At 40.3% G+C, this 144,179-nt stretch overlaps 2 protein-coding genes across 6 annotated transcripts; both read left to right on the top strand.

Moving 5' to 3' along the window:
- Positions 1 to 69,978: 69,978 nt before the first annotated feature.
- On the top strand, positions 69,979 to 76,287 carry LOC307136823 (uncharacterized protein). Of its 5 annotated transcripts, none has more exons than XR_013817833.1 (4): positions 69,979 to 70,080; positions 70,550 to 70,669; positions 72,825 to 75,690; positions 76,005 to 76,286. XR_013817833.1 is itself a non-coding variant. In XM_079834129.1 (3 exons), the coding sequence occupies exons 2-3, from the start codon at positions 70,612 to 70,614 to the stop codon at positions 73,976 to 73,978; spliced, it is 1,212 nt and encodes a 403-aa protein (XP_079690255.1). In that variant the 5' UTR covers positions 69,981 to 70,076; positions 70,550 to 70,611; the 3' UTR covers positions 73,979 to 76,287. The 5 variants fall into 5 exon arrangements, 2 of the variants coding, with proteins under 2 accessions (XP_079690255.1, XP_079690256.1); XR_013817835.1 differs by having other exon boundaries at positions 69,981 to 70,076; positions 72,825 to 75,653; positions 75,989 to 76,219; XR_013817834.1 differs by having other exon boundaries at positions 69,992 to 70,080; positions 72,825 to 75,653; positions 75,989 to 76,225.
- A 2,899-nt stretch (positions 76,288 to 79,186) lies between these two features.
- On the top strand, positions 79,187 to 134,728 carry LOC307136832 (uncharacterized protein). Its single transcript, XM_079834146.1, has 3 exons — positions 79,187 to 79,288; positions 133,312 to 133,431; positions 133,532 to 134,728. The coding sequence occupies exons 2-3, from the start codon at positions 133,374 to 133,376 to the stop codon at positions 134,506 to 134,508; spliced, it is 1,035 nt and encodes a 344-aa protein (XP_079690272.1). The 5' UTR covers positions 79,187 to 79,288; positions 133,312 to 133,373; the 3' UTR covers positions 134,509 to 134,728.
- The last annotated feature ends 9,451 nt before the right edge of the window (positions 134,729 to 144,179 follow it).

Here is a 144,179-nt window from a genome sequence, read left to right as displayed (position 1 = left end):
ATTCTTCCACCACACCTCCATTATAATCAGTGTGTGTACCACCCCAAAGTGTGCTATGAGCATTAAAATCCCCACACCAAACGGTCTTATGTGATTCTTCACTCTGTCATCTCTCTCCCGGCAGCCGCTTATATGCGGTCTCTCCACGCCAATTACTGCAATCAGAGACAGGTGTTCGTCATTTGCACTTGACCTACTTACCGACCGCTCGGCTCCGCCCTCTCTCTCCCGCTACAGACCTCGCGGGACCACGCCCACCCCGCCACATACTCCCACACTTTTGAATGTCGCGGTCTGGCTTTATATGATAAATGATCATTTTCACTAAATGCCCGGGAGCAGAAGCCGCCATTATTCTAGATCTCTTCTATTCTAGAACGTAAATAATATGACGTGTCGTTGCAGCCCAAGTCCTGAGTCGTAGCTGGAAATCAAATGGCGCTGCCTTTGTAGAAGATTTTATTATTTAAAAATTAGCAGTTTAAGGCTAATGCAAAGACACTTATGTTCAAATGTGTGCTGACGTTTCAAGTGTGTGTGTGCTGATTCTGTGAGCGTGCTTCAAAATGACAAACAGAAGATTTGTGTCCTACAGAAAAAGAACTTGGAATGTGGTGATATGTGAGCCAGGTTTTTGAAGGTTGCTACCATAATAGGAAGACAACTATGGTATATATAGGTCAGAAAATCCAAGTGACGAGAGGGCCGGTTGCAAACGGCTCTAAGGCTTTGTTGCGTTGGTTGGTGTGAATAAAGCCTCTTCTGAAAACAATGATTATTTGAGAAGTAATTTTTATAGGAAGAGAATTCTTCCACATTTTGACCCACCCCAGATGGGACTGGCTCAAGAGCTGATTGGCGTTCCTGGACGAATCAACACAAACAAGTGGCCACTAATCTAAGGTAAGCAGTTTTTGCTTAAGTTTGTGTTGTTCGCCAGAAATGTACCCGTTATGGTGAGACAGCTTCTCCAAATTTAAAGAACTAAAAAGGATTTTTGATTTCAGAATAAATGCATGCAGTATAATTTCTAACAAAAAGGCCTTGAGGATATCAAAAAATATGTAAAAGCGTAAATCAGGTCTGTGGTTACTTGTCAAGAGGGCCTAGATAGATGGCAAGTAAAGCATGTACACAGAAGTTTAAGAAAGTCCTATGCTGCTCTGTTGTGTTGAGGAAGTGTATCAACAGGGATTTATACAGATAGGAAAAAGAGTTTTAATTGTAATCTATTGTGTTGGGAAAGTGTATCGATTTGATTAAATAAAAAAAATAAAAAATAAGAATAAAACAATAATTATTCTCTCAAAAGTATAGAATAGAGTGTGTTTGCTGGACTGCCTGTGGTTAAGAATAATAGTGTGTATGTGTGTGTAAGTGACTGTGTGGGCTCTGGATGCCTGTGGTTAAAAATAGGAGAAATGCAAATGGAAGGACAGGTGGAGTTAGAAAAAGAAAAACAAACAAGACAAGATGTGAGACAAAAGGAGAAAAGTAAAACATTTGAGAAAAATGTACCATCAGATTATTATGAACAAGCACGAGCAGCATTAGAGCAACTAAAAACTAAGTATGAGGATAAGCAGGCAGAAAGAAAAGAAGTTGAAACAGAAACACAAATAGAAGACTTAGATAAAAGCATCAAAGAAACAGAAGAATTGATACAACGCACAGAGAGAAAGTCCAATCATATATGTGCAAAGACAATTAAAAAAATGGAAGCAAGAGACTGAGGGAAATCCAGAAGGAGACCCATTGATGGCTACATTGTTTAGAAATGCTGTGGTCGATGCCATGCCACAAGCAGTAAAAAGAAAGCTGAAAGATGTGGTCGGTTTAAACTCCAAAACACACAGGGAGTTCTGTGATCATGTGACTCATGCTGTTGAACAATACAGAAAAAATGAACAAAAACTGCAAAATCAAGAAAAAGAGCTTCAAAGAAAGCTGACTCAGTTGCAGATCGAACAGTTAATAAACAGTCATAAGAAAAAGACTCAAGCTACACTAAAAAGAGAAGAGTCAGAACAGATGGCAGTGACAGCTCCCCCCACCTACAGCAATTCCTCCAAATGCACACCGGGTCCCTGCACCCACGGTCAATGTATATGCTCAGCAACAAGGGCCAGCAGGATGGAAAAGAAATCCACCGCAAGGAGGACAGAGAGGAAAAGACAAGTCTAATAATCATCCTCTGTGCTGGGGTTGTGGACAACCTGGACATAACAAAACAAGCTGCCCAATCAATCCATGGCAACAGTCACTCAGGGGTGGAAGCTACGGGGGAGTTGGCAACGGCTCTATCGAGGTCCATGTCAGGGCCCTGTACACCCTTGGGGAGGTCCCAATCAGGGATATTAGGGGTGCCCAGAGAATCCTATAGGGGAAAATCAGCTTCCAATTTTAAATACTAATGCTGATCAAGATTCAAAGTTAAAAGTAAAATAGAAGGTAAAAACAAATTCAAATTATGCCTCACCTCCCCTTGTCTGGAAAATTTGCAAAGACAATAGGATTCTCTGGACAAATGCAGTTAATTCCTATGACCGCTCCAGTTTGCTTACAGACTAAAAATAAAAGTGTGACCTTACCAGTTCTTGTATCAAATCAAACTCCTGTAAACTTGTTAGGAAGAGATGCATTATGTAAATTAGGACTTCAAATTTGGTGTTCTCCAGAAGGAATGTATATAGACTTACAAGGAATAGGAACTCAAATGAAGATTTCTGAGCCAAAAGCAAATGTATACTGGATAGGACAAATAGAAAATGATGCAAGACAAATCATTAATAAATGGGGAAAGTTTATTGAAGCGCAGATTTCTGGAGCTCAGTTACCAAAGTCAGGATTTCACGGTGCTATGATATATGAAGATGAGAGAGATGAGAAAATAGAAAAGAAATGGCAAAAAGAAACAGACAGTCAAAAAATGGAATCATAAGTAAAATACATCATAATAGGTAAACAGGGAGCAGCAATGAAAATAACTGAAAATTAATTTACAAAAAGTTGGTTCAATGTTCCAAATTCTGTTCCACATGTATCTTTATATACAGGAAAGAATTGGGAAGCCAAAGATTTAGGGCCAATGATGAAAAAAGCTGAACAATGCCAGTGGAATTCAACAATAAATCCATTCATTTTTCACTCTGTTGACCAGAATTTCATAAAAGTCTTGTGTGCAACAAAATTAATGGGGATTCCTCAAGAAATAGTTATAAATCAAAAAGTACAAAAACAAATGATGACTTTTCTAGGAATGACTGGTTTCAATGCTGATTGGATAGAAGACTATGCAATAAAAACAGCTCCATTAAGAGAAATCATGAAAGAGGCAGGATTGCAAAACTTGGGAAATTCATTCAAATGGAATACAGATGCTTTAGTAGCTTTTGAATCTATTAACAAGGAATTACAGAAAGAACCTGTGATTGGAAATCCTGACTGCACTAAAACTTTTGATTTATATGTGGCAGCTGTGCTGATGCAAGAGACTTGAAGTGGCAGGAAAAAACAGCCGATAGCTTATTATAGCACCAGGCTAAACAAAGTAACACAAGGCTACCCACCATGCTACCAGCATCCAAATTCCTTTGGATTACGAAGGAGAACCACATGATTGTGTGGCCAATTCACTGGCATTCACAAGATTACGACCAGATCTTGAATCAACACCTAACTCTGAAGCAGTAGTCATTTACTTTGTAGATGGATCTAGTTTTAAAGATCACTTGGGAAATCATACAGGATATTCAGTAGTTAGAAAAGACATGGAAGAATTTGTGCCTGTAGTATCCCAACATTGTGCACAACCATGCTCTGCTCAATTAGCAGAATTAAAAGCGCTCACAGCTGCATGTCAACTTGCAAAGGGACAAGTTGCAAACATTTTTACAGATTCAGCATATGCTCATGGTGTGTGTCATTTATTTGGAGCGGTATGGGAACAGAGAGGCTTCAAAAAGTCTGATGGATCTCCCATCCAGCATTCTGAGCAAATATGTCAATTAATAACTGCTATGATGCTACCAAAAAGGCTAGCAGTCATCAAATGTCAAGCTCATAAAAAAGGAAATGACTTTGTAATTAAAGGCAACTAAAGTATCTGGGTTGAAGAAGATGACTATGATATAAAAATAACTTTTAATAGTATAATGCATGGTTTGATGTTTGACTATTCTACATAACAGTGACAACCACAGGCAAGGCTGAACAAATTGCACGCTCACGCTTATAACAATGTATTGATGATAAGACATAGGAATTAGGGAAATTAGAATCTTTTACTCCATTCCAGAAAAAGAGAACAAAGCAAAATCTGGAGGGAGATGTGTGGTTCTAATATTCCTCCGGAGTGTGGTTGCATAATCTAGTCATTGGTAGTGAAACTGAGTGATTTATTTAGTCATTATTATAGTCATTAGGTAGCATAACTGAAAAAACTGGATTCTGAAACTACACATCTGTACTAGTATCTACACATTCAAGTGTGTGTGTGCTGATTCTGTGAACGTGCTTCAAAATTACAAACAGAAGATTTTTGTCCTACAGAAAAAGAACTTGGAATGTGGTAATATGTGAGCCAGGAGTTTGAAGGTTAGAGCTACCATAATAGGAAGACAACTATGGTATATATAGGTCAGATATCCAAGGGACGGGAGTGACAGTTGCAACCGCCACTCAGGCTTTGTTACGTTGGTTGGTGTGAATAAAGCCTCTTCTGAAAACAATGATCCTTTGAGAAGTAATTTTTATAGGAAGAGAATTCTTCAACACCTTCAAATGTTTATATTAATTATTTAATTATAATGATCACCACCATAAATAATAAACTCATTGAATTTAATATTTTTTATCAAATAGTAAAATAAAATGGTAAAATAGACAACACATTTTGCTGTGGTACTGAAATTGGTACAGAGAACCGTAAAATTGTAATGGTATTGCTACCAACTACTGGAATTTTGGTACAGTGACATCCCTAGTTTCATGACACATTAAATGCTGGGAATATTCCTGTCTTCCCACAGGAGAAGAAGCAGCAAGCAGGAGGAATTACTCCAGGAGAAACTACAGACGTACTATTGTAAAGATGGAGTTTGAGGAAGAACCCTGCAGAATAAAAGATGAAGAGACAGAGGAACACACAGGTCAGTGTATAATACATCTAAAACTTAATATCAATCTCAGCAAAAAAGAAACATCCTCTCGTTTTCAAATGCTTTTTACCAGCAAAAAAACCTTAGAAATCATTTACATTTATTCCAAGTCTTATTGCAAAATATTTCATTTAGAGTACTGCTGGGCGGTATGATCAAAAATGTATATCATGGTATTTTTCTAAATTATATCGGTTTCGTGGTATATGATGGTATTTTTTCCCCCCACGCATGACCGGGTTGTTAACCACATTTTCTACTGATTGAGAGAGGAAATACTGCATGATGAGTGAATATTGTAGAAAAATTCCACTCTAGAGTTAATACAGGTTTGCAAAGCTCCACAAAAGACCACGGAGAGAAATAAAAACAGAGTTGAGGGCACCTTAAGCATTTTACAAATCTAACCCTATATAACAACAAACTGCCAAAGCGAGGGAGAAATGCAGAAAGAATACTTTTTTGCCCATTCTTCTTTGAATTGTCAGTCTATTTATTAACTTACATCATTGTCTTCGGTGTAGCAGAATAATCTTCTATCGTATCATCGCGGTCGTGATCAGGCATATGCTTATATATCTGTGTCCTTTGCTTACATTTCATTTGAAGAAGTTCATGTTTAGAGCACTAGAGAATAGGGTACCAAAATTCCAGTAGTCGGTACCAATACCATAAAAATTGTACGGTTCTTGGTACCAAAGCAAAATATATATATTTTTTAATTAAATTGAATGAGTTTATTATTTATGATGATCATTATAAGTAAATAATACAACTTTTAAAGGCTGTATGCTGTTTAAACGTTAACATTGTTTATAAAAAAGATCAAGTGAAAAATAAACAACCATCTAGGCATAATTAATATAAGTAGTAGCCTATTATTATTACAGAGACGTAGCTAAATCTACCGAACAACACTGGCCTAATATATTTCTAACAATTTCTTCAAGTTTAACCAAACTTTTATTTTGACGGGTTGCAGTGAAGATCTGTGAGTGTCTGTGTTCATGATATGACAGTGTTACGATCCTCCTTCCTAGTCTAGGGGCAGGAAAGGAGGGTAACAAAAAGTTGTGGGGAGAGATTGAGAGAACTGCCGTGTCTGGGTCCCAGGGCAGCTATGTTTCCATCCACCTATTTTTATGCACATTTTGGGATATCGCATCAAAAAATGCTGAATGGAAACGGCAAGATGCGCATAAATTCTAAAAATGTGCATTAAAAAAAACGTATGCGCTCGTTTGAGTCGGATACATTTTCTATCCGATACAAATTAATTCCTTGATACGCATTAAAAAAAATCATGTAACTTTTGCGATGTAACAGCATAACTGTACTAGCCAGTGGGAAAATCTTGTTTGTAAAGCATCTGAAATGCCGTTTTGGTCATTCAGACGTCTGTTCTCTGTATATATATATATATATATATATATATATATATATATATATATATATATATATATATATATATATATATATATATATATATATATTAGGGATGCACCAATGTATCGGCCACCGATATTTATCAGCTGATTTTTGATCAATTTACAACCATCATATCAGCTATATCATGAGAAAGGCCGCTATAACAAACCGATGGTTTATTAATGAACTGCGTGAAGGCACTGAGCTGTGTGTCTGCATAATCCAAGAATATATGTAATATGCCTGCTGCGCTGCTGTCTGTGTTTTAATGTTTATCTAACAACCAGGGCCGTGCAGAGAGTTCTTCAGGGGCAGGGGCTCAAATGTAAAAAAGGGGCTATATATATATATATATATATATATATATATATATATATATATATATATATATATATATATATATATATATATATATATATATATATATATATATATATATATATCCTTATGCTCATCAAGCCTGCATTTATTTAATCAAAAATACAGAAAAAAACAGTAGCCTAATATTGTGAAATTTTATTGCATTATGTTCTTTTTAACTTTTTATTAATCAAAGAATCTTGAAAAGAGTATCACAGTTTCCATCATTGACATTAAATCCTCATATTAGAATGATTTCTGAATGATCATGTGACACTGAAGAGTGGAGCAATGATGCTGAAAATCCAGCTGTGATCACAGGAATAAATTATATTTTAAATTATTTTAAAATAGAAAACCATTATTTTAATAATATTTCACAATATTGCTGTTTTTTATCAAATAAATGCAGGCTTGATGAACATAAGAGACTTTCATAATGCTGAAAAATATTAAAAAATGGTAATATAATAAAGTCCTTTCACCTAACCATTTCGCCAGCCTACTCTTCACATAATAGGCCTGTAGTGGCACTTGGGTTTTGTTAACTTTGATAGTTTCATGAAATAGTAAACGGTGTATCAATATACATAAATACAAGTGAATTTAACACTTACCATTAATGCGACTTTTGCTGCTGCATGGTTTTGTGCAGGGATTTGTTTGTTAAAATCCATTTTGTCAGTGATGCAATTTATAAAATGAGACAAACCGCAGGAAATCGTTCCACAAACGTTAGTTCGTCTGTCCATGTAATTTTCAACCGATTTATGAATAAGAACAGAAATTTACCACTCCACTTCACATCGCCCAATGGAATTTGAACTTGCTTTGCCAGATCACGATTGGTTGGTGTATATACATGACAAACGGGCATTGGTGAATTGTGTAATACTTTAAAATATATAATATATAGATTTGTAATTAAATCAACACATTAGCTCTGATTATGGATGAAAAAAACATTTTGGTTTACTTTTTTTCCCGCGAGGCCCCACACTCTCTGAAAGGACCATATTTGACTCGAGAGCCGCTTCCGAACAGAGGAAAATCAGCTGTCAATCAAAACGCACGCAACCCATAGCAACGCGTTATGGTAACGCCTCAACAGAAATTGTCCGACTTTTGAGCCGTTCGTTACTATTGTATATTGTCATGTTATAATAATCACATTTATTTAGTTTTATTGACCACGATATTATCATTGATATTTGTCTGAGAAGGGGCACTTTTGATTCATTTTGAAAAAGGGCAGGGGCTCGAGCACCCAGGGGTGCCGCCAGAAATTTTGGGCCCTATGGAAAACAATTTCTGGGCCCCCTACAATTTTTACAGATAAAATTTAACCCAATAAACATGCCCTGTTTACATTAAAAAAGATACTTAGCACATTGCATAGTTAAAATGTCTAAAGATGAGTACAAAGCCTCCAAAAACAAGAAAAAAAATATAGAAAGATGTACTTGTTTACATAAAAGGGAGAATAATATTATATGAAACATAACTATACAACCCAAGAAAAAAAATTAGACAATCAAAAACCTAATTCGTTTTTTACTACCTCGTTTTTGACCATGTTCACCTTACCTGACACTGAGAGGACTGGGTCATTAATAGGAGGACGAGGTACAGACAATAAAGCTGACTCTGCATCTCAAACGCACGCGCACACGCGCACACACACACACACACACACACACACACACACGTAATAAACATATTATTTTTATTGGCCTATTTAATTTTATTAATATAAAATATTAAAATATCTATTTTGTAAACTCCTTATAGCCAATTGTTACTACAGACACATGTTTTATTCAATTTTATATAATTTTTTCTGGGGCATTTTGTTCATATTAAGAACATACGACACACACGGCAAACTGATTTTGTAATTTTTGAAGCGTGTAGATTACTTTTTGTTTATCATCATGTGGCGAACACAGTAGATAAGACGTGTTTAGAGGCTTCAATCTTCGTGAAGTTTCGCGCTCAGGCTCACCTTGTTCGTCTGAGACGGGGACGCGCCGTGTAAAGGGTGTGCAGCAGCCACTGAATCTGTGTCTACGAGACATGATAACCCGGAGACAGCACAGCAGAGATGTATTGTTGGATGTAAATCATAATTCAGTAATTATTTTACTAAGCTAGCTAGATAAAAGCAGGTCATGTAGCAACAAAAATAAGTAACTTAACTCTGAAAGTTTTGGAATAACATTACAGGAATAGTGCAAGCTACTTTCTTTTTGAAAAACTGTGTCGACTTCGGCGTTCTCTGTCTTCTCTATCCTTCTTTTCTTTCCGTTTTTGATGTGACATGCCTGCGTGTGTCACTAGGCGTTTCTCAATGTCAAGGAAGGATCCTCGGAAGCCAGAATTCCGAGGATGCTACGTCATCGACGTCCGTCGAAGGGCTGTTCCAATGTCGAGGATCCTCGGAATTTCAACCAAGGTCTGAGTCCTTCGTTCGAAAAATATGCCATATACAGGAAAGGCTGCATACGAGTAGACTTCGCGCACTTAGCGTTCTCAAATCACCCACAATCCTATGCGCGCAGCTTTGCTATCTTGTTCAAAAAATACAAATTATCGGACGTTGGCAGAGTCGGAGCGTTAACGGGGCAATATGCTTTCAAGTGTAAGTATTTACGTTACCAAACATTTGTTATAACCGTAGTAAATATAAGTAAAGTTTAACTTGTAAATGCCAGTACAAATTACAACCGTATACAAATGACGTTATTGATAACGGACGCTAACGGACCTTTTCACTGACGTAATGAGGCTGACGTGCACTTGCTAGCCTGTTCCATTTGCCTGTTCTCCGAATGCTTAAGAGGAGCCTCGCCTAGCCTCTGAAGGAAGTGACTTGGAAGGATCAGTCCTGCAGAGGAAGGATCCTTGACATTGAGAAACACCTACTGTCTGCGCTTCATCATAGCAAGTGCAATAACCAAGAGACCACTGTTGCCAACAAATTTTCAGGGGAAGTTGCTAAAGGCAGATCGAGTTGTTGCTAAAAGTTGCTAAATGACGTTGTGACGTCATTGCGCTATGACGTCATTACGTAATCACAAGGCAAAACTACACCATTATGTAACGCGTAGATATTATTTAAAATGCTAATTTTGATTTGTTTGTAAAATAAATTAAAGCAATGTGTTAGTTAATATATACGGATCGAGCCCCACACATGCCATGCAAGAATTTTTTTTTTTTACAAATTTGTTCCCTCGATTTGCTAAACCGTCTACACGATTTACTCATTTGTTCCCTCGATTTTTAAATCGTGTGCACGATTTAGCCTACTAGTTTTTTTTCCTGCATGTCATATGCAGGGATCCGTAAATATGCTACCTAAATGATCTTCCGGTTTTTACAGCGATTTCCACAGTGATCTTAAGGAATTATGAATGAACCGCTTGGCCTATTGAGCTAGCTTGTACGTGTGTTGTTTGGATTAGAGTCACTTTCCAGAAGTTGCTAAAAGTTGCCAAATAAATTTTAAGAATTGCTAAATTTGTTGCTAGGTGCTTTTAGAAAAAAAAGTTGCTAAAGTAGTCTGAAAAGTTGCTAAATGTAGCAACAAAATTGCTAAGTTGGCAACACTGCAAGAGAGGCTAGCGATCTAGCTCGGACCGCGCAGGTGGAATGAACCATTGTGTGTGTGGGCGGGGGTGACTGACATTTTGAAATTTGTTTTTTAAATATAAAATCTATGGTCAAAACGGACAAAATACACATTAAGTGCACGAGGGGCCCTAGCACATTTAATATATGTATAAAAAAGAGAAAAGAAATAAGAAAAGAAAAAGGGGGCCTGCTCTTCTGGGCCCTAAATCAGCCTGGGCCCTTAGAATCGTCCTAACCTTCCACCCCCTTACGGCGCCCTTGCGAGCACCCAAAGCCCCCCCCCCCCCCAGCACGTGCCTGCTAACAACAAAAGACCAACAAACAAAAAAATTAAAAAATAAATCGCTCACTACTCTTATATGTATTATTATTTATGTACACACAACGGCTGTCCGACTTCACTCACTCATTTTCATGTTTCTAGTACGCCTAATAAGACCTTGATTAGCTGGTACAGCTGTGTTTAATTGGGGTTGGAGCTAAACTTTGCAGGACAGTGGCCCTCCAGGATCAGGATTGGACACCCCTGGCCTACAGGTATCATAATCATATCATAATATTTTTTTTTGTTTGTTCATAAGAGGTTTTGCAAGCCTGTATAACCCAGCACTGAATAAAAACTGGTGGTTTGAGCAGCGAGTGGAGTCTGACTAACTTTAAACACATTGGCCATTGCGTACAAGAGATCAACAACTATGTCACGGCTGCAGAAACACGTAAATGGACACATTTGACGTTCTACAGACACAAATATGGGTTACACTTTACAATAACAGTACATGAATAATCATGTATTAATACATGAATTAATGATTAATTCAACATGAACTCATGATTAGTGAAGATGTGAACAAATCATGAACAAATGAGGAGCTATCATGAACTAAGACAGGAGTCATAAGGATTCATGCATGAATTACAGCAGCATTAATACATGTTAGTACATGTTTGATAATTAATGCATTAATTAACATGTATGGGTAAACTAAATCAAACAGGCTTTCTAAGAATGAATAACAAATATTTTGACTTTGAAATACATTTTAAAATGTATTATTGTAATAATTTAAACAATTTTTATCAGAAGCTTCATCATAAATATTACTGAAAGCCACAGGAATAGTTTTTCTTTACTTTTACTGATCACCCTTATCAAACATAGAAAATACTAAATCTGCTATATTTTATCTCAAAAGGTCTCAGTCTGTTTTGTGATATTCTCTTTCCCATCAAACTAAACCTACTGTGACTTATAACAGTTCCTGAGAAATCAGTTCCCAAAAAATAACCAAACAGGAAACATGCAGTAAAGTCAGGAAGTGAGGGATTGTCTGCTGGGATCCGTCCAGTTCTCTCTCCACCCAGACACAGGCCGTGATGATACTGTACCTCCATTCTCTTAACTGGGCTGAATACTAGTTATACTAGTTAGTTACATGTGTATTTGATAGTAAGTTTATGATAAATCATGAGCTGAATTTGGTAAGTAGTTAACAGTGAATTAATCATGATGTGCCCCCTCAAGTAAAGTCATGACACAATGATGCATTAACAAGCCATGAGTTGATGTTAGTGTATGGTTAGTTAATAATGAATTAATCATGATGTGCCCCCTCAAGTAAAGTCATGACATAGTCATACAGTAACAAGCCATTAGTTGATGTTAGTGTATGGTTAGTTAACCATGAGATAGTAATGCCGTGCCCCCTGAAGTAAAGTCATGACACAATGATGGACTAACAATTAATTCATTACAAAATGAATAAACATATAAGCTAAGAATCCTTATTCCTTTACACCCTTGGTACAAAAAAACAAAGATAAAAAGTATTTGTAGGCTAGTTCTTTTATTTATATTTATATAATTAAACATATATGGACTTAAAAGAAAGCCCAAACATACCTGTAAAGACACATAAGGCATGTTTACATGTAAAACAGGGCGCATCCACCGGCTAATGCTAATCGAAGCATATAAGTTACATTTAAACAATTAAAAGATACAGTTAATTAAAGTACACACCTCCAGAAATATCCCAATACAACAATCATACAAACATGTCTTAAATTATTATTTCGGGTAACCAAAGCAGTCGACATATATTATTTGATGAAAATGCCAGCAATACCGATGTCACAGGATGTTTTGGTGTTGGTCCATGTTCATTGTTCTTGGTTCTGTTTTGTTTATCATGTTCATGGTTATGTTTGAGTTTGTCATGTTCACAGTCTTGTCATGCACTTCCTGGTCTTGTCATGTGACTCCCATGCCCTCATGTGATCTTGTGTCTTGTCCTGTCATTGGTTCATTGTTTAATCACTGTTCACAGGTGTCACTTGTCTTGTCATTAGTGTGTGTATTTAAGCCCTCATGTTTGCCATGTGTCTTTGTTTGTTATTGACGTGGTAACCCGTTGGTGGTGAGTTTTGTTAAGCCATGCCATGACTTTGTTTTATGTTTTGCCAAGTCTTTGTTTTAAGTTTTGTTAATAAATGCTGCACATGGGTTCAAAACACTTGCCTCCAGTGGATCGACTTGTTACAGAATAACAGACCAAAATTATGAACCCAGCAGTTGCCATCCTTCACCTACGCCAAGGCCATCGATCCATTGAGGACTATGTTGAGGAGTTTTGTGGACTCTCCAGCCAGGTGGAATTTAATGATGTTGCCCTCAAGGGGATTTTTCTTAATGGACTTAGTGAGGTTGTAAGCTATTTGATGCCCGAAAGCAACTCCCCGGGGACTCTGGCCCAGTATATTGACTTTGCACTTCTGCTGAGTGATTCCTCGTTCACTGTGGGTTTTGCAGAAGAGGAGCTCCACTGTCCCACAGTACTCACCACAACCCAGCCAGAGTCATATGCTCCAGCCCACGTCCATGCTCCAGCCCACGTCCATGCTCCAGCCCACGTCCATGCTCCAGCCCACGTCCATGCTCCAGCCCACGTCCAGGCACCAGCCCACGTCCAGGCTCCAGCCCACGTCCAGGCTCCAGCCCACGTCCAGGCTCCAGCCCACGTCCAGGCTCCAGCCCACGTCCAGGCTCCAGCCCACGTCCAGGCTCCAGCCCAAGTCCAGGCTCCAGCCCACGGCCACGTCCAGGCTCCAGCCCACGGCCACGTCCAGGCTCCAGCCCACGTCCAGGCTCCAGCCCACGGCCACGTCCAGGCTCCAGCCCACGGCCACGTCCAGGCTCCAGCCCACGAGCCCGCTCCAGCCCACGAGCCCGTTCCAGCCCACGAGCCCGCTCCAGTCCACGGCCACGTCCAGGCTCCAGCCCACGAGCCCGCTCCAGCCCACGAGCCCGCTCCAGCCCACGGCCCCGTCCAGGCTCCAGCCCACGAGCCCGCTGTCCCGCCCAAGAAAATTTTGGGGGGGGGCAAGGGGTACATGGAGGCCATGAAGGCCACGCCTCTGTGGCCCCCTGAACCGCCATTTCCGCCATGGCCTGATGAACTGCCGTTACCGCCATGGCCTGATGAACTGCCGTTACCGCCATGGCCTGATGAACTGCCGTTGCCGCCATGGCCCGGTGAACGGCCACCCACGCCTGAGGGTCCAGGTCCTCCCACGCCTGAGGGTCCAGGTCCTCCCACGCCTGAGGGTCCAGGTCCTCCCACGCCTGAGGGTCCAGGTCCTCCCACGCCTGAGGGTCCAGGTCCTCCCACGCCACAGGGTCCAGTCCACGCCACAGGGTCCAGGTCCGCCCACGCCTGAGGGTCCAGGTCCGCCCATGCCACAGGGTCCAGGTCCGCCCACGCCACAGGGTCCAGGTCCGCCCACGCCACAGGGTCCAGGTCCGCCCACGCTCCCAGGCCCGTCCAGGTCATGTCTGGGTCCGGTGCCCCTGCACGGGCCTGGCCCACCATCCCTCCCCCAAGACCGCCCCCCAAGACTTTTGGTTAAGACTCTCTGTTAGGCCAGTGGTGTTTGGTGTTGTTTGGGCGTCAGGGGCCGCCCATAGAGGGGGGGATCTGTCACAGGGTGTTTTGGTGTTGGTCCATGTTCATTGTTCTTGGTTCTGTTTTGTTTATCATGTTCATGGTTATGTTTGAGTTTGTCATGTTCACAGTCTTGTCATGCACTTCCTGGTCTTGTCATGTGACTCCCATGCCCTCATGTGATCTTGTGTCTTGTCCTGTCATTGGTTCATTGTTTAATCACTGTTCACAGGTGTCACTTGTCTTGTCATTAGTGTGTGTATTTAAGCCCTCATGTTTGCCATGTGTCTTTGTCTGTTATTGACGTGGTAACCCGTTGGTGGTGAGTTTTGTTTAGCCATGCCATGACTTTGATTTATGTTTTGCCAAGTCTTTGTTTTAAGTTTTGTTAATAAATGCTGCACATGGGTTCAAAACACTTGCCTCCAGTGGATCGACTTGTTACAACCGAAGGAACACAACTAACGCGCTAGGAGCACCAAGAGCGCCACTAATGAGTGTCCCACCAGAAACAAACCCTACATACTGTAGTTCCGGGAAGAAAACTAGCTGTGACTAAACGTAGCCTAATTGAACTATAAAAATCTAAAAACGGTTTATATCAAATTAAAATGATTAGTGATAGTTATTAGTCTATTTTCCACGTTTGATTAGACAAATGTGTGTAATTAATGGCTCACAAAAATGGCTAAAAATCACAAAGCTGCAGATGGCAGATTATAACAGGCTATTACAGTTTAAATTATGACAGTATTAAATCACCTGTTTAATTCAAAGTCAGAGTACTTCTTATTTATTCTTAAGGAGCCTGTTTGATTTCGTTTACCCATACATGTTAATTAATGCATTAATTATCAAACATGTACTAACATGTATTAATGCTGCTGTAATTCATGCATGAATCCTTATGACTCCTGTCTTAGTTCATGATAGCTCCTCATTTGTTCATGATTAGTTCATATCTTCACTAATCATGAGTTAAGGTTTAATTAACTATTAATTCATGTATTAATACATGACTATTCATGTACTGTTATTGTAAAGTGTTACCCAAATATGCACTGGAGCATTTGCCAATATATTACAGTATCAACTGAGGGTGCTCTTGCTTGCATTTGAGGGTGCTTAGACAATTCAGCAGAACAGTGTCTGCAAACGGCCATTTCTGCATCTTTCTCGGACACTTTAAAGCCTTCTTTAAGCCTTGTACTCGTGCCATCGATATGGTCCAATTCGATATCGCGATGCACTGCATCCTCATACAATTTTGTCAGTCAGTTATATGAACTGAACCTTTAATTTTACCTGCTCAAAGAAAATATGCTTCTTGAACAAAACTCTCAGTCAAAACTAAAGTCTAAATGCATCTGGTTGTTGAAACCACATATGTAAATTTTACTCCTCGCAACAATGCTAAAAAAAATTAGCGTGAGAGCGTGTTATGGGCTTTATGACAGTCAGATATGACAGCGCTACTCAAGCACGCATCCCGCAGACGAGCAGCTGAGTATCTCTTCATCAAGCTAACGCACAAACTACCGAAAGTAAAGTTGCAGGTGCTCAACATACAATCATATTCATTAAAAGTAAAGAAACTTAATTATTTGACTAGTGCTGTTGCCGCACGCTATCCTATTGCGGTCTTTGATTTCTAATTTCAAAATCAAAGACCGCAATACACAAGTTTTTGAGCCGTTTCCGCTCAACATCGTAAACTCCTCCCATCGATGCAATCCACTTCCGTTCTGGCGGGCTGGGTTTGTTTCGCTAGCTAGCTCCGTTGTGCCGACAAAGCACTGATATCGCAGTTACAAAGAGGATATAACGTTAAACAATTACAATATGAAGAAAAGTGGCTCGGGAACGACGTGTGCAGTAGTTGGTTGCAAAAACTCGAGAAAGCACCTGAACGAGTGGTTAGACAGAGAGTGCTACGACCACAAACCAGCCACGAAGAGGCAATGTCCATGCGCTCCATTGTTTACATCAGAGTGCCTCATGAGGTTTAGAATCTTGCCTTGTGTCCCTGTCTACCAACACCCAGCCATGTTGTTCATTAAATACAGATAAACACAACAAATACTGCATGCATTGTATTTTTTATATTATATATGAATATTTTCATAGTAATGTAATTGTGTGGGCTGCTTTTGTATTTTACTACTTAATACCTGTTAGGATTAAACACGCAATCTTTCTTGTTGAAGCCATTTGTTTAGTTTCCTCGAAACAATTAATTAATCCAGTGTTATTTTATGTACAGTATGAGCTTACTATGAATGATGAACTGTGTTAAAAGAAATTGTAGCACTCTAAGGAACATAAGGCCTATCATTCATGATCGTAGTTCAGTGCAATAATTAAATAATAATTAAACGAAATGAAATGAAATAACATCAAACTTTAATTTTCATTCAAACAGTACAGGCACACTGATATATTGCACAGCATAAAGAAATAATGTAATGTACCGGTAGTTTATTTTAGTTTTAAAATGCTAAGATATTTACTGCAGAACTGTAACCTTCCCTCAACAAAATCATCAACAATTTTTGGGAGCATGTGGGCAAAGTAGAATGTGCGCAGCCTTATGATATGCCCCTGGACAAAGCCTTGGTCGTAGGGTACTTCGATTACTAGGTGCTCAGTGTTGTTCCAGATCACCAACTTGGAGTGCTGAAGCCCTGTGCAGTACATCCCAATTTGTACCTGCATGAAGTAGCCTTTTGGACCATTGCAGGCAATATGGTAATCTACCCTATCTCCGTTTGCCACAGTTGTGATTTCGCAGTTCTTTGTTGCCAAAAATTCTGCAAGTGACTTGTTTCCCATCACAGGTGATTTGATCTCCAACAGATTGTCTTTGTTTATCACTCCATCAGGAGATGCTGCAAGCCACGGTTCCTTTTCGCACACCACTAAGCCTTTGGTTAGCATCGTGATCGCTGTGTTTACACCGGCAGACGCTGCGCAAACCACTTCCGGCGGAAATTAAATGCATTTGTGTAGAGTAATGGCGCCGCCCACGATTTGGCGCGTTAACTTGTGTATAGGAGAGCGCGCGGCTCAATGGTGATCAATAAAATGCAGCTCATATATGTTGTTTTCGGTGATGTGAACTGCATTAAATCTGCATATAGTGCGGTAATTGAAGATCGGATTTATATCCGTTTTGCGGAGATACATGCAATGTGCCCAAGTGTAAATAAAATCGTTTAGATAAATCAGATAGTTTTGATTTACACACAGCTCGTGTGTTCTCCGGGTCGTTCTTACCAGGTTGTTCATAAAAGCTGAAATGGGCCCAGATGTCGTCTTTTAAAGTAGTTGGAGCATTAATTACTCTCACTCGCGTCTCTCTGCCATTGTATGCTACCGCGACAACACACGTACGGGATCAAAGACGGTAGAAAAGAATCAGTACATTAGAATCGGTTATGGTCTATTACTGAACCGATACCGAATCGTCCTCGTCTGCATCGCGAAGAAACGATTAATTTCGACACCCCTAATGAACCGGTATACCGCCCAGCACTAATTTAGAGGTTGACGATTCATCCACACCGATAGTTTTTCTGGGTTGCGTCTGTTGCTGGAGCGGCTGAGAAGGGTCCGCTGACATTACACAGTACGAGAGCATTGAGAAGGTCTGCTGGCCTTATATTGCACGAGAGCGGCCTCTAGAGGCCAAATAAAAACTCACTGACATTTTTATATTGACACAGAGAGCGCTGACCAGTGTTGGGTAAGTTACTCTAAAAAAGTAATGAATTACTAGTTACTAGCTACATCTTCAATAGTGGAATTAGATTACTGTACAAATTACTTTCTCCAAAAAGTATTTAATTACTTATTACTAATTACTTTCTAAATCCTATAGACCAATTTACTGTTTGTAAACATACAGGATGCGCGCGCAGCTAGGTTGCAGAAAGCCAGGGGGACATAGCGTTTACGTATAGAAAATTACATGGATACGGTTCAAAATCGTTATATTTAAAAATATTATAGATTATTTATAGATATATAATTATAGATGACTAATTATAGATTATTAGATGTTATTTTCAAAATGTTGTCCGCATATTACAATAGTTTGTCACCCAGTGATAGGGCTGTGCGTGACAACAGTATCGGCCAAAAAACTTTCTTTTTGTATGTGAATGCTGTTTTACGTGAATATTATGACACGAGTGAAGCACAAACATTTATGTACAAAATAAATAATAGGTTCGCAATTACATGTTACATCACAGCCATGGAAACATATGAGCTAAATTTAAGCTTTGCCTGCGTTTTGCAATCTGGTCACCCGATTTTCCACGAAACAATAGGCTTACTCCATTTTATTCTACTGGACATGGAATCTCTTATTTATTTTCCAAAATCTTCATTTACGTCTCTCACGGGGGATTATACACGTTTCTTCCTTGTTTGCTTTTAATTAGGAGTTTGCATAATTTACTGTGGTAAAGTAGAAAACGGTGCTGTAGGACAGATACATTTTACTTCAAACTATTTAACACAGTTTGTGCTTGTTATTAAACTTAAGGTGCGTTAAGTTTATGTGTATAGCGCATTTCATACATGCCGGATATTTTTTGTTTCGCTTTCTCTCGCAGCGCATAATCAAACAAAACCTAAAGTTCTTCTACAATTATTAGTTTTATTAGTACAATTATTAGTTATTTACTGATATTTATTTAAAGGTTTTACAGGCTGTATTATTGTTTCACTGATGGAAAATGTAGCCTCTCTCTCTCTCTCTCTCTCTCTCGCTCTCTCTCTCTATATATATATATATATATATATATATATATATATATATATATATATATATATATATATATATATATATATATATATATATATATATATATATATATATAAATATATAGTTTAAACATTTAGTTTAAACATTTACTAATACATTTTAAATTGAGTTTGAGAGGTACGCATTATTAAAGACAAATAAACCATCAGTAATTTAAAAATAAAACATTTGCAATCACGTTCAATAATTGTTTATGGTTCATTGAACAATCATGAAAAATATTGTTTAAAACTGTCCAATAAAGATCTGCAAATTTATTTGGATTTTACAAAAAGATCTTTATAATACACTATCCTGAAAAGGGGATGTTTCTTTTTTGCTGAGTCTCAGTAGTAAACTGGATTTGTGCTAAATTGAAATTTAACCATATTTTATACTTTTTGTTTCTCATTTGTCCTGAATTACGGGAATTTAATGTTGATTTTAGACCCGATGGAAGTGAATGAAGACAAACAGCAAAAACCTCATCATTTCACAAATGAAGATGCAGTCGTTTCAAAGACTGAAAAGAGTTTCACACAAAAACAAGCTGGAAAAACTGCAGTCAAAGGATCTTTGACCTGCTCTCAGTGTGGAAAGAGTTTCACGACGAAACGAAACCTTACTGTGCACATGAGGATTCACACTGGAGAGAAACCGTTCACATGCTCTCAGTGTGGAAAGAGTTTCACACGTAAAGAACACCTAAACACACACATGCGGATTCACACTGGAGAAAAACCGTTCACATGCTCTCAGTGTGGAAAGAGTTTCCCAACCAAAGTACAACTTAAAAGTCACATGAGGATTCACACTGGAGAGAAACCGTTCACATGCTCTCAGTGTGGAAAGAGTTTCACACGTAAAGAACACCTAAACACACACATGCGGATTCACACTGGAGAAAAACCGTTCACATGCTCTCAGTGTGGAAAGAGTTTCCCAACCAAAGTACAACTTGAAAGTCACATGAGGATTCACACTGGAGAAAAACCGTTCACATGCTCTCAGTGTGGAAAGAGTTTCACATCCAAAGTACACCTTAAAAGTCACATGAGGATTCACACTGGAGAAAAACCGTTCACATGCTCTCAGTGTGGAAAGAGTTTCCCAACCAAAGTACAACTTAAAAGTCACATGAGGATTCACACTGGAGAAAAACCGTTCACATGCTCTCAGTGTGGAAAGAGTTTCAGTCACAAAAACGTTCTCGATAATCATCTGCGCTGTCACTCTGGAGTGAGATCATTCAGCTGTGATCAGTGTGAGAAAACATTTTTTGCGGGATCAAACTTAAGAAAACACCTCAAAGTTCATACTGGTGTGAAGCCTCACTTTTGTTCTTTTTGTGGAAAGAGTTTTTCAGTACTGAGCTCTTTAAAAGTGCATGAGCGTATTCATACTGGTGTGGGACCTTATATGTGCTTTGACTGTGAGAAGACCTTCAGTACATCAAGCTGCTTAAAACTACACCAGAGAATTCACACTGGAGAGAAACCGTACAAGTGCTCACACTGTGGAAAGAGTTTCCGATGTAAAGGACACCTAAATATACACATGAGGATTCACACTGGAGAAAAACCGTTCACATGCTCTCAGTGTGGAAAGAATTTCAATCGCAAAAGCCATCTCGATGAGCATCTGCGCCGTCACTCTGGAGTGAGATCATTCAGCTGTGATCAGTGTGAGAAAACATTTGTTGTGGAATCAGACTTAAGAAGACACCTTAAACTTCATACTGGTGAGAAGCCTCACGTTTGTTCTTTTTGTGGAAAGAGTTTTTCACGACTGAAATCTTTAAAAGTGCATGAGATTATTCATACTGGTGTGAAACCTTAAATGTGCTTTGACTGTGAGAAGACCTTCATTAAATTCAGTGACTTAAAAAAACACCAGAGAATTCACACTGGAGAGAAACCGTACAAGTGCTCACACTGTGGAAAGAGTTTCTCTCAGGCAGGAAACCTGAAAGCTCATGAGAGAGTTCACACTGGAGAAAAAAACGTTCACATGCTCTCAGTGTGGAAAGAGTTTCACTCTCAAAAGCTCTCTTGATGATCATCTGCTCTGTCACTCTGGAGTGAGATCATTCAACTGTGATCAGTGTGAGAAAACATTTGTTGTGGAATCAAACTTAAGAAGACACCTTAAAGTTCATACTGGTGTGAAGCCTCATGTTTGTTCTTTTTGTGGAAACAGTTTTTCACTACTGGAAATTTTAAAAATACATGAGCGTATTCATACTGGTGTGAAACCTTATATGTGCTTTGACTGTGAGAAGACCTTCCATACATCAAGCCACTTAAAACAACACCACAGAATTCACACTGGAGAGAAACTGTACAAGTGCTCACTCTGTGGAAAGAGTTTCACCCAATCATTTAATCTACAGAGACATAAGAAAAAGCATTGCCCAAAGTTTCCTAAATAAGCAAAGTTCATGTTTGGATTGAAAGTGTTCTATGAATATGTACTTCAAAAAAGACGTACAGTAGTTCAATCTGAACATTGTTGCTGTTGTTATTTTTGTTGTTGTCAGATTATCGTACAGTATGTATTAATCAATGACACATTTTGCCTGTGGTGTGTGAATTAACGTGTGAAATGCCTGATTGGGCACTTTTTGGAATTAAATTGGCTTATTCTTACTGTTGACATTTGATGCATGTTTTTCGGAGAGTTAGTTTCTTGATTGCCGTTTCCACCGTTTCCACCTGGACATTGTAGTCATATTTGCTAATTCTCTTTAATGTATTTGCAGTGTTTTGATCTGTTTTCCTGGGTGTAGTGGAACAATTTAATCATGACCATAAGATTAAACATTGTGCATGAAATGTTTATTGATTTGCATATATTATTCATACAGAATCATTGTACGAGGTAAAAGGTCATACACGGCAGATGGGACATTTTCCGCATGTAGCGCATGAAAAACATGTTTGTGAGGAGACATGAAGACTGGGGTTTGACCTCAGAGGTCATAGAAGGCCCAATCTTAGGGATCAGAGATAAAAGGAACAGCACACTTGGGGATTTGGGTAAGTGCTTCTGATTCTAGCAATGTGTGGAAATTTACAGGAGGAGGGCTGAGGTGACCTTGTTTGAAACCAACTGTAAGAGCTGCACTTTTGTTATGCCTTGCAGGCAATGCTCTGCAGACATTTAAGATGGCTGTATGACTGTTGACTCTTCTTTTGCAAAAGAATAAACCATTTTTATGAAATGATTCAGAGTTGATTGGAAAATTGCCGCAACACTGGGATTTTGTTGTTGTTTTGTTTTTGTCATCATTTTTGTTTTAAGGAGATAAAATGGGGCTTATCAACCTTGATGGGTATGGCAATAAAATTCTATCACATTATTTTCTATCACACAGTTACTAGCCTGACAAGCCAGACCCACATCAAGATGTTGAGTCTGGGAACTCACCATTGGCAGGGCTCAATCCGAGGGGCGGGATAAACGGTTGTCTTTCAAATTCCCTCTGCATGCAATAGGATAGCGCTACAAATAAGGCTGTGCAATATGGACAGAATAATCATATTGCAATGTTTTGAATTTTTTATGAATATTGCGTTTGCGATTTTATCAATTGTTTTTGCTTTTTCAAACATGCCAGTACACAAGAAGTGCATAACATAACACAATGAGATGTTACATAACTACCCATCTAGGGTTGATAGTCAGTAACAATGAAACAAAAGTAAAGTTAAATAAAAAGAAAGCTTGGAGAGAGAAACAAGATTATTCAACCTCCTGTCCCAGAAAAGAATCAACCAGTTCAAATTAACATCTTTTAATTTGAAAAGATAAAGGATAATACAAAAATCTCATAAAAGGATACAAAAATACAATTCAAAGAATAACAAATAATCAAGAACAGGGGATAATACTTCGGGGGGGGGGGGGGGGGGGGGGGGGCAGGCCAAAATAACAAACAGGCCAAAATAACAAACAGAACATAAGATAACTAACCCAAGAATCTCCATAAATGTCCTAGAAAAAGATAATAGAAATAAAAGACATCAAACTTCCCTTACTCCCTACCTACCCAAAAACAGGAGAAAAAAGAAGTACAAACATAAATGGCACCCTTCCCCTACAATCCCCAAATTACAAATATATTAAGAAGAATATACAAACATACTTAACATAAGATCATAGAGTAAATCAAAAGGTAACACTTTAGTTCTCTTCCCACTAAAGAACTCACAACAAGATCCTGAGCTCACTCAATCAGAATCAAGACAACAATCCAAACAACAGAGTCTGGGCAGACAGGAGGAAGAATTCATCTTGGCAAAAGAAAGTCTCTCTCTCTTCTCAATTGATCCGCTTCAACTTATATCTCAGCTCCTCCCCTTCATTCTCCAATCACGTCAAGCACCGTTAGATTGAGTACAGCTGGTCGTTGTACCTGTTGGAATGACAAAAGAGAGAACAAGAAACAAAGAGAGCAAAACACCCAAGCACATACACAAATGCATGACACACTGCAGTTACAAATAAACATACGTCCTTGGACGAAACACCCCCATCACAAATTTTTTGCACCTTTAGGAATGCAAAAAAAAATACGAAGCACCAAATCACCTTATTCCTCAGCTTCCCGCACTCGGGACAGCGCGTCGGCAACTACGTTGTCCGAACCATTCCGATGTTTGATTTCAAGATTATACTCCTGCAAAACGAGTGACCAACGCATCAAACGCTGGTTTGAGTTAGACATCTGGGATAGGAACACTAATGGATTGTGGTCCGTATACACTTTAATTGGGCAACAATGACCACCCAGATACACTTCAAAGTGCCTTAACGGCAGTACCAAGGCCAGCGCCTCCTTCTCAATAGTACTGTAGTTGCGCTGACATTTGGAAAACTTCTTAGAAAAATAACACACGGGATGCTCGATGCCAGAATCATCCTCTTGCGTCAACACTCCACCTGCTCCAACAGCACTCGCATCCACACTCAGCTGAAAAGATCGTGCAAAATCAGGAGCAGAAAGGATTGGCGCATTACACAATAAATCTTTCACTGCAGTAAAAGCATGATCACACCCTGCATTCCAGTCAAACTTTTTCGAAGTGCTAAGAAGGTCAGTCAGCGGGGACACTACCGTTGCGAAGTTATAGCAAAATCCTCGGTAGTATCCGGCCATTCCCAGAAATCTCCTAAGCTCTCGTTTAGTTACAGGAGTGGTGAAATCAAGAATTGCACTCACTTTGGCCATCACAGGCTTCACATGCCCCTGACCCACCATTTTACCCAGATATGTAATCACTGCCTTTGCAAATTCGCACTTTGAAAGATTCAAAGTTAAAGAAGCCTCAGCCAAACGCCTGAACACTAAGTCCAAACGAGTCACGTGATCCTCCCAACTGTTCGAATAAATTACTAGATCATCCAGATAGGCTTTGCAATTTGTCACTCCAGACAAAACTTTCTGCATCAGCCGCTGGAAAGTCGCGGGAGCGTTTCGCATCCCGAAGGCCATTACCTTGTATTGCAGGAAGCGGTCAGGAGTGACAAATGCAGAGATTTCACTGGCTCGGGCTGTTAGAGGAACTTGCCAGTACCCTTTAAGAAGAATTTAGTTACATAGGTGGCAGAGCCAATGCGGTCAACACAATCTTCAATGCGGGGTAACGGGAAACAATCTGCCTTAGTCACACTATTCACTTTACGGTTATCCGTACAAAAACAGACTGAAGAGTCTGATTTCTTGACCAACAGATATGGAGAGCTCCATGGACTATGACTAGAGACAGCCAAACTGTTCTGCATCAAGTATTCAACCTCTTTTTCCATCACTGCTCTCTTCATTGGGTTCAGTCGATACAGATGTTGTTTTATGGGCAACGAATTACCTATATCAATATCATGACATAAAACTGTAGTGCGACCAGGAACATCTGAAAACAGAGAGGGGTATTTTCTTATCAATCTCACCACATCCTCTCGTTGGCATATTGGCAAATGTGTTAGATAAGAGTCTAACTGACTCAGCACAACTGAGTTTTCCAGACGAACTCCAAAATGCTGACAGTCATCTGCCACATCATCGTCCTGAACCTGCTCAGAATTTACAAGGACAGCAGCAGCAAGCAGTGATGAGGAAGGGGTGTGTGTCACATTTCGCACATGATATGCTTTAAGCATATTAATGTGACAAATCCGACTCTTACGCTTTCAATCTGGTGTGCCCACAACATAATCGGTTTCACTGAGTTTTTGTTCAATCACATAAGGTCCAAAGAACTTCGCCTGGAACACAGATTCAGGGATGGGAAGTAAAACCAGGACTGTATCTCCAGCCTGAAAATTACGTGACACGCTTTTTCGGTCATGACGCTTCTTCATTTTAGATTGCACGTCCGTCAAATGAGCTTTAGCGAAAGAACATGCCTGATGCAAGCGTTCACGAAAGGAGCTTACATACTCCAGAACGGACACAGGTGTACTGGATTTCTTTAGCAACTGCTCGCTCAAGAGCTTTAACGGTCCGCGAACCGTGTGCCCAAAAACAAGATCAACGGGACTAAAACCCAAAGATTCCTGAACGGACTCGCGTGTGGCGAACATTAACAATAGCAACCCATCTGCCCAATCATTTCCCGTCTCAACACAGAAGGCACGGATCATAGACTTCAACGTCTGGTGGAACCGTTCCAGAGCTCCCTGTGATTCGGGATGGTACGCACTAGACATTTTATGTGTTACTCCCAACTCAGCAAGCTTTTGTGCAAATACTTTCGAAGTGAAATTTGACCCCTGATCAGTCTGAATCACTCGAGGCAGACCAAAAGTAGTACAAAATTTCACTAACTCTTTCACAACAAGAGGAGCTTTAATCAAGCGCAGCGGAATAGCTTCTGCATAACGCGTTGCGCAACACATAACAGTCAGGATATACTGATACCCAGCTTTAGATTTGGGAAGCGGACCCACACAGTCGATAACCAAGCTCTCAAAAGGTTCACTTAACACAGGAATGGGATACAAAGGTGCCACAGAAATCTTCTGATTCGGCTTCCCTACACGCTGACACACGTCACACGAACGGCAGAACTCTGAGACGTCAGATTTTAATCCAGGCCAGAAATAGTACTTAGAAACGCGCTGAAACGTTTTCGTGACTCCCAAATGCCCGGAAAGAGGATGTTCGTGAGCCAATTCCAAGACTTGCAATCTGTAACCAGTTGGTAAAACAATCTGATATCTCACCTGCCAGTCTGCCGCGTCAGAATGTGGAGGTTTCCATTTACGCATAAGAACCACATCATCCCAATAATAAGATGTATCTAGGTCAGAAATGTCATTAACGTTAACAGCCATCTCACAACAATTTTGTAATGTAGGATCAGACTTCTGAGCTAGGGATAACTGATCTCGACCCACATGTAAAGGCACTTCGGATGTTAAGGCTTCTGAACTAGATTTTATTTCAGCTTCCACAGCTAAATAATCCTCTTTAGGTTCAAGGTCAGAACCAAAAAAAGTATCAGCAATGTCAACTACATCGCTAAACTTTGCTGATTGTGATCTTGTTACCACACAAGCAGGAAATACAGAAGGGAACCGAACAGAAAGATCAGGCTGATCGCAGACAACAGGTTTGTTAGCCACCACTGGACAAGGGAAAACGTTAGCACCAGCTAGGTCATTCCCACGGATGATACTAACCCCGTTCACAGGTAACTTAGGGCGCACCCCCAGCTCAACAGCTCCTGTAACAAGATCAGATTGCAGTTGAACACTATGAAGTGGAACGTGAACACATCCCATCTCAATGCCTCGCACAAGTACATTTCTCCCTGTGAAAGACTGATCAGAAAAGGGTAACACGTCCTCACACACAAAAGACTGAGCAGAACCGGTTTCACGCAAAATCAAAACTAGTTTAGGTTCTGAACCATCTGCAAGTGACACAGTACCATGCAAAATAAATGGTCCATATGTGGAATCAGATTCAGGGACAGACTGAGCAAAAGCCACATTTTTAGTCTTACCAGCCATTTTCTGCTTCCAAGATTTACAATCAGCAATTAGATGGCCAGAATCTAAACAAAAGAAACAGACCCTGCTTTCATCTATCCGTCTCGAATTAAACTGACGAGCTGGTTTCTCCCTCTTCCCCGACCTCAGAGGTGGAGGAAATACACACGGCTCTTCCCTCGCTGCATAAGCAATGGGGGAATGAATTCTCTCGGGCCGCATAGTTCGGTGTGTCAAAACAAATTCGTCCGCTAATACGGCGGCTTCCGAAAGAGAACTGACTTTGTGTTCATTCAAATATATTACAACAGCCTCCGGCATACAATTTTTGAACTCCTCCAGTAACAATAACTCCTGGAGTTGATCAAAATTAACAACTCGACTTGCCAAACACCACTTTTCAAAAAGTACTCTCTTTTCTCTAGCAAATTCTACACAGGTTTGTTTGGAATACTTTGAATGAGACCTGAATTTTTGACGATAGGCCTCTGGGACTAATTCATACGCACGTAACACTGCCGCTTTAACGATCTCATAATCAAGCGATTGATCTACAGGCAACGCAGCACATACTTCCTGGGCTTTCCCTGACAAGTTGCATTGCAACAATAAAGCCCACATATTTTTAGGCCATCTTAATATCCCCGCAACACGTTCGAATGCGATGAAGTAAGAGTCAACCTCTGCCTCTCTAAAAGGAGGGACAAGTTTAACATACCTACTTGCATCAAAGTCAGGGCGTTCTCCAGGAATTGATGGACTTACTGGCGTCGTTACATTCTAAGGAAGTTTAGTACGAGGCACTGGAATAGGTTTACTCACTCTCTCATCTGTTTGCGAACCCAATTGACGCATCTTAACTGCACGCTCAGTTTCTGCTTGAACAACGCGCAGTTTAATTAACCCTGCCTGGCATTCTTGTTTTTTAATTAATAGATCTAACTCTTTAAGTTTAACAGTCAATTTAGTTTGTTTATACGATTCTGAAGCAACATCTTCATCGAGAAAAACTTCAGAGTCTCTGAAAAGGCTTCGGACTCCTCCCCAGGTGCTTCTAATTGACCAGGCAAAATACCAGCAGAAACCAATTAATCAAAGAGCTGTTCTTTAACTACCTGCTTCGTAGACTCTTTTGGAACATTAATATGAAAGAAATCAGCTATCAGAATTAAGTCTTTCTTCCTACAGCGATCATAAACCTCTATAGTCGGATTAAGAGAAAATTCTATCAAGTCAAAATCCGAGTCAAAAGTCAAACGTTAGCACTTCCGCCCCACCCACAAAAATTAAAAGCATTCCAAACAAATTCTTAGAGAAAGGAGTACTTACCAACAACTTGAAATGGTGTTCAGCAGTACCTCATATACCAGATTTCCTAACAAGAGACACATCTCCAAGTTAATTAACACAATATAACAAACAAAATGGGCAAAAAGAACGGACGAGCCCCCAATTGTTACATAACTACCCGTCTAGGGTTGATAGTCAGTAACAATGAAACAAAAGTAAAGTTAAATAAAAAGAAAGCTTGGAGAGAGAAACAAGATTATTCAACCTCCTGTCCCAGAAAAGAATCAACCAGTTCAAATTAACATCTTTTAATTTGAAAATGTAATGGGGTAGTTGTAGGACTACAAATTAGATGGACTACGAACCCCATGAGTCAACACACTATAAAAGGAAATCAGACATGTTGGTGCTTCCTCTTTGTGGTACCATGTGCTGGGTTTGAAAAACATCACAGCTTCCCATGCTTGTGTAATGGCAGATGAAAAGACCAGTGATTGAGCAGCATAGAACTGAAATGTGACGGTAAGGGTTGTGATTTATGATGAATAGAGTGAGTATCTAGTTGTAACATTTGTATTTGCTTTGTTTTAGTGTCCTTAAGGGAATGGTGTTGACTGGTGCCTCAGAGAATTAAGCAGCTATCTTTAGCAACACAGGTATTTCTATTAATTTAATTTACTGAACAGGGAGATTTGTTTTCTAAGCTTTTTATATTGTAATTTGTGTTTTATGTTTAATGGTTTTAAGGGTTTTAATTCCTAATCTTTTATAGGGTAATCATGATTTGTATTTACTTTGTTTTTACAGATGATGCATGATTGCTGTTTACTTTATTGAAAGTGTTTATGGCTAAATGAGTATCTGAAGAGATTACTAATATTGATTGGTGTCTTGTGCATTGAAGTGGCAAAGTGTTTGTTTTGTCGTTTTATTTTGTTTTGTACTATAACCAGTGGGGTTCCCATTGTCTTATATATGGTTTACTCTGTTAAGATGGGAGGGAGCAATTTGTAGTGGTTTGATTTGGTGATTTACTTTTGCTTTTGAGTTTGGAGTGAAAAGGTGTTTTATTGGTGATTGAGTGTGCACTTATTTGCAGAGTTATTTCCATTGGATATGATTGGGAACCCTGTCTGTAATGGTTATATGTTTGTTTCTTTGTTTTTATTGTTTTGACCCTTTGCCAGTTCTGATTACTTGTTGGGCTATTCGTGAATGTTTTACAATAAACCTTGTTATATTTGCAAAGAAACACACTGTGGTTGTTGCCCTTTTTGAGTTCTCCTCATCTCTTGTTAGATGATGGGGTTACAAAAAGATAAAGGATAATACAAAAATCTCATAAAAGGATACAAAAATACAATTCAAAGAATAACAAATAATCAAGAACAGGTGATAATACTTCAGGGGGGGCCAGGCCAAAATAACAAACAGAGCATAAGATAACTAACCCAAGAATCTCCATAAATGTCCTAGAAAAAGATAATAGAAATAAGACATCAAACTTCCCTTACTCCCTACCTACCCAAAAACAGGAGAAAAGAGAAGTACAAACATAAATGGCACCCTCCCCCTACAATCCCCAAATTACAAATATATTAAGAAGAATATACAAACATACTTAACATAAGATCATAGAGTAAATCAAAGGTAACACTTTAGTTCTCTTCCCACTAAAGAACTCACAACAAGATCCTGAGCTCACTCAATCAGAATCAAGACAACAATCCAAACAACAGAGTCTGGGCAGACAGGAGGAAGAATTCATCTTGGCAAAAGAAAATCTCTCTCTTCTCAATTGATCCGCTTCAACTTATATCTCAGCTCCTCCCCTTCATTCTCCAATCACGTCAAGCACCGTTAGATTGAGTACAGCTGGTCGTTGTACCTGTTGGAATGACGAAAAAGAGAACAAGAAACAAAGAGAGCAAAACACCCAAGCACATACACAAATGCATGACACACTGCAGTAACAAATAAACATACGTCCTTGGACGTAACCGAGATAACATTATTAACAACAGTATTAATAGCTTGATAAACACTACTGTAATAAACTGTCTTTAAAACAGGCAACATAACATAAATTAATGTTAACTAACTTAAATTCCAGTCATAACAATCAATAAACTTCAAAACCGTTAAACTCATATATGGCTTTAATAATTGTTTAATCAATACGGCATCCTCAATAAACCCGTCTCCGGCGCACTGCCGATCTTTCGAATATTCCGTTCTATTATGACCTCTGACCTGTAAAGTTGCCAGAATAATAATCATACGCTGTTTGTTAATTGGCCAGAGGAGAACTGGCACCCAGACTGAGCCTGGTTTCTCCCAAGGTTTATTTTTCTCCATTAGGTCACCTGATGGGGTTTTGGTTTCCTTGCCACTGTTGCCTCTGGCTTGGCGTGCTCAGTTGGGGACACTACATTTTTCAACTAAATATCCAAATAAATCTAATTATTAAACTAAATTAACCATATAAACTAAATTACTGATCTTATTACTGATCTAAAGCCCACACTGTCACTGTATGATAATTGAAATGAACTGATGACATCACCGTTTTCTCCGGAACGGCTATACGGCTGAATAAAATTCTGTTGCATTATTTTCCTGTTTAACACTCTGAAGCTGCTTTGAAACAATCTGCATTGTTAAAAGCGCTATATAAATAAAGTTGACTTGACTATTTCACACCATCATAATGAATTGTTCTACATCTGTGAGAGTGTGGGCGGGCTTTTGATAATCGCGCCTCTACTTCCTGCTCTCTACTGCGCAACTCGGCCCCAAGATGTCAGCGCCATGTTCGGGCCTACGAAAGCTTCAACTCTGGTCAGCGGAAGTCAATGAAGTCGCGTCGTCCATATTTTTTACGGTCTATGAGTATGCTACTTTGATTCGCACGGCACTAATAAACCGGGCTTCAGCCATGTTGCGCTGATGATCTGTCTTTTCAGTTCGTACAGAAACTTAGCGGTTATAAAAGCTCAGAACGCATGGTGCATATCATTCATTAACAGCCTAATTCACTCACCACCATATATTTCACACTGTGTCCGCCGCAGTGAGAGAACTGCGGTGCACTGCCGCTGAGTGAGCTCTGATTGGGTAACATCTTAAACATGCGCACAAGAACGTAGTATTCTGAATTAAAATATAAATAAATAAAATCGCAATTAGAAATTGCATGTGCTCAAATCGCGATTGTTTTGCGATTGCAATTAATTGCACAGCCCTAGCTACAACCAACCAGAGCAACCAAGAAGGTGAAGCGGAGCTAGTTCAACTTTCGCCGTATCCGGTCAGCAAAACTCTGAACACATCTTCCTTTCTTAAGAATGACTTCAGTGCCGTTCTTTGTTCTTTCCTCAAAAAAAAGCTTAACTCCAAGTCTTCCAGAGTCGCGGCCAAAGCCGATTCTAAAGGCCGCTGTTCGCCAGCTTCTTTGTTTACAATAGCACGCGGAACCGCCACAACTCTGCCGTCATTATGTTCAGCCCGTCTACCGACTTTATACACGATGTGATTGGCCTGACCAGAGTTCGTTTTTTTCCAACTCGCAAGCCAACTGAGAGTTGCTAGACTACCTTGGTTGGGTGCATCTAGATTTCTAGGCTATAGGCAGTTAAAGTTTTGAGCAGGTTTTCTTGGAGTGGATAGGTTTTGGTGAGCTTTTGGGCTGGAAATCATCGACCCAATCTGGCAACACTGTGGGATTTTGAGGGGGTTAACCCTCTGGGGGTCTTCTGTAATTTCTGACCCGTTTTTTTTTTTTCTGTTAAAAATCGTAGCTTTATCGGAATGGTACGAAACTTGGTGACTTTATTAGTACTTGGTATATGAACACACACAAAAATTGGGGACAGGATTTTAAAAGTCTAAGTGATCGTAAAAAAATAGTCACACTCTGGGTCTTCGGGTCAAAAATGACCCCCATAGGAAATGAATGGGAAACTGGCAAAAATATGAAAATACAGAGTTTTTTTTGTGCGTACAATCTACAAATCAGCCACGATGCAGAAAAAAAGCACACAACAGGGAAGGGGTGAATCTCTAAAACATCAAGAGTGCAAAACAGACAAATACACTCACACACACACTTATACACATAAAAACACACGCACACTCAAAGGAACGTGTCATTGCAAAAGCTAATTTTGTGAAAAGTGTGAAATAAAAGCAATTATTCATCAATGTAAGAAATAAAGCGCACTGATGAAACTGTAACAGAGAAATGTGAAATAAAATCAATGAATCAAATAAAGGGGAGACATTGGATCCAAAATGCAAAAGTCACAAACCATGTCTCTCTCTTGAACACACACACACACATACAGACACATACACACACATACACATACACAGACACAGACACACAGACAGAGTAAGATTTCCATTTACTGTCTGATAATTATTATACTTTTGCTGTTATTTTAGTTTTTTGTTTATAATTGCTGTTGCCAAATTTAAAAGAGTTACTGTTCATTGAATTGTACAAAAATTATTTTAATGAAAATTTTTTATTATAAAAGGGTAATAAAAAAATGTTATGACTGAAAGAATTGCCTTTGTATTAAGTTACAATTAAAACAATGGGTAACAAAATGCTTTCCATTTGTTCTCTTTCTAATTCAATGTTCAGGTTTGACTGTATTATAAAGTAAAACTGGCACTTCAAATTACCATTTAAACCAACCAAACAAACAAAAAACTTGACAAAAATAGACTTTGAGAATCTCTTATTATATATTAAAATCCACAACCTGAAAAAAAATAGGCAAATATGTGCAAAAACAACTAGAATTCACAAGCCTTTCTACAGAGAGCTGTAAATCCATCTAGTGGCTAAAATATGATATTGCATGATAATAATGCTCACTGCTTCCACCAGATGGCACCAATCTGATTTCAAAAAATGTTTTCTATAGGCCTAGTCTCTACTTTAACCTGAAATACAGCATTAATTAATAAAAAAATTTTTTTTAATATATTTTCAATTATATTCAATGTGAAAAAATGGATCATAATTATAGCATAAATATTCATTATTATCATAAAATTATCTCAAAACACAAAAGTCTTGGTATCAGACTAAATCCGGGTACACACTGTGGGATTTTGGCCATGTTGTGGCCGTCTGAGACAAATTTTGCAAATCCTAAAAGATTCCTCTAATCCTAGGATAAAATCTGAAATCTTTGTTAGTTTGACATGTTCACCGGCAGCCGATTAATGACCACTGCGATTAAAGTTGAACTCAGACGAAATTCTGTCAGTGTCAGAAGATTTGGCTCACAGTCCTGCAGTGTGACTTCTCCTAGGACGACCGTCACATTATCAACATTTTTCAAGACAAACTATGGCCAAAATGAGCGCTTGAGATTTCTTTGTAGCCACCATTTCAGTCCCGCGTGTGACGCAGCTCACTGTCACCGAACGCGTCATTCATTGATGATATAAAACTCCGGAAAAGTTTTCTTGCGTGCGTCCGTTTTTAGTGCGCTTTGACTATCGCACAGTCTGAAATGAATGACAACTTAGATCTTTCAGTGTGACATGGCTTACAGCGGGGATCATGTTCGTACAGTCTGACAAGGAACAATCGTAAAGGACTATTATAAATTGCACAGTGTGCACCCGGCTTTAGATGTTTCAGGGTTTTGTTCCAAGATCACAACTGCTGGGATGTTAATACATTTCAGTGCATTGCCTGATATATTTATTAACATAATTAATGTGATTGGATGTAAAACTTAGTGTTTCAGAAGCAATCAATAACTTATGCCGATTCAGAAATTAATTAGGGATTGAGTCAAAAACGTCACCAAAAATTAATACAAATGCTCACAAAATTGAAGATATTGTTGCTAAAAGTTCTTGTATGAGATCTGGATTTATAATGTGATGTAATTTAAAGTTATATCTCGACTCTGTCTTGACTCAGTCTCACCCTGCCTTGGTCTTGTCTTGGTCTCTCAACACACATTGGTCTTGGTCTCGGATTAGGTGGTCTTGACTACAACACTACTTAAAAAGTTATTGACTGCAGGTTAAAATAGTATTCCATATATAACATTCAGAAATTTCTACTTAATACATAATTTGTAACAGTAAAAACAGGGATTTAATTTGTTTAATTTGAGCTGGAATATCTGTACATGGGCAAAGGGCAAGCTAATTATTAGTGAAGTTACTAAACGTAATTTCGGGAGGAAGTACGCCCATCTCAGAGCCATAGAGAGAGAGAGTTGCGACAACTCCATAGACTCCAATGGAACGTTTTTTTTTACAGCAATGGCGGCTCGCGGAGACTCTCAATAGTTCCCGAAAGTAGCAGCCGCGCCATAGAGTTACAGCAGAACAGACCGTTTGTGATGCACTTTTAAAAGGTAAGACGTTTAATCAGTAAGATTTTAAATGATCAGCACATTTTAATCAAAATAACTTGTACATTAAAGCCTGCTTGTGTAGATTATTCATCATTAAAAAAATATATATTTTAAAAACAACATCGCTGTTACTACATACTCATGCTACATACACATGTCGATGTGTAATAAAATTATTGAAAATCAATGCATTTATTGACTATTAATTACCAAAAAGCGCAGTTCTGTCACTGTGACAATCAATTTGAATTGCCCGTCAAAGCACTTCCTGGAACTATTCGAGGTCTACATGAATCACGTGACTATCAAGCGTTTTGAACTTCCGTTGTCGCAACTCTCTCTCTCTATGGCTCTGGCCCATCTAATCTTCCAATTAATACCAAGGTATAAAGCCAGCAGCTTACCTCTTCCTGTTGTTAGTTCTTGCAGCATTTGACCCCTCCAAACCGCATCATGACTGACTTCCAAGAAATCGAATTGTTTCCCTCCGACGACGAACTTTCTAACGTGCCAGAAACACATGCACGCATTTCTCCCAACAGTTTGGATCCTCCTTCACTGCACATTTCACCTGTTGATCGTCCAGGTCGCCGGTCTCTCCGCTCCACAAACCAGCATAAAAAACCTCGCTCAAGGAGACCTCTTTCTCCTCCTCCATCTAGATCATCACGGGGCTCGGCTAATCCTCGCCGTGATTCATCTCGTCCTTCAACATCATCATCATCATCAGCAGCAGCAGCATCACCATCATCTGCAGCAAGCCCTTCAGTCCCTCCTGTCCAGAAATGGACCGTCAACGCGCTCAGGCAAGCGTTATCCAACGCGGGTATCCATTTCTCCCGGAAGAATTCAAAAGCGCAACTTCACGATCTGCTCGTGCTCTCTCATCAAAACACCCAGCGTCCTCCAAGCACCACGCAAGCCTCAACGCATGCAAACGTATGATCCATACGGTTCGCCTCCAACCCGCTACAGTTTCAGCCGGTAGCCGCAGCTGCCACAGCTTCCTCGTCCGCCGCTCATTGCGGCCGGCCGTCTATCGCGGCCGCGAACATTAGTTCCGCGGTCGCCCGCGATAATTTTGCGGCCTCTCCAACTGTGACTCTTACCTTTCCTCCTGCCACAGGTGAGTCTATCACAGCTTCTTCTGCCCACGCTTCCAACATTTCTGTTCCTCCGGTCTTTCATCCCCAGTTAAATCCATCTAGCCATGGAATAAATACAAATTCGAGGCTACCTGTGCAAATGCCACCTTTCCCCCCCTACCCCCTCTTCCTTTCCTCTCTCCTCCGCTATCGGAGCAGACCCAAGTGTGAGGCTGCCTCCGCAAACGGTCATGCCCCCCCCTCCCTTCCCCCCTCTCTTTAATTTATCCTCTGCTATCGGCACAGACCCAAGCGTGAGGCTGCCTCCGCAAACGGTCATGCCCCCCCCTCCCTTCCCCCCTCTCATTAATCTCTCCTCTGCTATCGGGACAGACCCAAGCGTGAGGCTGCCTCCGCAAACGGTCATGCCCCCCCCTCCCTTCCCCCCTCTCAGTAATCTCTCCTCTGCTATCGGGACAGACCCAAGCGTGAGGCTGCCTCCGAAAACGGTCATGCCCCCCCCTCCCTTCCCCCCTCTCAGTAATCTCTCCTCTGCTATTGGCACAGACCCAAGCGTGAGGCTGCCTCCGCAAACGGTCCTGCCACCCCCTCTCTTTCCTTTTTCTGCCGCCGTTGGAGCCGATCCAAGCATGGAGTTGCCTCCCCAAGTGATCTATTCTCCAACCTTATTTCATCCAGCCACCGCTTCCTCAACAGTTCCTCGCCTCCCAACATATACACTCTCAACTGCTTCTGCTCTTCCAGTTCCTTCCAACGCCCTTGCTATGGATCCACCACCCATCTCCACCCATCTACGTTCCCAGATTTTAGCAGGTGCGGACATTGACCTCTCTTCCCTCCTTCCCTCTGTTTCAATAAGTGAACCCCATGGCACCCTTGACTGTGGTCCTATGACAATCAATCTGAAAACCACAAATTCCAAATCAAATCGCACACTCACCATGGCTGAATTTTGTATCGCTTTCGGTAGATATACAGAAATTATTTGTTCTGTCTTCCCCTCTAGACGCAAGGAGTTGAATGACTTTTTAACTATCATTGCAGAACTGTCACACACTTTCGGCGGTACCCATTTCTTCACTTATTACAGGCTTTTTTCAGCCAAATGCACAGCTCGAGTCACCCAGTGGAATCAATGTCCTTATTGGGGAGCTCTTGACTTGGAGCTATACAATAAGGTTTTTCTGGGCTGCCTTAGTGTCTCTTGTGTCTTGTGTAATTCCACCACACACGAGCCTTCCTCGTGCCCCCTCTTTAATTCCGGCCCTTCAAGCAATATGAGCACCAATTCTGGCACCCCTCAATTCGTCAATTCCACATCTTACGTACCACAGTCCAGGGGCGACTCAAAGAGCCGCAACTTCAGGTTCGCTTCAGGCAGACAAGTATGCAATAATTTCAATCAGTTTGGTTGTACTAGACAAAACTGCAAATATCTACATGTGTGTAATTTCTGTGGTGGAGCTCATGCTCACTCCGTATGCCCTGTCTATCGCTCCTCAGCAAACTCCAATAAAGAATTGCGAAAGTATCTGTCTTCTCCCATCATTGTCTCCTCTCTAGCCCACGAACTGGCAAATCACCCAGACAAAAACTTCACACAATATCTTCTCAAAGGTTTAAAGAAAGGTTTTAATCCCGGTCTGGAAAGCCTCCCTACCAGTAGCCTTATCTGCAAAAACCTTCAGTCGGCAAACGCTGAACCTGAAGCAGTTGACACCTTAATAGCCAAAGAGCTAGAGTCTGGATTCATGATTGGCCCCTTTGATTCCCCACCTTTCAAAGTATTTCGGATAAGTCCTATCGGTGTAGCCACAAGGAAATTTTCAGGGAAAAAAACGCATGATCATAGATCTCTCGGCTCCCCACAACAATACTCATCCGAGTATAAACAGCCTCATCCCGCTAGAAGAATTCTCCTTGTGCTACCATAACATAGACCAAGCCATTCACCTTATCAAAAATGCTGGTTACGGAGCCTGGTTAGCAAAAGTTGACATCACATCAGCATTTAAAGTCATGCCCATACATCCAGACTTTTGGCACCTTTTTGGCATTCAATGGAGAGGAAAATTCTTTTTTGCAGTACGTTTAACTTTTGGCTGCAAAAGTAGTCCAAAAATTTTTGACATGCTGTCAGAAGCGCTTTGCTGGATCCTGCAAAACAACCATGCAGTCCCTTACCTGGTGCATCTTCTGGACGACTTTCTCACTGTTTCCCCCAGCTCTTTTCCTCCAGCAGCTCACCTTTCTACCGTTCAGAGTGTTTTTTCTGAATTAGGAGTTCCACTCTCTTCAGAGAAGACACTGGGCCCTACAACATCTCTAGAGTTCCTCGGAATTAACCTCGACTCTGTTAAATTCCAAGCCTCCCTTCCCAAAGACAAAATCGACAGGATAATCGCCATCTCCTCCAATCTGCTCGAAGCACCTCAGTGCAGCAAACGAGATTTGCTATCCCTGCTAGGCCACTTAAACTACGCCATGCGTATAGTGCCTCAAGGACGCCATTTCATCTCCCACTTGCTGTCTCTTGCATCATCCATTCAGGAATTGGATAACACCACATCTCTAACCCCATCTTGCCTCGCCGACCTGAATCTATGGATCATGTTTCTTAAACAATGGAACGGCCTTACCTTCTTTTACGATGACTTTCAATCTCAACCTTGTGATCTCCCGCTGTTTACAGATGCCGCTCCCTCAGTAGGCTTTGGAGGATTCTACAAGACTCATTGGTTCGCTTCAACCTGGCCTCCTGAGCTCTCCATGTTAAACCAACATGTTGCATCCTCAGCTCTTTTTGAGCTTTATCCCATTGTCATAGCTGCATATTTGTGGGGTCACGAATGGTCTTCTAAAAACATAGAATTCCACTGTGATAATCTAGCCACTGTACACTGCATCAACAAAGGCCGTTCAAATTCCCCTGAAATCATGCCCCTCTTGAGACGCCTCACCTGGTTATCTGCCTGTAAACAATTCATCTTCAAAGCTGTCCATATTCCAGGCCACCAAAACCAAATTGCTGACGCACTCTCTCGCTTTCTCTTTCAGAAATTCAGAGCATTAGCCCCGGAGGCGGACCCAGATCCAACCCCAGTTCCTCCCTATTCAGACTTGATATTCCAGTAACTCACCCACTCAAACACCTCCACACTTCATCTCTGGATTCGATATTTCACGCTCTCTCACCCAGAACACTGCAATCTTACTGGACAGCTTGGAGAGCTTTCAAACAATTCCATTCCTCCTACAACCAGTTTTTCCCCAACTTTTCCCTCCTATCAATTTCTTCATTCATCTCATATCTCCACCAGATCAAGTCCATCCAACCCAGTACCATCAAAGTCTATCTCAGTGGCATTCAATTTTTCTTCAAACTAATCTACGGCCATCCATGTCCTGCCATAACAAACCCCCAGATCACACTCCTAATCAAAGGAATTCAAAAAACCAACCCTACTCATCCTGATTCCAGGCAACCTCTAACCATTGATCTTTTAGCTAAATGTCTGACCTTCCTCCGCTCTGGTCACATGCCCCCAGAAACAGCAAGAACTCTAGACGCTATGTTTACCCTGGCCTTTTTTGGATTCCTCAGAGTGTCTGAATTCACAACCAATTCTAAATTCAACCCAGCCATCCATCCAACCTTCTCCGACCTCCAAGTTTTAGACAAGGACACCATCCGTTTCTTGATCAAACACAGCAAAACTGATCAATTAAAAAACGGTCATTTCATCCATATCTTCAATCTCCCGACACCCATCCAGCCATATCAATCTCTTTCCTTCTTCCTTGCACAAAGGGAGGCTCAGATCTCCTCTCAGCTCGACCCACTTTTCATTGATGAGAACAACCTTCCTGTCACCAGGCATTGGTTCCATAAAAAGCTTAAACACATCCTCACCCACTCTGGTATCCAAGCTCACTTGTTTTCATCTCACTCCTTTCGTATTGGAGCAGCCACAACCGCAGCCCAAAAAGGTCTGCCAGACCATCAAATCAAACTTACATTCGATCTTACATTCTTACATTAGATCAGTCTTACATTCGATCTGACCTCAGCCTCATCAAACAAGCCCATCTAAATCTCACTTCTCTTTAAGATAGCTGCCCTTCGAAACTCAAGCCAACTTGTGCCTGTAAACCTTGTTTTATCGATGCTACTGTGTCGTGCTCCACTTTACTTGATACTACTGCTGGCTTGAGACTGCCGCTGCAGTGCCCCGCCAATTTGAGACTGCCGCTGCAGTTCCCGCCAATTGAGAATGTCGCTGCAGTGCCCCGCCAATTTGAGACTGCCGCTGCAGTGCCCCGCCAATTTGAGACTGCCGCTGCAGTGCCCCGCCAATTTGAGACTGCCGCTGCAGTGCCCCGCCAATTTGAGACTGCCGCTGCAATGCCTGCCAATTGAGACTGCCGCTGCAGTGGCCCGCCAATTTGAGACTGCCGCTGCAGTGCCTCGCCAATTTGAGACTGCCGCTGCAGTGCCTGCCAATTGAGACTGCCGCTGCAGTGCCCCGCCAATTTGTGACTGCCGCTGCAGTGCCCCGCCAATTTGAGACTGCCGCTGCAGTACCTGCCAATTGAGACTGCCGCTGCAGTGCCCCGCCAATTTGAGACTGCCGCTGCAGTGCCCCGCTAATTTGAGACTGCCGCTGCAGTGCCCCGCCAATTTGAGACTGCCGCTGCAGTGCCCTGCCAATTCGAGACTGCCGCTGCAGTGCCCTGCCAATTCGAGACTGCCGCTGCAGTGCCCTGCCAATTTGAGACTGCCGCTGCAGTGCCCCACTCTATCCCATTCAGTCGCTGAACACCTCAGCTGTTTTATAAACTGCCACGGTAGTTACCTGCCTACCTCAATGCTGCTGCAGTGCCATTTTTTCCATTCCATCTTTTTCCAATTTTGGGGGGGTTCTGGACTATTGAAATAATTATGCAGATTCTTAAGTAATCATGAGCTGTTCCAATTCCCATAATTCGTGCTTGCTGTCTATTTATGTTTTTGGGGGGCAATCGGAGCTCGGGTAGAATATCCTCTCCGAGCCCCTCTATAGCAGACAGCAAGCCAAATCCGTTTACCACTTTTACCAAGATTATATGGGCACACAAACTCGTGAAGTGAAGTTACTAAACGTAATTTCGGGAGGAAGTACGCCCATCTAATCTTCCAATTAATACCAAGGTATAAAGCCAGCAGCTTACCTCTTCCTGTTGTTAGTTCTTGCAGCATCCCTCCTCCTCCCCGGCTCCTCCCTTTTGAACAATTTTGCCTGTTATAGGGGGCAAACTCGTGAATGCTGATTATGCCTATGTATGTTTCAGTTTCACCTTTCCTTGCAACGTCAATAAACCTGTGGACAAGGAGCCAACTGTCTTCAAAGTGTTGATGTTAGGAAAGAGTCTACCTGGCTGCCAAGTTACATGGGACTAGCGATCATCAGCACTGGACATGGTGACCACTGTGGTGGACCAAGCTCTGCAGGCTTTGAAGCTTGATGCACAGTGCCCCCACCCAAAAAAAAAACGTTTAGGGGAAACTTCCCCCTCTACTTCCCCAACAGTGTAGGAGGACCCACTTAAAAACAGTGCATAGTCCAGAAATTCACTGAAAGAACTTCAAGGAGCTTTGTGAATTAATATGTCCTTGAGAAGAGGGTTAAGCCCATAACAGAAAAAGTCTATGAGAGCACAATCTGGTAAATCAGAATCATTAGCAATGATCAGGAACCTCTGAATGTGTTCTTCAAGTGTGCGGTTACCTTGGCGCATTTGGACTAGTTCAACTGCTGGATCCATATTGGCGAAGTCTTTAGTAACGTACTGCTCAGAAGGTAGAAGATCCAAATGCAGCTTTATTAAAGGGTAATCCAATAACAATCAATAACTAAAATAAATCAATTATATAATCAATAACTATAATAAAACAGCCCTACAGTGTTGTATTAGGCTCTTAATTAGTGCTGTCAAATTGATTACGTAAGAGATAATCCACGGCTAGCTGTGCATTAAACAATTTTAATGTATGACGTGGAGGCAAAGAACCGCCCGACACAAAGCGAAAGTGCATTCGAATCATTCAATATCATGGTCATAAAGCTGTTATTGATGTTTGCAGCACAATATATCAAATCTACGGTTATGGCTCGTTACGTCCAGCATTCCGCCCGCTTTGAATCAGACAGAGATAGGGAGGGAGGGAGAGAGAGATTCGTACCTGCATTTGTTCAGCATCTCTCTCTATTAATAACAAAGCTTTGAGTTTAATTACTTCAGTATAGCAATGTAACCCCCTCAATGATGAAAAATATAAGCTGCGTCCGAAATTGAATACTTCTCTACTATATAGTGTGCAAAAAACAGTATGCCATCAGAGTAGTATGTCCAAATTCATAGTATTCGAAAAGCAGTAGACGAAAATTATCCGGATGACCTACTACTTCCGGCGAGATTCTGAAGTGCACAAGGCCACGGGAGAGGATTTATGAATGGAGGTGAAGGGACACAACTGACGCTGGTAGGTCACATGATCATGACAACATGGCGGATGTAGTACGTCCAGATTACATTCATACTACATTCATTCATACTATATAGAATGCACTTTTTGAATGGTCATGAAGTTTGTTCAAATTCAAATTTAGTACCTACTCACATAGTACGTGATTTCGGACGCAGCCATAATGTAGCGATTCAGTAGCAAAGCAATTTTATTCCTAAAAGTCTTGGGACAGCGTTGGTTTTGCACACCTTCCAGCCAATCAGAATCAAGTATTCAGACAGACCATGGTATAAATCCGATTAATCGCATCTAATGTGATTTATCGTGATTAGTAGATTTGACGGCACTAAAATACATTAAATCTGTTCTGAAGGTCCATATACAGCGCTGAAGTGATCGTGTATTTTTGGGCTAAACCATGAGTTACCATCACACAGGTTTCATCGACAAAAACCTAATATGATTTTTCCTTTGGCTATTGGATTATTTGGATGAAATAAGCTCTGTGACCAACAAAAGTGTATGATTCTTACATATTTATGAATTTTGAAGCCTAAATAAAATCATCAAAACTAATAAGCTAAACATCGGCTATAAACAAACTAAGTGTTAAAGGTCATGAAACCCTAAACCAAATGAATTATGTGTGTTGATCATGGAAGACAATGTTACCATCTGTCAGTTTTGAATGTGGGAGAAAACTAGTTAATTTTGAACCTTTTTGCTTTATTTTCAACTATTTTAAATTCGTCTTCATGTCAACGTCATAGGTTGTGACGTTTTCTTGTACTATAGTCCGGCGATGACTCATCGGTGTCTTATAATTATTCATGAGACTCTGTGTCTTTATCCAATGAGAAGATTCTTAATTCACGACAGCACGCGCTTAATTATTCATGACAGCACACGTTGATATGCATTTTCCTCTGACTGGCGCTTCAAACAGTGAGATCGTACACAGTAAGTGAGAGATGCATTAATGGATCAAAAACGAATGTTTGTTTTTGCTTCGTATGAATTTCTGCATTGCCTACGTTCTCTTCAACAGATCCTGAGTCTACGACACAAACTCGATTCCTCCACTCTGTGAATGTAACCGCTCTTTACGGCCATTTAACCAACCAGACGGCTTATAAAAACTCCACAAAATAAGCCTCAAAAGTTATCAAAGGTATGCAACAGCGTGTTCATATATAATTTCGATGCAGAGAACAAATTGTGTGTGCGTTTAATTGTCCATTGAATTATTGCCGTCACAGGATATTCACTCACCTAAAGGATTATTAGGAACACCATACTAATACTGTGTTTGACCCCCTTTCGCCTTCAGAACTGCCTTAATTCTACGTGGCATTGATTCAACAAGGTGCTGAAAGCATTCTTTAGAAATGTTGGCCCATATTGATAGGATAGCATCTTGCAGTTGATGGAGATTTGTGGGATGCACATCCAGGGCACGAAGCTCCCGTTCCACCACATCCCAAAGATGCTCTATTGGGTTGAGATCTGGTGACTGTGTGGGCCATTTTAGTACAGTGAACTCATTTTCATGTTCAAGAAACCAATTTGAAATGATTCGAGCTTTGTGACATGGTGCATTATCCTGCTGGAAGTAGCCATCAGAGGATGGGTACATGGTGTTAATAAAGGGATGGACATGGTCAGAAACAATGCTCAGGTAGGCCGTGGCATTTAAATGATGCCCAATTGGCACTAATGGGCCTAAAGTGTGCCAAGAAAGCATCCCCCACACCATTACACCACCACCACCAGCCTGCACAGTGGTAACAAGGCATGATGGATCCATGTTCTCATTCTGTTTACGCCAAATTCTGACTCTACCATCTGAATGTCTCAACAGAAATCGAGACTCATCAGACAAGGCAACATTTTTCCAGTCCTCAACTGTCCAATTTTGGTGAGCTTGTGCAAATTGTAGCCTCTTTTTCCTATTTGTAGTGGAGATGAGTGGTACCCGGTGGGGTCTTCTGCTATTGTAGCCCATCCGCCTCAAGGTTGTGCGTGTTGTGGCTTCACAAATGCTTTGCTGCATCTCTGTTGTAACGAGTGGTTATTTCAGTCAAAGTTGCTCTTCTATCAGCTTGAATCAGTCGCCCATTCTCCTCTGACCTCTAGCATTTTCGCCCACAGGACTGCCGCATACTGGATGTTTTTCCCTTTTCACACCATTCTTTGTAAACCCTAGAAATGTTTGTGTGTGAAAATCCCAGTAACTGAGCAGATTGTGAAATACTCAGACAGGCATGTCTGGCACCAACAACCATGCCACGCTCAAAATTGCTTAAATCACCTTTCTTTCCCATTCTGACATTCAGTTTGGAGTTCAGGAGATTGTCTTGAACAGGACCACACCCCTAAATGCATTGAAGCAACTGCCATGTGATTTGGTTGATTAGATAATTGCATTAATGAGAAATTAAACAGGTGTTCCTAATAATCCTTTAGGTGAGTGTATATGTATTTGTGTAACGTGAGCTTACAAAACCATGTTTATGTTGTGTTGCGTGTAACTTAATGGTCATTTGCAGCATGCGTTTGTGGGAAGCTTTGATGCTTTTAATGAGAGCGAAATAAAATTGTCTGAATCAGAAGCCGTTGATGTGCTGTCAGTCTCCCCTCGTCCACCCTAAACCACGCCCACTTTTATAGCATTTTTCAAAACTGTGATGAGAACTGACTGCTGCTGAAACAGAGGGTTTCATGACCCTTTAACAACCGCCTTCTAGACAAGTAAAAGCTTTAACAAAATCACAAGCAGGTATTACTGATGTCGTAGAATAAAATGTGAAAACATCTTGAGCTTGTGTTCGCCACAGACCTTATTTAAAAAACCCATTAAAAACTATTTGTATTCTGGAATTTCCCCCTCGGGTTCTTACAAAATGATGCTGTACCTGCAGCTTTGTTCTTATTCATTTTCAAAAAGGTAAATAAACAAATCCACAGAGGCACAAAGTGAAGACAGACATGAACCATTATGTGTAATGCACCTCACAGAGGGTTTTGATTCATTTTATGAAAACTATAACTTATATACAATTACAAACACAAAAATAAACAGAGTAAAGCATCAAAAAATCCCAACAGAAAGAACTTCCCCCAAAACCATTTGATCCTCCAGAAAATGCACAGAGATACTTTAGTCTGGATGAAATACAGCAGATAATCTGGAGAGTTTAACACTCACATCAGGCCACAAACTGACAACCTTCACTTACACTGATTTACTGTAAGACACTCTGCTGTCATTGGATTAAAACAAACGCACAAGACTTTGTCTGAAATCTTTAAAAAAAATGTGTCCTTCGAAGGATGCTTTTTAAGGTAGGAAGGCACGTCTGAATCCAATGTTAGCTTCAAACCTTCATCTGATGGATTTTTGAAGGCAGCACAGATGTATCATTCACTGCCACAATCCTGTGCTTTCCATTCTCTGACAGTTGAGCTAAAAAAATAAAGATGGCGTCTGAAAGTTGCAGTTGGTAGTCAGTTTGTGTGTAACATTTTTGACAAACGTTTTCCACTTCTGATGTCATTTCTAGCAAGAAATTACTATTGTAGTAATTAATCCACTATGAGACGAATTATGAAATCAAAGCTAGAAAAAATAAACAACTTTATATTTTACATATATTTCTAAAATGAGCTTTTTTTTTGGGGTGCCGTCATTAATTGCTGACTTTGTCCTATTTAGGCAAATTATTTTTGGCAAATTTCACACACATTTAAATGCATTTTTTTTTTACTATCTGAAATATAGTGAAAAGCTCTTAGTGTTTCAAAAAACATTGAAAAGCTTTGCTAGCATCTCATTTCATCTTGTGCTGTTACATTTCATTTGGAACTCACATGTGAAATCGTCAAAAACTATTCAAAAACAAATTGTCAAATTCAGATACAACTTCACTCCTTTAAAAACAGTGAAACCATGTCATAGGGCCTTTTCATACACCTGGGGCAATGTGTTTTTTGCTAGTTTCACCCCGACGCAGTAATTATTTTCACGTCCATTTAAATAGCAAATGCACTCGCGCCATCTGTTCACCCATGGGCGTGCTGGTCTGAAAACCAGGTGTGTTCTGGCGCATTGTTGCTATTTTGAGGAACTGAAAACGACTGCGCCATTGACCAACAAAAAAGTCAACTGCGCAGTATTTTTTGTTATTTAAAGGGCGCGTTAGTAATATGTGCCTATAGGCGGTGCACAACACAGGGATACGCAGCAGCAAAAAAAAAATTTAAATATGAAAAATTAAAGGATTCAAATGTAAAAGATTATTATTGTGTACATAAATATACAAATGCCTACATGTCTTATGCTCAGGGAGCTTTGGTGGAATCCGGTTTGTCCAGTAGATTAGAGATAAATCGCGCATCAGGCGGATGACGTGACGAAAAATTATATTTTAATTAGATTCGGGCGGGTGGCGGTTGAACCAATCAAATGAAAAAAAATATATACATTGTTAAATATTGTTACCTACATCTGAGAAAAATGGATGGATGGCGGACAGATGATGAGTTTTGTGATGCGTTTGCGGATCAAAATAATAGCCCATCCGCGCATCTCTACCGTAGATGGTCTGTTTCGAGCAGATCCATTTCCTCCCTGGAGAAGCATTCCGTTTTTCCGCTTGCAAATTCCACCATGTAAATAGCGAATCTGCCATGGCGCGAGCGCAACTGGCTTTTAAAGGGAATGGGAGATGAGACTCTGATTGGTTTATTGCATATTATGCCCAAAACACACCCATGACTCATTAAGAGACTAGGTACAACCGTTTTAAACCATGTGCTGGGCACGCTGATCATTTTCCCCGACGTTAAACTAGCAAAAGTGGATTTGGACACCCCCTAAGTGCACTTAGACCATGCGCTCAGAATGTTAAAATAGGGCCCTTAGTGTTTAAAAAAAATCTTTAACATGATTTCTTTCTCAGAATCCAAAATCAATGATTGTAGCACAAATGAAAATCAACAATACTCTTCATTTTCAGTGTAACCCCACACTTTCCACACGTAACTTTGATTTTGAGCTGTTTAATCCTCATTTTTGGAGCATCCCTCAAACCCTGCTTGTCAGTTTCCTGACCACTGGTTGTAGTACGGACCACATCTTCCAAACTGTCATAGGATAATGTACCCAAACCCCTGAATTCCACAAGAATCAATGACTTATATTCTTCATCTCTGCCATCACCCTCACTGCTTCTGTCCTCAACTTCTTCCTTTCTTACTAAGACCTTATTTTATGATGCAATAATTTCTGGAAAAGGTACAGCTTTTCCTCTCTGTCTTCCATAAATCTTACCAACATCAACCTAAAACACAGGCAAAGAGGCTTTTTCACTGCCTGCCAGTACTGAGCAATAGTGCAGATACACAGAAAATATGTGTTCCCCTAAAAAGACTTTGTGTGCAAACGCTGCCATCAAAATCATAAGGCAGCGGGGCAACAGGTCGCTGCCTAAGTTTCCGGACGCAGCTATTATTATTAATGTGTAAAGCGTCCTCTTGTGCTACAGGAGTCTGTCCAGCAGAGGGAGACACGCTGTAACGTCACTGACTGCTGAAGGAGAGCTGAAGAGGAAGAAGCTGAAGAGCTCAAAACAAGCTGGATTTACAGTAGTGATCTACGGAGAAAAAAAGACAGCAATTAAAACAATAACAATAATATAATTAGATCAAATGGTTTGTCAAGACAAACTTTGAGTTGGCCAGACCGTTTGAATTAGTTTTAAAAGCTTGAATTTGGAAGGTTTTAAGGTTAGGGTGTTGCTATGCATTTCTGTGTGTTTCAGGGTGGTTGCTAGGGTGTTGCTAAGGTATTCTGGGCCATTTCTAGGGTGTTGCTATGAAATTGCTGTCACCGATTGAGTTTGGCTTAGTTCGTTCTTAGTTGGGGACACTTAAAGGATTATTTTACCTCAAAATGAAAATGTCCTGATAATTTACTCACCCCAGTGCCATCCAAGATGTCCATGTCTTTCTTTCTTCAGTGAAAAATAAATAAATTTTTCTCCACAAAATGGACTTCAGTTGCAACCAATATGTTGAACTTCCACATCAGTGCAGTTTCAGAGGACTTTGAAGTGCTTCAAATGGCACTGCGCGATCCCAGCTGAGGAATAGGGTCTTATAACCATGAAACGATCGACCATTTTCTAAAAACATTTCGAATGTATATACTTTGATTGTCTTGTGCTGGTCTGCAACGAGCCAGGCATTACGTAACGTATGTTGAAAAGGTCACGCCGAACGTGGGCAGAAGTACAGCCCCATTGTTTAAAAGTGTGGAGAAGGAGGATTGTTCAAATTTTATTGTATGTTGAATGACATATTTATTATTTAATTTATCATTGTTTTACCTGTTTTGTTAAAAAAACGTTTGTATTAGTCTTCGAAGGTTCGCTTTGTAAACAGTGGGGCGTACTTCCGCCCACGTTCGGCGTGACCTTTTCAACGTACGTTACGTAATGCCTGGCCAGCACAAGACGATCAATTGTGGTTAAAAAGTATATACATTTGAATGTGAAAATGGCCAATCGTTTCACTAGATAAGACCCTATTCCTCAGCTGGGATCGCGCAGTACCATTTGAAGCACTCCAAAGCCCTTTGAAACTGCATTGATGTGGACGTTCAACATTTTGTTTGCAATTGAAGTCCATTGTGTGGAGAAAAATCCAGAAATGTTTTCCTCAAAAAACTTAATTTCTTTTCCACTGAAGAAAGAAAGACATGGACATCTTGGATGGCATTGGGGTGAGTAAATTATCAGGAATTTTTCATTTTGAGGTGAACTAATCCTTTAATATTAAACAATACTATTGATCTGACTGAGCTGGACGATGACATCACTGTATGGCTGAACTCATTTCATAACTGATTAACTTTACACAGTCATTGAACTGACCTCAGCTGATCAATGACACTATTGTCTGTTTAGAGCTGCTTTAGAGCAGAATTGAATTCTGTTTGCATCAAATGAATCATTATTTTGCTGTTTATCCCTGTGTAGCTGCTTTGAAACAATCTGTATTGTATAAAGCACTAAATAAATGAAGGTGAGTTGACATGACTTTTGCCAAGATGTTTTGGGTGGTTGCTAGGATGTTGCTAAGCGGTTGCCAGGGTGTTTTTTTGGATGGTTACTAGGCTGTTGATAGGGTGTTGCTATGTGGTTTCTAGCATGTTCTGGGGGGTTTCTAGGTTGTTCCCGATGGTAAAAAGGCCAAAAACACATTTCATTCAGATTTCAGTTTCACACATCAGTTGTGTCTCCTTCTCTGTAGATGATCTGTGAATATCTCACCTCATCTGTGACGGTCTCTGATTCACCAAGATGAAACTCCGGTCCATCTGCATCCAGACACACTGGAATAATAAAAAAAGGACTTTATAAAGAACAGAATGTGAAGTATAGGATAGACGGGGCTAGTTGTCACAGGGTCCGTATTTTAGTAACATTTTCAGTAAATTCAGGTTTTGAGTTAAAAGCCCAATGACACAAGCTGTAGTTTTATATTATACTGTCAATTAGGATCATTCTTGTAAATGTCAGTCCTCCAAACTAAAATGAACACAATTAAACACACTGACATAAGACAAAGAATCAACTAATAAGGGTTTATTGTGTTCAACCTTCAAATGCTGTCGCATTTTAATTGGGGCAAGTTGTCACATGTTTTAAATGTTAGAAATGTATACTTTTTTTTAAAAATTTAAAAAGCAATGGTTTGCATTTTCTTTGTTACATCAAACAAATCGTTTTAATTGCAGGTTTCATTGCGACAGCTGACCCCCATAAAAATGTCAAGTGTGCTGATCTTTTTGGGAGGAGTTATTCTTATCTAGTACGGTACAAGTACAAACAGCTGCTTATCTTAGATCATGACAACATCTTCCGGCCTCGCCTTCATTTGAATCACTGCGGTATATAAACTGACTCTTAAGAAGTCTTCCGGCTTTAAGCTTCGTTTAAAAAATAATCTCCTGGAGGAATACTCACTGAAATAAAAATGTCACAACTTGTCCCGGTCTTCCCTATATCTGTATAAATAAGGCAAACTTATCAAGACTAAAACACAATTGCTTTTAAAATACTCACTGTTTGGTTTTTGCTGCATGCTGTCTCTGCGAACAATCTTCAGCATGCTTTTCTCCCATGATTCACTGGGTCTTGAGTCTTTCTCCCTGCTGTACATCTCTCATTTAAGACTTTATCTCTTCTGTAGGGTCTGATACTCCAGATGTGATCCGTCACACATCACCTTCCCTCCACCGTGAGTCCAAAGTGAGACTTTCACTTCAACCACAAAAATTTAAGTTAGTAATCTCATATTTCAAACTCACCTTTACGAAATGCATAAAGACGTGTTTCATTCACCTTCTGATGACTGTAGAGGTAAACCGATGAGGAGCAGAAATATCCACATTAGCTCTGTGTGTGTGAGAGAATCCTGTAATAACACCTGATGAATGACGAGAACCGCTCTGAGCAAACCGAACAAACACATTGAGAGACAATAAAACGTGAGCTCATAAACTTTGGCTCCGCTCCACCTGTATTGACGCAAGCATCGAGGAAACATGACTCAAGCAATGAGGAAAAAATACCTTGAACTGACAGCTTCTGTTCTTGCATGATTGATTGGACTGATTGCCTAATGCCTTCGCAGCAATACAGTTAAACGTCTAGAGAAATGACCTTAACCCTTTATCGGGTGAAGAACCATATTTGGTAACTTGATCGCACATTCACAATGGCGTTTACATGCCTCTCCGTGAGCTCAGGGTTGCCAGGTCAAATATTTCCAGCCCAATGACAGCTCAAAACCTGCCCAAATGGAATGAAAACTAGCCCAATTTTCCAAAGGGCCTAAAAATTAACGTTTTATATATACAGTATATAAAATATTACATATATATATATATAGTTTGGAAACTGACTGTGACCAAGCCTCTTAAGTTCTAACACTGAAGACTGGAGTAATGATGCTGAAAATACAGCTTTGATCACAGGAATAAATTACATTTGAAAATATACTCAAATAGAAAACAGTTACTTGTAAATATTTCACAATATTACAGCTTTTTGGCATTTTTAATAACATAAATGCAGCCTTAAGAGACTTCTTTCAAAAACAATCAAAATAGTACAGTTTCCAAACTTTTGACTGGTATAGTGTATAGAACTATATACAATCTCAGGGCTGTTTTCTTTTAGACATTTGTGCTCTCTTCCCCACCCTTCTGAACAGATTTCTGCAGTAAAGAGAGAAAGCATTTGTGGTGATATATACTTTGTTTTTTGTTGCAGCCGCGGTACATTATAAAAGTAGCCCAAAAAAACACAACTTGCGGCTCCATAATTTTTTTTTTTTTTTTGTGCGTCTTATATTATGTATATATACACTTTTTGGAAAAGAAATGACCCTAGTTCATTGAAGTAGTAGTTGACTTTGACATGAAAAAGAAGAAATGTTCCTAAATAAAATATTTTTTTTTCCTAACTAAATATTTTATGAAGTTTATACATGTTTTATGTATATATATATACAACCTCAAATCAGAAAAAGTTGGGACAGTATGGAAAACGCAAATAAATAAAAAAAGAAGTGATTTCTAAATTTACTTTAACTTGTATTTCATTGCAGACAATATGAACACAAAATATTTCATGTTTTGTCAGGTTAACTTCATGTCATTTGTAAATATGCATCCTTTCCTGTCATTCAGACCAGCAACACATTTAAAAAAAAGTTGGGACAGTAAAGCATTTACCACTTTGTAATATTGCCATTCCTTTTCACAACACTTAAAAGACGTTTAGGGACTGAAGACACCAAGTGATGAAGTGTTTCAGGTGTAATTTTGTCCCATTCTTCCTGCAAACAAGTCTTAAGGTGGGCAACAGTACGGGGTCTTCGTTGTCGCATTTTGCGCTTCAAAATGCTCCACACATTCTCTATTGGAGACAGGTCGGGACTGCAGGCAGGCCAGTCAAGTAACCGTACTCTCTTCCTCCGCAGCCAGGACTTTGTAATGTGTGTAGAATGTGGTTTTGCATTGTCTTGTTGAAATATGCATGGACGTCCCTGGAAAAGATGTCTTCTTGAAGGCATCTGACCACAGTACACGTTTCCACTGTGTGATGGTCCATCCCAGATGCCTCCGAGCCCAGAGAAGTCGACGGCGCTTCTGGACACTGTTAACATAGGGCTTCCTTTTGGCACAGTACAGTTTTAACTGGCATTTGTGGATGTAACTACGTATTGTGGTACTTGACAAAGGTTTGCCAAAGTAGTCCTGAGCCCATGTGGTGATATCGCTTATAGATGAATGACGATTCTTGATGCAGTGCCGCCTGAGAGATCGGAGATCCCGGTTGTTCAGCTTAGGCTTGCGGCCTTGTCCTTTATGCACTGAAATTCCTCCAGATTCCTTGAATCTTTTAATTATGTTATGCACTGTTAAATGTGAAATATCAAAATCTCTTCCTATCTTTCTTTGAGGAACATTGTTTTTAAACATTTCAATAATTTTCTCATGTATTTGTTGGCAAACTGGCGATCCTCGGCCCATCTTTGCTCCTAAAGGATTAGACCTTTCTTGGATGCTGCTTTTTTACCAAATCATAATTACAATCACCTGTTGACATCACCTGTTTCAAATCACATCATTATTTAACCATTTTACCTCATTATAGCCCTAAATTGCTCCTGTCCCAACTTTTTTTTAAATGTGTTGCAGGTCTGAATGACAGGAAAGGATGCATATTTACAAATGACATGAAGTTGACCAGACAAAACATGAAATATTTTGTGTTCATATTGTCTGCAATGAAATACAAGTCAAAGTAAATTTAGAAATCTCTTCTTTTTTTTCTTTTTTTTTTCTGATTTGGGGTTATATATATATATATATATATATACACTTTTATGACCATAGACCGGCGAGGAACCATATATGGTAACTTCATTGACCTTGATTTTCAACATAATATTTTTTTTTTTTTTAAGTCACAAAAGTTCAAAAGTCTTGTAATAACCTACAATAACACTCCAAGTATTTCAATGAGAGCCCTATAAAGGGCTAAAAATCAACCATTGAACTATGATTATTACCGTTGACCTTCATAGGCCAAACAATGTGCAAAATGATTAACATGAAATGGGAAAACAGAATGAACACTGGACAAAAACGCATTTGTCAGTTTGATTAGACTTTTTATATCATCCATTAAAGATGTAAAGGAACTTGTAAAGGTTCTAATTCTACTTATTTTGCTATCTTCAGTTGAATTTGATTCACTCAAGCCATTGGAACTTGAAATATGCGAAATTTCCAACTTCATTTGACCCTGTGAATTGGAATGCAGAAGTGAATGCAAGATGATTGACAGATGGTGATTGTGCAAATGCGGTTTGACAGATCTTGTGATTTAGAGAAGGTGTAGTTCAGGACATACAGTATAAACAGTGTTTTGGAAAATTACTTTGAATTATACGTTGGATTTACTTAACTCATATGTCAACAGGTTCCACATTACTGGGTTATGTTCAATTTAATTAACATTGTTTATTTCAGTAAAGTTAAGGTTTTTTTTACATAAGGTTAATTCAGTGCCATTTAGTTGAATCAGGCTAACATTCTTAATTTTGTCCAAAACTATTAAGTTCAATTATAGTCTAAGATTAATATCAAACAAAAACCAAAACAAGTAATCCAGTTTAATTGATTATTTTTATTTAGTGAAATATATATTTTTTTACAACATTTACAAATGTTATGTAACAAGAAAACCTTTTACAAAATCTTATTGGCTAGCCAGAAGATGGTTTTGTTACATCCATGTGTTACGACCCTGCGTTCCACTTGCTCGCCTGCTGAGGGCGCTGTGTTAATGAGAGCGCAAGAGAGTGTACACACCTGTTCCCTATTTTCCACCTAATGAAGGAGAGGATAAAGCCTTGGCCTTCACCATTCTACTTTGCTTCATCCAGGGGATTGACACCTTCTGGAGAAGTCATTTTGGCACACCTTTATTTGTTTACAACCCATACCCACCTTTTCTCTTCCCCATTTGGATTATGATTTTTCCCTTTGATTTTGAACCCTAGACTTTGTTATATTAATTTATCTGAATATTGAAGAGTAATAAAAACTTGCAAGTCATTCAGTGTACTTGTATCCTTTATGTACGGTCGAAACGAGCTGGCCGTAACATAAATTGGGGGCTCGTCCGGGATCCTATGGGGGTAGGAAACGTTGGTAAGTATGGGTTGTATGTGTGTATGTTTTTGTGAATGATTGCCTTTTATAAATGAGAACTCTGCTTAGTTAGAGTGTTTCCAGCTGGATTGTGAATACAATCTTTCCGACGGAGCACTGTTTGTTGTTTTGTTTTGTTATTTTGCCTTTCTTGTTTTTGGAGGTTATCCTGGGTGGAGATTCACTCTCTGTAGGGGGTACGCTTCCGGACCTTCAGTCTGACTGATTGTCGCGGAGCTCAGCGTTTAATGCCGCCCCGAGCCCGGTACATCTCTGAAGACCAGGTAGGGTTTAGTTAGTGTTTTTCTGAGTTAGGAGCGGGAGTTCTCATATTGTAAACGGTAAATCCATTCAACAAATAAGTAAAGGTAAATCATTGTGTTCGTGTGTATAGTGTAGTTTAATCTCACGTTTACACTGTGTTTTGACTTGTGGGAAGTCCTCGGAAGTTTTTGTGAATGAACATTGGTTGCGTAATACGGTGACGTAGTTCATTTTTGAAGCAGTGGCTTATGGGAGTTGTATTTCGGGTAAACAGCGTCTCACGTGTGGTAGTTTCGTTTGTGTTATTGTGCGTATACATATACGAACAAAATGTCTTCGGTGGTCGAAGATTTCTTTGCGTGTCCGTCAGAAGTTTTGCTTGAGAGTTGTACAAAGGAGCAGTTAGTGCAAATCGCCGAACGCTTCAGTGTTGATCTTACTTCTCAAGAAAAGAGGCTGAAGGAAACTATCGTGACTATTTTGAAGCGATCACTTGTTGATAGGGGAGTTATAGAGGTAAGCACTGAGTTAATTACTCCTAGTGAATCGTTTGTGTCTACTCCTGCTGAGGTTTATAGTGAAAGTGAGACAAAATTTCCAGAATTATCTTTGCAAGAGAAGCAATTGTGTTTAGAGGCCGCGAAAGTTCGTGCTGAACGTGACGATCACGCTATGAAAGAGCGAGCGGTAGAAAGAGAATTTGAAGGGAGAAAATTAGATCATCAGTTAGCCATGCGAAAAATGGAGCTTGAGATTGAGAGGGAACGTGACGAGAGAGCATTTCAGATAGAGAAGGAACGAGAGGAGAGAGCATTTCAGATAGAGAAGGATCGAGAGGAGAGAGCGTTTCAGATTAAAAAGTTGGAGTTGGAACTAGAAGCAAAGACAGCGCAAGCGAATGTGCCTCCTGTTCCACAACCGCGTGCGAATGCAGGTGAACCTGTGTTTGATGTTCACAGAAATATGAGATTAGTTCCGCCATTTTCTGAAAAGGAAGTGGATAAATATTTCTATCACTTTGAACGTGTTGCTTTATCCATGAAATGGCCGAAAAGCTTTTGGACTTTATTGTTACAGTGTGTGTTCACAGGTAAAGCTCAGGAAGTTTATTCTGCACTCTCACTGGAACAGAGTGGTGAGTATGATGTGGTGAAATCTGCTGTGTTACATGCATATGAACTCGTGCCTGAGGCATATCGACAAAAATTTAGGAGTTTGAGTAAAACGGATGAATGTACTCATGTTGAATTTGCAAGAGGAAAAGAGAACTTATTTGATCGTTGGTGCACTTCAATGAAAGTTACAACTAAAGAGCAGTTAAGAGAATTAGTACTCTTAGAGGAGTTTAAACATTGTGTTCCTCATGCTGTAGCTACGCATCTCACTGAACACAAGGTGAATACACTTTCTGAAGCTGCTATCATGGCTGATGAATTTGTGTTAACCCATCGTGGGTCATTCAGTTCAGTCGGTCTTAAAACCAACGATATGAGTAGGTCTAAGTTTTGCTTTCAGCCTAAGATGAAGTCTCCTGTGATGAGTAGGAATATTAAGGCGACAGTTGCTGAACATGTTAGTAAGCCTGCACTCTCACGAGACATGGTTTGCTTTTATTGTAAAAAGCCTGGTCATAAAATATCTGACTGTCTAATTCTGAAGAAGAGAGAGAGATTGTCGAAACCTGTTGCTTTAGTTTCTACTTCACCATTTATTGTTGACACTCGTGATGAGAAAGATTGTCATTTATCTAGTGCTGGTGATAAATCTATGGATCCGTGTATAGCTTCCTCCGTTGATTATACACCTTTTATCACTGAGGGAAATGTGTCATTGCCTGGTTCAAACGAAACGGTGCCAGTGCGTCTTCTTCGAGATACGGGAGCCGCACAGTCGTTTCTCCTAGAAGGAATTTTGCCTTTAACTTCTGAAACCGCTACTGGAACTCATGTACTAGTGCGAGGTTTTGAGATGGGGTTTGTTGAAGTGCCTTTGCATCAAATCCATCTTTCCTCTGCCATTGTCTCTGGTGATGTAGTAGTTGGTGTTCGTTCTGCACTTCCAGTCCCTGGGATTACATTTATTCTAGGAAATGATTTAGCTGGTGGGAATGTTTGGGGACGGAGTGGTGTGGCAGCTCCGCCCATAATAGCATCTACACCCAGGAAATCTGATGTTAACAATTGTAGAGAATTTCCTGATTTGTTTCCAGCTTGTGCAGTTACTCGATCCATGGCTAAACCCCTGTCTGAACATCAAGTTGAAGTTCCACTGCATGACACTTTCTTTTACACTGTTAATACAGGTAAGCCAGGATCTGATGAGTATATATGTCCTAAGCAAAGAGACCTGAAATCCTGCTCTTCGTTGTCTTCTGACCAGAAAGATTCAACAGTGCTGCAAAATGAATCTGCTGATACGTCTGAGGTTCTGTCCACTCCTGAGAAAACAAATGTTGATCTCTCTGCTGTTGATGACTGTTCTCTAACTTCTTTGTTACAGATCTCTCGAGAGGATTTAATTAGAGCTCAACAGAGCGATGACACTCTTGGACCTTTATTTTCTGCAGCCGGGTCAAAGAAGTGTTCTGGTCCTCTGTCCTCTTCGTACTTTCTTGATGATGGTCTGCTTTGTCGGACAGTGGTCCTGCATAAAGATGTTTCTCTGGAACCTAAAACTCAGATTGTGCTTCCTTTTACAGTGAGAGACTCTGTGTTGCATTTGGCTCATCAAGGACTTGCTGGTCATACCGGAGTTCGTAAAACGTATGATCGAGTTTTGCGACAGTTCTATTGGCCTAAGGTAAAACGAGATGTGGCAAAACATATTCGATCTTGTCATACATGCCAGATCACCGGTAAGCCAAATCAAAAAGTACCTGTTGCTCCATTGCAGCCTATTTCTGTCGTCTCCACACCTTTCGAGCATTTGATAGTTGACTGTGTTGGTCCTTTGCCCCGTTCTAAGACTGGTCACCAATACCTTTTAACCGTCATGTGCCAGACTACTCGTTATCCTTCTGCTTATCCGCTAAGGTCCATCACTACTAAATCTGTCTTGAAGGCCCTCACTAATTTCATGTCGACCTTTGGAATTCCCAAAGTTATTCAGTCCGATCAGGGTTCGAACTTCATGTCAAAACAGTTCTCAAAAGCCCTGCGTCAACTTCGAGTAAACCACAATATTTCCAGTGCCTATCATCCGCAGAGTCAAGGAGTTCTTGAGAGGTTTCACCAAACTCTGAAGTCCCTTTTGAGGTCATATTGTGTGGAACTCGATGCGGATTGGGAAGAAGGTCTGCCATGGATGTTATTAGCGATACGTGAGGTAATCCAAGAAAGTCTTGGGTTTAGCCCAAATGAATTAGTGTTCGGACATGTAGTGCGAGGACCTACGGCTGTGTTAGCTGATGAGTGGCGAACGTCTAAACCTTCTGAAAATATTTCAGATTATGTGAGTGGATTCCGGCGTAGATTGTATGAGGCACGAGCTCTCGCTAAAAAGAAGTTGAGTAAATCTCAAATAAAAATGCAACAACATTTTGACAGAAAAGCTAAGCTGAGGGAGTTTCAGGTGGGTGATCAAGTATTGGCTTTGCTGCCTCTACCTGCCAACCCATTTCAGGCTAAATTTACAGGCCCCTACAGTGTAGCTAAACGTCTTTCCGATAATAACTATCTGTTGAATACTCCTGACCGGAGAAAAAAAGTACAAGTTTGTCACAGTAACCTGTTGAAATTGTATATAGCTCCTGTTCGTTCCGTTACTGTTAATGTGGTAAACTCTTGTGACTCTTTTTCAGAATCGTCTCCTCTCTTTCACAGCACGAGTGGGGATTCTTTAGAGAATGCTGATGAGGATGAGAGTTTCCTTTCTCGAGAAAAGGTCGACGGGCGACTTAAAAACTCTGAGATTCTTCTTAACCTGTCCTCTCATCTTTCTTATTTGACTGAGAAAGAGAGAAGTGATGTCACTGAGTTGGTGATGTCATTTCCCTCTCTTTTCCTTGACGTTCCCGGTCGCACTTCTGTCATCGAACATGATATCGACGTAGGAACCTCATGTCCATTTAAACAGAACGCCTATCGAGTAAATCCTTTCAAAAGAGATTTGCTGAAACAAGAGGTGAACTATCTGCTTGCTAATAATCTGGCTGAATCTAGTTTCAGTTCATGGAGTTCCCCTTGTGTTTTAGTAAATAAACCTGATGGCTCATATCGATTCTGCACAGATTATCGAAAACTTAATTCTGTGACAAAGCCGGACTGTTTCCCTTTACCTCGAATTGATGACTGCGTCGATCATGTTGGCTCTGCCCGATACGTCAGCAAATTCGACCTCTTAAAGGGGTATTGGCAGGTGCCCTTGACTAGTCGCGCGAAGGAATTATCTGCCTTCGTTACGCCTGATGCCTTCCTGCAGTATACGGTGATGCCTTTCGGAGTTCGAAATGCACCCGCGACGTTCCAGCGACTCGTAAACCGTATACTGTATGGAATGTCAGGATGTGAGGCATATCTTGACGACGTCGTGCTGTATAGTTCCTCCTGGTTTGAGCATCTTAACCAGATTAAGGAACTCTTTTCTCGTTTAGAAAAGGCTAATCTCACGGTTAATCTCGCCAAGTCTGAGTTTGCGAAGGCAACCGTTACCTATTTGGGCAAGGTAGTGGGAAATGGTTGTGTAAAGCCCATTGAGACCAAGGTAGAAGCCATTTGTAACTTTCCAGTTCCCACCACTCGTCGTGAATTGCGACGATTCCTCGGCATGGTGGGATATTATCGGAGCTTTTGTGAAAATTTTGCCAGTGTAGTCTCGCCTCTCACCGATTTATTGAGTCCGAAGTTCTCTTTTCAGTGGTCTGAGACATGTCAGCAGGCTTTCGAAAATTGTAAGGCTTTGCTGGCATGTGCCCCTGTTTTAACAGCTCCAAATTTTGAGAAGTCTTTTAGTCTTGCAATTGATGCGAGTGCTTGCGGTGCGGGCGCTGTTCTCTTACAGGAGGATTTGAACCGGGTTCCACATCCCGTAAGTTACTTTTCAAAGAAATTTAATCGGCATCAACAGGTTTATTCCACTATTGAGAAGGAAGCTCTTGCCCTAGTGTTGGCCGTACAACATTTTGAGGTATATCTAGGGTCAATTGCTGCACCGATTATCATTTATACGGATCACAATCCTTTGGTCTTCTTAAATCGGATGAGGAATCGAAATCAGCGACTTATGCGATGGAGTCTAATTTTACAACCTTTCCATCTTGAGATTCAACACATCCGGGGAAAAGATAACGTTATCGCTGACACACTTTCTAGAGCGTAACATTTCTGCGTTGCCTGTTCCTTTTTCTTTGCATCTCTAGGGCCCAGAGGTGTTGAAGATTGAAAAGACGACGTTTCTCTGGATCCCCAGAACTTTTCTTTGTATTTGTTCTTGGAAGTGTTTTAACTGTCTTTTCTTTGTTGTTTAGATTCGTGGTCGAATCTTTTTTGAGGAGGGAGGTGTTACGACCCTGCGTTCCACTTGCTCGCCTGCTGAGGGCGCTGTGTTAATGAGAGCGCAAGAGAGTGTACACACCTGTTCCCTATTTTCCACCTAATGAAGGAGAGGATAAAGCCTTGGCCTTCACCATTCTACTTTGCTTCATCCAGGGGATTGACACCTTCTGGAGAAGTCATTTTGGCACACCTTTATTTGTTTACAACCCATACCCACCTTTTCTCTTCCCCATTTGGATTATGATTTTTCCCTTTGATTTTGAACCCTAGACTTTGTTATATTAATTTATCTGAATATTGAAGAGTAATAAAAACTTGCAAGTCATTCAGTGTACTTGTATCCTTTATGTACGGTCGAAACGAGCTGGCCGTAACAATGGCATGCCCAAAGTTGTTTTTAATTTTAAAACAACTTTAACTGTTATAATCAGGCCCTCACCCCAAGCACACGCTCTACACTTCACCACAATGTACATTTACATTAATTTACATTTATGCATCTAGCAGACGCTTTTATCCAAAGCGACTTACAACTGAGGAGTATAAGAAGCGATCCGTCATGAAGAGGCAATGAAACACAGAAAGTGTCTGAAGTTCTAGTTTTGGGCATTACATAGAGCATCATACGCTAGGGCAGGAAGGGAGTAGAGGAAAATAGAAGGAAAATGATTTTAATTGGGTTAAGTGCTCACAGAAGAGGTGAGTTTTCAGCCGTCTTTTGAATGTTGTCAGTGATTCTGCAACTCGGATGGAGGTGGGAAGATTGTTCCACCAGCAGGGGATGGTGAATGAAAATGTTCTGGAGAGGGATTTTCTGCCTCTCTGTGATGGTACCACAAGCTCCTTAGCTGAGCGAAGGCTTCTGGTGGGGGTGTAGACTCGTAGGAGCGAGTCAAAGTATGCGGGTGCTGAGTTTATGGTTGATCTGTAAGCAAGCATCAACGCCTTGAACTTGATGAATATAAAAATAAAAGAACATTAAACATTAACAAGTCTCCCAATTTTTTCATCTTGATGAAAAAAACCTGCATACAATAACATTTTATTTCAATTTTATTCTCTCTGTATCCAGTCCTGTGCAAAGCATGATGGGAAGGGGAAATCCTGCCCCTGGTTTATATAATTCCGTTTTATAACAACTAAAATAATTTATGTACTCTCAACTCAAATGGATTAAGTAGTGTTCAAAAATAATTGTGTTGGATTAACTTAATTTACTTAAGTAAATTGAACAAGCATCAAATGTTATTTTCGGCCTATACTTAACTGAAACATGTTCTTTCAAAATGAAAATATTGAGTTGAGCTAAAACGCAACTGTTTTTAAGGCAGTTTAACACAATGCAATTGTGTTTGAATGAGAAACCTTATACAGTGGTGTTAAATGATTTTTTTGGAGTGAATATTGCATTAGTCCCTTACATTACGTTACTTTGCATAATTTTTTCCTCACCTGAGCTTGTTGTTTGTTTGTTTGTTTTTTTTTAATAACAAAAAAAGCTCTATTTTGGGCAAAAGTAAAGGCCCTTTCACACCAAAATTTAAATAAGGCTGAAGGAAATGCAAATTCCCATGTACAAAACAAATAAACAAAACTTTCAGCTGTGTTGCCATTCTGGATTGCAGAAGAATAGGATGAGCATGAAGATAGTTTAAAATTTACTTCATCAATAACAACCAAAAAATCTAGTAATTTTTGATTATGGTTTATTTGAATCATCAAAGGTCAGAAGAAAGTACATTGGTCAATAAAGTGAGATTAAATGCATAAAAATATTTGTTTTACTTAACACATGTAGGACCCATTTGGAGGTTTGCGTAGTATCATGTTCACACAATCTGAATTTACTCCCGACTTTACTCAACAAGGGGACAAGCGAGCTGTCAGTCAATAAATGGGAGAACAAAGTAACTTGCATTACTTATTTGAAAAAAGTAACTCAGATATACATTTAAAAGTAATGCGTTACTTTACTAGTTACTTGAAAAAAGTAATCTGATTACATAACTCAAGTTACTTGTAATGCGTCACCCCCGACACTGGTTACAAACATCTCCACCATTCAGGATTAGATTAGATTATGTTATTGTGAACATTACACACAAATGGCAGTGACAAAGTGCAAGTGATCATAGCCTACGACTGTATACCAATCTTCCCATCTTAGTCTTTATTTTATGACTATTTCCCACGTTATCCCAGAAATTATACAAATGTAAGTCGTGGAATAGCTAATGTAGTGAGCAAAACGTGTGACATCAAAGACAATCACAGAAAAACCTTTTCATTAACAGTGATGGTAAAGATACTCATACTTTAGACAATGCAAAATTGCAGCCAAGCATTTGTTTTATGCTTGAGCTCATACCTGTTAATCTGACTCTCTCAACTGTGAACTGCGCACATAATGAAATATGTGTTGTTGATGATTCTGGTTTTACAACTAACCTGCACATAGGTGAATTCCCTCGACCTGATGTTTACATTTTAACTTTGATCAGATGCGTAGTATGTGCGCAAATCAAGAGTACACAGTTGAGTGAGTCAGATAAACAGGTATGAGCTCAAGCATAAAACAAAGACATGAAAGATGCATTGTGCTGACTAGCCTTAATAGGAGATAAAGATGTACAAATGTTTTGGCTCTCATGTTTTGCTCTCAGTGTCCTCATTCATTGTTCAGATTGCACCTGTGCACAGATAATGAAATAATAATGAGTTCTCTTTCGTCTCTTCTTGCGCTGGAATGGTTTAAAATCGCTAGAATATGTAAATTGGCAAGACACAACTAGTGCAAATTATAAACATTCACTCTATGATGGTTAAACTTTGCAATTAATCCGCAAATCACATGCCTGGATCATACAGATCATGTACCAGCTATGATCCGTTCCATTCCTACTTGACACCAGTTACTCTTGCAGTTAGAAGAAGGTGATTAAGGTAGAAACAAGCTCTTAGCGACAGACTTTTTGGTGAGTCTTACACACTTTTTCCTTCTCGTATTTTGGAAGTTAATTTCTGGACAGATACAAACTTCAAATCCTACAGTCTGTGATTATTTGGACCATTTTTGCCCCCAAGAAATGCAGTTCATATGACACAAATTGATATTAAAGGTCATCAGAGTGTTAAACAAGTCACTTCATGTTGCCAGTGGGTGGCGCTATTACTATAACTGAATATTGCCATGTAGATGTGTTCAGGTCACGACTCTTATCAAACATGTGAAGTTTGGGGCAGATCAGACATTGCATGCCTGAGTTACAACAACTTCCTGTTTCATGCCGAAACAATAGACTTTGTCAGGCCGCCACGGACACGCCCTTCAGCGAAAACTCAAGATCTTCACAATTTAACATTGCTAAGGCCTTAAGTTTAGACTGACCAAATATGATGTTGTTCTCGTTAAATCTCTATGAGGAGTTAATCACAGTGTTAAAGCATGCCATTTCATGTTGCCTGCAGGTGGCGCTGTGACTGTAACTGAATATTTCCATGTAGATGTGTTCAGGTCAGGACTTTTCTCAAACGTGAAGTTTGGGGCAGGTCGGACATTGTATGCCTGAGTTACAAAAACGTCCTGTTTCATGGTGAAACATGAGATTTTGTGAGGCCGTCACACGGCCTTCAGGGAAAACTCAAGACAATTTAACATTGCAAAGGCCTTGGCCAAATATGATGTTGATCTGATTAAATCTCTTGGAGGAGATTGTTAATGTTCAACGTCTGGAAATGGCAAAAACTGCAGAAATTTTGCAGAGAGAATATAAATATCTCACTTGCTGTTGAGTTTTCAGATTTTGCTCCCAGGGACTTTTTTTCTAGACGTATTGGGCTGTTACATGTGTCTACCGTAGCACGAACGGTGCTTAATTGAAATTTTGTAGGTGGCGCTATCGAGCCATTTTGTCACACCTTATTCTGAAACCCAAAACAGACGTACATTTTCACCACTTCTGATGCATGTGTAAAGTTTCATGAGTTTTCAAGCATGATTAGGCCCTCAAAAATGCGATTAATTTCGGAGATTACATAGGCAATTACACTAAGGTCCTCACACCATTGGTGCTCGGGTCCTAAAAAAAGAGGCCATGTAAATTAGGACAGAACTAAAACCAATTTATTCCAGTTATAGCAACTTTCAAGCACAAGATGCCAACCGTAATACAGGCATTTTAAGTGTTTTATTTGTCATTTCTCTCCTGCATAGAAGTTCCAAAGAAATAAATTAATCTTCTGTTTTATGCACTTATCTTCACTACTTTACTAATTTCATTACTAATGACTTTGACAACTCGCCCTAAGCACAATGTGTTTATCAACGATTGCTTTATATTCAACAAACCGTTCTATTTGTGACAAGAGAGGTTACACAGACAGCCACATGTTGGCTAAATTAAATATTTATTAGGCATTGCAAGAAAAACATGGGCGTTTAGACATTTCAGAATACATTTGGGACTGAGAACCTTTCAGGTATATACAGACGCAGGGTAATGTATTAAATTCCCTTTGACACTTGCATGACCTTCACAGAGTGTTCAACAGAATCCAAATAATAGAGACATTTAATCCCTGCTGATCATGTGCTTCACACAGCTTAAAAACAGACCATTGTGCACTTGAACGAGACACTTGACACCAAGTGTCAAGTTAGGAGGTTCTTAAGATGAAAATACCTTCTAAAAGGAAGTAAAGTAATGACATGTTTGAAGAATGCCAGAATAAAGTGCCTAGTAAAAATCTAGACAGTTTGTTCAACTACTGCCATGAACTACCAGTTCAAATAGGAGGAGAATTTTATCTCAGTGTTTCTTCTTTAACATTGCCTGTATATTTAAAGAATCTGTTTAAATATGTACACAGTACAGTTAGTTATAGTCATGAACACTTAAAAACGGAGCATTTTCAGAGGAAAATAGTGTTTTGTTTTCCAGTCTTCTTCTGAATCATCGACTGAAAGCGACGTGAAGAACGTTCTGCCAGTTAGAAGAGAAAAACTGCCGCTTTCTGAAGAGAAACACACAATGTTAGAAATCAAAACGCGTGCAGATTTATTCTATGATTATGAGCTGCGAATCTCTCACCTCATCTCTGGATTTCTCTGCAGGTTTGTCTGGATCAAGTGAGACTGAAAGCAAACAAACAGATGTTCAGGCTACGGTTTGAGTCACATGATCATATTCCACCCATTGAAAAGTAACTATTCGATTTAATATGTGTTATAACATTTGCAGGATTTCACTTATATTCAACTCCATGCATTCAGATGAACTAAAAACCCAAGTTTACTCAAAAGTTATTGTATGTACAGTCTTACACCTAGGTCGATATTTGTCCAGGCTGTTGCTCAGCTGCAGATTTAGATGTTTTCTCAATCCACAGGCATTTTCTTTTCCTCTTCTCATAGTTTTTTCCTTCTGTGCAGGTTTGCCTTCATCGTGCTTTTCTTCTTCAGCTGCGTTTTGTTCTCTCTCTGGCATCTCTTTTAGTTTTCTTGTCATATTACTGGCATGAAGTCTTATTCTTCTTATTTTGAGGTGTTAGAGAACATCTGCAAAACACACAAAATATATAACCCAACGCTATTAATGAGAAACCATGTATTTCTGACTGGACAAACACTAGTATTACAGAGTTATCAGATATACTGAGTTTGAGAACACATTCGGCGATTAAACCTAAAGAAAATATTTTGAAATATTGAATAGGTCAGATATAATTATTCTTATGTTCACAAATGAGTGATTATTGATTGTTAACTGTTAAAAAGGGACGGATTTTTAATGAAAACACACAATGACCTTTGAAACAGTTTTGGTAACACTGTTTACAATACGGGTGCACTAATATGCATTAAATAATGCTTAACTAATTTTAATTAATGCTTTAATTATTCATTAGCTAATGATTTGCAAAGGTGTCATTATGTTATGACGTTTCTTGTTGAGGCACATGACTGTTAACTAATTGTTAAGTAATATGTCAATGTGGTAATGGTTTTTGAATTAATTTTGGATTAGTTAACAGTCATTGTTAGCCTGGATGCCAGCCGAACTAAGCCCTGCCCAGAACATTTGAGGGCGGGAAGTTTAGTCTGGACTTGATCCGTTGTGGAGTAACTATGCTCGAACCAGAAACTGTTCGGACCAATCAAATTGTCAGGACGGGCTTTATATGATGATAGACAGATGATCAACAGTAACGTAAGCATTCACGTCACCAAAGAGCGCTTGGGTTGAATTCGTTCTAATCCTAAACGGAGAACTTGTTTGTATATAAATTCACCTTTACTATTCCTCTCAACAGTGTTGTAATACTCGAGACTCGGACTCGGTCTTGAACTCTGTCTCGAGACCATATCTGAATATTCTTGGTCTTGTCATGGACTCGTGTCCATTTGGACTCGGTATACTCAAACAGATTAGGAATTGGAATTATTCCTGGGTCCACTCGAGTCCCATTCAAAATTTCATGATTATTACTGTACATTAATATTTCTTTAAATTGATGTTTGATTGACATGCCTTATGATTGGTGATCTATCCACTCGAGTGCAGAGGCATTTTCTTTCCTGGTTCGGTTGAAACACGCCTCATAATCCCAGCCCAATAGAGCAGAATCAGACTCATATTCTGACTAGAATCTGAGTATGATGACGTCAGGCTACAGTCCTGTGCCTCAACAAGAAACGTCATTACATAAAGATACCGTTGCAAATCATTAGCTAATGAATAATTAAAGTAGACAACTGGAAGTTGAAATGCATGGCTTCGACCCATTGTAGTAATTAACACATGAATTTACATTATTAGTAAATACTATACACTCTAAAAAAAAAAAGGTTCCATATGGCACCAAAAATGGTTCTTGGCTCGTAATCATAGGGGAACCTTTTTTAGTGCTATATAGCACCAATTTTGGTGCTTCAGTGGTTCTTCAGAGGTGCTATATAGCACCTTAGTCAAAGAACCGGTGAAGAACCTCTGAAGAACCGCCGAAGCACCAAAATTGGTGCTATATAGCACTAAAAAAGGTGATGACGAGCCAAGAACCATTTTTGTTGCCATATAGAACCTTTTTTTTTTTAGAGTGTATGTTATTAGGGAATTAATACATTATGACACATTAAACTTATAACAATTTATGGAATACTTATTAATCATATAGAGTCTTCATTAGTTGCTGATGCAGTAGTTTTTAATAAATTATTTAGTTCATGAGTCATACATTATGTCATGATTATCTATGCATTAGTTAAGCATTATTTAATGCAGGGGTTTTCAAACTGGGGTTCTCCGGAAGGTTCTAAGGGGTCCCCAGAAATTTTCAGAGAATAAAAAGACAAAGTAAAAATGGATAAAATCTACCAAACATTCTACCTGTTTCAGTTCTAAATGTTTCTCTCCTTTCTTGCTGTATACTTTCCGGATGTGTATATGTTTGTTTTGTATCTTTCTAGTGAGTTTTTCTCACCATAGTTCCCTTTATCTCACTGGAAATGTAAGGCAATATTCCTTAACGGAGTAAGCTGCATACTTACATACATTTTTTGTGAAAGTTGCAAATAATTTGAAAATGTTCTTCTTCAGGTTTATACATCCAACATTAAATATAGCCAATTTAAGTTTGGAAACAACATGTTGCATTTATAATGTTACACTTATTTATCTAACAGTTTAAATGTTTTTTTTCCATACATAAAAATACATAGATGGATTTTAGGAAGGATTTTTTTTTAAATGTATATTAGTGCACCTGTATTGTAAAGTGTTACCACATTTTCGAATCAAAGCAAATCATTCTCAAATGAATATACATATTCTGCTTTCAACTCATATTCTGCAATGTAGTTTGTAATTTAAAGAATTGTTTTAAATCAGAGCTATGCATTATCATAATCTAAATATGATCTAGAAATGCAAAACAAACACTCACCTAGATCCAGATCTGGAAATATTGATTCTTATTTTAATTCTTACTTCAGATTGTTTCATTTAAATCCTTGGAGAAGACGACTGGTAAAACGCAGCAGAGAACAGCAGAATCCACCAGGAAATGACTGAATAAACATTTAGAACGATGAACTTCTGTGACGCATGAAGCAAATTGAGAAAGTGCCTAAACTGGTTTAGCCTCTTTTTTTCTTTTGAAGTTAATCTGTTCTTTGTTAAAACTTTACAATAACTGATGATCCAGTTCATTTCATTACAGGGTTCGTCCACAGCAAGAATAAAGACATTTAATACTATGACATCACCCAATTAGAAAATAAAAACTCTTTTCAAAGTATTTGCCTTAAGTTACTGATTAACTTTACTGAGCTGAAATCCAGCTGCACAGCAAACTAAAATGAGCATGAAATATTTCCACATGCTGAGACTAACTCGGCAGCATTAGTGAGGTCCATATGCAAAATTGATTTATATATTTTTTTTGTACAATCCAATATGCAACATAACTGAATACCGTTAATTAATAGTAAAGTAACTGTGGTTAAATAGAAAACCAAAGTATCGAACATAGCTATTTCTATATTTTGTTACAATGTCCATCTCACCACAGTGACTCTACAATAATTTTACGATGCGACAACAATAGTTTTTGTGCGCAAAAAAAAAAGAGTCACTGTGGTGAGATGGACTTTGTAACAACGTTTTAAGTGCCTTTTATGGGTCTTGGGAGTATAAATGTACTGAATGCCAATGGAGGCCTATCTGAAGCCTTTCTCAGCCATCAGCTTTCAACAAAAATATCTTAATTTGTGTTCCGAATATGAACGGAGGTCTTACGGGTGTCGAACGACATGAGGGTGAGTAATTAATGACAGAATTTTCATTTTTGGGTGAACTAACCCTTTAACTCTAGGCATATCATTGATAGGGAATCAGCTAAACATTTGTGTAGTCTTTGGTGGACATTTTAAGTTTAAATATAGACCTATACAAAAATGCTCTTATTGTAAATCAGATGTTAAATCTAAATTACTGGGGACCCCTTAGAACCTTCTGGAGAACCCCCGGACCCCAGTTTGAAAAGCCCTGCATTAGATAATGCTTAACTAATGCATAGATAATCATGGCATAATGTATGACTACAATAATATTTTTATGTTTTATTATTACATAGTATATTATCCCAAATCAAACACATGTGGTGAGATAAGTAGTGTTTACATAATATCAGCCAAGATAACAGATAACATATTTAATCTATGAAGGTTTGATAGTTTAGTAGTGATTGTTTTCCGCCAGTGGAGGCGCTCGAGCAACCGAAGCAACAACACACATCGAGTCTAGAAGAAGAAGAAGAGGGAAGGAACATAAACATGAGAAGTGGAGCACAGCCGTTCATTCTGCTCTAAATCTGATGTTTTCATACTGTGAGTGAGTACATTCATTTATTAGGAGAAATCTAAATCCAAACGACTAAACGAGTCGGTTCTTTTAGTGAATCACTCAGAAATGAATGGAAATGAATCGAATGATGTTGTCCATTACGCTCGAGAAACGTAAACTCGTTACTGACTGTTTTTCATGTTACAGTTTGTGAAGATTATGAGATATGTTATCCTTTTATGTAATAACCTGGTAAACAGAGTTTAGCAATTAATGTAAATCATATTTAATGTACGAGCAACATACAAATCAGCTGGGGGAGTCGAATTGTTTCTAAACAATTGTTTGAGTCATCCAAAAGACACTTAAATCTGGATAATTGAGAGTGATTGTGAGTGTGATGATCATCTGCTAAATGAGCAACAGCGACCACAATTCACACCTTCAGTCAGTGAAGCCGCTCCCACAGCCGTTCATGAGAGTTTAAATGCTGGGAATATTCCCCATCTTCCCACAGGAGAAGAAGAAGCAAGCAGGAGGAATTACTCCAGGAGAAACTACAGCCATACTATTGTAAAGATGGAGTTTAAGGAAGAACCCTGCAGAATAAAAGATGAAGAGACAGAGAAACAAATAGGTTGGTGTTTTCCTTCATTCTCTTTAATGACTGATGAGGAACATTAAGATGTAAATGACATAGAACAATACTATTTATTTTCTTAATAACTGAGCCATGGTGTCTTCTACAGAGGACATAGCATAAAAATGAGTCCAATATTTACAATATCTTCTGAAAACGTTCCTCAGGAGGATTTAACAATTAGGGATGGGCATTTTCCCAAAATATTGTATTCATCAAATTTTACACAACAAACTTATGTTATATCTTAAGATGTTCTTTCAGTTCAAAACGTTAAACAATATGTGTAAACCAGAAATATAGGCCTAAAGAACAAGCATTGTAAGCTCAAGCGGGGGAAAAAAACGCTAATAAAACAGAGCGCGGCAGTTATCGTGCAGAACGTACATATACACTCCAGTCTGAATATGGTTATTGTGTTTTCACATTTTCATGTTGAGAAAAACAATAATATCTTTTGGATGATGTTATTCATGGGTTAGTGAACGCGCTCCACTGACAGACGTTGCAGAGACACAAAGATAACGGTGTTAAGAGAAGTTTCTAACAGCACTTTGTGTTTTCTGTTCTTAAACCCTCGACGAAACTTAACGGAAGCATTTGTCTCGAGATCAGTTGATTGTCTCAGCACTCAACTTATTAACCCGCTTCACAGCGCCACCCAGTGGATTTGGTTATAATAGTTTTAGAGGGATTTATTATGGATTCACTGCATTTACGGCCAGCAAAGCAACACAGTAAAAGTCTACAAACAAAACCCCATAATGGCAACATGAAAGAAGTTTGTTTGAAATCTTTGCGAATTTATTAAAAATAAAAAATGACTTAGGCACTTTTAGGCATTTTTGGGCAGTTTCTCCCATTCTTCTTTGCAGGACCTCTCAAGCTCCATCAGGTTGGATGGGGAGCGTCGGTGCACAGCCATTTTCAGATTTCTTCTGAGATGTTCAAGTCTGGGCTCTGGCTTGGCCACTCAAGGACATTCACAGAGTTGTCCCGTAACCACTCCTTTGTTATCTTGGCTGTGTGCTTCGTAGGGCTGTGCGATAGTGAATAAAAATGCGATATGCGATATCCTTGTAAAATAATGTGATATTCGATATGCGATACGATATTGCTTTAAGGGAGTAAAATCTATTTAAATTATATTAAAAAAATGATTTAAAAACAGAAGGATATCATTTGTGTGCTGTTTCACATTCTTTCTGGGAAAAGAAAGCATTGACAGTTCGAGTGTGTAAAAAGAACGGCTTGTGTGTGGTTTCGGTGTGTGTGTGTCAGACAGCAGACAGCACGAGACTGCAAGGAGTTGTTTTTCGCAAGTTTTAGTTTTTAATAACTCTTTTTAAATGTCAAGCGAGTCACATAAGTAAGTCGTGTGCCCAGTCTGTTCTCTGCTATATGCATCGACCTAAAACATACACTTTTCACAATGTTGAAGTAGCCTATTAAAATCATTCAGATATTGCGTGCCGTTGCGATATGCATATTGCGATATTTCGATATATTGCGCAGCCCTAGTGCTTGGAGTCGTTGTCCTGTTAGAAGATGAACCTTCGCCCCAGTCTGAGGTCCAGAGCGCTCTGGAGCAGGTTTTCATCAAGGATGTCTCTTTTCTGAAAAACACCCCCACAGCATGATGCTGCCACCACGCTTCACTGTAGGGATGGTGTTGGCCAGGTGATGACGCCAGACATGACGCCTTACCATTCAGGCCAAAGAGTTCAATGTTTGTTTCATCAGACCAGAGAATTTTGTTTCTCATGGTCTGAGAGTCCTTCAGGTGCCTTTTGGCAAACTCCAGGCGGGCTGGCATGTGCCTTTCACTGAGGAGTAGCTTCTTTTTGGCCACTCTATCATACAGACCTGATTGGTGGAGTGCTGCAGACATGGCGGTTCTTTCACATTGTCATTATGGGGTATTGTTTATAGAATTGAGGAAAATAATGAATTGAATCCATTTGGGAATAAGACTGTAACTTAACAAAATGTGGAAAAAGTGAAGCTCTGTGAATACTTTCTGGATGCAACGTACATCTAAAACTGGATTCTAGTAAACTAGATGTGTGCTAAATGTAAAATGAAATGTATTTCTTTGTTTCTCATTTGTCCTTCTTTAATTTAATTTTGGGAATTTAATGTTGATTTTTAGACCCCCCGATGGAAGTGAATGAAGACAATCATCGGTTTCAAAAACCTCATCATTTCAAAAAAGAAGATGGAGATGCAGTCGTTTCAAAGACTGAAGAGAACTTCACACAAGAACAAGCTGGAAAATCTGGAGGCAAAGGATTTTTCACCTGCTCTGAGTGTGGGATGTTTTACGTGCATGAATCAGACCTTAAGAAACACATGAAATGTCACACTGGCGAAAATCTGTTCACATGCACTCGGTGTGGAAAGAGTTACATACATAAAAAAAATTTAAATGAGCACATGAGACTTCACTCTGGAGAAAGACCTTATACATGCACTCAGTGTGGAAAGAGTTTCACTTACAAAAGGAATCTCAAAGATCATCTGCGCTGTCACTCTGGAGTGAAGTCGTTCAGCTGTGATCAGTGTGAGAAAACATTTCTTTCTGTCCAAAACTTAAGATCACACCTTAAAGTTCATACTGGTGTAAAGCCTCATGTTTGCTCTTTTTGTGGAAAGAGTTTTTCACTACTAAAAAATTTACAAGTTCACCAGACCATTCATACTGGTGTGAGACCTCATTCGTGCTTTGACTGTGGGAAGACCTTCAGTACATCCAGCAACTTAAAAACACACCAGAGAATTCACACTGGAGAGAAACCGTACAAGTGCTCACACTGTGGAAAGAGTTTTTCACTACTGAAAAATTTACAAGTTCACCAGCGTATTCATTCTGGTGTGCGACCTTATATGTGCATTGACTGTGGGAATACCTACACTACCTCCAGTGCCTTAAAAATACACCAGAGAATTCACACTGGAGAGAAACCGTACAAGTGCTCACACTGTGTGAAGAGTTTCTCTCAGCCAGGACAACTGAACGATCATGAGAGAGTGCATACTGGTGTGAGACCTTATATGTGCGTTGACTGTGGGAAGAGCTTCACTACATCCAGTGCCTTAAAAATACACCAGAGAATTCACACTGGAGAGAAACCGTACAAGTGCTCACACTGTGGGAAGAGTTTCTCTCAGTCAGGGCACCTGAGAGATCATGAGAGAGTTCACACTGGAGAGAAGCCGCACCAGTGCTCTTCATGTGGGAAGAGTTTCACCTTCTCCTCTAATCTACAGACTCATAAGAAAACGCATTGTTGTCTAAGTGAGTGAAAGCAGATTTTGTCTCTTTATATGAACCTTTAAAAATGGGCAGTACCACAAATTTGACGTTCAACTTAAAGGTGCCCTATGTAACATTTTTTCAGTAAAATATCACCAAGGAACCGGGACGTGTGTAGCCTGGCGTGGCCATACTCAATTCTAGTCAGAATATGAGTCTGGTACCGCTCCATTGAGCTTTGATAATGGGGCGTGTTTCAACCGAGCCAGGAAAGACCTCAATTGGATAGACCCACAACCAATCAGAGCAACGGAGCGACGCGTAACGGTAGTTGTCAAATGTCAACGGAACTCAACTGCGCTGTGTTGCCAAGTCCGTGTTTTTCTCCATGTCCGCGGGTTGAAGCGACCCCAATTATGTGATTATATAAACCCAGGAATGCGAATTTTAGCAGGCAACCTTGCCAAAATAACATATTTTGCCAACCAAACGCCATTTTTTCCCAGAGAACCCCCCGGAAAGTTATTGTTTTGGGCTATAGTTTTGAGTAGCAATTGTGCGCGACATTGCAAAAACACTTGGAAACCCTGTCTGCACGCACGCTGGATTAAGTAACGTTACAAGAAAAAGATGTGTAAACGATCTTTGCCAGTAATAAAATAATTTAAGGATACACAGAGTACTTACCAACACGATCATCGTTTCTGAGAGAAATAGTGAAGGTGAATGCATATACGAACAAGTTCTCCGTTTAGGATAAGAGCAAATTCAACCCAAGAGCCTTCGATGACGTGGATGATTACGTTACTGTTGATCATCTGTCAATCATCGTCTAAAGCCCGCCCTGACAATTTCATTGGTCCGAACAGTTTCTGTTCGGGCATAATTACTCCTCTATGGAGCGAGTCCAGACCGAATTGCCAGAGCAAAACATTTTGTGGGCGGGGCTAAATTCGGCTGGCATCCAGGCTAGGACGTGTGAGGAAGTCGCCTGTTGATTGCGTCATATCTGCGTTCCCCTCGGTTTCCGCTTTTATTTTGCAGAAAATGCTTTACTCTCACTGCCGCGGGAACAAGTGTCATAGCTGCCACTGAAGGAACGCACAGAGTAACGTCACAACAGCATTAACACACTCAAATGTAACTAATATGATAAACAGAGCTGCGTTACCTCATACTCATGACCGGAACAGCGTAAATGGCGCCGGCGACTGGCATAATAAAAGTCCCGCCGCTCGCGAGGCGTGTGTTGAGTTAATCTTATTTACAATCGCTCCAGCGGTTCCTCAGCTCCACAACACTCGATCCTGCTCTGCTTCATACTACAGTAACGTTAATAATCACATCCATCTACATCATTTCTGCCCGAGTCCTATCCCGATTCTTTTCCACTGGCTGTGAGGTGAAAACCACATGTCCCAAGATTCTGCGCTCAAACTTGGCGTCATCAAACTACATCTTTGTTTTGAATAGGTGACCTCTAGTGGAAAAGTTACATAGTGCACCTTTAATAACTTTATAACATGGATCAGCAAACATCTCTAAATCTGTTGTTTTACATTTATTTGAGGGAATTCAAGGAGGCTCAATTTTAACATCTTAAATCTGTTTAATTTCCTTCTATTAAATGACGTGTTGATCTCTTCTGATTGTCTTCATGTTGTTAGATACAGTAGCTGAATGTTCTAGATTAGAATCAGTTACACATTCACTTAAATTTGGGATGCTAATGAATGTTTCTTTTGGACCCACTTTATATTAGGTGGCCTTAACTACTATTTACTAACATTTAAATTAATTATTTGATACAATGCACTTACTTGCATGCATGTTTTTACATTGTACTTACATTTTAAAAATTACCTGCCTGTAATTCATTTCTGTAGTTACATTTACACCTACACCTAACCCTACCCTTAAACTTACCCATCCCACCACACCTGTCCCTAACTTTACCCGTATCCCACCTCAATAGCAGCAAAAGTGTTTTGCAATATAGTGAACACAATAAGTACAGTGTACTTATTTTTTTTTATGTAAGAAGGTACATAGTAGTTAAGGCCACCTAATATAAAGTGGGGCTTTTCTTTCTACACATGCGGTTTCAACTTGCAAGCTTCAAATGATTTATTTGTCTTGATCCACTGACTCCTGGCCCTCGTTTTCTGCTCTCATTTTAAGCATTGAAAGTAAATGTGATGTAAATGTGATTTTCAGTTATGAATGTTGAATTAAAAACAATTTAGTGAAGTTTGACTAAATAGTAATGAATTGCTAATAAAATCAGCGATGAATGTGAGAATTGAATGATTTCTTTCTTTAGATTCTTTAATCTGTTCATTAAAATCTAACACTGCCAACAGCAATGCGTTATTTATATTCTTTCAAATATTATATAATAAAAATGAAGTTGCTAGCCTTAAACTATTTAAGAGAATACAGTAGCGCAGGGATGATGTCAGAAACTAAAGTCTAATATGCCATATGAGATTTTCCTATGGGTTTTTCAAATCATGAGAAAAATAAAGCATGTGGTTAACGTAACTTGACGATACTTTGACATTTTGTTCTACAATATAAACTGGACACACTCTAGCCCCAAACTGCCTTATTTAGTAACTTATTAAAAACATGTTTTTAAATATGAACATAACTGCCTCAAAACTGTTTGGGATGAGTATGGGTGCATGTGTGTAACAAAACATAAAAAGTATCAAATTATATTTACCACATGCTTTATTTTACTGGTAAATTTTAAAACCCCGTAGGAAAATCTCGAGGGAACCAGGGGGCGGGGCTTTGACGTCACACCTACATCACTCTATAGAGCAGTGCAGGTATAACGTCACTTTGTAGGCCAACCGGCAGTTCGCATCACACTGGTTCGCTGGAGGAAAACCCAATAGGCCACCATTCTCATAGGCTTTTGGATTATCATTAAAAACAAGCTCTGTGATCAACACAAGTTTATGCTACCTACACGTTTTGTCCATCAAGATAATTATCACAGATGAACACAACTTTTATGAATTTCGAAGCTTAAATGCAGTTGCCAGATGTAAAAAGCTAAAGATAAGCTATAAACGGACTAAACCACGATCCTGCGATTTCAAGGTCACCATCGCCTCTGTCGCCTTTAGCTTTTGGCTTGCTCAGGTGGGGACACTAACTATTCAACTATATTACTGATCAGCTTATTTCAATTATCATAGTCATAATTAAGAGAAGTGTTGAAAAAATTATTTTAAAAGTCATAAGAGTGAGATAAAAAGTCAAAAATACGACATGCCTAAGTCATAATTATAAGATAAAATGTGACATGCTACGTCATTGTGAGATGAGCAGTTGAAATTAGGACTTTAAAAATGTTGGAATTAAAGTCAAAATTATGACTTGATCTAAATTATAATTACAAGTCTTAATTATGAGATAAAAAGCTGAAATTAGATTTTAAAAAAGTCTAAATTAAGACCAAAACACACACAAAGACATTTAAGAGATGAAATCATGCTTATTTTTTTTATTTTTAAATGCGTTTTTTTTATTAATTTACACTTATAATAATAATATTTGCATTATTGTTTTCATTTTGTAAAATATATATTTTTTTGTTTTTACAACAGAAATGAATCAACCAAAAACTTACTTTAGTTTTTCATCTAAAACAAAATTCATCTCCTATCATCACTGTAAAGCTGCTTTGAAGCATCTGTGTTGGGAAAAGCGCTACAGAAATAAAGTTGACTTGACCATTACTTTTCAACTCCTTCAGTTTTTATCGCAAAACATTTTCCCAGAAGGTTTAGAATAGCTAGAATAGTTTATAAGCGCACAATTATGAGCATAATGAGGCTGTAAAAGCGGACTGAGTTTACCTTTTGACGTGAGGTCGTTTAATCTCCCCGACAGCCTCTGTAGTCCCATTTATCCATTTGTTAGCAACCGCCTTTTTCAAGACGCGTAACAACTTCAAAACTTACAATTGGGGTGATACTGATGTGTTTTATGTTGTAGAATAAAACATGAAAGTGTCTTGTGTTCACCACAGACCGTATTTCAGCCATTTAAAACAAAATCACATAAAAAAAAAAAAACATCGACTTTGAGACAAGGGAACTGGAAGTGCTAAAATGCTAACTCGCTTCCGCGTTTTGCCTACAAAGTATTGTCATACCTGCTACACTCTAAAAAAATGGTGCTACTGTATATGGCACTAAAAGTGGTTCTTTGGCTCGTTATCATAGGGGAACCACTTTAAGTGCTGTATGGCACCAAATCTTCAGCTTCAGTGGTTCTTCAGCGGTTCTTTGGGATGACTGAGGTGCTACTATATACAGAATATATATACAGAACCTGTTAAGATATGGTGCTATATAGGACCGCTACCATATACAGAACATGTTAAAATATGGTGTTATATAGCACCAAAAGGGGTTCCCCTATGATTACAAGTCAAGAACCACTTTTAGTGCCATGTAGCACCATTTTATTTAGAGTGTACTTTAATTTCAGACATAACATATAACAAAGAGATGTTTTAGATTCAGTTTTGTTCTAACATTCTGTTTACCTGTAAATTATTATGCAATAATCGGATACACAGAACTATATTTTTAAAGTTAAATGCCTGTATCTCTGAATTTCAAACTATTCCTTTGTCTGTAATTTACACACATTCACACGTTTAATCTATGTCTGATTACAGCGATCAACCCTCATCAATATTCTCTCAGCTTCTCTCTGAACTGATAGTTTAACAGAGCTGGAAATATAACGCTCATTTCTGATTATAACACCACTTTTGAGAAGGAAAAATAACCAAATACCATAAAGAAATAACAGAAGCTTTAATTTTGCCCTTCTTTAAATGAATTATAGGAATTTAATGATTTGAGACCGATTGGAAGTGAATGAAGAGCAGCAGCATCTGTTTCATAAACCTCATTTCACAAATGAAGATGGAATTTCACATAATAAAAGTTATTTCATGCCAACAATAAAATATGGAAAGAGTTTCATAAAGAAAACAATGTGCAAGTGAGAAATCACACAGATAAAGACCTATTCTATTTAAAGTTTACATTTAAAAAGGGAAAAACAATATATAGTTTAAATAGTTAGTGTTCCCTTCTAACTTTCCAAGATCGACTAGAATATCTTGGCGTCTCTTTCTATGAGCAACTTTCACTTTACCGCGACGCATTGTCTGTTTTCCGCCAGTGGAGGCGCTCGAGCAACCGAAGCAACGACACATCCGAGTCTAGAAGAAGAAGAAGAAGAGAAGTGAGCGAGGGAAGAACATAAACATGAGAAGTGGAACACAGCCGTTCATTCTGCTCTAAATCTGATGTTTTCACACTGTGAGTATATTCATTTATCATTTATTAGGAGAAATCTAAATCCAAACGACTAAACGAGTCGGTTCATTTGGTGAATCACTCAGAAATTAATAGAAATGAACCGAATGATGTTGTTCATTACGCTCGAGAAACGTAAACTCATTACTGACTGTTTTCACATTACAATTTGTGAAGATTATGAGTTGTGTTTTCATTTTATGCAATGAAACCTGGTAAACAGAATTTTTCAATTAATGTAAATCATATGTAAGAGCAACATACAAATCTGGAGGAGTTGAATTGTTTCTAAACAGTTGTTTGAGCAAAACACTTAAAGGCACGGGAGGAGATTTGTTCCATAAACATTTTTGTTATGCTAGTTTGAAGGCACATATATACGATTTTAAATTAAAATTCTCAAAACCATTAGACCATTGTTATATATTTTGTTGACCTGTGTGCTTACACTATTCCAAATGCTTCCAACAATGTTTAAATACAGATAAATCAGCAATTTTAACCACTGTTACTGACCATGGCCTTGCATCGTCTGTCAATGACATCATATCTACACTACCCTTGATTTCTAGTTTTACTTTTGTAGAAATCATGGAAACAACGAAGATTCTTTATTATATGATGTGTTTAATGAGACAGGCGAGTAACTGTTTGGATTCTTTCTGTTTTATCAACAGAAAATAAATTGTTGTGGGCTAAAATGTATATGACATTCTTCTTTCAGACAAAAACAATCTGAGTTATATTAAAAGTCCCGTTTTTCCTGTGTTTTTGAAGCTTTGATTCTGTTTACAGTGTGCAATATAACATGTGTTCATGTTTCGCGTTTAAAAAAACACAGTATTTTTCACACAATTTACTTATCTGTATACTGCTGTTTTCACTGTCCTAAAAACGGCTTGAGGATTTCCTTATTCTATGAAACCCCTCCTTCAGAAATACGTAACGAGTTCTGATTGTGCCAGCGGTTCCCGTGTTGTGATTCGACAGCAGCTTAGGGCACGTTGCCCGGAAAGGTCACGCCTCTTACCATAACGGGGAGATGCATGTGCTCAAAGTACAGCGTCCCTTGCCAAACAAAGGTGATTTGACTCCGGGATGAAAATAACAGCGTCTGGACGACATGGCGACAAACACAACCGAACCGAACGCAACACTTCCTCTTCTCCACGTGGGAGCGCAACAAGACCACGCCCCCTTTTTTGCGTATTCTTGTGGGCGGAGGTTGGTCAACAAACTGTTCTACTGACGTAATTAAAGCAGGAAGTACAGAATTGTAGTCCAAACCGGCCGTTCGCTGTAGGCTTTGAAAGGGAACTTCTGTTAAATAAAATATCTCGCTTGGCATTGAACTTTGAGCTTTATAATTTTACAGGTATTATTTATGCTCTAACAGCAACATTACACACTAACTAAAGTTTGAAAAATGGGATCACGAAGAACAGGACCTTTAAAAAAACTCCTGGCTCTTCCTAGCTTTATAATGGCATCCCAAAATTTGAAGACCAAAAAAGTGCATCCATCCATTATAAAAGTGATCCACACAGCTCGGGGGGTGTTAATAAATTTGTGTAAGAAAAATATCTAGGGATGCACCGATATGAACATTTTGGCCGATACCGATAACCGATAATTCTTAATATTTGAAAGCCGATAACCGATATATTGGCCGATAAATCTTAATACAAATTTTAATAAACTCTGAGAGCCTGATTACAAAAACAAAAGGCTCACCATTAAAAGCCATGTCCCAAACACTTCAACATAAATCAAACCTATACACTACAGTAGCCTATTTGAACCAGTGTGAGATTCCTTACCTTTTCAAATTAATTTTACACTCCTATGGCCAAATATTTTTTTTAACACTTTACAATAAGGTTTAATTTTGGTTAGTATAAGTTAACCAACAATGAATGAACAATACTTCAACAGGATTTATTAATTTTAGTTCATGTTAATCTCAACATATTCAGACCCAAAGTTGTGTCTTTTAACATTAGGTATGAACTGTGAATGGACTGTTACAAAACACAAACATTTTATTACTAAAAGAAACAAAGGTTATTGCTCTCTGTTTGTTAATGATAGTTAATGCATTAATAAAATGAGACCTTATTTGTAAAATGTTACCAAAAATTATATTGTCTAAAAAATAAAAATAATATACCTAAATAATGCAAACAAGTAATTGAACAGCATTACTTAGGCTGCATAATAAAGAATCAGAATGCAAGTGCATGAAATAACCTCCGCACAGACGATAAAGAAATGGTTTTAATCAAACCATATTGTTGATGGAAATGATACGAGAACAATAAAAGTGCTAATTATAAAAAATAATGCTTCTGTGTTTTTGAAAAAAAAAAAAAGTTTAATATTACAGTAATAGTAAACATCTGTAATATTAGTCTAGTCTATTAGGAATAATGTTGCTGTTTGAGAGCGCGCTGAAGCTGGAGAGAATGAACGAACAACCATAAACTGAAGCGCTTAGAAGTTTAATTAACAACTAAACGCATCATATATGAGTACAATCAGATATTTATACAAAATAAATATAATATTACAACTTATATTAGCACAAAATCACGCATAGGTGAAGGGTTATAACTCCTGTGGATGCTCTTCCCCTGTTTGAGAGCGTGCTGAAACTTAAGATGATCACCGGTACAGTGAAGCGCTGCGGGTTATTGACTTAACGAAACACATCCTATATGACTTTAATCAGATGTTTATACTACAAAAACGTAATATTACGACTTACATATGCTTAAAATGACGCGAATGCACAAGCGAACTTGACTGTGCTGGTCAGAATGCGTTGTTGACGCTTCCCACAACAGCGCGCTGAAAAACAATTAAACCCAGAGAATTCACTACGTTTTATAACAGAAATATTCTCATTGCAGTGTTATGTATAGGACAGTCCCAGTAGTTATTAATGCTGTGCATTTCTGTTTGAAATGCGCGCGCCGGTACAATGAAGTGCTTTACTGCATCGTTAATTAACTCAACCAAACGCATCCTATATGGGATTATATACACAAAATAATAAATATAATATTACAACTTACAATGGCACAAAAGGCTGTGAATGCACAAGCAAACTTGACTGTGCTCGTCATGAAGGTGTAACTCCGTGGGCGCGCGCTGAAGCTAAAGACCGGTACAAGGAAGTGCTTTACTGCATCGTTTATTTACTCAACCAAACGCATCCTATATGATATTACATACACAGAATAATAATAAATATAATATTACAACTTACAATGGCACAAAAGGCTGTGAATGCACAAGCGAACTTGACTGTGCTCGTCATGAAGGTGTAACTCCGTGGGCGCGCTCTTCCCTCAACAAACGCGCTGAAACACACCGCTCTTTTACAGCCTATTCTATTCTCATTATCATTTTATATAGATTATAGAAGACTTGCGCTGCACATGTTGCACATAACTGTATTTTCCTTTTCGAAGTGATTCCAAACATATTTAGAGCAATTCAAACCCATCATGGTGGACAGCGCGTCCGTCTCAGCTGAAGGAAATAATACATTATCTATCGGCTTGACTATATCGGTCAAATTTTCTTATTGGACCGATAACGATAACATCAAAAATAATCATTTATCGGCCGATAACGATATGTTGCCGATATATCGTGCATCCCTAAAAATATCCATATTTATCGCGTTATAAAGTAAGCGACATACATTCACATCACACGTTAGTGGTAGAGTTATACTCACGGAACACTATAGTTATTCACAATCATGAAAGTTCATTATTTGCATGCGTTTTAAAGCCTTGCCGGTTTCATTCGCGTGCGCGGTTTTAACATGCGCTTTTCAGAGTGCGCGCACTAAAAGCCTGTCAAACACGTGAATACTGAACTAAGTAGTCTTACTGTGTTAATACTGTCAAATACACACAAGGTTAACATAAACACAGTCGGTTATGTCTAAAGTGAAAGTAAAATCGCAATCGTGTCTGTATATTAGATGTGTAGAGGTCTTAAACTGACAGCAGCGACAGTGAACACGCTGTCCTTAAAGGGGCAGTTCACCTATAAAATTGTCATTATTTACTCACTCTAATATTGTTTCAAACCTGTATTCATTTCTCGATTACAGAATTTTCCGTTTTGAGTGAAATATCCCTTTAATGTTAATACAACAACAAAAGAGAGAAAATCACTCGCTGCTCTTGACTGAAAAACTAATACAGTAGCTAAGAATCAGTGTATATTTTATAGTGAAGTCTGTGTAGTGTTTTATTTTTACATTCATTAATTCAATTTCATACTTAAATGCTGCTGTACAGCTCTGAGCTGCCAGTGTATATCTTTATATATATTTATTTTATATTATACAATACACTAGGAATGTGTACAAGGGTTTTTTTAAAGTAAAGTTTTAAGTTTAAGTAAGGTTTTTCAATTCTTTTAAGTAAAATAAAGAAAGAGTATTGCAATAGAAAATAGTCTTTTTTTTCTCCTTAACCTCTTGCGGTTCCTGTCGCCTAAGAATAGAATAACAAAAAATGTATGTGACAAGTAGGGGTGTGACGGTTAGTATATAACCGTGAGACCGACGGTTATAGTTAAACACCGTCATTAGAACTCTATAACCGCCAAAACCGTGTTATTCAAATATTTTTTACAAACATAAAAAAAAAATCATTTTTTAGATAGGTTCCCTCAGCTGACGAGGGAAACGGAGGCGGAGTTAGTGGTGCTTCGGAGGCTGCTACTGCTGGAGATGATTCGGGAGAGGTCTGTGCACCACCCCCTACCAAGAAGAGAAATCTTGGAGATCTCCTTAATAAACGGAGGTCTGAAATCTCTGCCACTTTACCGATCAGAGCGCGCGTTAACCCGCTATCTCCAAGAACAACCAAATGACTCTACGGCTAATCCACTAGCATGGTGGAGAGACAATGAAACACGCTATCCGCTCTTAGCAAAATTGGCACATAAATACATGTGTATTTGTGCTACAAGCACAGCATCAGAGAGAATTTTTAGCACTGCGGGAAACATACCCCTGTCAGATCGTCACTAAAACCAAGTAAAGTGAACATGGTGTTCCTGTCACGGTAATTAGGTAAATCGGTAGATAATATACTATATCTCTTTACATAAATACTATTTTCTACTTAAAACTATAATTTCGTTATTTTTACTAACCCAAATAATGACTCGTCCGCACGTGAGGGGGAAAAATGGCTTCCTTCCACTTAAGAGTTGAGCTCTTTATATTTTAATATATTTCTTTACATAAATACTATTTTCTACTTTTAAAAATTAATTTTGTTATTTTACTAACCCAGTGTTTTGTATGTGAATGCTGTTTCACGTGAATATTACCACAGGAGTGAAGCACAAAGCTTTGTTTAGCCTACAAAGGAAATGATGGTCAGAGAGCACTTTTTCATTCTGTTTTGTGATCTGGTCAATCGATTTTCCGTGAATTTTAACAATAGCCCTAGTCCATTTTATCCCAATGGACATGGACATCTCGTTTCTTTTCCAAAATCTTCACTCACGTCGCACCCATTTTCGCAGGGGATTATAAACGTTTCTTCTTTTCGTTTGCTTATAATTAAATCTATTATAACTATTCACATCCTTTACTGTGGGAAAGTATAACAAAAAAACACTGTGGGACGAATACTTTTTTACTTCAAATTGTATTTAACACAGTTTGTTCTTGTTATTAAACTTAGCAAGGCGCGTCAAGTTTGGTTTATTTGAATAGCGCATTTCACACACGCGCCGGTTATTTAAGTTTCGTTTTCTCTGGCAGTGAATAATCAAACATTGCCTAAATGTCTTGACCCTGTGGAAGATAAAATCCGCTCTTCAGACATTTTACAAACAGTGTTGCCTTGCAACATCAGGAGAAAATATGAAGATGAAGATATTCGAGAAGGTGTCTATCCAGCTTGTCCCATTCATCTCAAAACGCAGAGCGGTATATGACGCATCTTAGCAGGGAAATAGTAATCAAATATTTTTCTAATAGTATATATTTAACTAATATTTAATTTTCTTATATTCTTGAGGTAACCATTATTTACTGAAAATCGTTTAAATATTTTATAGGCTGTGTTGTTTCACTAACGGAAGTGCTAAAATAAACACGCATGGATGTTTCAGCATCAAATGATTTCAAAATGTAGGCTATATATATCTGGCATAGACTACAGTATTTAAAATAGCATATGCATTATGCATTAGTTACATTCTCAATTTAATTTACAGAGCAATCCCTGCTAAGTTTTTAGTTTAACTAATACTATAGATGTGGATTAGTGTGTCGCACTCGCAGCGGGGGCGTGTGGTGGCGCTCCATCATGACGCTCTCCCCGATATCGATATTGTTTCATAAAAATGAGTATCGATTAAAATCGAGAAATCTATATTTTTTTACCTAGCCCTATCTAAAACGCGTTGAATGATTATACCACTGAAACTAAATGTGATATGGTGATTTCAATTATGTTTGTGCTTTGACTTTTAGGGAGTGTCATTCCGGCAGATTTAAAATGTCAAAATGACTCGCGATCATGTTGTTTTAGCGTGACATTTCACATTTGAATGTCCGGGTTTACTACAGTATGCACGACGTTGTAGATCTGTTCATCATATAAAGCCATCGTGTCTCTTCAGAAGACTTGGATTCGGATTAGACCACTCAATTTATTATTTTTATGATGACTTTTTGACGTTTTTTAAAATCTTTTAAGTTTGAGTGGAATGGACTTTAAATGGAGGGAAAGAGCTCTAATTATTTAAATGTTTATTTGCGAAGTAAATGTTGTATAGTAGGGCTGGGTATTGACACAAATTTCACAATTCGATTCAATTTCGATTCACAAGCTTTCGATTCTCTATTCTTTTCGATTCAATTCAAAATTATTTATTTAATTATCAAATGATTATTTTGGATATGTATGAGGTATAATACATGGAAAATGTTCTCAAGGAAAATTAATGTTGTAAACTATGGGAGTCAGTTGATACTACATAAGCCTACTAATATTGAAGGTAAAAATGAACTGATTTGTATACAAACACTTAAATGACACTAAATTATGTTTTTTTTATATAATAATAGTTATAATATTAACTTTACAATTACATAATCTTAATTCTACTCCAATTAGTTTTTTTTTAAATATAAACATTTAAAGGGTGGCTGTCATAAAAACTTGCCAGATTTATTAAATATTGAAGAACATTGACAATGATTATCCTATGTAATGTGTTGCATATAATTAGCAAAATGCTCCTCTCTACAGTTAATTTTTCTAGCTGACTAACGAGTTTATGGACACTGGATATGTTTTTTCTGAGGTAATGACATTGCGTGACATTTACTTGTAAGTAGGCTTGCTACGATAGTCGGTGTTGCCGGTGTTACCGGTGTCCAGACTCAACACCGGTTACATCACTTGCCCACCGTGGCACCGCCCACCGTCTTTTTGATTTTTTTATAGTAATAAAATAATTTAGTTCAGTTAGAGAACAGACAATACAAATAAAAACTGAACGTATCTGCTTAATAAAGCATGACCCGACCGTGAGTCTCGGCAGCGGCTGGAGTCATTCATCAGATTTAAGAGTGAGGAGCTGACTGAGATGATCGCGGAAGATTTGGTTTCAAAGCGAAACGTAAAAGCGCCTATTTAAGGGAGTTTGTCATTTGTTTTGTTGTTGTGTTTTTCATATAAAATAATAGACTAATGAACCCACAATTCAAGCAACCCGCAGCCGAATTGGCGCTAATTCAAAACCGAAAGTTAAATGTGCTCGTCCGCACAGAGCGCGCATTGTTTACTTTGGCCTGGCTCCGCAGTGCGAGCCTCCGCTACGCTGACTGCGCGCATTTATTTTTGCCGCGCGCACCCTCGCGCTCGTGCGGGCGCGTCGAGTATAAACGAGGCTTTACGGACGAACTGTTATTCATTCATTGAATCTCGAGTGCATCTCAATCATAGACTGATCATGCTTGATCAGTGCCCTGACTACTGAACTAGGGAACTGATTGAGACGCACCCATGGCCTCACAGAGCGCGCATTTACAGACGAGCTGTCATTCACGGTGTGTGAATACGCAACACTGGCGCGTTTTCAGTTCAGAGCGGTCGTGTGCATGTTACTTTCGGTTAGATAGAATTAGTGATTTAAAAGCATCCGCCGGTGATACCGGTATTACCGGTGTTGTCACACATCAATTAACCGGTGGGAAAATTTCCTCACCGTCACATCCCTACTTGTAAGCTGTTCTACTTACATCTTTCTGCGGTTAAAACACTTGAGCTATTCTATGTGACATGATACGGATTTCGGTAAGTTGTCCTGTATCTTTTAACACCCTTTCAGAAGGTAATTTGTGGGTTTTTTTGCGCTGTTACTTAGGGGTGTTGAAAAAAATCGATTATCGATTAATCGCGAGTATGTTATGGACGAGCATGAATCGATCATTAAATTTTCAAAAATCGATTTTTTAAATTTATCTAAACCTGACACTACCACCGTGTGTGTGTGTGTGTGTGTGTGTGTTCATTAGATGAATGTAAATCTGTCGTTAATGCTGAGATGATTCTGAGGGAACACTCTAGAAATCCTCCCGCCTCGCCTCCTCTGGAGCTCAGGCACATTAGCATTAGCGCGTTAGCACGGCTCAGATTCGCGCACAAACACCGAATAAACGCCTTCAATCCGCAGATTTATGAGCGCTTCAGATGAGCGCGCGCGACACACATCGACGCACACATTCGCGGGAATTAAGGCTATCCTGAGGACGCGATGAGCGGATCTCACACACACACAGCCGGACTGATGCTGGAAACACACCGCCGCTCCGCTGCACCGACCCGCGGCTCCCGCTCACGGAACCGAACGGGCCTCGACACTCCTCCAACACGAACCCGTTTTTCTTCTGTCGTTTTTTCCCCTTTTGTCTTTCTCACGTCAGGAAACGAACGAGAGGAGCTCGAGCGTTCCACGCGCTCCCGCCCCCCTCACGCGCGCACCGCATCCATCACTCTTGACATTTTGTCACTGTGTTCTACAGTACAGTATATAAGCTGAAGCTACAGTAAGTTGTTCAAAAATGTTCATTTTGTCTTCTTAATGATTAAATTGGACAATTTTCTTCTAGAAAGACAAGGTGTTTGGAGAAAAAACTTCTTCTTTACCTTGACATGTTTCGACTGCAACCTGCAGTCTTCCTCCACCTGAACACGTTGTCTTTCTAGAAGAAAATTGTCCAATTTCTACAGTATGTTGGTTCTGATCTACTTCCTAAACGAAATAAGCCTTTCATTTATTTGTTATTGTTTAGTTCAACTTGATGAGTCACAACACAATGTGATGTATTCATTTCTGTGTAACTACACGACACTATATACGACAAGTGCTTTGAGTTGTTGTTACTCAATAAAAGAGTTAAGTAATTCAGTAGCTGACTTTTTTTTTATACTGCAATCACTTTGTAGTGTATTTTCGTTTACTGTTGTGAAATGGAAAATCAATAATCGAGAATCGTTAATAATCGAAAATCGACTGTAATCGAATCGGGACTTCAATAATCGTAATCGAATCGAATCGGGAAATCAGACAGATTAACCACCCCTACTGTTACTGGTATTAAAGCGGAAGAGAAGATCCATTCATGTTTTCTCCACGCTGCTGGTTCTCTTGAGCTGAGCTGCGGCAGAGCGATCTCACGCCACAGCGCCAAAAACGGTAGGCTATTGATGTTTTTGAATTTCTTAAAAAAAAATAAAAAAAAATAGACTAATCAATTCTTGGGATTTAAGAATCGATATTGTTAAGTAAAAGTGAGAATCGATTTAAATCGAGAAATCTAATTTTTTTTACCCAGCCCTATTATATAGTAGACGTTAATATAATTTAAGTTTTAAACGAGTGGGTTGTGTAAAAAAGCTGCATTCGGTGGCCGTGCTGAAGCATCAACCCAGTGAGTGAACGGCACTATGAACGCGACTTCACGAGGTTAGTGATGGGCAGACAACAGAGAGAGAATGCAAATTCATGGCTGTTTTATTTCTTTCATGTACTGTTACTGGAGCCCGGCCGATATTATGTATTTTCCAAACTATCGGTATCGGCATTTATGATGGCCGATAAATTAATATAAAAAAAAAAAAACGGACGAAACACCGTTCAACCACATTGAGTGTTGCCGTTTCATAGTTTGTCCACCAGAGGGCACTCTACACCATGCTGGTTGGCAACACCAGCTGATCCAGCAGAGTCATGCTTCACAACACAAATGAGATCATCCGTGAAGTGCATGGCACGAGACATATACATTGCTTGAATAACAATTAAAAGAACATCCCCATCAGTTCTCTTAACTCAAATAAGCATGGCAAAATTTGTGACTGCCAAGTCCAGTTTTGCTGTTATATGTAAGCCAAGAGTGAAACGGAATTAGCTAGTAAGTTATAGCGTGACAGTTTGACAGCATGAGACGTATCATCTCTCCCCTGCCCGTTATTTAGAAAAGGTATGTTTTACAATATTTTGCAGTATGACGTTGGCCATTTCTAAATTATGGCTTATCATAAACTTTAGCTAACCACAAAGCTAGCTAATGCCATGGCTATCAGTGGAAGACCGCTAACATTAATGCGCTTGGAAATCACAACTAACTTATTCTGCCTAAATAAAGTAATGATCTCTGTATTTACTGTATATAACTAGTATATTTGTAGTTGCCGTCCCTGCATTGTAAATCGTAAGTTAGGCATTTGAGGAGTGAACGAAAGTGCGTTGCAGCATTAACGAGTCACATAATGGATTTACTGCATTTTAGAAGGCAGGCAGCTATTATATACTATATATTTTGCTGTTGTTATTTATCAGAACTTAACTGAACTTCCAGTCTTGCTCAAAGTTATATTTATGAAGCTTACCACGTCTATTAATACTAAAATACTAAAAAAAAATTGTTTTGTTTTTGTTATTGTGTTTTCATCCAAAGGACTTTAAGTTTCACATCTTAAGTTTGTAATTTTAATAGATTTTATTTATCAGAATTTTAATAAGTTTTAAAGCGTTAATGGCTTAACTCTACCGTTGTGATCACAATGTTGGCGCTAGCCTGTGGCTAACTACTACCACTTTTTACCTTGACTTAGTCACTGCATTTCAGAGCACCAGGCAATGGAGCAGTAGCTTAGGTTCGCTACATAGGGCAAGTATTTATAAGGCACATATAAAACACAGACAATGACTAGAAACGTACCAATTTATAATGTTTGTGCAAGATTAAATTAATGTAAATGAAGTACACTTACAATAACAAATAAATAAAAATAAATAAAAACACATATGAATAGGGTTGGGTATCGCTTGGGTTTTTTTCGATTCCGGTGCCAAACCGATACTTTTAAAACGGTTCCGGTGCCTAAACGGTGCCTGAACCGATACTTTTTTTTTTTTAAAAGGCCACCAAATGAGGTGGATGACATTAAATGGCTTTTTATTTATTTATTTATTATTTAAATTGAACCATTTATTAAAAGTTTAATGTATACTTAAATGTATGAATATAAATAAATACAAAACACAATTTACTTATTTACAAATTATAATTGACATATTTACAAATTCACAGTAAAACCTAAGCCACCCAACTACAACAAGCCTAATATAACTCTAAACAGTTACAGTAATAACAGCAGTCGTCTGTATTCTTGCTCTGCTACAAACCAGCTTCGAGCTTCAGCTTTATTTTGAAATATGATCATATTCTCTGGCTAAATATTTTTGAACGCATCGCCTTAATGTTTCCATGGTGACGCGTCATGTTTCTCACATGACACACAGCAGCCGCAATAGCGCTGACAGCTCAGCTGTATCGGGTTTATTTCGTTTTTTCTTTTTATTCAAAATATTCACAAACTTCTTAACTGTGTCACGAACTATCTGATGTTCAAATGTGTGAGTGAATGTGTGTTAGTTGATCTATAAAGCGCAATGGGCGGCGCCATGTTAGTTTGCGCCTCAGAATCGGATCTGTCGGATTTACAACACTTGAGTTCATTCTCGTCTCACGAAATACATGAAAGTAAGTGACCAGTGAACTGGAAGAAGAATAGAGTGCACTATATAGTTACTGTATAATGTGCATGTATCTGATGTGAATAAAACATGTAACGTTAGTCAAATTATAACCATCTGAAAGGATTGTCATTGCCGCTTTCATAGACATCAGTGTGTGTTTTTTGCTAGTAGCCTACTTATGAACATTTAAATGTCTGAAACCTGAAATAAACATGATGTCGTTGAAAACACTGAATAGTTGTCATGAGTTGTGATGTGACCAGCGCTGAGCGTCTGTCTCTGGCTCGGTGCAGCCAAAGCATGCGAAAGCACGTTTGAATTTTGGCACCGAAATGAGGAACCGAAATCTGCGTTCTGATTCGGTCCGGTACATACCGGTTATATAAGTACCGGTGCCATATTGGAACCGGATTTCGGTACCCAACCCTACATATGAATGACTTGTTTCTTCTCAATCCCTCATGAGTTTCTTTTTATTAGATATTATTCTCCTATTTTTGAGCCTCTACAAACACAAGCCTCTTTGAGCGTAGCATTGTCCCAGTCTGAGATGTTGTCTATTTTTTTAAATGGATGAGATCCTGAAAAACTCGACTCCAAAACTGGTGCGATTTTCAGTTCACGACGCAACAAGTAGGCCTTTTTTCTTAACGAGAAATTCTCTGGTTAACACACAATTCAATGGGATGGAAGGAACTTTCTGACCCCGATATGCACACTGCGAATTTTCATGTGACGTTAACCGTGAAGGGGTCTATAAAGACATGACTCTGAGTTTATTTTTTAGCGACAAGTTTAAACTACATAAACTTTTATGTAACATACTACTACTTGTGGCGTCTGGTGATGTTATACAATCTGTATGCCTTATCATTAGGTGATGATAGTGAAGCATAAAAACTAGGAAAGTGAAGCAGAAGAAGAGCAGTACTAGGGCTGTCAAAATGGCTGAAAAGCTAAATTCTTTCTTAAATATGATCAAAATTTGAATTATATTTGAATTCTAAAGGCCCCTTCTAAAGGGGAAAAGTACTGTATTTTCTCCTATGCCCACAAGAGGGCGCAAGCGAGCGCAACAAGCAAATGTAAACCAAATCAGGCATTGTGTCTTTTATTGAAATGAAAATGACATTCACACTTTTTACAGTGCATTAACTTTTCAAACAATTGTTATTAAATAAAATATAATTTCCTTAATGAGCATGTAAGGAAAATGAGGTAACAAAAGTGCATAAAACTGCAAGTGCATCAGTAACCTGAGAAAACACACTTCAACAGAATGTAACGTGAACACAAAATAGCAAAATGACATTCAGAAACAATCCATTTCCACTCACTAAACATCTATATATTGTTAGTCAAAAACACCAGTCAACTTGACCTGCAGCGAGTGCTGAGCGTTTTTTGGTGAGGTATGATCAAGTAGCTATGTATTTGCCAGCTGCGCAATATGTGGATACATATAGCGTTATACCGCATGATTTTGCCACCAACTGAGAGGATTTTCGTCAGCAGGTAGCGTATCTTCTCTTTTATTTATATCCATCTCATGCTCCAAAGCCCTGATTGCCTTCTTCTGCACTGCTCTGTGTCTGACTATATACGCTGTCGAACAGGTTGCCATGCCCATTTTCTCTCTGACTCAGAGTCCTCACAGTTTTTTCCGCCTTTTTTCAAACGAACAACACAGCCGCACCGCTGTACTGGATAAACTAACCGCGTCAGTTCCGTCACCGTCGTGTGTCGTGCGCCTCTACCAAAAATTTGAATGAACGGTTTTTGCATTCGAACGTGAATTTTTTTGTAAATTCGATGAACATTCGAAATTCAAATTTTTATTTGACAGCCCTAAGCAGTACTACTGATGATATCAGTGAATCCAGAAGGAGGGGCTCTGATGACATCGCGGATGGCTGTTTCATTATAGGGGCGTATTATGAGTTAGGGGTGTCATTTGTAGTACACACTTTGAAGGGAGGGTGTGATCTTATGCTTTAAAAGCTAGCTCACTATTGCTAGCCAATCCCGAAAATTACCTACCCTACCTTTAAAGCTGGATAATTGAGCCACTCCCACAGCCGTTCATGAGAGTTTAAATGCTGGGAATATTCCCATCTTCCCACAGGAAAAGAAGAAGCAAGCAGGAGGAATTACTCCAGGAGAAACTACAGACATACTATTGTAAAGATGGAGTTTAAGGAAGAACCCTGCAGAATAAAAGATGAAGAGACAGAGGAACAAATAGGTTGGTGTTTTCCTTCATTCTCTTTAATGACTGATGAGGAACATTAAGATGAAAACTGACATATTACAATACTTCTAAAACTAGATACTAGTAGACTCCGTAGTAAACTAGTTGCTAAATTAAGAATTAACTTTATTTTCTTTGTTTCCCACTTTGAATTTGTTGATTTTAGACCCGATGGAAGTGAATGAAGACAAACATCATATCACAAATGAAGATGCAAAACTGACATATAAAAATGAAGATGAACCTCTATTTAATAAACCTCATAATTTCAAAAATGAAGATGAAAACACAGTCGTTTCAAAGACTGAAGAGAATTTCACACAAGAACAAGCTGGGAAATCTGGAGTCAAAGGATCTTTCACCTGCTCTGAGTGTGGAAAGAGTTGCACATATAAATCACACCTTAATATACACATGAGGATTCACACTGGAGAAAGACCATTTACATGCTTTGAGTGTGGAAAGACTTACAAACATGAAGCACATCTTAAGATACACATGACATCTCACACTGGAGAAAGACCTTATACATGCACTCAGTGTGGAAAGAGTTTCAGTCGCAAAGAGGACTTAAATGTGCATGTGAGAGTTCACACTGGAGAAAAACCATTCTCATGCACTTACTGTGGAAAGTGTTACACGACTAAATCAGAGCTTAACAGACACTTGAGAATTCACACTGGAGAAAAAACATTCACATGCACTCATTGTGGAAAGAGTTGTGGACAAAAATCAAACCTTATTAGACACATGAGGATTCACACTGGAGAGAAACCGTTCACATGCACTCAGTGTGGAAACGGTTTCACATCCAAAAGCGCTCTCAACGATCATCTGCACTTCCACTCTGGAGTGAAGTCGTTCAACTGTGATCAGTGTGAGAAAACATTTGTTAAGGAATCAGGCTTGCGAAGACACCTTAAAGTTCATGTTGCTGTGAAGCCTCACTTATGTTCATTTTGTGGGAAGTGTTTTATACGACTGCAACATTTAAGAGAGCATGAGAGTATTCATACTGGTGTGAAACCTTATATGTGTTTTGACTGTGGGAAGACCTTCATTACATCAGGCGCATTAAAAAAACACCAGAGAATTCACACTGGAGAGAAACCGCACCAGTGCTCACACTGTGGAAAGAGTTTCACCCAATTATCTCGTCTACAGAAACATAAGAAAAAACGTTGCCCGAAGTTGTCTAATGAGTAAAGTTCATGTTCAGATCCATCACTTGCAAGATATTAATGTGACTTTCAGGTTAATCAAAAGCTGGATATTTTGCTAAAATTAGTCGTGAAGTTTGATTGTTTGACAGGGGAACCTTTGGGGAAGTTATAATAGTAATAGTTTGCCATTAGGGGTGGAACGGTTAAAGGTAAAAAAATTTAACCGAACTGTTCTCCACCCTTGGTTCGGCGTGCGCTTGCTCCGCGGTTAATTTCAAATCGGATGATGCATCTATAATATGGTTTCTTGAAAATAATGTGCAAAACAGACAGACAGAGTTAGGTTCATGTATGTTTCTGTCGATGGATACACATTCTGGCTTCCCAATACATAAAAAAAACAATGATAATCAAAAAGTGTGGACAAAATGGGCTTGTATGCGAGCGCCGTATGCTCGACCGTGACTCGCTCAAGTCAGTCATATACACCGTCATCGCCGGGTGTTGATAGTGTGCGAGCACAGGTGAGACCTGGGGCCCGTTCTTCGTACCTCGCTAACTCAGTTAGCTGGATTTGATTGTTGATGATTTGGCATGATCTTGGATTGTTTGGTTCTTCGAAGCTCATCCTGGACTTGCTGTCATAGTAACAGGTCCGTAAGATTAAACCTGCTCATGAGCGGCTTATTTCATGTAAACAGGATTAGATTGCATCTTGAGGTGATACTTAAAATCTGTCCCAGCCACTGCTACTTTATTACAAGAGTTCATTACTGAACCAGGGGCAATAATAATAATTTTAAATAATAATATAAAAATGTTATATTGTATATGAGAATGTATAATGTTGTGTATAATACTATAGACACAGCCACTTGATTGAGCGATTTATTTGTGATGGAATAATTACTTTATATAATTTTGTTTTTATTGGTTTACACACATGTTGTACAGTTACTCTGAGCCGTGCATTAAAGAGCACCTATCATGGCATTTAAAATGTTCCAAATATTGTTTTAGAAGTCCCCAACAACAGTTTTGCATGCATGCAATGACAAAAAAGACTTTAGTTTTCTTATAATATGCATTTATTTTTACCTGTTTTGACAGCGATTCTCAAATGATTCCTTTAGTGATTCACTTTTCAAAACCCCGCCTTTACGTGACGCTAATCTGCGCTGATTGGTCCGATGACCCAGTCAGCTGTGATTGGTATAGTCTGTGCAGATATTCTCGGAAACGGAACGCCCATCAAAGTCTTATAGTGACAGTAATTTGTTAATATGTGTCAGGAGTTATGAATATGAAAACCGCGTCGGTACTGTTTGATTGTAATATGAGCCTCAGCTGATCTCATTCATAAAAAAACTCCTATTCTCCTCACGAAGACTCGCGACAAATCAACATCCCTCAGGGCTTTTAGTTCAAAAGTGTGCAGATGAGGAGACATATTGATAGATTCTCATATGTCTGTGTCAAATTTCTAAACAGAGGAGTATTTTTTATTCAATACTTCCTCAAAATGGGCAGTTATAGCCTAATCATGAGCGATTGAGTCTCTTATGTGTTGTTTTCAATTCATACTGGCAGCCGGAGGGCGCTCTGTGCACATGTAGTCCATGTATGGTACAGACAGACGAAGAAGAACCATGTGTCATAATAGAAGTCCATAATAAAAGCTTCCTGAGATCGCGAAACATACATTTGACGACTAATAAACACACAATCGCGACGATGTATGGTTTGTCTTCAAGCCACTTAGTCTTCAAATGCTCATCCTTGGGCAGATGAAAGAAGTTTGCTTTTGAGTGGCACTTCAGAACACAGTCTCGTGGCCATGATGTTTTCTAGTTTTCACTGGCGTCTTGGAGCGCAATAAGTGGGCGTATCGTATTCAAATAACTTGACAAGTTGACGTCATCTAGTCAGAGAAAAAGCTTCGGTCTTCTAACGATTCTTAAAAATGACTCCGAGTCGACTCTTACTTTTGAAAGAAAATAACTATATATACGGTGCACTGTCATATTTCAAGCTATCACAGGATGTTTTTGTTCACTTAGATCTATGTTACACACTACATGAAAGGTAAATTTCAAAATTCCATGATAGGTGCTCTTTAAGTGATCACGGATATTATGGGAGTGGCTTGATGCAGCGCAAGAGAGGATAATTTGATCTTGACCCATAAGAAACTGTCACGTTACAAATCTGCTTCAAATTAAATTAAAAATTAAATTACAACATTGAAATAAAAATGTAAAGGGTGTACAAATACTGTATAAAATCGTGAATATAAATAATTGGTAATCAAGTTTAAAAAAAAAAACATTTATCATTTATCTATAATAACTTTTATGTTGGTTTGGTCGTTTGGCTGTTTCCTTATAAAGGTTCAGAAAAAAACATGAGTCCAATTTGTCAAGTTTTTTGCCAGGTGGCTTTTTAATTATATGATGTCATTACGTTGCTGTCTTGACGCCAGCCAATCGCTGCATTGCTGATCGTGGTTTCGAGTATCGATGCATCTGCCCTCTTCAGGGGAAAAAAGAACGCTCAGTAATCTTAGATCATTTAATCCAGATATTTTAATCCAATCCGCAAATTCGTTTGAAGAACCAATGATAACCATCAGTTATCACGATTAAAAGATCTGGGATCTGTCAAATCATCTTAGATGTATTAAGCGAGGTACGAAGAACGGGCCCCTGAACACCACACACAGATATCTTTGTTTAAACTCATTTAAGCTTTGCCAATCGAAACATTCAAGAGCAAGACACGAAAGAGAACTCATGCACGCTGAGAGGTGTGTGTGTGTGTGTGTGTGTGTGTGCACTCATCTGAAGCGTGCACACGGTGCGTCGCAGATAGCGTGCAAATTTTGAGTTCTCTTTCAAGTCTTGCGCTTGAACGGACAAATTCACACAAAAACGTCAACATGCCCATCTTAGTGAGTAATTCTAGTGAGTATAGTAGGTTAAGTAAACCGTGAACAGTCGATCAAGACGTGTTCATGTGTATCAGTAGCCGCGTTTCCATTACAGATTTGAGCAAAACATTTGCAATATTTTCTAAATGTCAATAAAAAACGATTGCGAAATGACAGTGTGATGTTATGCGATGACATTAACAGATGTTATGAGACTAAAACTTATTTTTTCCTCTCGCGACAAGTCGTTCAAAAAATTATACCACATATTTTAGTAGGCTTATGTATATCCCAGCCACCGCACCAGCCATTATTTTTAATGGAAGGAGACGTGCGTGTTATCCAAGCATTAATGGCAAGGAAAGCCAATTACACTTGAGCGTATGAGGTGTACATGTGTGTGTTTCTCCCTCATATATCTGCTTCAAGGTTTTCATGATAATGTGGCATTTCTGTGTTTAGAATCCAGTATTCTATTCCTATCTCTCTCTAAATGCAATATCTTCTCTAATAAAAGTTACAACCCACCCCCTGCTCCTTCTCTTCTGTCACACCTAACAATCATATCCACCTAGTCTAAAATCAAAATTTGGTCTCAATCATGTCTCCTGAATACAAATAACACCGGGTTTACTAGATAACTCTTCTAAGTATGGTTTTAATTCTTGTCCATTGGCCAACAAACTTCTTGCATTCCATTGCAACTTATTAGTATTATCCAACCCATACTTGCTCCTGACTTGCCTAAACACTGAGGTCATTTCTTACTTCCTCCCATGTCGGCCCACTGATATTTAGATGATGTACTGCTGCCTTCACAATTATTTGTATTCTTTCAGTCTTGGATTTAATCTCCATTGTTGCATTGAGTACCCCTGCTATAAAAATGACTAATTTCTTTAGACAAACCAAAACATTTCCTTATTTTCCTGTTCTGTTACATTTGTTGAGTGATTTCCTACTCTGTTTCTTTCATTTCTTCCTCCTCTCTGATTCACCATCTTCACAGCATCTGCTGTATTTCCATTTCCTTTTTCATCACTTCACATCCCCCGTAAGTTAACTACACTGACTCCCCCACAGTTACAACATTTTGGTTGTTCATGATGGCACATATTCATGATCTTCTCCACTCCTGGCACATCTCCTTCTGCCCTTACATACATTAGCTGTATGCCCAAATCTTTGGCAGTTGTAACACCTCACCGGTTTGGAATGTATTCTCTAAGGTTAAAGCTCACAAACCTTAACGTCGCTTTTTTGGGTAGCAAGTCCTCTTCAAAATCAAGTACAACATACTTACTATCGCTCTGCATTCCCTCTCAGGTTATCTGAATCCGCAGAGCACCCTTCAGAATTCCTCCTTTTAGGTATGCCTTAATTTCCTCCATTGAAACTCCTGCCGGAACTCCCCAAATCACTCCTTTACTCCACTTATTTCCCTTTTCCACACGACTTGAATTTATTACCTTGAATTTCCCCATTTCTTTTATTCTGCCAGCCCTCTCCCTCTGTTCTCCATTTCTACACACAATCTACACAAGTTTCCATCTCTCAAAACCTTTGCCATACGTATTTCGCCAATCTGGTTTCGTAAAACAGTTGTCACTGGACTCATTGTTGAAATTCCCTTATCCTCCCCAAATCTCAATATTTTTTCAATTCCAAACCTTCTTGATCACTCTCTTCCATTCCTCTTTCACAACTTCCACTACGCCTGGTTTTCCTTGGCTCTAAATGCCTTATTGTCTCTTTTCTCCCTCATTTTCTCACTTCTGTGACCTATTCCCTTACTATCATCACTATCCATTATATCAGAATCTTCCCACTCTGGTCCATTCACAACACAGTTGTGGTCACACGCCACCGCTTTCTTCATTTCATTTCATTTCCCCATTTTTGTTAGTTCTCCATGAGCGTGTGGTCAGATCTGCCAAGCATCTTCTGGAAAAATGCTACCGTGACCATACTGACTTCCGTTCTGCACTTCTCCATCTCTGTAATCTTCCCCGAGATGGTATGCCTCTGCGCAATGCCTTCTTTCCAGGCAAACAAGGACCTTCCTTCCAGTGACAAAGGCAATGCTTCAACCTGTTGTTCACATGACCGTAAAGGACACTGTCACAAAACAAAGACTGAGGGGAAAATACTAATGACAGAAAGGCTCATCACCTCCCTGTGCTGAAGCCAGGGCAAACTGTCAGGATGCAGACAGCACGTGGTTTTGACAGACTAGCAATTGTGAAATTCCCTGCCCAGCAACCAAATAGCTATGTTGTAACATCACAAGGTGCCACGTACATCAGGAACAGACTGCATCTCCTCCACGTCTCAGAATCCCCACCAGCTGACTTTGAGGATCTCCCAATAGTCAAGTCAAGTCAACCTTATTTATATAGCGCTTTTAACAATGCAGATTGTTTCAAAGCAGCTTTACAGTGTTAACTGTAAAAGGAAAATAATAGTGACTAATGCTGGGACACTTGCAACACCATCCAATACTGAGGGGCCCATGCAGCAACCACAGTCCCCTAAGCTAGATTGTTACACTGACACAGATGGCAGACATTCAGTGGTGACTCGTTCTGGAAGAGTCAGCCGTCCTAACCAATGTTACAAAGACAATGTTATGACCTGATTGAAAGGTGCCTTGCACCTCCACATTTCTTCATGCGTGGTATTCGCATGTTATGTGGTGCTGTCAAGTGTTCCCCCGTTATTGCATCTGTTTTGTGTTCTCATATGTTATGTTGTTGGTTAATTTTACCTATGCAATTCCATAAAGCATTTTAGCACTAAAACTAGCTCCTAAATCTGTGAAATGTTAGGAATAGTCAAGAGGACTCTTAAGTCACTAAGACCAAATCACAAACAATCCTAATGGATGTTGCGTACCTTTCTCCCCTTTCTCTCTTCCACTTCGCTTCTTGTATACTCACTGTCCTATCATAGTAAAAAAGGCAAAAATGCCAAAAATAATAAATATTATTTATTTAATTAATAACAAAATAATGTCTGATTACTTGTTTCAGAAGTTAACATTTACAAATGACCGGATAGAGTAAAAGAGTCAAATAAGCCTATTTGCCATGTTGTCTATGAGGATCAGGGTCTCTGAGCCCAAACCCAGAGTATACTCCCCTGAATCCCCGGCTGGGCTGAGGGTGAGGAATCGGGGTGGTGAAGGGATGCAGAACATTGTGGAGATAACTGTGATTCGGCTGTGTATACTGTATGTCTCCTCTCGCACTGATTAGATAGTGCTCCTCCCAAACTTTGTTTATAAAACATAATTTGTCGCTTAAATTCTGCAATCTCTCTCTGATAGGCTGATAATTAGCTGAACAAATACTTTAATTAGTGACACTTAGCCTACTTTTTTAAAAAATCTTTATTTTAATATGGCAATTTTTTTTTCTTTATTTTAATATGGCAACATTTTTATTTTAAAATCTTTATTTTAATATGGCAATATTTTTATCACTGACAGAGACTCCTCGCCTGTCAGCCAATCACTGTGGGCATAGTTAGTAAGCATGATGACATCATCCATAGCAACGAGATGAAACCCCACCCTCACTCTTACCTTAAGAATTCTCTCTGTTCCTTAGTAAAAGTTGCTCTCAGCAGCTTTGTAAATAGGTTTTAAGAGAAAACTCTTAGATAAGAACTTTTACTGTTATTTAGGAGAACTCTTAGAGCTAATATCAAATGTTTTGTGAATACGGCCCCAGTTTTATAAAGTTGTAGACATTTGTAATAACATATTTGTAAAATAAAATGAAGAGTAGAGAAAACTGTCTCTTGGCTTGACTAGCCACACCCTCGCAAATTTTCATTATTGGGGAACTACACACCTTATCTTTGTAACACTGAAACATTAAAAAAATATAAAAGATTCAGACCAGCTCATCATTTTGGCTGATGCGATAAAACTGCTTAATGACCAATTTTATTTAAGAAAAACATAATGGGCAAACAAATCTCTCATATACACTCCAGGCTTGAAAATCACTAAAATCAAATTCCATATTGTCCACATGTCGTAGAAACCTTGAGAAAATCAAACTATTTACATGAAAGTGATGAACAGAACATGAACATTTGCTCACACCTTTGGGCAATGATTCTTCTCATGAGTCCATAGACCAGGGGTCTCCAAACTCGGTCCTGGAGGGCCACTGTCCTGCAGAGTTTAGCTCCAACCCCAATTAAACACCTGAACCAGTCAATCAGTGTCTTACAAGGCCCTAGTTAGACACTGATTCGCTGGTTCAGGTGTGTTTATTTAGGGTTGGAGCTAAACTCTGCAGGACAGTGGCCCTCCAGGACCGAGTTTGGAGATCCCTGCCATAGACTGAAGACTTTAAGAGCACTGGTGCGGCTTCTCTCCAGTGTGAACTCTCTCATGTTTTTTCAGGTTTCCTGCCTGAGAGAAACTCTTCCCACAGTGTGAGCACTTGTACGGTTTCTCTCCAGTGTGAATTCTCTGGTGTTGTTTTAAGCAGCTTGATGTACTGAAGGTCTTCTCACAGTCAAAGCACATATAAGGCTTCACACCAGTATGAATACTCTCATGCACTTTTAAATGCTGCAGTAGTGAAAAACTCTTTCCACAAAAAGAACAAAAGTGAGGCTTCACACCAGTATGAAGTTTAAGGTGTCTTATTAAGTTTGACTGCTCAACAAATGTTTTCTCACACTGATCACAGCTGAATGATCTCACTCCAGAGTGACGGCGCAGATGCTCATCAAGAGAGCCTTTGTAAGTGAAACTCTTTCCACACTGAGAGCATGTGAATGGTTTCTCTCCAGTGTGAATCCTCATGTGTCTCTTAAGGTTTCCTTTCTCCGTGAAACTCTTTCCACACTCAGAGCAGCTGAAAGATCCATTGACTCCAGTTTTTCCAGCTTGTTTTTCTGTGAAATACTTTTCAGTATTTCCATCTTCATTTTCTATATTCTTTTGAAACTGATGCCTTTTGTCTTCATTCACTTCCATCAGGTCTAAAAAATAGAAATAAAAGAAATTCAGAAAGCCCCAAATTATCAAAGTTTTCTTAATCTTAAAGTTCCTCATTAAAGAAAATGAAGGAAAACACCAACCTATTTGTTCCTCTTCATCTTTTATTCTGCAGGGTTCTTCCTCAAACTCCATCTTTACAATAGTATGTCTGTAGTTTCTCCTGGAGTAATTCCTCCTGCTTGCTTCTTCTTCTCCTGTGGGAAGATGGGAATATTTCCAGCATTTAAACTCTCATGAACGGCTGTGGGAGCGGCTTCACTGACTGAAGGTGTGAATTGTGGTCGCTGTTGCTCATTTAGCAGATGATCATCACAATCACTCTCAATTATCCAGGTGCAAATGTTTGCTCAAATAGTCATTTAAAAACTATTCATGATTTACGTTTTTAAGATTAAACTTTAACTTCCAACTCACATGGCTGATTTTTGAGTCGCTCTATCATAAGCTATGGTTTGTCATAGATTGATTAAAATCATTGTGAGCTAAGCTGATCTTAAAGTCCATAGCTGACCGTGTTCTCTACAATCAACTAAGGCTCATGAAGTTTTGGGGAAGCTCAGCCCTGGTCAGTGTAGCTCCAACCCACATTAAACACACCTGAACCAGTTAATCAAGGTCAGGATTACTAGAGGTTTGGGGCAAAATGGTGCTAAACTCTGCAGGACACCGGCCCTCCAGGATGTCAGTGCAACACTTTCCTGCAACAGAACATCATTCAGTCTCTGAATAATGGCAAACATCAAATGAGTGTTTTACTAGATACTGAAATACTTACTTCATTATGTTTTTTAGCTATAATTTCAAAAGTGTTTTTTATCAGAAATGAGCTTCATGTTCCCAACAATTAATTTATTAACTCATGAACTAATCTGTACACATGGTTGTGTACTCAAACAACCAATCAATATAAATTCCAACAGCGATAGATTAGGATTCAATATCAAAGTGAGATTATTTCAAGAACTGCAATTTGTTTTTGACTGTTTTTGATTCCTTAAAATGAACCGAGTGTACAACATTTGTTCATTTCAGGTCACACATGAGATTCAGGATTCAGTCTCTGAGTCAAATTGATTCTGTAACCGCTACGACCGGTTTATATTAGTGATGGCAATTTCAAAACACTGCTTCATGAAGCTTTGAATCAATTGGTTCAGAGTGTATCAAACTGCCAAAGTCACGTGATTTCAAGCTTTGACACAATATGGCACATTTGCTTCAACTGTTTCAGTGTTTCACAAAGCCTCAGTCTGCCCACCACTAGTTTATAAGTGTTTTGATTCATTAAAATGAACTGACTCTTAAGAATCACTTCAGGAATCGTGACTATACAAAATCTGTTTAAAACATGTGTGTAGCATAGATCTGCTAAAAGTGAGCTTGATGAGAACCCAAGTGTCGTTTAATCCAAAACACGAACAGAACAACAACACAAACAGGAACTTCACAAAGCATGACCAACTTACCAACAGCAGGTTACAACGAACAACACTAAACAAAGATGCATGGCAAACATGAGGGCTTAAATACACAGACTACTAATGACAAGACAAGGAACACATGTGAACAATCCAACAATGAACCAATCAGAACATGACAACACAGTACACATGAGCACATGACAGGATCACATGACTAGAACATGGCACAAACAAGGGAAGCGCATGGCAAACGGGAAACACGACTATAACAATAAAATGAACATGAAACAAAACCAAAACACTAGACATTACAATGTGTTATTTTTTTATTTTATATTTTACCAAAAAAGCCTGTCAAATGTATAAGATATAAACATGTAAGTTAAGATTTTAAAGGGGTCATATGATGTGATTTCTTGTTTGCCTTTTCTCTAGTGTGTCATGTACATGTTTGTGCTTGTATAAGATCTGCAGAGGTAAAAAGCTCAAACCCAAAGAAATATTCTTTGTAAAAGTTAAGGCTCAGCCACACCTTCCTAAAACGCTTCGTTCAAATCATGAATGTGATTGTTACTAGTAAGAGAGACATTTTAGATATCAGGAATTAAATTCAGTTTTTAAATGCAATGTTTGTAACCAAGCAGATCTCGGCCACTATTGACTGCCACAGTGGGGAAAAATACTATGGTAGTCAATGAGGGCTGAGATCTACAGTTACAAACATTCTTCCAAATATCTTCCTTTGTGTTCGGCAGAACAAATACATTTTTGGAACCACTTGAGGGTGAGTAAATGATGACAGCATTTTCATTTTTGGTTGAACTATTCCTTTAAATTAAGGTTTAAATTTTGAATGGGTCAAACACGTTTGCTAAACGGCCTGAATCCACTTGAATGAGTTTGGACTGCTCTCTCGCTGAATGGATGTTTTCAGATTTAAAAGCACTTGAGTATAGGCTGCACTCGTTCTGCTGTACCGTTGCTCTCACTGATGCTCTGAAAGGTGTGTAATAGTTAGGCTACGCTTATTTAACTTTATAGTGTTAAATTAAAAAAATGTGTGCGTACCATCAGATGAAATCCTGCAGGCGTCTGTGCTTTCTCCATCCATGCAATAAATGCACATCCTTGAATGAGCGCAGATGTCTAGTGTATTTACTTGAAATTCTTTGCTAATATCTATGGTTTGACCCTGTTGGAAACTCAGAAGCGAAGACCAGGAGACTTGGATGTATCTTCAGCAGGATTCTTTATTGAGAACACGTGCTGTCGGTAGCTGCAGTCCATCAAGTCTACTAAGGCAGTATAAATTGTAGTTTATATAGATTTTCGGGACAGGGGAGACAAGGCAAATGGGTGACAACCTTAAACAAAGCATGGAAATGAAATATCCAGGTAAAGAAACCTGCCCCCGACTCTATCAGTCCTAATCCAATCATGAGCCATTAAAGACAAAAGGAGAGATTCTCAGTAATCTGGTCCATTTGATTTACAATAAAGAGAACAGGAACTGGCAGAAAAATCTTGCTGGAAACTTTGCTTAGCTGAATAATTCATCTGATGTCACCATCTTTACCTTAAATGTTAAATGCAACGTGCTTCCCTTGGTTTTAAACGGATTCTTAAATTTGAAATACCCCAACCCATTTCAGTCGTGACCAAAATCAGAATTTGAATGGACTGAATCTCAACGAACTTGACGTTCGATGTCGCGCTGACTGACATTTATTACAGCCTAGTAGTGATTATAAAGGGAGCGCTCTTTGTGCGCTGTCTAGGCCAAATAAAAAACATAATGAATAGGCCAATAATACATTAGATCAGTTTTATAAAGTTGTAGACATTTGTAATAACATATTTGTAAAATAAAATGAAGAGTAGAGAAAACTGGCTCTTGGCTTGATTAGCCACACCCACATTTTTATTTTTGGGGAACTACACACCTTATATTTGTAACACGATATATTAAAAAATATAAAAGATTCAGGTCAGCTCAGACCTTTTGGCTGATGCGATAAAAACACTCGGCTTGTATGACCAATTTATTTAAGAAAAACAGAATGGGCAAACAAATCTTTCTCATTTACACTCCAGACTTGGAAATCACTAAAATCAAATTCCATATTGACGTAAGAACCTTGAGAAAATCAAACTGTTTACATGAAAGTGATGACCAGAACATGAACATTTGCTCACACCTTTGGGCAATGATTCTTCTCATGAGTCTGTAGACTGAAGACTTCAAGAGCACTGGTGCGGCTTCTCTCCAGTGTGAACTCTCTCATGATATTTCAAGGATGATGACTGAGCAAAACTCTTTCCACAGTGTGAGCACTTGTACGGTTTCTCTCCAGTGTGAATTCTCTGGTGTTGTTTTAATGCTCCTGATGTACTGAATGTCTTCCCACAGTCAAAGCACATATAAGGTCTCACACCAGTATGAATACTCTCATGCACTTTTAAATGCTGCAGTCGTGAAAAACTCTTTCCACAAAAAGAACAAAAGTGAGGCTTCACACCCGTATGAAGTTTAAGGTGTCTTCTAAAGGCAGATTCTGCAACAAATGTTTTCTTACACTGATCACAGCTGAACGACTTCACTCCAGAGTGAGAGTGCAGATGCTCATCGAGAGCTATTTTCTGAGTGAAACTCTTTCCACACTGAGAGCATGTGAACGGTTTCTCTCCAGTGTGAATCCTCATGTGCACAGTAAGGTTTCCTTTCTGCGTGAAACTATTTCCACACTCAGAGCAGGTGAAAGATCCTTTGACTCCAGTTTTTCCAGCTTGTTTTTCTGTGAAATACTTTTCAGTGTTTCCATCTTCATTTTCTATCTTCTTTTGAAACTGATGCCTTTTGTCTTCATTCACTTCCATCAGGTCTAAAAAAAAATAGAAATAAAAGAAATTCAGAGAGCCCCATATTATCAAAGTTTTCTCAATCTTAAAGTTCCTCATTAAAGAAAGTGAAGGAAAACACCAACCTATTTGTTCCTCTGTCTCTTCATCTTCTATTCTGCAGGGTTCTTCCTCAAACTCCATCTTTACAATAGTATGTCTGTAGTTTCTCCTGGAGTAATTCCTCCTGCTTGCTGCTTCTTCTTGTCCTGTGGGAAGATGGGAATATTTCCAGCATTTAAACTCTCATGAACGGCTGTGGGAGCGGCTTCACTGACTGAAGGTGTGAATTGTGGTCGCTGTTGCTCATTTAGCAGATGATCATCACACTTACAATAACTCTCAATTATCCAGATGCAAATGTTTGCTCAAATAGTCATTTAAAAACTATTCATGATTTATGTTTTTAAGATTGGGGCTGGTGGACACAGAGTCTAGGGATGTCCCGATACCACTTTTTCACTTCCAATGCTGCAGCTTTGGCTATTTGCTGATTCTGATATCAATCCAATATTTTTATGAACCAATACTACTAATAATAATAATAAAATAAATGGAAGCACTTTGCTCAATTAGCCACCTAAAAACATCTCATTCAAATGGAGAACAAATACTTCTCCAGTACAGAGTTGTCACAATCACAAGTGAGAGTGCCCCTGATTACCACCTGAGGGCACTCCACCCCGGACTGTCACGCCATCACAAACTACATTACCCATAATCCTTTGCCCGGACTCATCATTCATTGTTTGCACCTGTGTCTCGTCACCTCATTACCCCATTACCCCAGCCTATATAAACCATGTTCACTCTATCATCAACTGCGAAGTCTTGTACGTTGTATCACTGCATTTCTGAGCGTTTCCCTGGTTTCATGTCTGGTTTTGGATTTCTTGCCTGTTCCGTGGATTACCCGTTTGCCTGTCTTTCTTGCCTTTGTTTGCCTTATTGGACTGATTCCATGTTATGACCTCTTGCCTGTTTGATGACTACGAGTGTGGATTACCCTTTAATAAAGCTGCATTTGGATCTTCTACCTTCTGTCTCAGAGCAGTACGTTACAGAAGACTTCGCCATGCACAGATCCAGCAGCCAAGTGACAGTCTATCCACAAATGAGTTCAGCTGCACAGATCATGCGTCTCCATCAAGGAGATCGTCCTATTGAGGACTATGTAGTGGATTTTATTGAGCTGGCACATTTGACTACTATGGACTCGGAATGTCTTATGATTTTCTTCCGTGGGGGACTATCTGAGCCACTCAGTTCATTTATGCCACTGCACAATACTTCTTGGACTTTAGAATTTTATATCAATCTGGCACTGCATACCACTGTAGTGAGATGGACTTTGTAACGACGTCTTTAGTACCTTTTATGGGTCTTGAGAGTGAACCGTGCCATTGTGCCAATGGAGGCCTTTCAGAGCCATCAGATTTCAACTAAAATATCTTCATTTCTGTTCCGAAGATGAACGGAGGTCTTACGAGTGTCGAACGACATGAGGGTAAGTAATTAATGACAGAATTTTCATTTTTGGGTGAACTAACCCTTTAAGTACTTCAGTACTTAATGCTACCAACAGGTTTAAAGTTAAAACAATTTAAACAGCAGCATTCAGCATTGTAGACAAATAAATACAAAACCCTCACAGTGCAGCTATGTGCAAATCACGGCAGTAATAACAAAAAGGCACTGAAAGACATATGTATAACATTCCAAATAAATAACACAACATTGACAAAGTTTAAACCTTACCTTATTAATAATCTTTCATAGCGCAAAAGTATTATAATACAGAGCGGGGCTAAGCCGTATGTGCATCCCGTGCGAGCATGATGCGCTTGAAGCAACACAGAGTCACAGCGCCGCTCCAATCGCATTGAAAAGTTCAACACAAATGGAAGATCTATCGATGCGTAGTGTATCTATGCTATGCTATTGTGGCAGAGGATATATGGTGAGGAATGTTAAATCACCACTTGAATTCTACCTGACTACGCCACCCTGGTGGGAGGCCAGGGAAAATAACTCCCAATAAAAGACACACAGATAAGTTCCACCAATTGAAGGCAAGGAATTAAGAGAGACGCGAGTAGCGATACAAAATATAAACTTTATTATATTAAAATCACAAGCGCTGATTTTAAAACTCCCCCAATGACGGAATCATAATACCCCAGGGCCAGGATTAGTGGGAACCAGGCAGGCCAGCTGCAACTCGGAGGTCATCCAAAACCCACCTCAATTCACACAAAAGCACACACCACGCACACCCACCAAAGGGAAGTTGTATCAGCACACAGCACACTGTGAAACACCGCAAAAGGAAGCAGCTAGCCTCCCCAGTTCCACACGACCTCACTGGCCCTGAAAAAAAAGAGAGAAAGACACATTAAAGAAAACAACAATTAATAAAAAAATAAGACAAAGTAATACAATTATGGTCACAACTCTGACACTCAGGCCTCCAGAGGACACCACATAGGCCTACAAAACCACCCAGCACCTGATTGGTGCTACAGCAGCATTAAATCAAGGAATAATAAGCAAACAAACTTTTACAACGAATGCATACCAAAAAAAAGGAAAATAAACAAAACCCAAACACAAGTACAATAGAATAGAATACAAAAACAATATAATACAAAAATAATCAAAAGAAAGAAAATAACCAGAAAATAACAAAGAAACATATAACATCCAAAGTCAATTATATCCGAAAGCTTAACTGGTAAGCAGCCTTGCGGACGCACATCCGAGGCCCACTTTAACGGCCCAGACGACTCGCAATAAGCAGAGCAGTACACAGTCCAAATGACCGTCAATGACACGATCAAAATCAGAATAGTCCCATAAGCAAAACAGCAGCTGCGTCACCTGATATCACTAGCTAGGAACCGGACTTAAATGTTCACCTTTCCCTTTAACCAAAGATGATAAGAGTTAGAGAATTAGAACAAGTTTAAACGATGACAAATATGAAAGACAAAGAGCGGTGTACTTACGGTTGATGTCAAACACTGAACGCACAGCTGTATGGTTACTCACTACCGGTGCCGCAGCTCGATCTTACGCCCAGCAATCACACACAAACACCTGCCCTCGCTGCTGTTACTGAGAACAACGCGCAATAAATACAAAAACTGTGATGGTTACAAGTTGAGCATTAAAACATACCTGCAAGTGAATTCCGCCACAACTTGCCGCAATGCCAAACGCCACCAGCTCCGCTCTAAATTAAACTATAAATAGCTCGTATTAGCCTCGTGATATATACATCACTACACCAACAAACACTCGACATACCTGAATGGGAAACGGAACGGAAATACCAAGGGGAGAGAGAGAGAGAGAAGCACCCCACGTCACACGCATACCCGTCAAAATAAGGGTCCCTAAATAGTGCAGTTACTATCACCCAATTGGTCCACTACCTACACTCCAACCAACCAATAAGATGACGTGACACCTGCCACATTCTACCCCAATTTTTTTTTAAATCGACGTCCCGACGATGACCCACCAACACATACCCATGAACTAATTCTGTCCTATATCCCATGGCCTAAACCAAATTGAGATCCCATTAGATACAGGGCCTTGTACGGGGGCAGCTCTTGTGACTCCTTCAACAGCCCGTGGTAGACGGTACAAATTCGAGTGATGGCCCGCAGTAGTCCGCCCAGTTCTCCTCAAAGGGACACCAGCCCTACCCGACTGATCTTGTGGCCAACTAGTAGGTCCTGGTGCTACACCAGATACAAAATCAGGTACCTCATGGCCCCTGCCAAGTGGAGTCTCCCCATCAAACCCCACTGGGCTACTCTGAGGTGTAGAAGCGTCCAGAGAAACCAGCCCCTGAGGAACTGGTACCTGAGAGGTTGCTGGCACCAACCTAAGCAAGTCAACATCTTCTGATGAGACTTCTGCCGAGGGCACCTCATTCTCCACAACAGGGGGAGGTATTGGTGCTGGACCCGGACCATCCTTCTGGATCTGGGCCTTCAAAGCAGAGCGATGAACGACTCTAATCTTTCCCAAATCCGCAACTGGTGCAATGGTGTATACTGCCCCACCCTCCTTAGGTGCCTTTACGACCTGATACACCACCGGGCTCCACAGGTCCTGAATTTTATGGCGGCCTCTCATGCCATACTCACGTAAATAAACTAGTTGCCCCTCCCCCAGTGGTGCATCACGGACGTTGGCATCATGATTTACCTTACGCCGACCAGCAGCAGCTTCCAGTCGTCCCTGTGCCCCTTCAAAAGCCACCTGAAGCCTAGCCTGATGTTCCCTCACCCACTCATGCACACTACCGATCCCAACATCCTGAACTCTACCCAGAAGAAAATCTACCGGGAGCCTTGGCTCCTGCCCAAACATTAGGAAATATGGGGATTCACCAGTTGCCTGATGAAGGGTGGTGTTGTAGCAGAACAGCACTTGTGGGAGACATGAGGCCCAGTCCATTTTTCTGGACACCGGCAGAGCACGCAATAGGTTGTGCAATGTCCTATTAAAGCGCTCGCACTGCCCATTCCCCGCCGGGTGATAAGGGGTGGTGCGAGACTTTTCCACATTATATAGTGCACAAAGTTGCCGTACTAGAGAGGACTCGAAATTACGGCCCTGGTCCGAATGAATCCGACCGGGGACACCGAACTTGTAAAACCATTCCACCACCAGAACTTGGGCCACTGTTTCCGCCCGTTGATCTCGTGTAGGCACAGCCATGGTGTACTTGGTAAAGACATCTGTCATAACCAACACGTTCTCCAGCCCCGAACGAGTTGGCTCTAACACGGTAAAGTCTATGGCCAATATTTCATTTGGCCTAGAGGCTAAAAGATGGCCCATGAAACTGGTAGGATGGAGTTGGGTATCTTTGGCAGCCTGACACCGCTCACACTCTCTACACCACTGCACCACATCCGCCGTCAGGCCTGGCCAGTAGCAACGCTGCTGTACCAACTCTGTGGTACGTTCCACCCCTTGGTGCCCATGTTCCTGGTGTAGCAGTGTCAGCACTTCATGATGCAATACTGAGGGTAAGACCACCTGAAGTACCTGTTCTCCTCCATCAGAGCGGAATATACGGCGAAGTAACACCCCATCCTGCTCACACAAACGGCTCCATTGCCGTAGCAAATTTACCACAGCCCTGGGCAACTGCCGACGTTCCTCTCTACTGGGAGGTGCCCCACGCCGCCAAAACCGCAACGCCTCACCAATAACAGGGTCCTCCCTCTGTAGGGACTGCATGTCCACAGCCAAGTTTGGAAACACCATGACTGCTGCTTGAGAACCCACCCCTGTTGTTACACCAGCCTGCCTTACCATGACTGGGAGAACTGTACCGGGCAGTAAGTGTTCCAACTCACCCTGACTAGAGGGACCCTGCCGGGAGAGAGCATCCGCATTCCGGTTGCTTCTTCCGGAGCGATACCTCAACTCAAAATCAAACGCAGCCAATTGCGCAGCCCACCGCTGTTCCGTGGCCCCCAGTTTAGCAGTATTCAGGTGGCTAAGGGGGTTGTTATCAGTGAAGACGACACACCTCTGCCCCAACAGATATTCTCTGAACTTCTCGGTCATGGCCCACTTGAGCGCAAGAAATTCCAACTTCATAGAGCTGTAGTTTGACATATTGCGCTCAGTGGGCCTAAGACTGCGGCTAGCATAAGCTATGGGCCGCACCTTCCCTCCCTGTTCCTGGGACAGAACTGCTCCCAATCCACCATGGCTAGCATCTACCTCCAGGATAAAGGGAAGGGAGAAGTCTGCATAAGCCAATATCGGGGCAGAGGTGAGCCTACTCTTCAACTCCTCAAAACTCCCTTGACACTGCTCTGTCCACGCTGACCCAAAACTAGACTCTGCTCGAGCCCTAGGCTTACGACCCGCAAACTCAGCTACTAGTCGGTGCAGAGGGGCTGCCAACTTGGCGAACCCCTCTACAAACCTCCTATAATAACTGGCAAACCCCAGGAACGAACGGAGCTCTGCCACTCCAATTGGGCGCTGCCACTGCCTCACTGCCTCTACCTTACTGGGATCTGTCGACACCCCTTTGGCCGAAATTACATGTCCCAGATAGCTTACCTCTTGCTGGTAAGACATTTACCACATTTCACATTTAATTAATTTGGCCTTCAACCCCTCTCGCTCCAGCCGACTCAAAACCACTTCTAACCGCTCCAGGTGTTGTGTCACAGAGGAGGAAAACACTACTATGTCGTCCAAATACAAAAGGAGGGACTGACACTGCTGATCCCCAAACAACCTCTCCATCAACCTCTGGAAGGTGCTTGGGGCGTTGCAGAGCCCAAAGGGCATTCGATTCCACTCAAAAAGGCCAAAAGGTGTGCAGAAGGCAGTCTTGTGTTTATCCCCCTCTGTGACAGGTACCTGGTTGTACCCACTGGCAAGGTCCATAGTGGAAAACCACTGGGCCCCCGTCAGTGAGTCCAAGGTTTCCTCTATACGTGGCAGAGGGAAAGCATCTTTTCGAGTTTTTGCGTTCAGCTGGCGGTAATCTACACACATACGCAACGTACCATCTTTCTTTTTGACCAACACGATGGGGGAAGCGTAAGGACTACAGCTCTCTCTGACAATATCTGCCTCCAACAACTGATTTATGTGTGTTTTTACCACATCGTACTCAGACGGAGGTATCCGTCGGTACCGTTGTCGAACTGGGACCGCATCTGTCAAAGGGATGTCGTGAGAAAGGAGTTGAGTACATCCCAAATCACCTTCATGTGCCGAAAACACCGTCTGAAACTTTAACAACAGAAACCTTACCTGCTCCTGCTCAGTCTCTGTCAACATGGACAAATCAAGACTCTTGATTTGTTCTTGCACTGAAGGAAGGACGGTCGGAATCTGGAGATTTATTGACGCAGAAACCGATTTCAACTCTGAGACACCACGGGGTAAACTCATGATAAATACACTATTCAAAGTGCCCAAAACAGCGTGCCGATAAAGCATTATGTCAGTCTTACCTACATTAACAACAGGTACATAGACGGTGCCTCGAGTCACTCGCATTAGTGCAGGTGATGCCAACAGACCTGCAGGCAACCCAGTTTCCGGTGGTTCGAAAAGTACAGTTTCCCCAGCAAAGTGCCCAGAACAAGTAGCGGCCACAACTTTCATGGTGCCGCCCGGAACACGACACGCACTGCGACCCCGCAAACACACCTTGCCTATCCGGCTATCTGTGGGGACAGTACTTGCCTGACGACAGTATTGTAATGCCTGAAACACCGGCTTAGAGGCCTCTAACACAGAAGGTACATCAAAAAGGGCAGTACCGTGCTGGCCAAAGAGCTCCTGATAGCACCGCCTCAACACATTCATCCCCAAAATACCAGGGACTTGGGCACCAGTGCCACCAGGAGGGTCCTTAACCACCAGCACGCCACATCCTAGAATTATTTGACCGCAAAGCTCAACGTCCAACTCAATATATCCCACATACGGTATCAATGACCCGTTGGCCGCACGAAGCTGTAACCACTGACATGCCTGGAGACGATCCTGGCCCCATGGAGCAAACTGTTCTAAAAAACAACTTTCTGTAATGGTAGACACCATGGAGCCAGTATCGATCAAACAAGGCACCTGTACCCCTCCCATACAGACCATGAGATGGGGACAGGATGCCATTAAGTGCGACAAGGGACCTACCACCGAGTCATTGTCTTTCCCTACCGAACTGTGACTCTGCAGTTCGGCGGGACCTAGTTTTCCGTCGGCTGAGAAAAGGGCTGCTGAGCCCTCAGTGTAGAAGGTGACTCACGCCGAGCACGGGAGGAAGAAGGAAAAACACGTTCTCCATCGCATTCACGGGCAAAATGGCCCGGTTTTTGACACCGGCGGCAGATTAAAACCTCAGTACGGGAGGGCCGACGAACACTTTGAGGAAACCGCATGCCGGCAACACTCTGAGTAAGTTGATCTAATTGTTGTTGCTGTAATTTTAACATCTCCCGCAAATCCTTCAACTCCGACTGGGAATGCCCTTGCACTCCATACTGGATGCCATACGCCATTGGAACTGACTGACTCCTCCCTCTCGCACCCCCTGGCATTCCCTCCCGCTCCCACCTAATCGCTTCCCCACGTACTTCTAAGAGGGTAGAGACAGGCTGGCGGCGAACCAATTGCTTCAGTTCCCGGCGGAGGGCACTATCAGCAACGTACTCAACAAACTGATCGCGCAATACAATTTCAGCATTAGGAATAGCATTGGGCGATTGCTGTTTAACCCTCTCCAGGAGAGTCATCAAGGCCAGGGAAAACTCTAACAGAGATTCCCCATCTTGCTGCCTCCTGGAGTAAAAGGCTTCTTGGAGTGCTACATACGATTGAGAGCAACCATACAACTCACGTAAAATCACAATAATTTTATCCGGATCACCCCGTTCCCTACTAGGACGGTATCTAATTTCTTCCCGCGCTTCACCTTCCAAATGGTCGAAAAGAAAAAATGCTTTGTCAGCTTTGGACAAATAACGAGCCCGCATACATGCCTCAGCCTCCTCCACCCACTCATCAATACTGATGCCAGATTTGCCGCTAAATTTTGGACACCGTCTGTCCCTGGGCACAAAAACAAAACGGTCTGGTACAACAGTATCGGTCTCAGCTGGCTGGGGAGGGTCAGGCATTGCAGAGGCAACAGCAGGAGAAATACTAGGACCAGGTAACTCACCTGGCACCTGCTCACGCCGCAACCGGTCATTGTCGGCTCGCAACTGTGCCACTAATTCTCGCAACTCCTGCATCTCTTCCTCCATACTTATCAGTACTATGCTCACCCCAGAAATAGAAAAGGGCTACTGATAAAGAAACAACTTGTCCAAAAGATCAAAAACGCACACTGCTGTTTTGCTCTGGAAAAGAAAAAAAGAACAACAAAGTCACAACCAATATCCAAGCAAAATTTTACCCACGTCTCACTTAAGATCCCTGCCTTACCAGGTAAACCCTGCTCGACTACGCCAAAATGTGGCAGAGGATATATGGTGAGGAATGTTAAATCACCACTTGAATTCTACCTGACTACGCCACCCTGGTGGGAGGCCAGGGAAAATAACTCCCAATAAAAGACACACAGATAAGTTCCACCAATTGAAGGCAAGGAATTAAGAGAGACGCGAGTAGCGATACAAAATATAAACTTTATTATATTAAAATCACAAGCGCTGATTTTAAAACTCCCCCAATGACGGAATCATAATACCCCAGGGCCAGGATTAGTGGGAACCAGGCAGGCCAGCTGCAACTCGGAGGTCATCCAAAACCCACCTCAATTCACACAAAAGCACACACCACGCACACCCACCAAAGGGAAGTTGTATCAGCACACAGCACACTGTGAAACACCGCAAAAGGAAGCAGCTAGCCTCCCCAGTTCCACACGACCTCACTGGCCCTGAAAAAAAAGAGAGAAAGACACATTAAAGAAAACAACAATTAATAAAAAAATAAGACAAAGTAATACAATTATGGTCACAACTCTGACACTCAGGCCTCCAGAGGACACCACATAGGCCTACAAAACCACCCAGCACCTGATTGGTGCTACAGCAGCATTAAATCAAGGAATAATAAGCAAACAAACTTTTACAACGAATGCATACCAAAAAAAAGGAAAATAAACAAAACCCAAACACAAGTACAATAGAATAGAATACAAAAACAATATAATACAAAAATAATCAAAAGAAAGAAAATAACCAGAAAATAACAAAGAAACATATAACATCCAAAGTCAATTATATCCGAAAGCTTAACTGGTAAGCAGCCTTGCGGACGCACATCCGAGGCCCACTTTAACGGCCCAGACGACTCGCAATAAGCAGAGCAGTACACAGTCCAAATGACCGTCAATGACACGATCAAAATCAGAATAGTCCCATAAGCAAAACAGCAGCTGCGTCACCTGATATCACTAGCTAGGAACCGGACTTAAATGTTCACCTTTCCCTTTAACCAAAGATGATAAGAGTTAGAGAATTAGAACAAGTTTAAACGATGACAAATATGAAAGACAAAGAGCGGTGTACTTACGGTTGATGTCAAACACTGAACGCACAGCTGTATGGTTACTCACTACCGGTGCCGCAGCTCGATCTTACGCCCAGCAATCACACACAAACACCTGCCCTCGCTGCTGTTACTGAGAACAACGCGCAATAAATACAAAAACTGTGATGGTTACAAGTTGAGCATTAAAACATACCTGCAAGTGAATTCCGCCACAACTTGCCGCAATGCCAAACGCCACCAGCTCCGCTCTAAATTAAACTATAAATAGCTCGTATTAGCCTCGTGATATATACATCACTACACCAACAAACACTCGACATACCTGAATGGGAAACGGAACGGAAATACCAAGGGGAGAGAGAGAGAGAGAAGCACCCCACGTCACACGCATACCCGTCAAAATAAGGGTCCCTAAATAGTGCAGTTACTATCACCCAATTGGTCCACTACCTACACTCCAACCAACCAATAAGATGACGTGACACCTGCCACACTATATTTTATCGAGCCGTTTCTTTTAACAGTTTAACATTTTAGTTATCGTGCGTGAAGAACAACACAATCTCTAGTCCAGTGTTATGATCTAACACAGTGGTTCTCAACTCCAGTCCTGGGGACCCACTGCTCTGCAGATTTAGTGTCTCTCTTATCTGACACACTCAGTTCAGTTCATGGAGCTCTCTCCTAACGAGCTGATGATCAGAATCAGGTGCCTTAAATAAGGTAGACATACAAAATCTGCAGAGCAGTGGGTCCCCAGGACTGGAGTTGAGAACCACTGATCTAACAGACACCCGTTAGAAAGTTTACACGTTTACAGCAATAAACTCCAGCCAGATAAAGTCAAGTTATGCGATACCATAGAGCAATATCTACAGATCAAGCATAATAACAGGAACACTGAATCATCTTGGAGAGTGTGTCATCGTGTTGATGGTAGTAACTGAACGCAACACACAGTTTAAAGGGTAACTATACCCCAGCTCAGAGCTTAACTCCACCCACTGGCAATTTTTGAAAAATGCTGCAAAAGTGGGCAGAGCCCAGCGGAGACAGAGGGGACGAACCGAGGGCGGGACTGAGCGGAGGGCGTGCACCTGAGACCCACAGTGACGGCTTGATTGACAGCTGTCTGACTCACGAGTTGCAAAGATGGAGAATGACTGGAATGATGCCAATAGCTTTACAACAGAGCGGTCATTCTCCCCCACCTTCACCTAAAGTGGAGGAGGGTGAATTGTCTGTAGACACAGACCCGCAGCCTTATAAATGAGAACCGCTGGCTCAAACTGCGTTAACTCCCGATGATGCTAGTGAAGCAGCAGTGCAAGAGAACTGACAGACAGTCAAATCCTTACACTGAATGCCACTAAAAATAGATCAGATATCTGATATACATACGATGTATTTTCATTCAAATTAACTGAATCAATAAGCAGCGCAGGACCAATACGTTCAGACCTAATAGCCTATTATAAACAGATTTCCTCAAATAAAAGACTATATATGCCAGCACGTTATGGTATTTTTGTTCGTTACCGCGGCAACCACTTGCGTGTGAGGGTTTGAAAGTGCGTCTCATGTATGAAACTTATCTGTACACATGACGGGCGGCAATAATATCGCAAGAAAAGCCTGACGTGTACCGACAGCTGCATTATTTAACCGCATTTTCTTCGTTACAATGTTAAAGGATGTGTCAAGTAAGTTTTATTCATAATGTTTCTACTTCATGTAACATGACAGTTCATACTGGAGTGAAGCCGTTTTAATCGTGTGATTGGGGAAAACATTTCTGAGGGCGTGGTGAGCTCGTGCCGGGGGCGCGGATAGTGAGCCGTTGGAAGTACCATCCTACGTCACGATGTACCACAACATCCAATAGGAAAATTCAACTGCAGTAGCCACCGTTCAACCTTAAGAGGGCAGCACTTTGGCGGTTTTACACCATATTTCATAGAATTAAAACACTTTATACCCAAATGTCAAAACATTTACTTGAATCAATGAACAGCATTAATAAACCCCCAGTATTACAGATCATTAACTAAAAAAAGTTGGTTTAGGGTTTTACCCTTTAAAGCTGAATGGAGAATGGCTGACAGAATTATTCACGTGAACTTTAATTTAATGACTTAAATATTCATCTGTACTTCACATTAAACTATGGAATGGCTTCAGAACACTTAATATAGTACACGAAGCGTTGATGATGCTTTATAATGTTTTGTGTGCATTTTGTGGGGCACTGAATATTATACGCACAGTATCGGATTTGGATCGATCCTGTCTGATCGATACCCGATCCGGTAAATAATGGCGTATCGGAGCCGATAACGATACTGAATATCGGATCGGGACATCCCTAACCAGGGTGTCTACAGATATGAAAAAGTTAAATTTAAGACTTTTTAAGACCTTTTTAATACCACCTTATGTGAAATTTAAGACCAAGCCTGTGATGGAAATACACATTATATTATGAGTATATGTAATAATTAATGCTTTTGATGCAAAAAGAAAACAAAATATCCCCCTGAAGCATAGCATTTTGTTAACTGTAGTGGATATAATGTTTTAGCGATATTTTTTTTTGTTTTTTTTTTTGACACCATACGCGTCACATTTTTAAGTCTGGGTGTCCTGTAAAGACCACATTCAGGGATTTTCAGAGATACCATTTTGGAGGTTTCGTTATGACCACTCCCTCTTCTGTCTCTAAATATGAGAGGCTGCTCGCTGCAGAGCAAATGGGTGGAGCTTACGCCTAGCTCCTCCCCGTTTGAGCGCTCCAGCGAGGAGGAGCTAACGGCACGCTCCAGCGAGGAGGAGCCAAGAGGGCACGTACGTACAGACTAGAGCTCAGTCAGTCAGGAGATCGATCGAGTGGAGGGTAACATTGGTCAAAGACATTAACATTGGTCAAATACATTTTCGAAGAAATGACAGTACGTAAACACTGTACTTTAAATTTGTGGTTTAGGGAAGCATTTGAAGTTGTCTCAGCTAATGTTAACACTATCTATTAGCATATAACAGATCGATTCACCTGGTAGTGTGTGTGTATTATGGGTTCTATGCAACCTTAAACAACAGGTAACATAAACTTAGGTGTGTTTTAAGCGCGGAACATAACGTTACTTCACTCCGAGTTACCACACAATCTAAGTATTTAGTCAATTTTATTACGATTAATGCCGTTTTAATGTTCTTTAATGTGGCGTGACTGATCACTGTTTAGGTGCTTCAGTTCAAGCGGTGGCGCGCGAGTGAAAGCGATCATCTCTTCCTAAAGAATAAACATGAATTAAAATCTTGGTTTGATGAGTATACGTTACAACTTACTAAAACGTATCATATGTCGTGTAATCACTCAATCAGTGTTTCAACGGTGGAAAGACATCAATAAAACAGACTGTAAACAATGGCATGTAAGTTAGCCTACATTAACTTACCTCATTCTGTGTCAATAGCTGGTTAGTTCACTAGAGAAATTAACTAACTAACACTAAATATATGCACTATATTAGCCTATATATTCAATATATTCTACTAAACCTATTAGTGATGTCTTTATTATTAAATTTTTGTTTAAATAAATCTGTCATAAATCTGAAAACGATTTCAGCCACTGCATAAATTATTATATTTAAAAAATGAAATAGATAATAATTTTATAATTAGATTTAGAAGTTAATGCAAAAACTACCTTATGTGAAGTTTACATATTTGCATACCATGTTATTTGAGTGTTGAATATTATATCTAAAAATTAATAGCAACTGAATTTAGGCTATTTTGGGCTGTGTGTGTGTGTGTGTGTGTGTGTGTGTGTGTGTGTGTGTGTGTGTGTGTGTGTGTGTGTGTGTGTGTGTGTGTGTGTGTGTGTGTGTGTGTGTGTGTGTGTGTGTGTGTGTGTGTGTGTGTGTGTGTGTGTGTGTGTGTGTGTGTGTGTCTGAATAAGTATTTATTTATTTTTGCTGAAAGATGTAAGTGGTGTGTTTGTTTAACCTGCACAGATGCATCTGACAATACTGAAGAAAGGAGATAATCCCCTTATCTCTATTGAGAGATGTACAGTGTGCTGCAGAAAATATCACTGGGCCTATTGTAAAATGGCACATAACCATTTTAATGAGGTACACAACCATGTAGTTAATCATGTTCGAGGTGCAGTTCACCACGAAGGTATGTATGTGAATTATTGTAAGTTTCTTATACAGTTCAATTAGTGTGTGTGTGTGTGTGTGTGTGTGTGTGTGTGTGTGTGTGTGTGTGTGTGTGTGTGTGTGTGTGTGTGTGTGTGTGTGTGTGTGTGTGTGTGTGTGTGTGTGTGTGTGTGTGTGTGTGTGTGTGTGAGAGAGAGAGATCATGTTTGAAAGTTATGAACCCTTTTGTTTTACACATTTTGGCCTGTCATTTCTCCCTATAATTTGAAAGTAAAACATAATTTAATTTAACATTTCCGTGCATTGTGAAACATTTGGGAAGTCTGAATCCCAAAGGTTCATATACTTCTGTACATAAGGATACTTGATATACGTATTAAGTAAATAATAATACAAATAAATACATATAACTATTTATATTTATGTTCTGTTATTGTAATATTTTAGCAGAAAATGTAGCATGATGCAGAAAAAATGTATGTTTAAAATATGTGAAAATAGGCTTCCAAATGGGTAAACTAAGTTTACTTCAATCACTAGCCTAGATGTAATTTGCCAATATGTAAATGCCCAACAAATGATTAATATTCCCTACCTCCAGAGTTATAGGTTGATTAATCTGATAAACATTCTCTCTCTTATCCTATTGTATAAGACCATCCACAAATTGGCAAATTACATATAGTATACAGTCTAGACTGCAGACAAGCAGCACATTTTCACTGCTGTTATTGCACCACAATGTTAATCAGAAGGGATACTCTGATTAAACATTTAGCAAGTTGCAAAAATACACCATCCAGAAAGCCTCCATCCACAGAGCCAGCAGCAGCGCCACCTCCACTTCTAGCAGTGCCACCTCCAGCAGCGCCAGTTCTATCAGCGCCACCTCCAGCAGCGCCACTTCTATCAGCGCCACCTCCAGCAGCGCCACTTCTAGCAGTGCCACCTCCAGCAGCGCCACCTCCAGCAGCGCCACTTCTATCAGCGCCACCTCCAGCAGCGCCACTTCTAGCAGTGCCACCTCCAGCAGCGCCACCTCCAGCAGCGCCACTTCTAGCAGCGCCACCTCCAGCAGCGCCACTTCTAGCAGTGCCACCTCCAGCAGCGCCACTTCTAGCAGCGCCACCTCCAGCAGCGCCACTTCTAGCAGCGCCACCTCCAGCAGCGCCACTTCTAGCAGCGCCACCTCCAGCAGCGCCACCTCCAGCTGCGCCACTTCTAGCAGCGCCACCTCCAGCTGCGCCACTTCTAGCAGCGCCACCTCCAGCAGCGCCACTTCTAGCAGCGCCACCTCCAGCAGCGCCAGTTCTAGCAGTGCCACCTCCAGCAGCGCCACTTCTAGCAGCGCCACCTCCAGCAGCGCCACTTTTAGCAGCGCCACCTCCAGCAGCGCCACTTCTAGCAGCGCCACCTCCAGCAGCGCCAGTTCTAGCAGTGCCACCTCCAGCAGCGCCACTTCTAGCAGCGCCACTTCTAGCAGCGCCACCTCCAGCAGCGCCACTTCTAGCAGCGCCACCTCCAGCAGCGCCACTTCTAGCAGCGCCACCTCCAGCAGCGCCACTTCTAGCAGCGCCACTTCTAGCAGCGCCACTTCTAGCAGTGCCACCTTGTATATATATATATATATACAAATAATATATATAAAATATTTATATATGTAGTTACAATATATAAAATGTGTGTATACACATATAAATATATTATATATATAATAATTATATACAAATATGTGTAAATTTTGTAACTATTAGAAGAGATACCTGCTTCGTTTTAATAAAAGTTATCACTGTTATCAGTTTGATTTTTTTCTTGCATGCATAATATGGGATACAGAGACTGAAAATGTACTGTTTTGTATGTAGTCAGTTGAGTTTATGATAAACTTGATATTGTCATTTTATTTTATTTGCATAAATGTTTTACATGCAGTATTGCCAAAGCAACAGAAACTGTCCAAATATAATGAAAAAATAAACACCGTTTATGAGCGCTATTTATTCATATTAAACATCAAACATTTAAAAACGTTAAACATTTTAAATACTTACAGTCTACACAACAGTCTATGCTCACAGTGTCACAGATTTTAATATTTTAACGATTTATAAAAGATTTATCACTGGCCATCTGGAATTTTGGTATGGGGATAAAGGTTATGATTATACTTTCTTTGTAGTATTACACCACATGTGTGCGTATATTAGCACCGTTTTTTTTGTTTTTCTTGTGGTATAAGAGAGCGCTTGGACCCGGAAATCGCTGCCGAGTGACGTCAAGCTTATGCGTGTCCTCCTGGCTCCTCCTTGCTGGAGCGTGCCGTTAGCTCCTCCTTGCTGGAGCGCTCAAACGGGGAGGAGCTAGGCGTAAGCTCCACCCATTTGCTCTGCAGCGAGTACCAAATGCTAAATATGGCTGGCACTGACTGAATGATAAAATTTGACATTCTTATGGAAATATGATTTTATTTTGCAATTATCATTTAAATCTAATTTTCAAATAATTTGTTGTAAATCAATATCTCAGAAAATTATCATGGGGTTTCAAAATCAGAATATGACTTACTAAACGTATGTGTTACTAAACAGGACCTCGATTTCATACATCCACTGTAGTAGACATCATAGCAACTTAAAAGCACTTAAAGCCTGTAAATCAGGTATTTTGGAAGACACAACAAGTGAACAGGAAAATAAATTATATATCAATATTTCCATTAAATATTAGATATTGTAATGAAAATGTTGCCAATTACTACTCCCGTTAGTACCCCCCCCCCCAACCCCCCCCCCCCCCCCCCCCCCCGATTTATTTATGGCCATTTTACACACATATTGAATAAAGTAAAACAGTATATCAAATCATTCTGTTGTATCTTTCATAACATAGTTGAGATGTTCACTGATGTCCACTACAGTGTAATGTAACAATAAAAGTATCCACAAAGTATCATATCACCAAGCTTTTTGGTGGTATTAACAATTTATTCTGAAGTAATATATCCATCAGTGCTCTTAAAAGTACAGCTTAAAAAAAATATTTATCAAAAAATTCAAAAATGTACTATAGGGCTGTTACCACTCAAATTAAATAATTTACAGTGTAAAATTACAACTGCAAAAAAATAATGTTATGAGATTAATGTTTTAAATAAGATTTTGAATAGGCCTATACGAATAAGAAATGTTTAAACACATACATTTAAACATACTAAACCACCAGTAGGTGGCGGTAAGTCACTTTTTTAACCGACTGGTTCAAAACAACATGCGGCGTGACGCTTTGAGAACGTGAAATAGCTTACTTCTGCAGTCATCTTTGCTTGGAACTATTTTCGTTGGTGAAACTAGAGGCGGACCGATAAAGGATTTTTAAGGCCGATACCGATACTAATATTTGGTAATTTAAAAATCCGATATTCCGATATATCGGGCCAATATATAACAGAAACGCGTAAAAAAAAACGTTCCCTTACTGTTGAGAATTCTCATGGGATCACATGACATAGCCAGTCATGGGAGGAGCTAGGTCTCCTCAGGTGCACCAAATTATAGATAAGTTGCCTTTGTTTGGTGTGTTTATGGGTGCAACATGTAGCTGAAGCAGACTGTCCCTTTCCTTCTCTCCTAAATGAGAGCTTTCTGTAGAGTTGGTGTGTTCCTGAAATTACCACATGCAACTCTATGTCCAGTTTCCATTCCACTCTGTCTGATTCCCGGTGACTATGGCCTGATTCACATGCTGATGTGTACAATAAATGAGTATGGATTGAGTACTGGATCAACTGTGTTTTAATGGACACACCATCCTGGTAGCACATTTCCTGAACCACATCATATGCAAAGTCTTACATGGTCCTTCGAGCCGGAGAGGCTGCTGGGATGGAGAAAGATGATGATTCTGGGAGACCTAAACGGATATCAAAACCCCCCCGATGGCATCAAGATTATTCATTGACTCAGCCAAGTAGATCAGCTTGCATACAAGGAGGAACCATTTCCGATCATGTGCCTCTGGAAGGAGCACAGGGAGCTGCCATATCTGAGACTCGGGCTGAGGTGAGGGGTCTTGCTGAAGAGGTACAGCAGATAAAAGAAATGTTGTCTCAACTGAACCAGACAATGAGAACAATGCAGATAAGAAGTAGAAGTTCTTCCTTCTCAATCAGTTCTGAACAGAGTTCAAATCAGACATCTCCTGTTGTTAAACTTAATCATGAAGAGGACGATGACAGAGTTTCTCTTGTCCATGAATTGGGTGAATGCTTAAGACAACATGAGGCAAAACGAAACAATCCTGACCCATCTACCTCACCTCCTAAACTCAGCAGACAAAGTACTCTCCCTCCTCCACCACGATCAATGCTGCCTACACCATTGACACAAGAAGGGAGAGGCTCATTGGAGCCATGTTTTCTACAGCTTCCTGATTCACAAATGTCAACTGAACCTGTTGCTACACAGCATATTAATTTACAGTCCCAATTTTCAGAGAATCCTCCTGTAATTAATACAAATCCAACTCAGTTTGGCAACGTTCCCCCTTGGTTATCATTTCAACAGCCATTATATCCAGTCTATCCATTCAATGATCAGCATATAGCACGAAGCGGTGGGCCTGGTCTTAGTAGAATGCAGGATAATGCATTTCCCCCATGGATGTTCCCAAATTATTCCATGCCTTTTCCTACTCCTACATTATATCCACCATATGGTCCATTTGCTCATCCAGGTCATGTCTTTCCAATGGCATTGTCCTCGTCAATTAACCAAGTTCCTTTGATACCTCCAGTTCAGCTGAGAACATTAGGACCATCCACTGGGCTTTCAGATATGACTGCTAGTAATAATGTTCCTGTGTCTAGACCTCAGACATCATTTGGCCCTTTATCCATGATCCCGCCTGGAGATTCAACTGTGAGTCAACCAGTAGTAGCAGCTCATGTTCCGCCTTCCTTTGTAGCTGGGCCTCCAAGACTAGCTGCTATCGAGAGACCTTCGTTTCCATGTTTCAAAAGTACTGATCCTCAAGAATTTGCCATGCTAAATATGGCATTAAAAAATCTTTTGCCTTCTGAGGAAACCAAACAGTATAAATATCATATCCTTTTGGATCATTTAAAGCTGGATGCTGCTCGGCACTTAGCTCTGGCATATGCTCACGACCCTCAGCCTTACACTACAGCGCTCAAAGCTCTCCAAAGGAAGTATGGCCAGCCTCATCACTTAGTCTTACGAGAGATGGCTTCCATTCAGAACCTTCCATCTATTCGTTCTGGGGATTCCCTTGGGTTCAGTCAGTTTGCACTACGAGTCCAGGCTCTAGTAGGCATGCTCCAATCATGGGGTCAAGATGAAGGGGCAAAGGAATTGGCATGTGCCTCTCATGTTCACCAGCTTTTAGGTAAACTTCCAGCTCATCATGTTTCCAGTTTTGCTAGACATGCACGAACTGTTAATCCAAATGTTACTTATAATTTGGTGGATTTTGCAAAATGGCTGGAGGAGGAAGCAGAATGTCAAAGTTTAGCAGTTCAAGTATCTGACCAGTTAAAGGGGGCAACAAGGTTTCAAGTGAGAGAAGAGAGACCTCCCAAATCTCTATTTCCCACGACCACCTTCTTGCAGAGTGTGAATCAAGAAGGAAGTTGTGATCCTCAGGACGGAATGAGTCAGCCTAACCGTTTGGATGGCAAATCAGTAGACCCAAGATCTTTCTGTGCCTTCTGTGGCCATCAAGACCATCACCTGAGTTGGTGTGCAAAGTTCCAACAGTTTGATACAGATGCTAAGAGGAGATGGATCCTAGATAATGGTCGTTGTTGGAGATGTTGTCGGACCCATCGTTCATCACAGTGTGATTTGAAGAGACATTGTCCCTTCTGCAAAGAGCGACATCTAGGAATTCTACATGAAGTCAATGTTCGTAAACCTGACTCTGGGACATTCTACTTGAGTAGACCAAGTGGTCTTAATGCTGTGCTCTTGAAAGTGGTAAAAGTAACTCTGAGTTATCACGGAAGGATGGTGGAGACCTACGCCATTCTTGACGATGGGTCAGAAAGAACTATACTTCTTTCCCCTGCTGCGGAGATGCTGGGCCTGAATGGGGCGGCTGAGTCCCTCCGGTTACGAACAATTCGACAAGGTTCTGAAGAGATTAATGGCACTAATGTTACCTTTTCTATTTCTTCATCATCATTTAAGCAAAAGAAATATGAGATCAGGGCCGCATTCACATCCAAGATGTTGGACTTGCCTGAACAGACCTACCCTATCCGGACCCTCAAACGATGCTATCAGCATCTTAGAAGTATTCCTCTTGAAGAATTCCATCAGGTTAAGCCTCTGTTGTTAGTGGGAGCAGATCATCCTCAGTTGTTATGCTCTACTGAACGAGTAGTATTCGGTCCCCCTGGAAGCCCAGCTGCACTGCATACCCGTCTAGGTTGGGTACTGCAGGGTCCCACTTCTTTGAGACCTGAAGTTAATTCTGTCTCTCAGTGCCACTTCTTGGCTGCTTCAGACAAAGATCAGTTACAGATGGATGTAGAAAAATTGTGGCCAGTTGATGTTCTTCCCTATTCCCAGCCATCAAAGGCTGTTTTCCGGTCAAAGCAAGACCAAGAGGCTCTTGAGTGCCTGGAGCAGAAAGCAGAATCTCTAGAAATGAATGGTGTTGTAAGATGTGCTAATCCCTTGCTTCGAGCTAAACATGCCCCTAGATTGAATGCTCCCCAGCAATCAGTAATGTCAGTATTGCGTCGTACAGAACGACAGCTTGCAAAGAATCCAGTGCGTGCAGCAATATATGACCGGGAGATTCAAAAGCTTGTGGTACCTCCTCATCAATGGCCTAAGTATTCAATAACTTCTCCTGATGGTGTAGCACTGGAATTGAGAAAACCTTTGTTTTGTGGCCAGACACAAGTTTCAGTAAGCCTTCCTAAATTAGACGCTTTCCAATTCAACACCTGGTCAGAGCTGGTTGCAAATACCATTGAGAACTTTTCCCCTGATCAAGCTCCAGAGAACAAGCTTAGTCAGAATCAAGCAGAGCTGCTACTCCTTCGTCATGCACAAGAAGAGGATTTCCCTGAGGAGTGCAAGTTACTCCAACTAGGTCAAGATATTTCTGCACGTAGTAGGCTTGTTGAATTGGCACCTGAGTGTGACCCTGTGACATGTCTCATTAGAGTGGGAGGTCGCCTTCGTCAGAGTGAGGACTTGGAGTCAGAAGCTATTCATCCAATCGTTTTAGATCCTAAGAATCCAATTACTAAACTTCTGATTGCAGATCTTGACTCAACATTGTGTCACCCAGGACCACAACGAGTTTTTGCCCAACTTCGAAGAAAATATTGGGTTCTACGTGGACGACAAGCCGTAAAATCAGTTCAACGATTATGCTGTGAATGTCGGAGATGGAAAGGTTCTCCTTCAGTCCCTAGGATGGCTGATCTTCCTCCTTCTAGGCTCCGCCTCTATAAGCCCCCATTTTGGTCGACTGGAATGGACTGCTTTGGCCCTTTTAGTGTCAGAGTAGGTCGTAAACATGAGAAACGATGGGGTCTTCTTTTTAAATGTCAAACAACACGATGTGTTCATCTTGAGCTTCTATCTGGTCTAGATACGGACAGTTTCCTATTAGCCCTCCGTCGTTTCATAGCTCGCAGAGGTCGGCCTTATGAACTTATATCGGATCAAGGAACTAATTTTCGGGGAGGAGAGCGAGAGCTCAGGGAGGCTTTTGGTCAACTCAGCCCTGCCCTTCAGGCACTGCTTTGCCAGCATCAGATTCGATTCAATTTGAATCCTCCATATTCTCCGCATTTTGGAGGCTGCTGGGAGAGAGAGGTCAGATCCATTAAGGCAGCCTTGCGGGTGACATTGGAGACACAGGTTCTCTCAGAAGAAGTCCTATATACTGTACTTGTCAAAGTGGAGGAAATGTTAAACTCTAAACCTCTTGGATATGTGTCATCGAATATATCAGATCCTGATCCTATAACTCCCAACATACTGTTGATGGGGCGGCAAGATGCTTCCCTGCCTCAGATAATTTATAAAGAATTCTCTAGGGGCAAATATGTTCACATATTTGGGGGCGGCTGTTGAGAATTCTCATGGGATCACATGACATAGCCAGTCATGGGAGGAGCTAGGTCTCCTCAGGTGCACCAAATTATAGATAAGTTGCCTTTGTTTGGTGTGTTTATGGGTGCAACATGTAGCTGAAGCAGACTGTCCCTTTCCTTCTCTCCTAAATGAGAGCTTTCTGTAGAGTTGGTGTGTTCCTGAAATTACCACATGCAACTCTATGTCCAGTTTCCATTCCACTCTGTCTGATTCCCGGTGACTATGGCCTGATTCACATGCTGATGTGTACAATAAATGAGTATGGATTGAGTACTGGATCAACTGTGTTTTAATGGACACACCATCCTGGTAGCACATTTCCTGAACCACATCATATGCAAAGTCTTACACTTACATTAGTTATTTGTAGTTATTCATGAATCTCTAGAATAATATAATGCAGTTTAAAAATAAACTTGTTTGTTTTATTGTCACAACAGAACAGAGGAACATAAAAATATATTAAAATTCTGATAAATAAAATGTATTAAAAATACAAACTTAAGATGTGAAACTTAAAGTCCTTTGGATGAAAACACAATAACAAAAACAAAACAAAAAAAAATCAAAGATACCAGTATTAATAGACGGTAAGCTTCATAAATATAACTTTGAACAAGACTGGAAGTTCAGTTAAGTTCTGATAAATAACAACAGGTAAATATATAGTATATAATAGCTGCCTGCCTTCTAAAATGCAGTAAATCCATTATGTGACTCGTTAATGCTGCAACGCACTTTCGTTCACTCCTCAAGTGCCTAACTTACGATTTACAATGCAGGGACTGCAACTACAAATATACTAGTTATATACAGTAAATACAGAGATCATTACTTTATTTAGGCAGAATAAGTTAGTTGTGATTTCCAAGCGCATTAATGTTAGCGGTCTTCCACTGATAGCCATGGCATTAGCTAGCTTTGTGGTTAGCTAAAGTTTATGATAAGCCATAATTTAGAAATGGACAACGTCATACTGCAAAATATTGTAAAACATACCTTTTCTAAATAACGGGCATGGGAGAGATGATTCGTCTCATGCTGTCAAACTGTCACGCTATAACTTACTAGCTAATTCCGTTTCACTCTTGGCTTACATGTAGCAGCAAAACTGGACTTGGCAGTCACGAATTTTGACTAAACTGATGGGGATGTTCTTTTAATTGTTATTCAAGCAATGTGTGCCATGCACTTCACGGATGATCTCATTTGTGTTGTGAATGTTTGTAGTGAGCAGAATGATTTCGCTGGATCAGCTGGTGTTGCCAACCAGCACGGTGTAGAGTGCCCTCTGGTGGACAAACTATGAAACGCCAACACTCATAATGTGGTTTAGCGGTGTTTCGTCCGTTTTTTTTATTTTTTTATATTATTTTATCGGCCATCATAAATGCAGATACCGATAGTTTGGAAAATGCCTAATATCGTCAGATAATATCGGCCTGCCGATATATTGGTCGGGCTCTAGGTGAAACTAAACAAAACAGTGAATATTGTGTCTAAAATGTAAGTAACTTTACTACTTGTTTGTTGAACTTAAATCAATGTAACGTGCACTCGTGAAAATACTCAGCAAAATAGCTCCTTTGTCATGGTATATTATTTAACTACAGGTCTATATTATAAATAAACTAAACATGTTGAATTTTTACCTCAGTATGTTTCTTCTGTGAATTTCTTCACGTTTGCCATTACGCTCATTTTATTTCTCCATGAGAGTTTCTCACAGTCAGGCAGGGCGAGCCTCAACAACAGCGCGACACTGATTCCAGAAATACACTCACTATCCATTATCTATCGCTGAATGTGATAAAATCAGAAGAATCATTCTCGTGATATGATGCTGCTGTAAGGATCGGTTTTGATGCTAAGACAAAAGCTGAGATACAAACCCCAGCAATAGAACAATAAAAGTCACTAATCTTGAGAAAAGATCTCACAGAAACTGTGGGACACCACCCTGATGAAACATTTCTCCCCCCTCCCCATTTTGCCCTCTGCTTGCCCTGTTTTCAAGTCATCAAATCCAGATATACCAGTGATGATGTATCTTGTAAATCTATTGTTTTATCACTTTCATGTTTGATGTCTTTTTAAAAGGTCTCGTTGCGAATGGTAAAATGGTCTCAGTTTCACTGCAGTCACTAGTAGTATTAGAAAGATTGAAAACTAATGAGAATTCAGTTCTCCTTTTGAGTAGTCTCTTCAAAGGTATCTGATCCACTCCCCCAAAACCAGGTGTTTGTGTTGCAAATATTTACCATCCTTTTGTTCTAGTTGGAGTATTTAAGAGAGGGTAACAGAGCTTTCAGGGGGAGAAAATTCTGTAGCCAGAACCCCCATGTGGTGCTTTGTCAGTGTCTTTGGGACACACACACACACCGCATGTAGCATATTGTGCCGGACATGATGACTCTTTGAAATTATTTTCATATTGCTTTGCAATTGTGTTTTATGTTTTTACGCTGATCAGTTGTGCACCATGGATTCTTGTTTATTTATTTACTTTTCCTGTCTGGCCAAAATGAATGTTAATCTTGATTTATCTTGTATGATTCTGAAATCATTATTCTAGTATGGATCGATGTAGACTCCTTAATTACAGCAAAATCTAGTGTTATGATAGATCACACCGATGACGCCACGACTGAAGCATTGGGCGCAGCGTGCGCGATATTCTGATTTTTGACTATCGCTGGATTAGCAAGTTGTAGTCCGTGGATATTACTAAAATTACGCTTTTTGTTGAGTGAGCATGGGCAACCACTTAAAGGTAACATATCCACTCTGCATCCTCTGACTAATCTCAGAAGTAAACATTTTGTGTCCGTGAACGCACGGTCTAGACGCGTCTGTTTCTCTGCGATTTTGGGTCTCTCGATGAACGGAATTGAAAACTAGGAAGATTCAAAGAAAATCAACGATCTAAATTAATATTCATTCATCCATTTTGAAACTATTTTAAGTGTAACCATAACCATATTTTGTCATTAAATCCTTTCTATTACGATAACTGTATTAACTAGTTTTAATTTGGAATTGACTTTGAAGTGCTCCCTATTACAATACAATATAGTCACCATATAGCAACGCTCTCCCACATATTTTGCTATTGTTACTGCGCTTATCTCCGTCGTTGGTATAAGTTGCAGTGGGTGGAAATAGATGAGAAATGTACAGTTTTCTGATAACGTTTCTTTAGTCTTCTGGCAAAAAAATTCTGATAAAAAACACTTTTCGAGTTCTAGATTAAAAAAAACATAATGAAGCAAGTATTTCAGTATCTAGTAAAACACTCATTTGATGTTTGCCATTATTCAGAGACTGAATGATGTTCTGTTGCAGGAAATTGTTGCACTGACATCCTGGAGGGCCGGTGTCCTGCAGAGTTTAGCACCATCTTGCCCCAAACCTCTAGTAATCCTGACCTTGATTAACTGGTTCAGGTGTGTTTAATGTGGGTTGGAGCTACACTGACCAGGGCTGAGCTTCCCCAAAACTTCATGAGCCTTAGTTGATTGTAGAGAACACGGTCAGCTATGAACTTTAAGATCAGTTTAGCTCACAATGATTTTAATCAATCTATGACAAACCATAGCTTATGATAGAGCGACTCAAAAATCAGCCATGTGAGTTGGAAGTTAAAGTTAAATCTTAAAAATGTAAATCATTAATAGTTTTTAAATGACTATTTGAGCAAACATTTGCACCTGGATAATTGAGAGTGATTGTAAGTGTGATGATCATCTGCTAAATGAGCAACAGCGACCACAATTCACACCTTCAGTCAGTGAAGTCGCTCCCACAGCCGTTCATGAGAGTTTAAATGCTGGAAATATTCCCATCTTCCCACAGGACAAGAAGAAGCAAGCAGAAGGAATTACTCCAGGAGAAACTACAGACATACTATTGTAAAGATGGAGTTTGAGGAAGAACCCTGCAGAATAGAAGATGAAGAGACAGAGGAACAAATAGGTTAGTGTTTTCCTTTATTCTCTTTAATGAGGAACATTAAGATTAAGAAAACCTTGATCATTTGGGGCTCTCTGAATTTCTTTTCATTTCTATTTTTTAGACCTGATAGAAGTGAATGAAGACAAAAGGCATCAGTTTCAAAAGAAGATAGAAAATGAAGATGGAAACACTGAAAAGTATTTCACAGAAAAACGTGGTGGAAAAACTGGAGTCAAAGGATCTTTCACCTGCTCTGAGTGTGGAAAGAGTTTCACGCAGAAAGGAAACCTTACTGTGCACATGAGGATTCACACTGGAGAGAAACTGTTCACATGCTCTCAGTGTGGAAAGAGTTTCACTTACAAAAGAGTTCTTAATGATCATCTGCGCCGTCACTCTGGAGTGAGATCATTCAGCTGTGATCAGTGTGAGAAAACATTTGTTGTGGAATCAAACTTAAGAGCACATCTTAAAGTTCATACTGGTGTGAAGCCTCACTTTTGTTCTTTTTGTGGAAAGAGTTTTTCACTCCTGGAAAGTTTAAAAAAACATGAGCGTATTCATACTGGTGTGAGACCTTATATGTGCTTTGACTGTGGGAAAACATTCAATACATCTGACCACTTAAAATCACACATGAGGATTCACACTGGAGAAAAACCGTTCACATGCTCTCAGTGTGGAAAGAGTTTCACTCACAAAAGCTCTCTCAATGATCATCTGCGCCATCACTCTGGAGTGAGATCATTCAGCTGTGATCAGTGTGAGAAAACATTTGTTGTGGCATCAAACTTAAAAAGACACCTTAAACTTCATACTGGTGTGAAGCCTCACTTTTGTTCTTTTTGTGGAAAGAGTTTTTCACACCTGGAAAGTTTAAAAATACATGAGAGTATTCATACTGGTGTGAGACCTTATTTGTGCTTTGACTGTGGGAAGACCTTCAGTACATCAGGAGCATTAAAACAACACCAGAGAATTCACACTGGAGAGAAACCGCACAAGTGCTCACACTGTGGAAAGAGTTTCTCTCAGGCAGGAAACCTGAAAACACATGAGAGAGTTCATGCTCTAGAGAAGCCGCACCAGTGCTCTTAAAGTCTTCAGTCTATAGACTCATGAGAATAATCATTGTCCAAAAGTGTGAGCAAATGTTCATGTTCTGTTCATCACTTTCATGTAAATAGTTTGATTATCTCAAGGTTCTTACGTCAATATGGACAATATGGAATTTGATTTTAGTGATTTCCAAGCCTGGAGTGTAAATGAGAAAGATTTGTTTGCCCATTCTTTTTTTCTTAAATAAATTTGGTCATATAAGCAGAGTGTTTTTATCGCATCAGCCAAAAGGTCTGAGCTGGCCTGAATCTTTTATATTTTTTAATGTATCAGTGTTACAAATATACAGTGTGTAATTCCCCAAAAATGACAATGTGGGAGGGTGTGGCTAGTCAAGCCAAGTGTCACTTTTCTCTACTCTTCATTTTATTTTACAAATATGTTATTACAAATGTCTACAACTTCATAAAACTGATCTAATATATTATGGGCCTATTAATATATCACCTAGAAGAACAGTGGTCACCAACCTTTTCAAGCCAAAGATCCCTGACCTCAGCATTGATGAAACGCAAGATCTACCTATAGATTTTTCATGGCCGATTCAGAGGTTATTTTTATTTCCGAGACCATCTGTCGTTTTTTTATTTTATTTATTTAAGCAAATGTATTTGTTGTTTATTTGCTCTATAACAGGCCAAACTGACCTTAAAAAAAATTGCCATTTGAAATGTGAGGCAACCACTGCATTTTAATTACGATCCAAACAAAGATACACATATGTAGCATGAGCAGTTGTTTTTTATTTAAATTATTGCATAATTTCAAGACTTAGAGTAAATACAGAATGCTCTGACTTTAGCTTTGTGAAATTGTAACATAAGACACACCTGCACAAAACAAAAACAGATGGACTGAATAAAAATGCTAATTCACTCTCTGACAGTAGGAGGTGCTTATGGAAAACAAGCGTTTATTTGGGTACCGCTGTAAAATGCCATAGAAACTATTCTGAAGACAGTCAGTTTTGTTCAGGGATACATTCATGTAACCCCCCCTCCCCAATTCAATATCTATATTTTTCTTCCTATATTTCAAGCTTCCCAAAGAGTGATCTTGCTGGGCCTATTAGGCTGGTCCACTTCATGTGTTTTTAACAGATCAGATATTTATGATTTATCAGAACCATTCCATTTACACTTGGCCACATAAATGTGTCTCCACAAAATGGATATAAATCCAGTCTTCAATTCCCACGCTATATGCCTGTTCACATCACGTATATGAGTTTACATCACCAAAATTTTATTGATCAACAGTTAATTCAAGAACCGCGAAATGAGAGAGAGAGTGGCATAAGAACTGATCATTTAGTTTCTTTACCTTTAATGATTATGATGATTGTGTATTGAGCGTCTGCAACTTTTACTTTAATTTGCGTCAGTTTGCTGAAGAGATATTCAGCTGATCGTCTGCGGCGATGCGTGCTGCAGTAGCACTGTCATATCTAACTATAACATCGATCGATTTGTGCTGTGCGAATTTTGAGGTTGCAGAGAATACATTTTGGGAGCATATGTTGCGATTTCGTGCCTTGATAATGTGTTTGTAACGCTCGTACACAGAGAGGCCGGATAGCTGGCCTGAAAGTGTAAGCAAAACTCACGTATCTGATATTTCACAGGGGTTTATTATCAGCGTCGTCGATCCCACGCACACATGGGGCAGTTTGCAAAACACTCCACTAACAACAGCGTTACTGAACAGAAAATAAACAGTGCAAAGAGCAACAGAAATACATGCATACATGCGATGTTCACAGCTCGCGCTCCATCCATGAACTGTCCACTCATCAGCGAGTGAGTGAGTGCATGCGTTCTGCCTTAAAGGAGCAGTACCTAATTCTACTTGTTACATGTTGTTAATTATTTTTCGGTTATTTATCGGGAGCTACTGGGACAGTGATAAAGACCGACCAGTCGATCGCGATCGATGGGTTGGCGACCACTGACCTAGACAGTGCGCAAAGAGCGCTCCCTTTATAATCACTAAAAGCTGTCACTCATTCAATGACCGTGCAGGGCCTTGCGCTGTCACGGTTCACAGATGCATTGTTTCCTTGTCATGTGCTCTGTGTTGTGACAGCGGGTGGGTGTGGTTGTGTGGTCCCAGATCATGAGCCCATGCAGGTGGGTCGAGCGGATCTCCGCTGGAAAGTCCTCAACCACATCCACCCTCCTCCCGGTAAGACTGAGATGGTCGAATCACCTTCACGACTGCAGTACACTTCTGGATTCCGGTGCCGAAGGTAATTTTCTGGACAAATCACTAGCCATAAAACTTCACATTCCCTTCAGACCACTCTCCAACAGAATCGCCGTGCACGCACTAAATGGACAGAGCCTCCCTTCCATATCTTACAGCACCGACGACGTCACCCTGATCACCGCCGGAAACCACATTGAACAGACTTCTTTTCTCATTTTTGATTCCCCACACACACCCATCGTCCTTGGTCACCCCTGGCTCACCAGACACAACCCCCGGGTAGACTGGATCCAGAACTCCATCGTGGCCTGGAGCGAGGAGTGTCATAATACTTGTCTTGTCTCTGCCTGTTCGTCAGTCTCTGTTTCTGTTTTACAGGAGGAAGCAGTGGATCTGTCTAACGTGGCCGTCGAGTACCATGACCTGAAGGAGGTGTTCAGTAAGTCTAGGGCTGCTTCTCTTCCTCCGCATCGTCCCTATGACTGTGCCATAGATCTATTGCCAGGGAAATCTCCGCCTAAAGGCAAGTTGTATTCACTTTCGGTTCCAGAAAGGGAGGCTATGGAGAAATATATTTCTGATTCATTAGCAGCCGGCTTCATTCGCCCTTCCTCTTCTCCAGCGGGGGCGGGGTTCTTTTTTGTGGGGAAGAAGGATGGTTCTCTGCGACCTTGTATTGACTACCGGGGGTTGAACAACATAACGGTAAAGCATACCTATCCTTTGCCGTTAATGTCTTCAGCCTTCGAGAGGTTGCAGGGAGCATCTGTTTTCACAAAATTGGATTCAAGAAATGCCTATCATTTGGTTCGCATCAGGAAGGGGGATGAATGGAAGACCGCTTTTAACACCCCTAGGGGGCACTTTGAATACTTGGTCATGCCGTTCGGGCTTTCCAACTCCCCAGCGGTCTTCCAGGCACTCGTCAATGACGTGCTGAGAGACATGGTCGATCAGTTCATATATGTCTACCTGGACGACATATAGATTTTTTCCTCGTCTCTCCAGGAACATGTTCAGCACGTTCGGCGAGTGCTTCAGAGGCTGCTAGCGAATGGGCTTTTTGTCAAGGCGGAGAAATGCGTTTTTCATGCACAGTCTGTTCCTTTCCTAGGGTACATCGTGTCGACTGAGGGAGTACGCATGGATACTGAGAAGGCTGTGGTAAATTGGCCAAGTCCAGACTCCCGTAAGGCCCTACAGAGGTTTCTGGGATTCGCCAATTTTTACCGGCGGTTCATCCGCAATTTCAGCCAACTAGCCTCACCTCTGATTGCCTTGACCTCCCCCAAAACTACGTTCAGGTGGTCAGACGCAGCCGAGGCTGCGTTTGCCAAACTGAAGGCCTGCTTCGTTTCAGCCCCGATTCTCGTTGCCCCTGACCCATCACGGCAGTTTGTGGTGGAGGTCGACGCATCAGAGGTGGGGGTAGGTGCAGTGTTATCCCAGCGTTCTTCCGCAGACGATAAGGTGCATCCGTGCGCGTTTTTGTCCCATCGATTATCTCCCGCCGAATGTAACTACGACATTGGTAATAGGGAGTTGCTGGCAGTCAAGATGGCCTTGGAAGAATGGCGCCACTGGTTGGAGGGTTCAGGGGTGCCTTTTATTGTATGGACCGACCATAAGAATTTAGAATATATCAGGACTGCCAAAAGATTGAACTCCAGGCAGGCTCGGTTTGATTTTACTCTCTCGTACCGCCCGGGTTCAAAGAACATCAAACCCGATTCTTTGTCACGTATTTTTGATCGTTCCGAACGCCCGTCTACTCCCGAGTGCATTTTACCGGAGACTTTAGTGGTCTCCACACTCACGTGGGAGGTCGAATCGAGAGTCAGGTCAGCTCTAGAAGGGGTAACGCCTCCGCCCGAGTGTCCACCGAACCGCTTATTTGTGCCGGAGGGATTACGGTCCATGGTCATCCAGTGGGGTCATAGTTCCAACGTAGCGTGTCATCCAGGAGTCAGTCGAACTAAGTTTTTAGTCAAGCAACGATTCTGGTGGCCTCTCATGGCTCGGGACGTCCGCGATTTTGTGTTGGCTTGCTCAGTATGTACCGTTGGTAAAACTTCCAATCGTTCCCCGGATGGGTTGCTTCAACCACTGTCAGTCCCTTCGAGACCCTGGTCCCACATTTCGCTAGATTTTATCACCGCCCTCCCACCCTCCCAAGGGTACACGGTCGTTTTGACCGTAGTGGACCGGTTCTCAAAGGCGGCTCATTTCATCCCCTTGCCCAAATTACCTTCAGCCAAGGAGACAGCGGTTACAGTCATTGACCACGTCTTTCGACTTCATGGCCTCCCGATAGACGTGGTTTCTGACAGAGGTCCCCAGTTCGTGTCCAGATTTTGGCAGGAGTTTTGTAGATTGCTGGGGGCGACTGTTAGTTTATCCTCAGGGTTCCACCCCCAGAGCAATGGTCAGACTGAGCGAGCCAATCAGGATTTGGAGCGAACGTTGCGATGTTTAGTCTCTAAGAATCCTTCCTCCTGGAGTCAGCAACTTTCGAATGGTGGAGTACGCGCACAATACATTACCAGTGTCGTCCACGGGCCTATCTCCGTTTGAGTGTAGCGTAGGTTACCAGCCACCTATTTTTCCTAGCCTGGAATCCGAAGTCGCGGTCCCCTCCGCTCACGCCTTTGTCCAGAGGTGTCACCGCACTTGGACGAGAGCCCGAGAGACTCTTCTCCAAATGAGGGAGTGCACCAAGGCCAAGGCCGATCGCCACCGGTCAAGGCCACCCGTATACGTCGTTGGTCAAAAAGTGTGGCTTTCAACCAAGAATATTCCTCTCCGATCCGTCTCTAATAAGCTTAAACCCAAATTTATTGGTTGTTTACTGTCACCAAGATCATTAGTCCGGTGGCAGTCCGCCTCAAACTTCCTCCAGCGTACAGGAGAATTCATCCCGCCTTCCATGTATCCAAAATCAAGCCCGTTTTTCACTCCGATATTAATCCGCCAGTTCCGGTTTCCCCACCGCCGCGACTCGTAGACGGGGAACCATCTTATTCGGTCAACCGTATTCTGGACTCAAGGCGGAGGGGACGCGGATTCCAGTACTTGGTGGACTGGGAAGGTTACGGTCCGGAGGAGAGGAGTTGGGTTCCGGCCAGAGACATTCTGGATCACACCCTTATCGATGATTACAATCGACAGGTAAGGGAGTCGGGGAACGCCAGGAGGCGTTCCTAGGAGGAGGGGTACTGTCACGGTTCACAGATGCATTGTTTCCTTGTCATGTACTCTGTGTTGTGACAGCGGGTGGGTGTGGTTGTGTGTGTGTGTGTGTGTTCAGACCATGTGACTCATCAGTGGATCCAGCTGCCACTCATCATCTCACCACCTGCTGCTCGTTCACTCACCCTTTATATACTCACCTTATATTCATCCGCAATTTCAGCCAACTAGCCTCACCTCTGATTGCCTTGACCTCCCCCAAAACTACGTTCAGGTGGTCAGACGCAGCCGAGGCTGCGTTTGCCAAACTGAAGGCCTGCTTCGTTTCAGCCCCGATTCTCGTTGCCCCTGACCCATCACGGCAGTTTGTGGTGGAGGTCGACGCATCAGAGGTGGGGGTAGGTGCAGTGTTATCCCAGCGTTCTTCCGCAGACGATAAGGTGCATCCGTGCGCGTTTTTGTCCCATCGATTATCTCCCGCCGAATGTAACTACGACATTGGTAATAGGGAGTTGCTGGCAGTCAAGATGGCCTTGGAAGAATGGCGCCACTGGTTGGAGGGTTCAGGGGTGCCTTTTATTGTATGGACCGACCATAAGAATTTAGAATATATCAGGACTGCCAAAAGATTGAACTCCAGGCAGGCTCGGTTTGATTTTACTCTCTCGTACCGCCCGGGTTCAAAGAACATCAAACCCGATTCTTTGTCACGTATTTTTGATCGTTCCGAACGCCCGTCTACTCCCGAGTGCATTTTACCGGAGACTTTAGTGGTCTCCACACTCACGTGGGAGGTCGAATCGAGAGTCAGGTCAGCTCTAGAAGGGGTAACGCCTCCGCCCGAGTGTCCACCGAACCGCTTATTTGTGCCGGAGGGATTACGGTCCATGGTCATCCAGTGGGGTCATAGTTCCAACGTAGCGTGTCATCCAGGAGTCAGTCGAACTAAGTTTTTAGTCAAGCAACGATTCTGGTGGCCTCTCATGGCTCGGGACGTCCGCGATTTTGTGTTGGCTTGCTCAGTATGTGCCGTTGGTAAAACTTCCAATCGTTCCCCGGATGGGTTGCTTCAACCACTGTCAGTCCCTTCGAGACCCTGGTCCCACATTTCGCTAGATTTTATCACCGCCCTCCCACCCTCCCAAGGGTACACGGTCGTTTTGACCGTAGTGGACCGGTTCTCGAAGGCGGCTCATTTCATCCCCTTGCCCAAATTACCTTCAGCCAAGGAGACAGCGGTTACAGTCATTGACCACGTCTTTCGACTTCATGGCCTCCCGATAGACGTGGTTTCTGACAGAGGTCCCCAGTTCGTGTCCAGATTTTGGCAGGAGTTTTGTAGATTGCTGGGGGCGACTGTTAGTTTATCCTCAGGGTTCCACCCCCAGAGCAATGGTCAGACTGAGCGAGCCAATCAGGATTTGGAGCGAACGTTGCGATGTTTAGTCTCTAAGAATCCTTCCTCCTGGAGTCAGCAACTTTCGAATGGTGGAGTACGCGCACAATACATTACCAGTGTCGTCCACGGGCCTATCTCCGTTTGAGTGTAGCGTAGGTTACCAGCCACCTATTTTTCCTAGCCTGGAATCCGAAGTCGCGGTCCCCTCCGCTCACGCCTTTGTCCAGAGGTGTCACCGCACTTGGACGAGAGCCCGAGAGACTCTTCTCCAAATGAGGGAGCGCACCAAGGCCAAGGCCGATCGCCACCGGTCAAGGCCACCCGTATACGTCGTTGGTCAAAAAGTGTGGCTTTCAACCAAGAATATTCCTCTCCGATCCGTCTCTAATAAGCTTAAACCCAAATTTATTGGTTGTTTACTGTCACCAAGATCATTAGTCCGGTGGCAGTCCGCCTCAAACTTCCTCCAGCGTACCGGAGAATTCATCCCGCCTTCCATGTATCCAAAATCAAGCCCGTTTTTCACTCCGATATTAATCCGCCAGTTCCGGTTTCCCCACCGCCGCGACTCGTAGACGGGGAACCATCTTATTCGGTCAACCGTATTCTGGACTCAAGGCGGAGGGGACGCGGATTCCAGTACTTGGTGGACTGGGAAGGTTACGGTCCGGAGGAGAGGAGTTGGGTTCCGGCCAGAGACATTCTGGATCACACCCTTATCGATGATTACAATCGACAGGTAAGGGAGTCGGGGAACGCCAGGAGGCGTTCCTAGGAGGAGGGGTACTGTCACGGTTCACAGATGCATTGTTTCCTTGTCATGTACTCTGTGTTGTGACAGCGGGTGGGTGTGGTTGTGTGTGTGTGTGTGTGTGTTCAGACCATGTGACTCATCAGTGGATCCAGCTGCCACTCATCATCTCACCACCTGCTGCTCGTTCACTCACCCTTTATATACTCACCTTATTCTCATCTCCCTTGTCAGATCGTTGTTTGGTGTCCTGTGTTGTGGTTGTTTCATCTGTTCCTGACCAGAGTTCCTGTGTATTCGTCTTCAGTTCCAGTTTGGTTGTCATCGTGTTCTCGTTCTATGTCTGGACCTCGGATACTACTCATCACCTTACTTCTCCTCACCACCACGCACCAAGAGCCGATCATCTCAGTCCCTGCGCCATCTGGAGCCTGCACATATCATTGACTGTTCCTTATTATCTTCTTGTTTCAGAATAAACGTCATAACTTGCATTTGCTTCCTGTTATCAATCATGACATGCGCAAAGTAAAGTGACAGCTGACTTGATGTAAAAGCCGATAGTTAAAGTTCATGTTTTTGTCCTTTGAAATACAATAATACTTAAAAGTCAAAGCTAAAATTCATATTGTGATGCTGCATAATTCTGGTTGTTCAGTAACTTACAATATTTCTGTGTGTGTGAGTGTGTGACAGTCATCTTCGCACGTCGAGCTCATAGATAACTTTATTCAGTCCATTCAAAATCTTTTGTTCGCCACTGAAATGACCATAGATATTAGCAAAGAAATTCAAGTAAATACGCTAGAAATCTGCGCTCATTCAAGGATGTGCATTTATTGCATGGATGGAGAAAGCACAGACGCCTGCAGGATTTACACACAAAAGGTTTTTATTTAACACTATAAAGTTAAATAAGCGTAGCCTAACTATTACACACCTTTCAGAGCATCAGTGAGAGCAACGGTACAGCAGAACGAGTGCAGCCTATACTCAAGTGCTTTTAAATCTGAAAACATCCATTTAGCGCATGTTCACTGAGCAAAACTACTGAAAAACAGCACTGGTTCTCTCATTACTGTCTGTTTGTGTTACTGACTGAGAAATGCTTCAGAGGATTCAGCGAGAGAGCAGTCAACTCATTCAAGTGGATTCAGGCTGTTTTGCAAACGCGTTTGACCCATTCAAAATTTAAACCTAATTTAAAGGAAAAGTTCACCCAAAGATGAAAATGCTGTCATCATTTGATTGTTCCAAAAATGTATTTGTTCTGCCAAACACAAAGGAAGATATTTGGAAGAATGTTTGTAACTGTTGATCTCAGCCCTCATTGACTACCATAGTATTTTTCCCCACTGTGATAGTCAATAGTGGCCGAGATCTGCTTGGTTACAAACATTGGATTTAAAAACTGATATCAATGTAATTTCAGATATCTAAAATGTCTCTCTTAATGATGTTTTATTAACAAGTTTCGGGCGAGGCACGTTCAGATAATTGACACAAGTGGAGAGCACTCAGCTAATCAACAATAAGAGGTATATATATACTAGTGGTGGGCATAGATTATTTTTTTTATCTAGATTAATCTCACTGTAATCTTGGAATTAATCTAGATTAATTTAGATTAAAATGGCTCATTTGAATTCGCCTGAAGGCATTCAGAATATGTGTACTGGTAAGTGATCGTTTGTCTTTTTGTAGTTTGAATAATAAATAACTTCTGTCCCTTTAAGACATGACGCACACATGGATCCCAAACACTGTTCCTGTGAGCTGGTTACCACTGTGTTTACATTAAAACTCACCAAGATGGGCATTGAGACATTTTTGAGTGTATTTGACCATTAATAAGCTGGAAAAAGGAGCTAATTTTTGCACTTGTATGTCAGAGGCGGCTTTATTGTGGTATGTGTGTGTGTGCTTCAGATGCGAGCACGAAATCTGCGGGAATTAGTCAAATTAACGTTATGTGGAACCCTGCGCGAAATTCAGACCAGTCACACCAATACTAACAAAAGTCCAGCAGAACGTGCGTTCGCAATGTTCAGAGGATTAACCGGACTGAATGAGAGGAGGCGGGTGCGTGTCAATTTGCTGTCG

The sequence above is a fragment of the Gobio gobio genome (assembly GCF_949357685.1).
Source record: "Gobio gobio genome assembly, chromosome: 14".
Lineage (NCBI taxonomy): Eukaryota > Metazoa > Chordata > Actinopteri > Cypriniformes > Gobionidae > Gobio > Gobio gobio.
Note: the sequence above shows the minus strand (reverse complement) of the source record. Positions and strands in the feature narration are given on the sequence as shown.

Coding starts and splice junctions, on each gene's coding strand:
- LOC307136823 (XM_079834129.1), top strand. CDS start 70,612: ATGGAGTTTAAGGAAGAACCCTGCAGAATAAAAGATGAAGAGACAGAG. Junction 70,670..72,824: donor AGAGACAGAGAAACAAATAG/GTTGGTGTTTTC, acceptor GTTGATTTTTAG/ACCCCCCGATGGAAGTGAAT.
- LOC307136832 (XM_079834146.1), top strand. CDS start 133,374: ATGGAGTTTGAGGAAGAACCCTGCAGAATAGAAGATGAAGAGACAGAG. Junction 133,432..133,531: donor AGAGACAGAGGAACAAATAG/GTTAGTGTTTTC, acceptor TCTATTTTTTAG/ACCTGATAGAAGTGAATGAA.